Source organism: Ostrinia furnacalis, unplaced genomic scaffold, assembly GCF_004193835.3.
Source record: "Ostrinia furnacalis isolate ACB-3 unplaced genomic scaffold, ASM419383v2 OfSCF3884, whole genome shotgun sequence".
NCBI classification, from domain to species: Eukaryota; Metazoa; Arthropoda; class Insecta; order Lepidoptera; family Crambidae; genus Ostrinia; species Ostrinia furnacalis.
The window spans coordinates 63,277-207,455 of NW_021134123.1; the positions used below are offsets into that span (position 1 = coordinate 63,277).

General features: G+C 38.4%; 5 protein-coding genes across 16 annotated transcripts; 3 read left to right on the plus strand and 2 right to left on the minus strand.

The window, feature by feature from the left end:
- The first annotated feature begins 1,595 nt into the window (after nucleotides 1–1,595).
- On the plus strand, nucleotides 1,596–45,547 carry LOC114358350 (ryanodine receptor-like). Its single transcript, XM_028312284.1, has 34 exons — nucleotides 1,596–1,600; nucleotides 3,687–3,780; nucleotides 3,888–4,016; nucleotides 4,563–4,697; nucleotides 5,869–6,048; nucleotides 6,657–6,777; nucleotides 7,414–7,524; nucleotides 8,196–8,323; nucleotides 9,153–9,283; nucleotides 10,069–10,229; nucleotides 10,979–11,180; nucleotides 12,244–12,405; nucleotides 13,348–13,504; nucleotides 15,463–15,665; nucleotides 16,293–16,496; nucleotides 18,310–18,425; nucleotides 21,530–21,629; nucleotides 22,660–22,793; nucleotides 23,819–23,918; nucleotides 25,065–25,196; nucleotides 25,774–25,914; nucleotides 27,061–27,192; nucleotides 28,488–28,581; nucleotides 31,054–31,209; nucleotides 31,944–32,037; nucleotides 32,541–32,692; nucleotides 33,844–33,974; nucleotides 34,384–34,542; nucleotides 36,772–36,979; nucleotides 39,095–39,226; nucleotides 41,328–41,484; nucleotides 43,318–43,427; nucleotides 44,368–44,470; nucleotides 44,955–45,547. The coding sequence occupies exons 1-34, from the start codon at nucleotides 1,596–1,598 to the stop codon at nucleotides 45,056–45,058; spliced, it is 4,578 nt and encodes a 1,525-aa protein (XP_028168085.1). The 3' UTR covers nucleotides 45,059–45,547.
- A 1,570-nt stretch (nucleotides 45,548–47,117) lies between these two features.
- On the minus strand, nucleotides 47,118–68,085 carry GPHR (golgi pH regulator). Of its 3 annotated transcripts, none has more exons than XM_028312298.1 (9): nucleotides 67,931–68,085; nucleotides 67,557–67,720; nucleotides 67,241–67,347; nucleotides 66,842–66,945; nucleotides 66,476–66,597; nucleotides 65,640–65,869; nucleotides 57,009–57,190; nucleotides 51,230–51,415; nucleotides 47,118–47,956 (listed from the first exon to the last, which is right to left on the minus strand). In XM_028312298.1, exons 1-9 carry the CDS (start codon nucleotides 67,970–67,972, stop codon nucleotides 47,696–47,698), a joined length of 1,398 nt encoding a protein of 465 aa, XP_028168099.1. In that variant the 5' UTR covers nucleotides 67,973–68,085; the 3' UTR covers nucleotides 47,118–47,695. The 3 variants fall into 3 exon arrangements, with proteins under 3 accessions (XP_028168099.1, XP_028168098.1, XP_028168100.1); XM_028312297.1 differs by lacking the exon at nucleotides 51,230–51,415 and adding an exon at nucleotides 53,118–53,303; XM_028312299.1 differs by lacking the exons at nucleotides 51,230–51,415; nucleotides 65,640–65,869; nucleotides 66,476–66,597; ... (2 more) ...; nucleotides 67,557–67,720; nucleotides 67,931–68,085 and adding exons at nucleotides 53,118–53,303; nucleotides 58,060–58,289; nucleotides 59,565–59,686; nucleotides 59,909–60,012; nucleotides 62,606–62,712.
- Nucleotides 68,086–73,248: 5,163 nt separating this feature from the next.
- On the minus strand, nucleotides 73,249–75,621 carry LOC114358352 (zinc finger protein 2). The gene is made up of 2 exons (XM_028312296.1): nucleotides 75,180–75,621; nucleotides 73,249–75,015 (listed from the first exon to the last, which is right to left on the minus strand). Exons 1-2 carry the CDS (start codon nucleotides 75,360–75,362, stop codon nucleotides 73,606–73,608), a joined length of 1,593 nt encoding a protein of 530 aa, XP_028168097.1. The 5' UTR covers nucleotides 75,363–75,621; the 3' UTR covers nucleotides 73,249–73,605.
- A 157-nt stretch (nucleotides 75,622–75,778) lies between these two features.
- On the plus strand, nucleotides 75,779–114,601 carry Gk2 (Glycerol kinase 2). 10 transcript variants are annotated; one of them, XM_028312295.1, is made up of 14 exons: nucleotides 80,741–80,887; nucleotides 93,819–93,901; nucleotides 97,562–97,718; nucleotides 98,623–98,724; nucleotides 100,608–100,825; nucleotides 102,459–102,568; nucleotides 104,717–104,822; nucleotides 105,268–105,460; nucleotides 106,300–106,477; nucleotides 110,002–110,082; nucleotides 110,451–110,575; nucleotides 111,287–111,424; nucleotides 112,099–112,185; nucleotides 113,619–114,601. In XM_028312295.1, the coding sequence occupies exons 1-14, from the start codon at nucleotides 80,851–80,853 to the stop codon at nucleotides 113,714–113,716; spliced, it is 1,713 nt and encodes a 570-aa protein (XP_028168096.1). In that variant the 5' UTR covers nucleotides 80,741–80,850; the 3' UTR covers nucleotides 113,717–114,601. The 10 variants fall into 10 exon arrangements, with proteins under 10 accessions (XP_028168094.1, XP_028168092.1, XP_028168093.1 ...); XM_028312294.1 differs by lacking the exons at nucleotides 110,002–110,082; nucleotides 110,451–110,575; nucleotides 111,287–111,424 and adding exons at nucleotides 107,273–107,353; nucleotides 107,719–107,843; nucleotides 108,674–108,811 and having other exon boundaries at nucleotides 80,742–80,887; XM_028312293.1 differs by lacking the exons at nucleotides 80,741–80,887; nucleotides 110,002–110,082; nucleotides 110,451–110,575; nucleotides 111,287–111,424; nucleotides 113,619–114,601 and adding exons at nucleotides 75,779–75,996; nucleotides 107,273–107,353; nucleotides 107,719–107,843; nucleotides 108,674–108,811 and having other exon boundaries at nucleotides 93,822–93,901; nucleotides 112,099–112,889.
- A 2,611-nt stretch (nucleotides 114,602–117,212) lies between these two features.
- LOC114358356 (uncharacterized) lies at nucleotides 117,213–119,575 on the plus strand. The gene is made up of 2 exons (XM_028312301.1): nucleotides 117,213–118,560; nucleotides 118,663–119,575. The coding sequence occupies exons 1-2, from the start codon at nucleotides 117,436–117,438 to the stop codon at nucleotides 118,756–118,758; spliced, it is 1,221 nt and encodes a 406-aa protein (XP_028168102.1). The 5' UTR covers nucleotides 117,213–117,435; the 3' UTR covers nucleotides 118,759–119,575.
- The last annotated feature ends 24,604 nt before the right edge of the window (nucleotides 119,576–144,179 follow it).

The window sequence follows — 144,179 nt, forward strand, 5'->3', positions numbered from 1 at the left end:
AATCGGGGCCCAGATCTCCTTCAGATTTGTACTGGTGTGCTCTCCCCTCCCGTGCCACTACCATACCCCAGGCACTGAGTTGAGCGCTAGACCAAAACAAGCACTGGAACTGAGCAGTCAAACACAAAACTTAAACAGTTACCTAGTTAGAAAAAGTACACAATCCTTTGATATTTATTAATCATAGTATTTGTCAACAAACACTCGCCTGCCCCCTTAGTAATAATACAATACAAGCATGTTGTAGTAATTAATGTGTAATTATCTCCAGTGTGTACGTAACCGTGAGTCAAGTGAAGCCAGGGCGCGCGACTAGTTTTGTCCGCTACGACTACGATTAGTGTTGCTTTATGATAGTTAGTACACTATCGATAGTAAATACTGGTAGTCTAATCGATAGTATCGCCATGTGTTATAGTATCGATTACATACAATAAAATTGGTAAGGTAATATACCTACTGTCGATGGTTTTACGTCTGATATTGATCCTAATAGTTACCAAAAACAATAATATTTCTGATAATTTATCGATAGTTTTTGGTTATTTTTGTAATTCTATCGATAGTTTGCCGTTATCATTGCTATGCTAGTGCTGAAAATGCCTCATCGCACTCTCGATATCCTGAATACAATGAAATGATAATGATGTTTTATTCAGCCACAAAAAACGTCATTTTTCGAAGACATCATCGATACCACTACTTTGATAGTAAACTATCAATGAGTCTACCACACTAAAGTGAAGCCAGGGCGCGCGACTAGTTCGTCCGCTACGGTGACGCAGCACACCGCAGTCGCAGCCTACAACTCGAGCTGTCATTAATGGCGTCTTCCCAGGGCTGTCACACGCAAGTAATTTAAAAATACTTTTTATCTTTCTGTGGATGTCATAAAAGGAAAATTCTAATTCCATTTGCCTCTAGTAATAGAGAGGGCATGCTCTTGCTACGGAGCTTTTGATTTTATTTTGAAAAGAACAGACATTTTAAAACTTCTAAAGCACTTATGATGCGATGCGAGATCACATTTTGCGTTATTTTATTCCCTAATTTCCAGAAATTGTAGTCATCCATCATACTGATAAATAAAACAGGAAGACGTAGCTGGTGGGCAGGCTTTTCACTAGGTGGATCGACGATCTGGTGAAGGTAGCGCGAAGAGCCTGGATGCGGGCAGTGCAAGACCGGTCGTTATGGAAATCCTTGGGGGAGGCCTTTGTCCAGCAGTGGACGTCATTTGGCTAAAAGGTTTCTTGCTATAGGCAATCAACATCTTAAAAAAATACAAGTATCTACTTAAGCTTTGTTTCATTTTAGGTGCACCTGGTTGAAACTTTCTTGATTCATGTTTCAATCAAACCCTAGCGGTCAGGTTTGCAGAAAAACTACAAAAAATTCTTTACCACAATCAATTTAATTCGTGTTTTGGTCAATTAATTTATTAAATGATTATAGGTAGGTAGGTAGGTACTGTGCGAGTATTCGAACTCAACAAAAAACCCAAACACTAAGTATTAAATGTTATCGATACGTTTAACAAAAACTTTTAAATAGCATTTAAAATCTTCCATTTTGTGGTCAATGCCTCTGTAAAAATGCTGTGGGTGTTAGGATTATATTATCTTTGGAAGTGTATTAAATATTAAAAAGTTAACTGTTTCCGGGAGAACGTTCTTCCCTCTTCCGGCTATGTACGAACAAGATGTGTCTGTGTANCCTTTTCAGATGCAGACTGGGCCAGTAATAAATCTGACAGAAAAAGTGTCAGTGGCATGGTCATTTATCACAGAGGAAATCCTATATCATGGTCATCCAGGAAACAGCAAGCTGTCGCCCTTTCAACTGCGGAAGCAGAGTATGTCGCCGCCGCTATGACTGTGAGCGAGCTATTATTTGTGAGGGGACTTGCAATCGATTTTCAAGACAAAAGTGATGCAGTGTTATATGTGGANACAGGGTACAGAATGGAAAACTGCAATAGAAAGTGAAATAAAATCATTAGAAAGTCTACAAACGTGGTCAGAGACAGAGTTACCACATGGAAAGAAAGCCATATACACAAAGTGGATATTTAAGACAAAATCAGATGGAACTAAAAAGGCACGACTAGTTGCTCGTGGATTTCGTGGATGAATCAGACGANGAAAACCCTGAAACTATGCTTGAAATACCATTTTGAACTTCGTTCAAACATATCTGAGTATCTAACTGTCGATTTCAAGGTCGAGTTTGAATTTATTAAATAATATTTGCCTGTCATTAGTTATTGTAGTTTCCCACTAACTCTTTTGCAACAAATTGTATGTATCTGCCTTAAATATCTGCCTCTTCAATAGAGTCGCATATGAGTCCATGTCTTATCGCTTGAAAATAAAAACTACTTCATAGGACTACATAGGTTTTGTTATTTATCTCTCTCATTTTCAACTCAAACGAATGAGACAGTTAAAGGTTGCCAGTGTCAAAATTTGCCCTTAAAATTATGGACTTTTTGGCGGGAAATTGAAGCATTGAACGAAATGCTGAATGCTGAAGCTTAATGATTGAAAGGCTTTGTGGTGTAAAAATGAACTAGTTATATTGTAAAATAAAAATCACATTACATAATAATATTGCTTAGTTCAGTAGAAAAGTCAAGAGAAGAGAAAAAAGTGACAGTCGTAAAATACACAAAAAAGAAAAAGAAGTTTCTCGCCAGCCAGGCTAGCGGCCAAGGAGGTTGGTCGCACATAAGTGACCTTTACTATTTTACTAAGGCCATCATTATACAGCGTCATGTTTAGCAGTTTGTTTTATTTTCTAAAAGTGTTAAACTATCTAATTGTAACTAATATTGTCTGAAATATTGTTTGACGTGTTTGTGCATGCTGCTTTGGACTATCCAGGCTACTAAGCCTAAACAAAGATCGAATAACTGGAAGAGAGTGCTATGCGCGGCAAGGAAGCGCGCAGCCATGGCTTGTCTCAGATCTATACACCTTTATAAGATAAGTCGGTATGTATGGCGTTTGTGGTGCATGAAATGTGTGATTTTTCGATGTTATTATGTATTTAACAAAATGATAATGATGATTGACAGCCGATGGGGCAGCAAGGTTCCGAGGGCCTAGTGTGAGTTTTTTTCAAACGCTCGGCTCTCACTAGTGAGCGCGTCAAAAAATGACATTAAATGTATGACGGATTGTACAGCGCTCCTAGCGGGAAACTTTCAAAAACTAAAATTTTTGTACATTTTTTAAACGCGCTCACAAAATTCACACTCAGCCCACTGGAGTGGAAGCCGCGTACTGGAAAACAAAGCGTGAGACGTCCACCCACAAGGTGGATCGAGGACATCGTTAAGGTAGCAGGAAGGCGCTGGACGCAGGCCGCTACCAACCGGGCTACATGGAAAGCATTGAGGGATGCCTATGGTCAGCAGTGGACGTACTATGGCTGAGATGCTGATGATGATGAATGATGATGAGCTTAAGCTTAAATCATCATCATTATAAACAAAAAAGAACATCATATTTTTTCGTGCGTACACACGGCCACACTGTTAACTATCCATTTCCGTTTTTGCTCTCGCTCTCATCAAATGGTGATTCCTTGCGATAGAACGAGATGACATGTCAGGCAATGGATAGTTAACACTGTTGCCGATGGTACATATTTAAATTAAATATTTACATTTTATATTACAGGCATAGAGCGTGTAACATCTTTGCCAGAACGTACTACGAGCTTTGGTTAGAAGAAGAAAATGTTGGTCAAGAAGTTATGATCGAGGATCTCACAGTAAGTATGATTATTCCAGATCTATCCCAAGCTGTGGAATTGTGCTTCTAAATTAGATTAACAAATAGAAGCTCTACATATTTGTACATCTTAATATTTACTTTCAGCAATCATTCGAAGACGCGGAGTTGAAGAAAAGCGACGTGGTAGAAGAGGAAGGCAAGCCTGACCCTCTCACTCAGCTGGTTACCACATTCTGCAGGGGAGCCATGACGGAACGGTCTGGCGCCTTACAGGTACCTAACAATAAGATTCAAACTACTCTTGGATGACGTAAAAGGTGAATCTGAACTCTAATCCTGATATACTTCATGGAGATTTTTAAAAGGAATATTAGCAAATGGTTTTTGCACAAATTACTAATAGTCCCGTTAGTCCCGTAAGCTAAATGCTTGTGTCACGAGTGGGCTCACGACAATAGTCGAGTGTCAGTAAGGTTTAAACCCGCGTTCCTTGAAAGCCGAGTTGGCCAGTCCGACCCCTTCACCATGGGGATGTCGTGGCTTCAAAAAGTTCAGTCTTAAGACAATAATAAAGAACTTAAAAATTGTAAGTTTTGCGCATAGGTTACTCATCCAATGTCTGTGTTCTATATCCCAAAAAAAATTGCAGACATGAGCCACTGAATCGTATCCGAATCGAAGGACCAATGAATCAGACTATTTTTGATTGAAAATTCTAATATCATAAGCTAAATTATGATAATGTTCAAGTTTTAGTCACCTCACCAAACAATGATTTAATATTGAACACTCGTATTTATAACGTTATCAATTTTACAGGAGGATCTCCTCTACATGTCGTATGCGAATATAATCGCCAAATCGTGTGGAGAAGAAGAGGAAGAAGGCGGCGGTGAGGAAGAAGAAGGTGGCGGCGAGGCCGAGGGCGAGGAAGAAGGCCGCGCCAGTATACACGTGAGTTGTTGATAATCTATCTGACAGGTAACTTTGAGATGAAATAACATTATTTATAGTACAGTTACACATGCTCATCAAAGTCATGCTTATTACAGTCCAAATATTTTGAATCGTCAAGTGGCAAAAATAAAAACTAACAACCCAGCATTGTACGTTACAATTATGGTTGTCCAACGTGTCAATAAAATCGGAACTATTAACAGAGTAAATACAAAGGAGTATTTTTTAGTAGTTGTCGGCGCAACAATGTATTGGCGCGCTCACATACTAACCGCGCTCGGTGCGTTTCTATGAAAATTACCTAGGTACTCATTTATTTGTATTTACTCTGCTATTAATCCAGCATTGATAGTGGCGCCCACCTGACAATGTCTTAACTGGGACGCTTCGATCCCATCTATAGCATGCTGCGTGCTCGAACAACTCGAAATGAGCATGCTGTTGTTTCGACACCCATGCTACTAAGTAGCAATTGCTCAATAGTGGCTTTTATCCTATTAAACCTTTATATCTTTTTCTTGGACACTTTGATAACTAACCAAAAACTTATGTTTACATGCAGAAAACTATGGAAACTTTTATGGTATGTAACTATTGAGGTATAACGCTTCCCTGTTTTACTTATTTGACATGTTTAGCCTAAGTCTTCGTAACTCAGTCGTCTTGAGTAGTGAACCGAATTTATTATTTATAAATATTTTGAACATGTGCCTTGTGCTAAAGTCGAAAAATGAATCTGAATTATTTAATCGATTAAGGCCCGATTCGACTACACTTTTGTCCGAGAAAACTCTTAGTGTAACTGGCACATTGACAGTTTCAGTATCAGAAATATGTCAAAATATCGAGAAACAAATGCATAAAAAAAACTGATGATTTATTCTGAGATTAATATTTACTCTTGTTTGGTCGAAGGGTGGATTAGACCAAACAAGAGTAATGAATACTGAAACCATACCATACTGAAACTGTCAGTGCCAGTTATACCAGGAGTTATTTTCGGATAAAAGTTTGGTCGAATCGGGCCTAAGTATTAAAAAGATTAAAAGTTCAAATTGAACGAAATAAACTCAATACCACTTAGCATGATGAATGAAATCCTGAAATTCATAAACCTTTTTATGTCCAAGAATGGGCTGACATATTCTAATAGAAATTCAACTTACAGGAGCAAGAAATGGAAAAACAGAAGCTACTGTTCCACCAAGCCAGGCTAGCGGACAGAGGCGTGGCGGAGATGGTTCTCCTACACATCTCCGCTTCCAAAGGCGTGCCAAGTGAGATGGTCATGAAGACGTTGGAACTTGGCATCTCTATTCTGAGAGGAGGCAACATTGACATTCAGATGGTGAGAAAAAAATCAAGATAGTTTGTTCCATAATTTATAGATCGTGTCATCCACGAAGACGCGCCCTACCATTCTTCACTAATGTTTGAAATGGTTCGTGACACCAAAAGTAGCAAAAGAAGTTCTCAAAACCGTTTTGTTACAACTGGAATTGTCAACTTTATGACCACTTTGGGTGTCACTAACTATTTGACGCTGACTCTACTGTAAAACTCAAATACCTACTCGAATTTTTTTTGACATGTTTATTTGAAATTAGTAATTGTATTGTTTTTCGTTAATTTTATTGATATTGTAATTTTAATGTGAATTTTAATTAATATGAATTTATTTTATTGCATTCTTTTTGCTCCTGCGTACAAGGTACCCACTGAAAACCAGTGTCTTGACACGTGGCAGTAAAATGTCAACTGTCAAGATGATAGATACTGAGTTGGTGACCTCTTTGACCTCGCAACATTTTTTTTCCTCTTTTCTCTTCATTGTTTTTGTATTTTTTTTTATTAGTAGTCAAATAAATATTTTTTCTTTCTTTCTTTCTTTCAAATTAAATATATGTTTCATATTTTAGACCGATACAGGTCTGACTTCTACATTTATATTCGCAGGGCATGTTGAACCATCTCAAGGACAAAAAGGACGTCGGCTTCTTCACGTCCATCGCTGGTCTCATGAACTCCTGCTCAGTGCTCGACCTGGATGCCTTCGAGAGGAACACCAAAGCTGAAGGTGAGACTCGAATATCAATCGAATTAATAAATTGATTAATTACAACGAATTTATAAATTGATTATTGTCAATACTACAACGACATGTTAGGCTTCTGGTACACGCTAAATTTCACCCTGTCTGTCGCTGGAAAGATATGAATTTCGTAGTTTCGTAGCTACGAACAAGAATTATTTGTTGGTCAGCGCCGGAGCAATGTACACAACACGAATTCTTGCGTAGGCCCGGCGACTTTTCTTAGCAACATACAATACAACAATGAGGGCTATCGTTTTAGCGCTCACCAGTTAGCGCCACTTGCACTGTAGAGTAAGGTCCTGTCACTTGCTAGTAGCGAAGACAGTGGCACCAACTGGTGAGCGCGAAAGTGGTAGGAGGACTATCGCATTTGCACTCATCAAGATGGCGCCACTGTAGAGTAAGGTCCTGTCAATCGCCAGGGGTGCCAACCGTTAAGTATAAAAACGATAGCCCTCATTACCTTTTGAACGCTATATTTGAACATAGCGAAGCTATCACGGTGTAGAATCAAAAACGAATGTCACATTGTCTATAGCTTATTTCATTCTCACAAGCCAATTCATTCTATTTTGTTCTTTCAATTCCAATATTCCCAACATTCTTAATCATTCCCAGGCCTGGGCGTGGGACTAGAAGGAGCAGCGGGAGAGAAAAACATGCACGATGCAGAATTTACGTGCGCACTGTTCCGGTTTATACAGCTGACCTGTGAAGGACACAACTTGGGTAAGAACCTGCGTGACATTGCCATAATTACTTTCTTCTCCTATTATCAGACTTCTCGATCCGCCATAGCTTCATTTTTTTACCCACAACAGAGAATCTCTAGGCCTATATCTCATCTGATAGAAAATGATGATCAGGCCGAAACTGAAAGCGAACTTTTCCCGGAATCCTCAGCCCCTGAGATTTTTAACCATAGCTACATTATATGCAGCTAAACTGGCGGCATAATGTGCCTTCTGCTGACTGCTGAAGCCGATATTTCTTTGTAAACAATATCCTAACGAAACAAAGAATATTCGAATAATTACTACACAAAACCTGGAAATCGAAGTCAGTACCATTTTTTGTATGACTACAGAGACGTTCCCATAGTGAAAAGGAAATGTAACATGTGAGCCTTTTCAGATGCCTTGGGGCAATATGATAACTTCGGACTACGAAACTTTCTATGCCCGCATGGTCAATCGTCGTATAACTCTTAACTGAAGAATAAATTTGGCTCATGGACAGTTTCAGTATGGGAAATATGTCAAAATGATAAGTTTATTCTTCAGGTAAAATATATCTGACGATTGGGAAATCAGCCCTAAGTAAAACCTAAAACTCCCTACAGTTGGGCTGAGGTCTACCCCCTAGAATGGAACCTTTGCTTATTCTGTTTTATTTGACAGAATGGCAGAACTACCTCAGAACGCAAGCCGGCAACACCACCACGGTCAACGTGGTCATCTGCACCGTGGACTACCTGCTAAGGCTGCAGGAGTCTATTATGGACTTCTACTGGCATTATTCTAGCAAGGTAATTTTTATTTTCTTGCTTTTCGTGTAACTTATTTTAATTGTTATACTGGCGACCACGGAAGACGTAGCCTGAGAAGGCTCCCCGCTAGGTGGACCGACGATCTGGTGAAGGTCGTGGGGAGAACCTGGATGCGGGCAGCGCAGGATCAGTCGATATGGAAATCCTTGGAGGAGGCCTTTGTTACACCATTGTTACAATGATGTAAGCCCCTGACTTAGTCCAATGAGGGCTATCGTTTTTATACTTAACAGTTGGCACCCCTGGCGATTGACAGGACCATACTCTACAGTGGCGCCATCTTGATGAGTGCAAATGCGATAGTCCTCCTACCACTTTAGCGCTCACCAGTTGGTGCCACTGTCTTCGCTACTAGCAAGTGACAGGACCTTACTCTACAGTGGCGCTAACTGGTGAGCGCTAAAACGATAGCCCTCATTACAATGGTTGCTATTATGTGAAGACGTACTAAACGAACTACGCTGTAATTGTATTACCATCAACAAATTGTGTCTTACTTGAATGTTGTTTCAAACCTTCAATAAACGAGGACACAAAGTTATTTTTGAATTTTTTTCTTTGACCCACCTATGACATTTCAGGAAAGGAAAGAATGAAAAAAAAGATTTCAGGACTTCCAAATCCAATTATAATTTATTTTTTATTTGCAATAAGTTTACTTACTACAAGACCTACGAGTATCTACAGTTTTAATTACCCTTTAATTTTTGCACACCCTGTATACTCACTTATGCAACTTATGTCATGTTGACTTTTTTATTGTTTATCTATTTTATAGTCTCAAAATAACCATTGACTTTTTCATCAGGAACTCATAGACCCAGCGGGCAAAGCCAACTTTTTCAAGGCGATAGGCGTCGCTTCTCAAGTATTCAACACGCTCACTGAAGTCATCCAGGGACCGTGTACCCAGAATCAACAGGCTTTGGCACATTCCAGGTACGATACTATTATTTATAAGGAAAACAAACAACGCGTTAAGCGCATGTTCAGAGGCAGTTAAGCATCTTTAGTTCTTGAAAATTACGCTAATAGAATAAAGTAACCGTTAGGGGCGCTGTACAAACTGCCATAAAACTGTCTGAATAGGGATGATGACTGGGTAATTAAATCGAAATTCTATTTAGTCCGTCAGACAGATAATTAGAAAATATTAGACTCATATTTTTTATTTTTTTCCATAATCCAATAATTACAGTATTATATTGAGTTGAAATGTCGCGTGACGTCACTTTTGAGTAAAAATTCTACTCAAGCGTGACGTATCGCGCCATTTCAATTCGATGTAGGACTGTTATTATTGAATTATGAAAGAAAATAAAAAATATAAGTCTAATATTTTCTAATTATCTGTCTGACGGACAAATAATTGAAATTTTGTCATCAAGCCTATTGACCGTAAAACATGTCTCAGTAAATAAACAGTTCACTTAGGCTGAGTTTCACTATCTTACTTTAAGCGTTATAACGATATAACGATAACCGGTGTTTTTGTATGGAATTAGACAGATTTTTAAGTTAAAGTAAGATGGTGCAACCCAGCCTTGGCCTTATAAAGGATTAACTAAACATATCGATAAACCAATTAACCATTAATGACTTAGTGGGAATATAATTCCCACCATATTTTTTAATCCTTTTCCCTTAATTTAAGATCCAAAACAATACAAAAATTTGAACTTGCTTCTGTGTTAAGACTTTAACTTCACATAATTCTTCACCAGATTGTGGGACGCGGTAGGCGGTTTCCTCTTTCTCTTCTCCCACATGCAGGACAAGCTGTCCAAGCACTCCTCACAAGTGGACCTGCTGAAGGAACTGCTTAACCTGCAGAAGGACATGATCACCATGATGCTGTCTATGCTGGAAGGAAACGTCGTCAACGGTTAGTAAATAGATTTTGTAATTGCTGATTTTTGAACTTTTAACTGAAGATTAGGTTTGGCACATTGACACTATTGACAGTTTCAGTATGGGAAATGTGTCAAAATCACAAGTGTATTCTCCAGGTAAAAATCTGACGATTGAAAAATCTGTCCTAAACAGTTCAGATATTTGACCATAATCACAACTAATGTTAGGTAGTGCATAGGTACCTGCCTTGTAAGAGCTTATTCACTCTCGCCTTGAAGAGGCCCAAAGTTCGGGAAAGATATCAGCAGGCAGCGAATTCCAGTCCCTAAATTGATTAATAAATAAAACAGTCATCTGTCATCAGCGCATGACGCTTCGCATTTCTGTTGCTAAATGGCACCTATTGCAACTATACAGGGTGAAAACGACAAGTGGTCTCACTCGATTATTTCTAAATTATACAAGATATTGAAAAGCTGGAAAAGTGGAAACGTTGAATTGAAACCTTCGGCCTGATCGTCACTTACCATCAGGTGAGATACAGGCTAATAGCTTCCTCGTTGTGTCGTTGTGGATAAAAAAAAATCGGATAGATCCAGTTTATTCTGTAACCTATTATTGATGACATTTGAAAGCACTTTCAAGACCAGTAACTAGTTTTTTTATATCTTTTATAGTTTAGAAATAACCGATTGAGATCATCGTTTCCACCCTGTATAAAAAGCCACTTTGTTTAGCTTGATATGTATAAAAATATAACCCATCCTAACCCATCCGCAGGTACCATCGGAAAACAAATGGTGGACACCCTAGTAGAGTCTGCTTCAAACGTGGAGCTGATCCTGAAATACTTCGACATGTTCTTGAAGCTGAAAGACCTGACGTCTAGTGCCAGTTTCCAGGAGATTGACGCCAATAACGATGGATGGGTCCTGCCTAAGGACTTTAAGGAGAAGATGGAACAGCAAAAGAGTTATACGCCGTGAGTTTGTTGAGATATTTAACCTTGTGATACAGTCAAAGCAAAATAGATCGATACCGGTCGCAGTGTTACTAGGACTTTATAGAACTAGAATAGCCGCTCAACAAAAAAAAAACTCAAAGGAAATGTTCTTGCAACAACTCAGTTATTCCTGGTTCTGGTATTGATTCCTTTTGATTAAAAAACATTAGTTCTGGCTTTTTGTCACAGCTCAGCGCTAAGCAGTAAGTAAAGTAAATAGAAAATAACAATTTGAAGAAGTGATTCAACACACCTGGCTCTATGAAATGAGTTGTACCAAATCAGTGTACCCATGTCTCTCTCCTAAACGAAGCTCAAAAAATTTATTGGTTCTCAACTTAAAATTCAAGAATGGTTACCTTCCCCCGAGTTCGATGTATTTAAGAGGCCTTGAATCACTATTGCTGGCAGACAGAACTATCTAAGGGCCCTTACGCACGACAAAGTGGACTGTCGTGTCCCAAGTCTTTATTTGAAATCTGATTTCCAAGTTCGAACGGATTGGTTTTTTGTGAATCCCAAATTCGAAAGGATTGGTTACACTACAAACGGGAAGTTCTACTAAACGGAATCCTGCAAAAAACGATGTCTCTGTGAGAAAGAGCCCTAAGCAGACATATCGATGTACAGTCGACAGCACATCAAGCTATACATTTTCGATGCAAAGTCGCCCCTATCGCAACTACGTAAGATACCACAGTGTTTACGTTGACGTGCTGTTGACCGTACCATCGGCAACAGTATTAATTAAATAAATAATAAATATCCTTAGACATTTTACACTGCGCTTCTAGTCCCAAACTAAGCAAAGCTTGTGCTATGGGTACTAGACAACGGATATAAACATACTTAAATACTTTTTTTTTTGTAAATACATACTTATTATACATAGAATTAACTATCCATTGCCGGTCATGTCGTCTCGTTCTATCGCAAAGAATCACCATTTGATGAGAGCGAGAGCAAAAACGGAAATGGATAGTTAACAGTGTGGCCGAATCCTAAATCACTACAAACTTTCTAACCAAGCCTACCTTTCCAGCGAAGAGATAGAATTCCTTCTAGCCTGCTGCGAGACCAACCACGACGGGAAGCTGGACTACATCGGCTTCTGCGACCGCTTCCACGAGCCCGCCAAGGAGATCGGCTTCAACCTCGCTGTGTTGTTAACAAACTTGTCTGAACACATGCCGAATGAACCTAGGTGGGTATCGATAATTTTTTTCATAATTCAAACCCTGGTCTTTCTAATATAAATAAATAAAAATAACTGGCAACTAGTGGTGACTGAGTTTGTTCCGGCGTATCTTCTCAGCACTTCTCATATTGTACAAAGTACAGTTTATTGCAAGCAAGCATAAAACCAAATGTTATTTACGCTTTGCTAGTTAACATTATTTATTTTGTTAAATCTACGATTAGTTTACTGCTGCCTTTATTAGTGTGCACACACATTACATCATTGTATCAAGTCGAAACAGTAAATCTAGTATTTCAAGTCTTCGAGTGTTGTTATTATCAAGATCACCCAAGATACATCAGTTTAATGTATGGACCAGTCAAGGGCTCATACACATATGTTTGTTTCAAAGCGCTGGTAGAGCCCAATAGATGAGGAGATATGTAAAGTGCCCTTACGGCTACCTTTTTTTATTTATTTGACGGTCATAAGTTCTACTTTAACTGATTCTTCCGATCCGGGTTGCCACTTTAAAACTTCTCCTAATATAAACTTGGCCAAAACCCAACCACTAAAAAAACTAACGCAACTAAAAATATTAGTTTAGAGTTAATTGATGTGTATCTTTTAGGGGAATTATTATTAGTTAACTACCCATTTATGTGTGTGCCATGACTTAATCTAATTGTCGTTTTTTATCGTCATCAAAATTTAATTTCTTATCCCTACTAGTATTATAAATGCGAAAGTAACTCTGTCTGTCTGTGTCGCTTTCACGCCTAAACCACTGAACTGATTTTGATGATGGCATAGAGATAGTTTCAGTCCCAGAAAAGCACATAGGATAGATTTTATCTCGGTTTTTGAAACAGGGACGCGCGCCGTAAAGTTTTTCTGTGACAGACAAAATTTCACGCGGGCGGAAAGCTAGTTTGTAATAAATGATCTCTCTTTCTTCTCCCACAGGCTAGCCCGTTTCCTAGAGACGGCTGGTTCGGTCCTAAACTACTTCGAGCCGTTCCTCGGCCGCATCGAAATCATGGGCGGGTCCAAGCGCATCGAGCGGGTCTACTTCGAAATCAAAGAGTCCAATATCGAGCAGTGGGAGAAGCCGCAGATTAAGGTTAGTCTTGTTGTAAGCACCTTTTTAAAGGAGGCGTTAAAGCCTGGTCTCTGAGGACGTAGAATTTTGTCTAATGACCCCAAGCTACCCATCCTTATCGCTCGCGTATAATTATGTTGCTGTCGCGCTCGCACACTCACTGCGGCCGCCCGTCGCACAGTCGCGACAGCAATATAATTACGCGCGAGCGATAAGGATGGGTAGCTTGGGGTCATTAGACAAAATTCTACGTGCTCAGCGACCAGATTATAGAAAGTGTGAATTATAGGTCTAGTGTTAACTCAGTCAGTGCCTGAGGTATGGGAGCGACACGGGAGGGTGTTTTTAAGATGTCAAACGTCAGCGAGACTAAAGCCTCTGACTTCTGTGTGTATGACAGGAGTCAGTCTCTTCTTCCATTATTTTTGTCAAAATTTCATTTCAATATTTAATCCAATAATAAAATACAAATCGATGAGTATATCCCTAGAATCATGTAATCCAATGAAATTGAAAGGTAAAAACGTTTTTTTTTCTTTCGAAACTGTTTTTTTGAGGAAGAACAATGATTTATATTTTACCCCCGTTAGTAGACCCCGTTTTACCCCATTAGGTGTTAAATTTTGCAAAATCCCATTTTAGTGAGCACCTACGTTCTAAAAGGAACCCCCATGCAAAGGAGACTCCTAGCACTTGTAGTTTCTGAGATTTCGTGACGAGCGAGTCAGACAGTGACCTTTTTGAAACTTGAAGAAAATAGATTTAGTGAGACTGACGAGTATACGGAACACCATTTTAGACCGACTCGCACTTGACTATTTATCACCTATTCTCTAATTTATTTTCTTCTTTATCTTCCCAGGAATCCAAACGCGCGTTCTTCTACAGCATAGTGACAGAAGGTGGCGACAAAGAGAAGTTAGAAGCGTTCGTCAACTTCTGCGAGGACGCCATCTTTGAAATGACGCACGCGTCCAGTTTGATGGCCNTTCTCTCTTTCTTCTCCCACAGGCTAGCCCGTTTCCTAGAGACGGCTGGTTCCGTCCTAAACTACTTCGAGCCGTTCCTCGGCCGCATCGAGATTATGGGCGGGTCGAAGCGCATAGAACGGGTCTACTTCGAAATCAAGGAGTCGAACATCGAGCAGTGGGAGAAGCCGCAGATTAAGGTTATTTATTTATCTATAATATTTATTTATAATCTGCTTGAAGGCTCACAGAAAGTCCAACGCGCCAACAAGTTATACAATACAGATAATTTATAATATCAATTTCAATAGGTAAAATTGTCAAATAATTAAAACTTAGTCTTGTTATAAGTACCTTTTTAAAGGAGGCGGTAAAGCCCGGTCTCTGAGCACGTAGAATTTTGTCTAATGACCCCAAGCTACCCATCCTTATCGCTCGCGCGTAATGTAATGTTGCTGTTGCGCTCGCACACTCGCTGCGGCCGCCCGTCGCACAGTCGCGACAGCAATATAATTACGCGCGAGCGATAAGGATGGGTAGCTTGGGGTCAATGGACAAAATACTACGTGCTCAGCGACCAGATTATAGAAAGTGTGAATTATAGTTCTAGTGTTAACTCAGTCAGTGCCTGAGGTATGGGAGCGACACGGGAAGGTGATTTGAGATGTCAAACGTCAACGAGACTTTAAATGTGCTTCAGATTTGTATGCTCCATCATGTCATACTATGTTAAGGTCTTAGCATACGTAACGGATAATTCCCGAATTTTGCACAATCCCATCTCAGTGACACCTATCTAAAAGGAACCCTCATGCAAAATTTGAGACTCCTAGCACTTGTAGTTTTTGAGATTTCGCGATGAATGAGTCAGTCAGTGACCTTTTTGAAACTTCTGGAAGAAAATAGATTTAGTGAGACAAACGAGTACACGGAACACCCATTTTAGACCGACTCGCACTTGACTATTTATCACCTGTTCTCTAATTTATTTCCTTCTTTCTTCTCCCTTAGGAATCCAAACGCGCGTTCTTCTACAGCATAGTAACAGAGGGCGGCGACAAAGAGAAGTTAGAAGCGTTCGTCAACTTTTGCGAGGATGCCATCTTTGAAATGACGCACGCGTCAAGTCTGATGGCCGCTTGTGAAGAATCGGCTGGCGGACCGAAGAATAGGGAGGCTAGTTACATGTACATGGGCGATGATGATGATGAAAGGTCAGTTTTTATGTTTATATTTGCATACTAGGGTAGGGATTATCTCTGGGTAAAAATATATTATTTCAGTTAGCTTATCAAAAAATACCCGAACATGAGTTTTTCGCTTTAGGCCCGGTTCACCAAACTTTTATCCGAGCATAACTCCTGGTATTGACATTGACAGTTTCAGTATGGGGAAATATGTCAAAACTGACGATTTATTCTGAGATTAATATTTACTCTCGTTTGGTCGAATCCACCCTTAACAAATCAGTGAAAATTAACTGCGCCAAAGTTCGAAATGGGGCTCGGTGAAGTTACTACGTGTTTAAATGTGTAGCACGTTGTGACGTCATGTGAATTTTCAATTTCGATTTCGAACGAAAATTTTGCGTTTTCGTTCGAAATCGAAGTGCATGATAGATAGAATGAAAGTTTAATTAAGGTATTAATACTATAATGGTACGGAACCATTCGCGTACCAGTTCAACTCGGACTTGACAAGTTTTAAAATTAATATCTAAACTAATTTCTGTATTCCGAATACTAATTTGGAAGTAACCTACTGTATTAAACCCATGTTCGCAAATAAAAATGATTTGATTTGATTTCAAGATTTATATAAAAACATATTTTTGTCCACAGAGCCGGCAAAGACCCATTCCGTCGAGGTCTTCAATCCGTCAAAGACGGCATCTCCACTGCATTCTCGTCCTTATCGCCATCTAACATAAAGCAGAAAATCGCAGATCTACAGCAGATGCCTCCAGCGGAATTGGCCGTGGGATTCTTCAAAATGTTCTTCTATCTGTTCTATTACTTAGGCTATGGTGGATTGGTTGTTGTCAGGTGAGTTTAAACCTTATGTTTTAAAAAATAAAGTACTAATTTCACATAACAAAATAACTGGCCAGGATAAAAAAAACGAAAATTAATTTTAAGGCGTAAGTACACTGCGCGAAAGTGATCGAGACAGATTGTGTAAACATTGTTTCGCCGTGCGTCGTCCATACTTCGGTGTGCGTGTTCGCGCTTTTGTTCAATCAATTTCCCGCGTAGTGTACCTGCGCCGTTATATTACGTGATATTTTGCAACACAATTCGGTCGTTCCATTGTACAGATGACGGTACATCAACTAAACTGTAGCATCTTATACAGTTGCAATAAGTGTGATTTTGCTACAAAACAATTCAGCCTGATGTGCTGACTACTGTACAAATAAAAATCATAATTGTAAATTCAGTAGAAACGCCAATTTCAATCTTATTCATACCGGTTTAGGAAACCTAATCGAGTGGAAGAGATTTTCTTATGGTTATATTTTTATGCATTTCACGCGATACATTGGTGCACAGCCATTGGTAAATGCTTTATATAATAATGTCTGTCTGTCTGTACATAGATAGTAAATGTGTCGTTTTTTTATTTTAGACGTGTTTTTGAGTTTAAGCAGATAAAAAAACTACTTACAATAGAGTTTCTTACCCTCCTTCTTACAATACTGTCCCAATAGATCTTATATTAGTCCTTTCTAGCTCCTCCTTAGTTTAGTTCAAAAAGTAGATACCTACCTAACTGTATTAATCTCTGACTTTTAAATAAGTGTCCTTTCAGCACCGGCTTTTGTTTTTACCTAAGCTTAAAACACCCTCTCTGTCTGTCTTTCTCTCTCATAGTCTTAATATCGATAGATTAAGCGTCTATATGTATTTGATAGTTATACGATATATTTAATTAATCCTTTCGACGCCGAAATAAGGATATTATGCGTTTCGCTACTATGTGTCGCTTTTATTGTGAACGTTATGCCGCCAGCTAAACCTTCCAAGTAGACAGTTAAATTATTTTAAAAAGTATTACCAGACCCAACTTCTCTTAAAAACACTGTTTTTGATGTAAATCCATTTCATTTTTATTTAAAGGCAAAATTCTTTACTTTGTAATTAATAAAAGTCAATTTCCTTAGTTAACTAACTTGTTCTAACTGCTATATCTACAAAATAGGGGTTCGTTTGACGACTCTTAAAAAGTAAATCAATATCTCTGTTTTTTCTCACATAAAATCCTGTTTCTTTTTAAATAATTTTGCACCAATGCACATTTGTTTAAATATTCTCACATTGATTTTAATCACTGCTCATCGATATTCGTTTATTTATTTCCTTTAGACCATGTCCAGTTGACGCGTTTTTACTCGCGCGTTCGAATCCTACGATTGTGTGGTAAAGTCAAAACGTTCGTGACACGCAAAGTAGGCAAAAAGTTCGCAGCACGTCTTTGTTACAATTGGAATAAGGTTGTGTTGTCAACTTTTTGGTCACTAAGGCTGGGTTGCACCATCTTACTTTAACTTTGACAAACGCGCGTAATTATGTTGCTGTCGCGCTCGCACACTCACTGCGGGCACACTGCGGGCGCCCGTCGCACACACACAGTCGCGACAGCAATATAATTACGCGCGAGCGATAGGTAAGGATGGGTAGCTTGGGGTCATTGGACAAAATTGTACGTGCTCCGCGACCAAACTTTATCCATGTCGCACATTTGGCGTGTGCGGACGGAATTTATGAACTTTTAGTATCTCAATGATCACGAATTTCAAAACGCGAGTAAAAACGCGTCACCTGGACAAGTTCTTAGCTTACGTTCTATAACTTCCAGGTACATATTCGGCGTTCTTCTGGGTCTGATGCGAGGTCCTCAAATGGAGGAGCCGCCTCCGGAACCGACTGAGGAGGAGAAAATCGGTCAGTTGAGGCACAGATTGCTCGCACAAAGTAAGGCACAAACACAGGTACTCGTGTGAAGCTTCGGGCAGTTCTTTGGGCTATTCGGGCTTTGCGTTCGATCACTTGAAGTGGGGAGTAAAGGGTTAACACTGTAAATAAAAATAATTTTCAAGTCAAAATTAAAAATATGGTCACATTGAAAAAATCGGGCTCAAAATGCAAAATCAAATATTCATTCAACTATTTTTGAAACTAAAATCGAAATCTCACTGATTTCAATGAAGATATTCGATTTTACGTTTGCCTACACTTACAGCAAGGCATCGATCTCTCATAAATCGTCCCTGCTCTCGTATGAGCGTTAAACTCGATTAAATAAGTATTCTCAAAGCAATTTTTTTAGATCTCATCGTTACCTTCAGATGGGATTAAGTCAAGTGTACTCAAGCCCATATTTTTTGTAGTACACTATAGTCCCTCATAAGTGCCAAATATTGGTCTAAAAAAACATTTTCATTTCATAAAGATTGACTGTCTTTCATGATAGTTTTAAAAACAATTATAAAACTGTATACAGGGTGGCCAAAACAGTTAGGTCTAAAAGAAAAATTTAGATTCCTTACGTCAAGGTGTACCTAAATCACCCCCATGTATATTATACAATTTTGCTTAGTTTAGGAGATAGAGTTAATTTTGTGATATTTTAAAATTTTGTGACCTAGTAGGCTTTAAACATTTTTTCTTTTTTTAGACAGATTTGTTATTAATGCAGATGTTTGAAAAAAATAATCACCTTCCTATCTATGTTTCAAGATACTAAAGTTTTGCTAGAAACATTAAAATTATGCTTTTATCAGAACACTATCAAATTTTCAACTTAAAAGTTTAAGAAAAAAAAAGAACTTCCATAGGTCCAAAATCATTTTAAAAACTGCGCCGTTTCCTGAACATTCATAATAATACAAAAAAACATGTAATGGGCCACTATTTCCTGTAATCGGTCCACTAAAGTGTTAAGTCGGAGATTCCGTTACATGTTTTTGACTTTCTTAGAGTGAATTAATATTGGGTATCCTCTAGTTTACATTACGTAGAACAGATTTAGAGCAGTAACTGGACAGAACATGTTTTTATTCTCAACGAGGAAGCTCTTGCCCTTCATCACACCTGGTGAAAACTGATGATTAGGCTGAAGGTGGAAGTGAACTTCAACTACAGAGGAGCTATGGCTCATATATCGTCACAAAATTTTAAAATATCACAAAATTAACTCTATCTCCTAAACTAAGCACAACGGTATTTTTTTTTATGTGATAGGAGGCAAACGAGCAGACGGAGTTTTACGCAGCAGTATTACATACATGGGGGTGATTTAGGTACACCTTGATGTAAGGAATCTAAATTTTTCTTTTAGACCTCACTGTTTTGGCCACCCTGTATATAAAATAAATCTATATATATATAAAAGAAAGTCGTGTTAGTTACTTCGCTTATAACTCAAGAACGGCTGAACCGATTTAGCTGAAAATTGTCAGGGAGGTAGTTTAGAGCCAGGAGAAGGACATAGGATACTTTTTATCCCGTTCGAAATTTAAAAAAAGTCTGCTTATTTATTGCCATTAAGGCGGAACAAATTTCGCCGGGTCAGCTAGTTTTAAATAAAAAAGTGATCGAACGCTATCTACAAGGAACACTAAACCGCCAAACGCAGGTTGAATAACAAAATAACACATTTTTCCAAATTTTTTACAACTGATTGGACTCGACAAGGTTCACAAAGTAACACATGACCATGATGTCACATCATAACAAACAATTTGTAACAACTTCTGTAACAAAAATCTGCTTTTGGATGATAACACGCAGGTAACACACATTTATAGATTGTGTCATCCACTCGGACGCGCCCCACCAATTTTTGGTCTCGGTCGCGCGGGGTGCGGGGAGTTTGATCCGAGCGGCATTATTGTAGTGTGCGTTGTACTCATTGATAAATTTAGCGTGGTGGGGCGCGTCTTTGTGGATGAAACGATCTATATTTATCTTTATACATCTTTTCAATGTGTAATTTACGTGTTTCGATGTTTTCTTGCAATATTATAATGTGATATTTTTATGTTAACGCTTACTACAAAAATAACATTATTTGAATGTTCAATAATTTATAATGTTGGAACCAAAACCATGAATTATTTTTAGGACATCCTGTAAGAATAAGAATAGAATAAATTTATTACTTAAGAGCGTTTACGCCGTTTGGCGCAAAAACAGTACTTTTTCAACTCGTTATAATCATTAACCAGTAATACTACAAATATGTTATAGGCATAAATAGTTAGGCAATTTCGTCGTCTAAATAGTTAATTGAGAAAATATTGCGATTAGTTTAGTATTTAAGAATTCTATCATGATAAGTCCACACAGGTTTTGTAAATTTCCACTTTAGCGTCAGTTTACAAGCTGAAATTTTTATAAAAATACTGTGAAAACGATTTAACAAACATTTATATCCTATGGCATAGATCCTTGGGCAAATAGTTATCTGAGAAAATTTTTAGATTTAAGCATTTTACAATAAGAAATCACAAATTAAAAGAACGTGAAATACCCAAAAATCAAAGTGATTTTTTCATCAATATTCTTCCTTTATTCAACATAAAAATAGCTTAATATAATAAAACAACATCTTCTTTAAAATATTTACTTTGAAACGATATTTAATTCATTGTTATTGTTTTGCTATAAACATTTGAAAACTATTAAAAAACGCCGCGCGCGAATCATTTCCAATGATGCCCCTTGAAACGCCGCGCTTCGCGTAAACGCTCTTAATAAAACTTATAGATACATTTGAATTCACTTACTTAAATTAAGTGTGCTCACTTAATTCACGTCCCATTACTTAGGTTGTATACTTACTTAGCCCTCAATTTTGGATTAGCGACTTTACTTATTATATACTTGTTTTGTTCTGAAGGATAGGTACAAAAAATCTCTTAAGATAAAATAAGGTTTATCAAACGTTAAGATCTAAAGCTTGGATTAAGGTTCATTAGGTTCTATAGTAGTTTGGAACTTCTTCGTAAATTAGTCGTCAACGTATAATAAATGAATCTGTTGGGATGTTAATTCTAATTTTGTGAATAATCCAGGTCCTTCACGACACCTACCAGCGTTGCCGCCGGCCGATGACACTGGACAGATGCAAGTGCAGGCCTTCGGTTTGGATATCACTAAAGAGGACAATGGCCAGTGAGTATTTGTTACCCTAAATAAGTTTGTAAGTAGAAAAATGCGATGGATAGACCTGCAGAGCTACTCCGAAACGCAGTTTACGTAGTTTCGAGTCTATCTGTCCCCGTCACTCATGCTGGCATGTCGCTTTGCGTGAGAGGGATGGCATCATTCGAAACTTCAGATAACATTTTTCGGAGTAACCCCCTGATCGAGACTGGGCGGTCTCCTGTGAGTGCATCAAGTTGACTACTAACAGGCAAAGATTGCGAGACATCTTAACCTTTAAACAGGCTCTGGTAGCCATAGATCCCACATCAATTTGAACTTTATGCTGTGAAGATACGGTTGAAAACCAATGACTCTTTTTAACCAGGTTAAAAAAGATCCGCCCACAAAAATGAAGACTCCTGACGATCTATGTATTTACAAAAAAAGTACCACAGAGTATCTAAAGACTCTTTACTGCTTTTTTCTTGTTTGAGATGCTTGAATTTAATAAAAGGCAACTAAGAATATGAGGCTTCCCAAACCCTTCTGGCCAGCGTAGGGAGTGTATACCAAATCTCTCATTTGCCTTTGGTAGAAACAATTATGCTTCTGCAGTGGAGACTAAGGCTGCGTTTCCACCAGAGATGTGCGAATATGCGTTTGTAAAGAACCAATAGAACTGCTTCATTTACTGTGATAAAAAATAATAAAAATAAATCTTTGGACAATTCACACAACGCCAGCTAGCCCCAAAGTAAGCAACTTAATGCTTGTGTTATGGGTGCTAGCTTAACGGATATACTACTTATATACTTTTTTTAAATACATACATATTATACATAGTAACACCCAGACCCGTCACAGAAATTAAAATAAGCGATTCTATTGGTTCTTTTCAAACACATTGCTCGCTACGCATCCTCGCACATATCTGGTGGAAACGCAGCCTAAATGCCCTAATTTTGATGATAATGATGCTTGAATTTTAATTAAAGAGCGTCAAAATACCAGCTAACCTAAACGTTTTACCAAAAAACTAATCTACCCACGTTTGCAGAATACAAGTGAAACCGCACGAGTCTCCAAGCACATCGTCCCCATCATCTGGTGAAGAAGCCGACGCGTCTTTGGACGAAGGAGCCGAGCATACGGAAGAGCAGAGGCCTCCATCACTGATCGATCTGTTGGGGTGAGAAACTTATCAGCTTTCCGTCTTTTGTCACCTTTTTTATACCTGCCTCATATCTTCTTACCTCCTTACTGATAAAAAGTTTAGGTGCAAGTTCATAATCAACTGCACACAGTAGCAGCAGGCGACATATCGTCACGACACTATACTGGCTTCTATACATATTTCTATGAAATAACATCCATTTAATGGAATTTTATAGAATTAAGAATAGAAAATAATGTGTCGCGGTGACGTCGTCTGCTATTGCTGTGCGGAGTCAGCTACGAACTTGCACCTTTACACGCATGTTGAACACTATTTGAATGATCAAACGAACTTACCAAGTGAAGTTCGATCTAAATTATCCTGTTTTCGCCGAAGAGATTTAANCGAAAAATAAGGACCACCCTAGTGTGCACTCATTGTTAATTTAGCGTAGTGCGGCGCGTCTTTGTGGATGAAACGATCTATATTTATCTTTATACATCTTTTCAATGTGTAATTTATGTGTTTCGATGTTTTCTTCTCGCAATATTATAATGTGATATTGTTATGTTAACCCTTACTACAAAAATAACATTATTTGAATGTTCAATAATTTATCTAGCAAGACAAAAATGGGCATAGAGGAATCACTTATAAGGACCTAATCGGTCAAACAACATAAATGTGGGAATTCGAGTCAAAATTAAGGTTTTTTGTCTGATTCCTTAAACCTTCAACCTTAGAACATTCTGTGCTCACTTAATTCACTTTTGATTACTACTTAGCCCTTAAATTTTTGATTAGCGACGTTACATATTCCCTCTTTTATTCGAAAAGGAAAATAGAGTACGAGTATATCCTATCAAACATTAAAAATATACATTAAGCTTCGATCACGGTTTCTCCAGTTTTTAGCTTTTAACAAGTCATGTCAACACATTATTGAACATACATCTACACTTATTGTAAAATAAAGTGAAAAAGAAACACCAGCGGTGGTCTCAACTAAAATCCGAAAGAATTTGGTGGGATATTAATTTTAATTTTGTGAATAATCCAGGTCCATCACGACACCTGCCAGCGTTGCCGCCGGCCGATGACACTGGACAGATGCAAGTGCAGGCCTTCGGTTTGGATATCACTAAAGAGGACAATGGCCAGTGAGTATTTGGTACACTCGCTTACACCTGGGCAAACACAATATCCTAAGCCCACAAGATGTAAAACATATCGCCCCCCAAAAGATACTGCACTCACTACCTAATTGATGTAGGACTCGGAGGCGAACTGTAAGGCCCAGAACAGACGGTGAAACGCAACTGCAACGAAACTGCAACTTTGTGATGATTCTGATGAATGAAACTGAAACTGAAAGTTTCAAACTGGTCGCGTCATGTGTGGGCTCTCAACGGACGCTATGGCAGTAACTTAGATGCAACTTAAAAGTAACTAGCAGTTGCAGTTTCGTTGCAGTTGCATTTCACCGTCTGTTCTGGGCCTAAGGAAAACAGCGACAATAGATCGGTACCGGTCGTAGTAATATGAGACTTCATAGATCGAACCAGAATAGCTGCTCAACACAAAGATAAGTATTTGGTACTCTAAGTAAGAATTCTGGAAGTATACATATTATTACAGTCATTGAAGTGTGATGACAATGATTTTATATTTAAGTATGTATTATGTACGATGTAAGGTATTCGTAGACACTGGACAAGGGATATACTATACTTATACTTAACTTACTTTATGTATAACAAACGTCAAAAGTTTGTGAAACTCCATACAAAACACCAGTTATGTTTATACTCGTAGTTACGATTAATGTAAGTTTGCAACTCAGCCTAAAGGTTTAGTTGAATCTTTTCTTGAATTTTGTGAATGTGTTAAAAGCCGACAAATATTGGCAGTCTGGACAACATGGGGAGTGCAGGCCAAATCCTCCATTTGCCTTTGGTTAACTACAGAGTTTGGTTTGGTTAACTACAGAGGGTGTGCTTCTACAGTGGAGACTAACGCCCGATTCACAAACGATGCTTGCTTAAGTGAAGCAGCAAATCGAACGCACAGCGTTGAATAGAGCTCTGTGATTGTTTTGAGTGACCTTGTGCGTCCACGCGCACTGTGAGACCTAGTAGTAATGTTTGTGAATTTTTGAAGCATAATTATAGTATTCTTGAAGAATTCTTGAAAAATGTAATCAAATCAGGATCTAACCTGAATGCTTCAAGAATTTGAATTAAAATACCAGCTATCTTTAGTACTGTTTTCCCAACGTTACGTTAACGCTACGCTTACGTTGACAGAATACAAGTGAAACCGCACGAGTCTCCAAGCACATCATCCCCATCATCTGGTGAAGAAGCCGACGCGTCTTTAGACGAAGGAGCCGAGCACACGGAAGAGCAGAGGCCTCCATCACTGATCGATCTGTTGGGGTGAGATACTTATTATCTTTCCGTCTTTTGTCACCTTTTTTATACCTGCCTCATATCTTCTTACCTTTTTTTTTTATCCACAANTAAACATATTATATTAGTAATAAGTTTCTTTAAACCATAAATGAATCTTTTGTTAAAAGTTTAATTGCGGTTAAAATATCATCCCTTTTGAAGTGCTTAAACCACATAAACTTTGTTTAGCATCTTATACAGGGTGTTTGGCGCATCGTGTGCCAAAATTATTTGGCGTATAGAATGGGTCATTTCCTATATTTTCAGCCCCCATAACACGTTCCATGCCAGGCGGCTACTTTTATATTAATTTTTTNTTACTACTTAGCCCTTAAATTTTTGATTAGCGACGTTACATATTCCCTCTTTTATTCGAAAAGGAAAATAGAGTACGAGTATATCCTATCAAACATTAAAAATATACATTAAGCTTCGATCACGGTTTCTCCAGTTTTTAGCTTTTAACAAGTCATGTCAACACATTATTGAACATACATCTACACTTATTGTAAAATAAAGTGAAAAAGAAACACCAGCGGTGGTCTCAACTAAAATCCGAAAGAATTTGGTGGGATATTAATTTTAATTTTGTGAATAATCCAGGTCCATCACGACACCTGCCAGCGTTGCCGCCGGCCGATGACACTGGACAGATGCAAGTGCAGGCCTTCGGTTTGGATATCACTAAAGAGGACAATGGCCAGTGAGTATTTGGTACACTCGCTTACACCTGGGCAAACACAATATCCTAAGCCCACAAGATGTAAAACATATCGCCCCCCAAAAGATACTGCACTCACTACCTAATTGATGTAGGACTCGGAGGCGAACTGTAAGGCCCAGAACAGACGGTGAAACGCAACTGCAACGAAACTGCAACTTTGTGATGATTCTGATGAATGAAACTGAAACTGAAAGTTTCAAACTGGTCGCGTCATGTGTGGGCTCTCAACGGACGCTATGGCAGTAACTTAGATGCAACTTAAAAGTAACTAGCAGTTGCAGTTTCGTTGCAGTTGCATTTCACCGTCTGTTCTGGGCCTAAGGAAAACAGCGACAATAGATCGGTACCGGTCGTAGTAATATGAGACTTCATAGATCGAACCAGAATAGCTGCTCAACACAAAGATAAGTATTTGGTACTCTAAGTAAGAATTCTGGAAGTATACATATTATTACAGTCATTGAAGTGTGATGACAATGATTTTATATTTAAGTATGTATTATGTACGATGTAAGGTATTCGTAGACACTGGACAAGGGATATACTATACTTATACTTAACTTACTTTATGTATAACAAACGTCAAAAGTTTGTGAAACTCCATACAAAACACCAGTTATGTTTATACTCGTAGTTACGATTAATGTAAGTTTGCAACTCAGCCTAAAGGTTTAGTTGAATCTTTTCTTGAATTTTGTGAATGTGTTAAAAGCCGACAAATATTGGCAGTCTGGACAACATGGGGAGTGCAGGCCAAATCCTCCATTTGCCTTTGGTTAACTACAGAGTTTGGTTTGGTTAACTACAGAGGGTGTGCTTCTACAGTGGAGACTAACGCCCGATTCACAAACGATGCTTGCTTAAGTGAAGCAGCAAATCGAACGCACAGCGTTGAATAGAGCTCTGTGATTGTTTTGAGTGACCTTGTGCGTCCACGCGCACTGTGAGACCTAGTAGTAATGTTTGTGAATTTTTGAAGCATAATTATAGTATTCTTGAAGAATTCTTGAAAAATGTAATCAAATCAGGATCTAACCTGAATGCTTCAAGAATTTGAATTAAAATACCAGCTATCTTTAGTACTGTTTTCCCAACGTTACGTTAACGCTACGCTTACGTTGACAGAATACAAGTGAAACCGCACGAGTCTCCAAGCACATCATCCCCATCATCTGGTGAAGAAGCCGACGCGTCTTTAGACGAAGGAGCCGAGCACACGGAAGAGCAGAGGCCTCCATCACTGATCGATCTGTTGGGGTGAGATACTTATTATCTTTCCGTCTTTTGTCACCTTTTTTATACCTGCCTCATATCTTCTTACCTTTTTTTTTTATCCACAACGAGGAAGCTCTTGGCCTGTATCTCACCTGATGGTAAGTGACGATCAGGCCGAAGGTTGAAGCGAGCTTCACCCGGAATCCTCAACCACGGAGGAACTGGCTATCTTACCTCTAACTGCCGGAACACAACAATGCTGTTAACATTGTTGTTATGGCGACAGACTTAGGTAAGATGGTGGTAGCTAGCCAGGCGGACTTAGAACAAGCCCTACCACCAACCAAACCGAACAGAAAAATCTGCCCCCACTGGGAATCGAACCCTCGGACCTCTGCGTCTGAAGCAGGTGGTCTAACCACTAGACCACAGAGGCGGTTAAAAAACCTCCATACTGATAAAAAGTTTAGGTGCACACAGTAGCAGCAGGCGACATATCGTCACGACACTATACTGGCTTCTATATACGTATTTCTATGAAATAAAATCCATTTAATAGAATTTTATATAATTAAGAATAGAAAATAATGTGTCGCGGCGACGTCGTCTGCTATTGCTGTGCGGAGTCAGCTACGAACTTGCACCTTTACACGCATGTTGAACACTATTTTAAGATAACATTTCCGTACTAAAAGTCACTTTAAAACACTGTGTACGCGTGTGTAACTAATTTGTATTATTATGTGTGTAAAAAAGTAACGTCACATCGACGCTCTGGTACGGACGCGGGGGAGTCTGAGGGAATGTCGCATTTCTGCGTGGTGCGCAGTTAGCTGTTAGTTAATGCTTAAAAATCGTCTTTAATAATGTTGTCTTTGTGTGTACTGTACTTTTCGTGCATTGAAGTTTCGCTTGGAATAAAACATTTGGGAAATACTAAGAAGAACCGCCACAACAAACACTACTTTAAAACATACTTCTTCTTCTTCTGTCTCGATTCATCCCGTCACTGAGTCGGCTTTCCCAATCATGCGCCGCCATTTATTTCTATCTCATCTTGTTCGTGGATTCAATACTTTCATGTCCTTTTAGGGCTATATTTCACCGGGACACCATGGCGGCGCAACCAGTCGCCGGCTACCAACAAAATGTACAGCTCCAATAAGAGTTACTCACCTGGTGTCCGTTTGGTTGCGCAAAGCTGCATACATTTTGTTGGTAGCGGCGACTGGTGGCGCCGCCATGGTGTCCCGGTGAAATATAGCCCTTAGACATTCGTCAGGTGTCTCTCTTTTTTTAAAACATACTGAGAATGTTAATTTTAATTTGTTAAACAGAGGCGAGCAAGCGAAGAAGCAAGCACAAGAAAGAATGGAAGCGCAAGCAGTTCAACAGGCCGCTATGTCAGCCATAGAAGCGGAAAGCAAGAAGGTAACTTATTGCATATTTGTTGGTATACAACACGTTGAACTTTAATGTCAAAATCACTGCTGTCACAACTGCATAGTGCTACAATGTAAACGTTGAAGTGCCGTAGGCCGGACTTAAAAAAATAGATATATGATATTTTGGATACAATAAAGCTAGTAATATTGATATTTTTTGTTCATGAAGTTCCAATAAAGATAAAGATATTTAATTACATAAACATGTGTGAAAACATATTACAGAGCAACATGATTTGGTCTTACAGTTTTAACAGGTGATACAACATGTGTTACCGAGATATTGGCATGTAAATTATATGTCAAGTAAGAATGTCAATAATACATTAAAATTCATAATAACAATTCATAAAATTTGCAAAGTGTACAACACATTAATGAAAATAATCCTACTGTACGTGTAAGATGATTAGTCTCACATCACACACAAGTGTGTAATTATGTTCATACAGCGCCATCTATTGTATAAATACATGACTTAATAGTTTAGCAATATGCTTGTAAGCTTACCGTTATCATTTTCACAATGCCCAGATATTTATAGAATTTAGAAATATCTAGATTCATTGCTAATAAAGCTTTAGTTATTTTGTATTTATCATTATTTTCATGCAGCGCTCATTTACAAGGAAAAAGGTAAATTTTCATGTGTTCATCAGTACTTACGAGTAATTTCTCATTTATTTTGCACATTCTTTAGAAACTCAAGCTACAAATGTTCGTTAGATGTTATGTCGTTTTAAAAATATGCAAAATAAAACACCACTATCCACAAAAATACTATCCACTCACATTTATATGTCATCTGAAAATGGCATTATAAATTGTTCAAATTCCCTTCTTATTTTTTCTTCCATTTTTCAATTATGGTTTAGTGCGATTTGCAAGTGATAAGACTAGATATGATATTGATGACTATAATGATGATTATGATTGTAATCATGATTATGATTGTGATCATGATTATGATTATGATTGTACGCTTTGGAGCTCACGGGTCAAAAGTGGCCCGATCCTTTATAGGGCTTGCGTGGGGATACAGATCCAACACGTAGAGGCCGTTTTAAGCGACAAAACAATCGACAAAAGTGATTATGATTATGATCATGATTATGATTGTGATCATGACTATGATTGTGATTGTGATCATGATTATGGTTATGATTGTGATTATGATTGTGATTTTGATCATGATTATGATTGTGATCATGATTATGATTATGATTGTACGCTTTGGAGCTTACGGGTCAAAAGTGGCCTGGTCCATTATAAGGCTTGCGTGGGGATACAGATCCAACACGTAGAGGCCGTTTTAAGCGACAAATCAATCGACAAAAGTGATTATGATCATGATTAGAGATGAANAATGCTAAATCATATATTTCCTCCTCCATTTTCCGCAGTTTGGCACCTCACGTCACATCATTTTACCGAAGTCAGCCCTATAGCTTCGGCGCAGTGCCGATCACTGACGTTTGTCAACAAAATGGTGCTTGACTCTTGAGACAGGCTAAATTACACCTTATTGTTAATGACATTGAGCATACATTTTTTTAATTACCTTCGCGAAGTAAAACTTCTGTACGTAGTACATATTATTATTCTGTGGTAGTATTGGTATTTTTGTTCCAATAATTTTTGCAAAGTGTACAACACAATAATGAAAATAATCCTACTGTACATGTAAGATGATTAATCTCACATCACACACACGTGTGTAATTATGTTCATACAGCGCCATCTATTGTATAAATACATGACTTAATAGTTTAGCAATATGCTTGTAAGCTTACCGTTATCATTTTCACAATGCCCAGATAGATTTATAGAGTTTAGAAATATCTATAGATTCATTGCTAATAAAGCTTTAGTCATTTGGTATTTTATCATATTTTCATGCAGCGGTCATTTACAAGGAAAAAGGTAAATTTTCATGCCAATCAGTACTTACGAGTAATTTCTCATTTATTTTGCACATTCTTTAGAAACTCAAGCTACAAATGTTCGTTAGATGTTATATCGTTTTAAAAATATGCAAAATATAACACCACTATCCACAAAAATACTATTCACGCACATTTATATCTGATCTGAAAATGGCAATATAAATTGTTCAAATGTAAACATGTATTATTACTATTTTTTCTTCCATTTTTAAATTATGGTTTAGTGCGATTTGCAAGTGATATGACTAGAGATGATATTGATGACTATAATGATGATTATGATTGTGATCATGATCATGATTATGATTGTACGCTTTGGAGCTTACGGGTCAAAAGTGGCCTGGTCCATTATAAGGCTTGCGTGGGGATACAGATCCAACACGTAGAGGCCGTTTTAAGCGACAAAACAATCGACAAAAGTGATTATGATTATGATTATGATTGTGATCATGATCGTGATTATGATTGTGATCATGACTATGATTGTGATTGTGATTATGATTATATTTCAGGCCGTGCAAGTGCCCGCGCCGTCTGCTCTCGCGCAAGTGGACTTATCCCAGTACACGCGGCGCGCGGTCTCTTTCTTAGCCCGAAACTTCTACAACCTGAAGTATGTGGCGCTGGTGTTGGCTTTCTGCATCAACTTCGTGTTGCTGTTCTATAAGGTGAGCTGGTAGCTAAGTGGAGGATCTAAATTGAAAACGAAATAGAAACTTACATTGAACATTAGAACCATTACTTGTCCGATAGGTTTAGTTTAGGTTTAGGTTAGTAGGTCCTTGGTATAATAATATTTTGACTTTCATAAGTGCCACTTGTGGTCTAAACTGAATAAATACTTTTGATTTTGATTTTTGATTGGTAAAATGCAAACTGAAGGCAATTGGTCCGAAGGTTTCGTTGTCAATTAGCGATTTGAGGGTTATCGCTATCCATGTCGAAAAAGCTCCTTATGAAAAAATTTCATAAATAGAAAAAGCAATATTTTGCTACTTTAACTGTCAAAAAAACAAGCCGTGTTGTAAAATGGGTTGAACCGGGGTTTAGAGGATGTGATATTTAGCTTAGCGACATCATAAAGGTAGCAGGGAAGCGCTGGACGCAAGCCGCTACCAATCGATCAACATGGAAAATTGGAAAACATTGGGGGAGGCCTATGTTCAGCAGTGGACGTCCTATGGCTGAAATGATGATGATGATATTTAGCTAGCGGGAATATTCCTCATTTGTATTTGTAGCCTTGAAAAAAGGCTTAATCTTTTTTTAAATTATGTCCTATTAATGATTATTTTGATAAAGAAAACTGTAAATTCCAGAGATTTTAACTTTAAAATGGCAAGTTTGATGGCCATTGTCAGGCTTAAGTAAAGTTTGAATTTAATACTTAATATAATTTCAGGTGTCAGCTTTGGACTCTGAGGAAGGCGAAGGATCTGGACTTGGCGACATCATCGGAGGTTCTGGCTCTGGGCAAGGCTCGGGCAGTGGAGATGGTAAGTATAGCACATAAGAATACAGATTGTTTTTGCAAGACAGAGTTTATTACAACTGGATACAACTAGCTACAGTGTGATTAATGTGTTGTCGCGTCTTCACTTTTGTTGGGAACCGATAGGTGGACCAATCTTCTTTTATAATTGTCTGTTTTTTATCCTTTTGATATTATTTTGTTTTGAGTTTTATTTTTATTTAGAGCATTTTTTCGGGAAAATAATGTTTCTTGATCTTGAGCGAGAATTCAATTTTCAATTAATTCAATAAATTAAAAATACTAAAACACTACATATTTTTTTTGTCATCCTAATTTCGTATTTAATAAAAACTTTTTATTATGTTTTTAAACAATCTGTCAAACTCGATACAAAAAAAAACAGGTTATCGTTATAGTATCGACTAAAGTTAGGTGGTGCAACTCAGCCTTAGTGATGTTTTTGTTAATAAAATAATCTTTAAACCTTTATTCATATGTAAATAACGTATACCTTCATTTTTACAGGAGGCAGCGGCGAATCGGGCGAGGACGAAGATGCATTGGAAGTGGTGCACATAGACGAGGACTTCTTCTACATGGTGCACGTCATCAATATGGCCGCCGTGCTGCACTCTATCGTGTCTCTGGCCATACTTATCGGGTACTACCATCTTAAGGTGAGATCACATTCTTAGAAGAGTAAACCCTTCATTTCTTTAAAGGACTATGACCAAAAATGTATGGAGTGTGGTCCAAATGTCCACCACTAACGAGACCTACCTAGTAAAATAGTCTACTAAATACTGATTCATTATAACCAAACCGCAATCAAAAATATGCTGTCAGTAAAAAGTTATGAGTGAATGAAAAGTCATGTTTTTTACCTTTTCATCCGAAAAATGTTCTTGATATCATTCTATCCATCGCACATTTTGGATTAATCTATGCATGTTATGTCATGTCGCTTAGTGTGTCGTGTTAGATTCTCGCTAAAAGAAAAAAAATTAGCTCAGAAGAAAGACATCAATATTGGAATTATGGTCGGGTGGTCGCTGCTCCGCCCCTATTGGTTGTAGGGTGATGTTATATAACCTAAAACCATCCTTGATAAATGGGCTATCAATAACAGAAATAATTTTTCAAATCGGACTAGTAGTTCCTGAGATTAGCGCGTAAACTACTACAATTTTTCATACGGTCATAACTTTTTACTGACAGCTTATTTTTTTTTCGTCCCATACTGAAAGTTAATCTCTATTAAATGGAATATAAGCCAATATAGGTCTTATTAGTGGTAGACATTTGGACCACTTTTGGTCATTGTCCTTTTTATCTGTATCCCGCAGCGCAACGGTTGTCGAAATCATATTTTCAAACTGCTATATTTTTCTGACTCAATTCGTTGCGGATTAATCTTGTGCCAACTTTAATGCGATATTAGTGAGAAAATGCCTACCTATACGAAGTTTTTACGGTTTCTGAACTGATATTTTTAGCTTGAGCAAGTTTCCAATGTTCATACTCAAGTCAGAAACCGGACCATAGTCAACCATTAAAGTTTTTGTAATTATGAAATACCGTTGTATATCTATTTATCTATATCTATCTATAATATTATAAATGCGAAAGTCTGGATGTCTGGATGTTTGTTACTCTTTCACGCAAAAACTACTGAACGAATTTTGATGAAACTTTACAGTATTATTGTTCATAACCCAGAATAACATATGGGCTATAATTTAGAACGATCTGTGAAAAACTAAATTTCACGCGGGTGAAGCCGCGGGCAAAAGCTAGTTTATCTATAAATCAACATGTTGAATTCCAGGTGCCTCTAGCCATCTTCAAACGTGAAAAGGAGATCGCTCGTAAACTAGAGTTCGACGGCCTCTACATCGCGGAACAACCGGAAGACGATGACCTGAAAAGCCACTGGGACAGGCTCGTCATATCTGCCAAGTAAGCGCCTTCTTCTACTTCATATTGTTAGTTCTTGTCATATCGACAACAAACCTACACAGTGTCAGACCAAAACTCTGCTATAAGAGTGGCGTTGTCAGCAGCATTCATTAAATCTTCCTGCGTGCAGTTGTTTGTAAGTGCCTGATAGACATAAAAAGTATTAATATTCTATCCATAAACCATTTTGACCTTATTCCATAGGCTTATTAGCATGCTTAAAACAAACGTTTTCGAACAACTTGAAATAAGTATGATTATTTTTTTAGTAGTAGCATCAATAGTGGCATGCTTTCGTTCTAGTAAGGAGCATGTGTAGGTATCTGTAGGTACTTTAATGCTAAAAAATACTAAATCGCTTTAGATATGTGAAAATCACACCATGTTACTATTTTTATTTTCCTTCCAGATCCTTCCCCGTGAACTACTGGGACAAATTCGTGAAGAAGAAAGTTCGCGCCAAGTACTCGGAAACTTACGACTTTGATTCCATCTCCAACATGCTTGGCATGGAGAAGACATCTTTCTCCGCCCAGGAGGAAGAAGGCAGCAAGGGATTGATCCACTAGTGAGTATCATTATCACCTCAGCCACAGGGCGTCCACTGTTGAACTTAGGTTACAATGATTTCCAGAACCGGTTGCTAGCGAAAGACTTCAGCTATGGACAAAGGTAGGCCTCAAGGTTCTGCGCTGCTCGCATCCAGGCACCTCCCGCAACCTTCAATCGTCGGTCCACCAAGTCTACACTACGTCTTCCGGTCTGTAGTCCAGAAAACTTTTCTGTCCTAACGGCCTTCTGTTCAACGAACGAACAACAACGAATTTCTTGTAAAATTAAAAATTGACATTGTGAGCACTTCAAATTGATCTGTAAGCTAATAATCTGCAAGCTTGTAAAATTAGTAAATAAATAAATAAAGATGGACAGATGACATCCGGCAATATAGTCCAGTCAATAAAGCATTATAGATGGAAAACTGTAGAACACTATTTCTGACTTCAGGACTTTATTTAGACTAGTTAGGAGGTGAACATAGCAAAAGTCCCCGCCCTTAGCCCTTGAGCCGGCGGGGAGAGGGGGGTTTAAAGGTGCCACTTTTCGGTTTTTCGCTTAATCCTCGGAAACTATGCGTCCTAGTGACATGACTACTTTGAACCAAAAAAAGCATATTCAATTTGCTACAGATGAGATGGACAAGTTTTTCTATAAATTGTATAGTTTTCGCGGAATCTGCTCTAGAAGGTCTGTAATATTGGAAATTTTATTTTTGTCTTACATGTTCCCATCAGGAGAAAATCGACTAAATCAACATTGAGCAATCATTCTAGACATGCGGGAGCATGTTAAGCCTAGTTCCAGCGAAGGGACTACACCGTGCGTATATTTAGACGAATCACTTTGAGCCACTTTTGAATCCTCGTCACTCAAAAACTACTGGGCATTAACACTTCAAATTTGGCTCATGTGTTGAGACTTACAAGATATACATCAGTTTCAAATTTCATAAATATACCTCAAACGGTTCTTTAGATATTGACGTCCAAAAATCTACATGTCTGACCTATAGACCAAATTCTAACCACTTCCAGATGACCTCGAAGGTTCAAATTTGGCATCCAGAAAGGTAGTTATGTAAATACAAAGGAACAAATAAAAAACCAGTAAATTTTAACATTTCACATGTGATAGATAGATAGTAGTGCTCTAAATATCGATTTTTGAACGTCAATACCTAAATAACCGTTTGAGGTATATTTATGAAATTTGAAGCTGATGTACATCTTGCAAGTATCAATAGATGAGCCAAATTTGAAGTGTTAATGCACAGTAGTTTTTGAATGATGAGCAGTCAAAAGTAGCTCTAATTGGTTCGTCTAAATATACGCACGGTGCAGTCCCCTCCATGTAACTAGGCTTAACATGCTCCCGCATGTCTATAGTGTTTGCTCAATGTTGATTTAGTCGATTTTCTCCTGAAAGGAACATGTAAGACAACAATAAAATTTCCAATTTTACAGACCTTCTAGAGCAGATGCCGCAAAAACTATACAAGATATAGAAAAAATTGACGGTCTCACCTGTAGCAAATTGAATAAGCTTTTTTTGGTTCATAGTAGTCATGCCACTAGGACGCATAGTTTCCGAGGATTAAGCGAAAAACCGAAAAGTGGTACCTTTAAACCCCCCTCTTCCCGCCGGCTCAAGGGCTAAGGGCTTAGACTTTTGCTATGTTCACCTCCTAACTAGGCTAAATAAAGTCCCGAGGTCAGAAATTGTGTTCCACGGATTTCTCTCTACACCGTCGTTAAGGCATTCATTGACTGGACTAATAGGCGAACGGAATGCAAGTGGCCGGGGACAAAAGTCGGTGGAAGGCTTGAAAATGGTTTATTCGTCCAAATAAACCATTTTTACTCTAGTAACCATTATTATTATAGTGGAAGGTTGAAGAGGAGGCTTATGTTCAAAGACGAACCCCAAAGGATGGATAGATTAAAACTAGAGATTTTCCCGAAGCATTGGTAGATAAATGGTGAGATGATACAAAAAATATATAGTACTAGCGACCGCCCGCGACTTCATACGCGTGGGTCCCGTTTCGTAAAATCCGCTCTTAGTGAGCACCTACGTTCTAAAAGGAACCCCCATGCAAAATTTGAGACTCGTAGCTTTGTAGTTTCTGAGATTTCGTGATGAGTGAGTCAGTCAATCAGTGACCTTTCGCTTTTATAAATAGATTATCACATGAATAAGTGTATTGGCAGAAGATAAGTAATTCCTATGACTTTTCCAGCATAATGAACATCGACTGGCGCTACCAAGTGTGGAAAGCCGGCGTGACAATCACCGACAATTCGTTCCTGTATTCTCTATGGTACTTCTCTTTCTCCGTGATGGGCAACTTCAACAACTTCTTCTTTGCTGCGCATCTGTTAGACGTGGCGGTAGGGTTTAAGACCCTGAGGACCATCTTGCAGTCTGTCACGCATAACGGGAAACAGGTATGGGATTATTTAGAAATAAAGAAATAATAATAATAATAAATAATCTTTATTTGAAACCTTTATTAGAGTATTTCTCAAAAAAAATGTACGTAACGAAACGGTAGTAACGAAATAGTAAGGCCATAAGGCTTGTTATACATTGGCGAAATATTGTGAATGCTCTTCATTTATTCAATTCGAAATATTTGTAAGTATGCACCAAAATACGGGGTTATATTAAGGGGTTAGAAATAAAATAAGGGAGTAATCATTCATACTATTTTAATAAAATTATTTTTGTTCCATCATGTTTATCCATTTTGAGTCGTTCTCTGTAAGCTTTTTGCCTTTCGGCATTGGTTTTTGGCGGCATTCCTAAAAAAACAAAAGAAGTAATCACATAAAAACGTAATCTAAATGATTTGATAATTTTTTGCTGGTGGCACTTCTGTAAAGCAGATAGTATCCAATCCTTTTGTTATTAACGCTCTATATTTTTTGAAATTAATTAAGTAGTGAATATTACTATGCTTAGTCAGGTAATAACAGTATACACTCAGCATTATGTTGTACTTTTTCGTAACGTAACGAAATTCGCAAAAAACGTAACGAAATATTAGACAAAATGAGATCAGAAACAAGTATTTTTTTGATAAAATTTGTTACAGCAAATATAAAAGCTTACTAAATGTTCGTACCACACGTATTACAAAAAATGGTTAAATGAAGACTTACCGTTCTATATAAAATCGCTGATTTTACTGCCTGTTACGAAAAAGTAATCCCACAAAACACACACGTTTTCACTAATTTTCGCGATAGATGTTATGGCGGAGACGTCAGGCCAACAGCCATTCAGAGTGCAGCTATTGTTGTCCGTGTAAAATAAATACGGAATTGTTCAGAAACCATGGGAAAGTAGAAATAAATCGTAACTAAAGAGTAAATAACGAAATAGTAAATGAGAGCGACTCATTTTGTTTTTTTGCTTTAAATTGCCAATTCATTATGACACCCCATAGAAAATCAATTTGATACAGAAACTGCGATTACTGTAGAACGATAATATAAAGAAATTTACAATAATTTAGTTACGTATCGCATTTTATGAAACAAAAACACATGAAAAAGGTAGGGTGGCAAACAGGTTTTTGTATGAAAGGACTATTTTTAAAATATCTAAATATTTGGTAATAAGTAGGATTATAGTTATAATTCTTCGTTACCTTAAAGATTAATATTCATCCTTCAAAATTGTGTGTGTGGTTTTTTGTGTGATGATTTATAAATATAAAACTTTTGAACTGTTTCAAAGCACACTTTTTTTTTTCAAAATGTACATTTTTTTTGAGAAGTACTCATTAAAATGTTTATTTACTGGTCGCGCAGCGAAAGTTGAGGCGAATAAGTACTCACGCTGAATTTATTTGACTTATAAACAAAATGACGATCGCTAACGGTTAGCTCTGTCATCACTGCTAAAAAATTAATGTAGCACGTCACTATTGAAGTTAGACAAACGTGTCCTCTTTGAAAACAGCCGAAAGCTTTCGGCAGTTGCCGTAACGATCGCCATTTTGTTTTTAAGCGCTTACAATTTCTATTTTCCGCTGAAGGCACCCATTATTGAAGAACTAGCTACCTCGCTCTCGCTAAATATATGTAAGCGAGACAGAAAACACTCAGTGTGAATACGCAAGACGACAGTGCTACGAGCGTATGCAGATATTGGACAACACTGAAGTGTACCAGATATGATATTGAAAGGAGGACGTTACTGTCAATACTGGGTTATTAGTTCCGATTTTAGCCACTTGACATTTAGTCGTTAGATTGCTTTTCTTGATCACCATAACTCTCGTTGCGCAAGGGTGGAAACGACAAGTGATCCTGACTGAATTATTTCAAAACTATACAAGATATCGAAAATTTATTACTGATCCTGAAGGTTCTTCGTGAGCTCTATCAAACGGTATCAATTAGGTCCATACATGGAGGACGTCAATTCGAACAAAATTATCGTTCCCACCCTGTACCCACCTCTTCTTCTAACTGTAACAAACAAAATGCGCAACCACTAAATAAACATTGCATCTTCTAATTGTAACAAACTACTACCTTCTTCTTCCCCAGCTGGTACTGACGGTGATGCTGCTGACGATCATAGTATACATCTACACGGTGATCGCCTTCAACTTCTTCCGCAAGTTCTACGTTCAAGAGGAAGATGACGAGGTCAACAAGAACTGCCATGACATGCTCACGGTAAGTCAGAATGACGCCTTGTTGAAACATTTTTTAAAGATTTAAAATTAAAAGTCTGGTCGCCGAGCACGTAGAATTTCGTCCAATGACCCCAAGCTACCTTTCCTTATCGCTCGCGCGTAATTATATTGCTGTCGCGACTGTGCAACGGGCGGCAGCAGTGAGTGTGCGAGCGCGACAGCAATATTATAATAACGCGCGAGCGATAAGGATAGGTAGCTTGGGGTCATTGGACGAAATTTTACGTACTCGGCGACCGAACTATAGACATCTAATGACATGTGGCCTTGAACTGAGATACTGCTCGCTAAGGTTGTGATTGATTGCTATAGTGACCTCATTTATAGTCGACTAGCGGCTGCTCGCGACTTCGTACGCGTGGACCCCGTTTTACCCCCTCAGGGGTTGAATTTTTCCAAATCCCATCTTAGTGAGCACCTTCGTTCTAAAAGGAACCCCCATGCAAAATTTGAGAGTCCTAGTACTTGTAGTTTCTGAGATTTCGTGATAAGTGAGTGAGTCGAGTCAATCAGTGACCATTCGCTTTTATAAATATAGATTGACTAGAGAAAAATCGATTTGTATTCATCATATTTTTTTCAGTTAATGTCATATAGGCCAGTAGAATTAGCTTTTAAATCGGAAATAATTCCTACAAAAAAATTTATTGCTTTAATGGCTTCTTTGGTTGCCCATTAAGACTCTCCTAGGTTTTCGACTTCGACGGAGTTGTGCTTAAGTGGTGGGGGCCCCCGAAAGGGGCGCTTTTTAGGTTTTCCGGTTATACCGCGTAAAGGACTTACCCTATCGAAAAGTGGTCTTCCTGACGGTTGAAGGGCATTTAATCCTGCATTAAATAAGACCAAATTCATATGTTTTGAACAAACCGTTCTCGTGCAAATGTTCGTCAAAGTAGAAAATATGTGTATAATTAATGACCCTCTCCACGTCCAATAGCTCGTCACCCGTAGGCTCCCAAGCCTTGTAAAGGGTCGCCTTAACCAGCGTATCCCTGTCAAGGCTCACAAGTTGGATTCGCGTATCCTTGTTCGTCCCAGCCGTTCCTTAACTGCAGTTGCTGCACCTCTTCCTGGCACTCTCCTGAACGACTGTGTGTTACCTAATGTGGCTGCCCCTCTTCCTTGTACCCTCCTGTACGATTGCATTGCTTAGCCATATGCCTGGTCCAAGGTTCGATGCCACAAAATCAACTTCGTACGCATGAAAATAGTTTAAATACTATTTTCCGTGCTTGCAACATTTTTCTTTACTGCTTCGCCTCTATTAGTCGTAGAGTGATTGTATATATCATATAGCCTTCCTCAATTTATGAGCCATTCAACACAACAATATTTTTTCAATCAAATTCGTAATTCTTCTAGTAGTAATTCATTAGTAATTCTTGATATTAGCGCGTTCAAACAAACAAACAAAAAACTCTTCAGCGTTTTAATATGAACTTGTTGTTGTTGATTTTTGGCATCGAACCTTAGACCAGGCATACGGCTAGGCAACGTAGTCGTGCAGGAGGATACAAGGAAGACGGGGAGCCACAGTAGGTAACACAGAATCGTTCAGGTGAGTGCCAGAAAGAGGTGCAGCAACCGCAGTTAAGGAACGGCTGGGACGAACAAGGATAGGCGCATCCAGCTCGTAAGCCTTGATAGGGTTACACTGGTTGAGGCGCTCCTTTTCAAGACTTGGAAGCCTGCAGGTAACAAGCCAGTGGACGTGGAGAGGGTCATTAATTATACACATATTTTCTACTTTGCCGAACATTTGCATGAAAACGGTTTGTTCAAAACATATGAATTTGGTCTTATTTAATGCAGGATTAAATTCCCTTCAACCGTCAGGTAGACCACTTTTCGATAGGGTAAGTCCTTTACGCGGTATAAACGGAAAACCGAAAAAGCGCCCCTTTCGGGGGCCCCCACCACTTAAGCACAACTCCGTCGAAGTCGAAAACCTAGGAGAGTCTTTATGGGCAACTAATGAAGCCATTAAAGTACTAAAACCTTTTGTAGGAATTATTTCCGATTTGATTGATTTTCATGTCTTATTCTACTTGATATTGATCGATAATTCGGTTTCCCCGCAGTGCTTCGTGTTCAACTTATACAAAGGCGTGCGCGCCGGCGGCGGCATCGGCGACGAGCTCGAGCCGCCGGACGGAGACGACTCGGAAGTCTACCGCATCATCTTTGACATATCCTTCTTCTTCTTCATCATCGTCATCCTGCTGGCCATCTTGCAGGGTGAGTGGATAAGGACATATTTCATCACTTTATTCCAGATTAGCAAGCTGAAGCAGGCCTGTTCATCTCCGCGAGTTTACATCGAAAACAAAACACGCACGATGGCCCACCTACAGGATACTATTCGACAAGGCCTCACATACGAGCGAACATTGACTCGCGTATTCTTGTGTATGATGGAAGAAAATAAAGAAAATGGCGTACTAAATACTGTGCAGTATTTAACTGCCTAAATAATAATAAAAACACAGAATGCACTTTTTTAAGTTGCCTCAAGACACTGAGAGGTAAATAAGTAGTTAATATTATTCATGATAATTCATGCTAAATCATGTATTTCCTCCGCCATTTTCCGCAGTTTGGCACCTCACGTCACATCATTTTACCGAAGTCAGCCCTATAGCTTCGGCGCAGTGCCGGTCACTGACGTTTGTCAACAAAATGGTGCTTGACTCTTGAGACAGGCTAAATTACACCATATTGTTAATGACATTGAGCATACATTTTTTTAAATACCTTCGCGAAGTAAAACTTCTGTACGTAGTACTTATTATTATTCTGTGGCTGAAGTGCCAATGGGCAGGACACATAGTACGTAGAACTGACGCCCGATGGGGCAGCAAGGTTCTAGAGTGGAGGCCACGTACCGGAAAACGCAGTGTGGGACGTCTACCCACAAGATGAACTGACATCATAAAAGTAGCAGGAAGGCGCTGGACACAGGTCGNGCAGGTCGCTACCAATCGATCAACATGGAAAACATTGGGGGAGTCCTATGTTCAGCATTGGACGTCATATGGCTGAAATGATGATCCCAGTTTTTTCAACCTCGCGACCGCCAGGGGAGTCACTAAGCCTCTATAAGGGGGTCGCGAGAGGTCCTAAAAACTACCTCGTGTTCGGTCTCTGAAACATCTTTGTAACATTATAATTTGATATACCCTTCTTCTTCTTCGTTATCGTTATCCTGCTGTCCATCTTGCAGGGTGAGTGGACAAGGAACCAAATTATTTCAATAGCCCGTTGTCCTAGGTGAGCGACATGAAGCGACGCGACGTAATGCTATCATTTTAAGATAGGGCAGAGCGGTTATGTTATTACCACTATCGCAAGTAGCAAAAATAGGTAGTAAATTACTAAATTGTTTGTAGGGGGATCTTTATTTGTTAACTAACGACGGCGGTGTTTCGTAAAGTGTTTAGATATTTTCGTTTGTGTTATCCCGAACCTCGGTAATGTAAACCTTTTTTATTTTTGTGTTATGTGTTTGTTATTAAGTGGGTAATATTTTCATAATGTAAGTTTAGAACATCTATGGATGTGACGAAAGAGTGGATTCCTCTCAATACAGGTTACTTAAACTTAAAGAGAGGAATTCCTCAACTACTTGTAACAGTCGTACTAAGTGTCAATAAAATATTTTTCATTCATTTAACGACTGCCAGTAAATTACTTCCGAAAGAAGTATTAAATGATTCCTTCGTTGCTTTTTAACATCTTGTAACACTAGCCAAAAACGTCGTTTATAAGACCTCTGAAATGCAAAGTAAATAAAATACCTACTTTTACTATGAAACTCCTCACTATATTCTCTATAACTCCTCCTAAAAATCCTCACAAAATTTTATCAACATTGTTAACCTGTGTTACTTAAGGCTGCCGCGACACAAGCACAGCTTAGTGCAGCAGCCGCTAGATAAACAGACTGTAAATTTTTTGCTGGCAAATAAAATACTTTTACTTTACTTTATTTAGAACCTCCCTTTGTAATCCAAATGACATCCCACAACACTATCCGGCTCGAAGGACCACACTAACTTATTCCCGTTGCAGGTTTGATCATCGACGCGTTCGGAGAACTCCGTGATCAGCTGGAGTCCGTCAAGGAGGACATGGAGTCCAACTGCTTCATATGTGGCATCAATAAAGACTACTTTGATAAAGTAAGTTACTCCTTCCTTTTCCATTCAATGACGGCTGTGCCGGTATGCACAATTAATCTCTTCATATCTTATCGTGATCACGTTCACAGTGTCAGCACATTTATCACGTTAGTGTTGATGCTGTGACGTCATTTACCTTTAGTCTATATCGTATAAATAGTCACGCAGTTCGCATTAATAAACAGACTAATAACAGATACTAATACCAAATGTTGTCTCATTCATACGGTCTCCCAACATGGCACAAATTGGTGACCCCGACGAAGATGGCACAACGGCTATTACAGGATGTAATCGATAAGTGATCTCACTCGATGTATACAGAATAAACTGGAACTACCCGAAAATTCAATGTTTCCAGCTTCCACACATTTAAAGTGTTTACACCTGGATTTGGTCACCCAGGTGATCAAAGTGGACTCCAAGCGACACTTTGAAAGAAAGAAAGAAAGAAAAAAATATTTATTTGGTATCAAAGATATTACAATACAGATCAACACAACTTGGGTGTCCTTTAATCCTTCAAGCTCCGCGAATCTAGACACAATAGATAATCAATTGTTATGACATTAATTAACCGATTGAGTCCCAGGACGGCATTAATTAATGTCATAACAATTGATTATCTATGGTTAATTAATGTCATAACAATTGATTATCTATTGTGTCTAGATTCGCGGAGCTTGAAGGATTAATGCCCGTGTGGGACTCAATCGGTTAATCACCTACGGATAAAAAGTCCACTTTGATCATCCATGGGTGATCAAAGGACACCAAAATGCCGCCTGGGGTCATTTAAACTATGTTGCGCCATGCGATTTTTATTATTACAAATTATATTGAATTAATCAAAGACACGGGTCTTTCTATGTATTTCAGTTTGAAATTGAACGCGAAAGTTTAAAAATCTTATTATAACGAATTACTTATTTTCTTTTAGGTTCCACACGGGTTCGACACGCACGTGCAACGAGAGCATAATTTAGCGAATTACATGTTCTTCCTCATGCATCTCATCAACAAACCAGACACGGAGTATACAGGTAAATTATATACACGTTTTGTAGTAAAAACTTTTATTATGAACCCATATAGCGAGAAAAAATGTCCACAAAAATGTTGATAGCAATTTTTAATCCAACATTTTAAAACATCCAATCAGCTTTTTGATACTTATAGGGGATTTTAAGCTCTTGGCCTGCATCTCACTGTAGAAACGCCCCTCCTGTGCCCTGAGCACGAATGACTCTCGTGATCTGAGGGCTTGTTTCCATGGTCATATAACGTTTTTTGCAGGATCACGTTTAGTAGTATACGTGTTATAATATGAACGTTTACACAAACATCCCGTTTGCAGTGCCCCGCAAAACACCGATCAGTTCTAAAATTAGTAATTCACGTTTCATAAATTAAAAACATTATGTGTTCCCATGACAGTCCAATTTTGCGGGATCGATCCCTTACTTGTATGATTCCCATCTGGGATTCGAAACCAGAACCTTGATCAAACGTGTATATTACTTGCAGGTCAAGAAACGTACGTGTGGAATATGTACACGCAACGATGCTGGGACTTCTTCCCCGTGGGAGACTGTTTCAGGAAGCAGTATGAAGACGTCATGGGAGAATAATTCAACAGTATATCATGAGTAAAATATACACCCGACTGTGTATAATATACAGCGCGTGCAAAAATACATATGACATACATACAGTATGTATACAGTGTGTAAAATATACACACGATTTACATACAGTATGTATACAGCGCGTGTAACTTAAAAACTTGTGACTTATAACAATTCAAAACTTTGAAATTATCAAATCAAATTGCTAAAAATATAGTCGGGGTAATAATTGTCGCTGAAAAAAATTTTGCTCAAATATAACACCAAATTGTGAATGTAAAAATGTGTATGTTACTTTGATTGGAATTTGAAAAGCGACTTGAATTTAATGACAAATGTACGAGTATAGTATGAGTAATACAAACTCTATCATAATATATTATGTATGTTCTTTGTATATTAATTGAAACTCATGCCAACGTAAAGAACAAAATTAACGCATAACATATCCGTTACCACACTTAAAATAATCGCAAAGCAATAAAAATAAAATATAGACTCCCGCCTATTGAAAGAAGTAGATATATTTCAAGTTATTTACAATGTTTACGACAATTTAGTAAAAAATTAAATATAAACGAATCGAAATTAGCAAATTTTCAATATTTATTGAATAAATTAAAGTCATTGTATTTAATAATAATATGTATTTTATAGCTACATTTCACAAGAATAAACTTCTTTCTTGGTCGGGTAAATAAAAGCTTCAAGTATTTATATCAGAAATGAAATAAATAAAAAGTAAGTTTTTTCTATTGTCTTGTAACGTTAAGTATGAATTAAGGTGGCCTTTCCAAGCAAACTTTTCTATTTTAACTATTTCGATATAGTTTATGTAAGATAATATAAAATGTTAATTAAAACTATTTAATTGTATATTTGGTTTTATTTGCGCTGGCATGGGCATCACCAAGTTTCGTCATATTTTCACCTGGCAAAACCTATTCATTAAAAGCAGAAAAAGAAAACAAAATATTTAGTTTATCGAAATATATATTTTTTCAAACTGATTTTCTTATAAACAACTAGCTTTCCGCCCGCGGCTTCGCCCGCGTGGAATTTTGTATGTCACAGAAAAACTTTATCGCGCGCGTCCCTGTTTCAAAAACCGGGATAAAAACTATCCTATGTTCTTTCCCGGGACTCAAACTATCTCTATGCCAAATTTCATCAAAATCGGTTGCGAGGTTTAAGCGGGAAAGCGTAACAGACAGACAGACAGACAGACAGAGTTACTTTCGCATTTATAATATTAGTTGGGATAGTTGGGATGAAAAATACTGAAACAAAAATCCATACAACATAAAGTCAATCCTATGGAATGTGTCCAACGACATAAGATTGTGCGTATGTAAAGTTCAAGTCAGAATTCACTAACAGAAGGTTCATCTTAAATAGATATTATTATTGTTTATTTATCTGCAAAATTATAAACTGGAAGTATTCACTACTGGATCATTCCTGTATAGCCAGGATCTTCGGATTGACCGTCAAAAATAAATACGTGAAGATCAACTTTGTCCCAGAGGAATTTCACAACCATCATTGCTTCCGCAACGAAATATACCGTAAAACTATCCACCAGTGGTATCTATCACTATCCAATACTTGAAATTCTGTCCAGAAGAGAATCCATGCCTGAGCTCACGATCATAAGGATGTCTTTATCAATCGTTGTGGATAAAAAAAAACAAAATATTTAACCAAATATGGTGCCAACAGATTTATATCAACCCTAAATTAGTGAACTCTAGTCTTTAGGGACCGCCGTATTAAATAATTTCATCAGTATTTTTTACTTATAAGTCTACGCCAAAAGACTTTAGCAAAAGATATCACAAAAAGAAACTCATGTGAGAATTATTGTCGCTTAGGAATCAGTAAGATTCATGCACAATTTAAAAAAACGCATTTTGACGTGAATATTTTAGTTTGCGTGACTTCTAAAGTCTGTTGGCGTGGACTGTACAATAAAGCATAGCTCAAATTTTAAAATATCAGTCTTATAAGTAGTTAACAATCTTAATACATAAATAAGGCTTATTCCACTATTTTCCGTTGACAATCCAAGTTAAGGGGATTAGTGTTCATTATTCCCCGTTAACGCCAATTGGAGCTTATAAAAAGTTCATTAATCCCCATTACATCCTAATTGACGGGGATTATCAACGGGGAATAGTGGAATAAGCCATAAATAATGGCCGAATATTCAATCGACTTACATAACAAAATATTATGTACAAGCAGTTACAAATACAGTATTTTACATTATTATATCGTAACTTTTTTACAAAGAAGTGTTGCAGAAAATGTTTACATTAGGCTTTGATAACTTTATCACTGAATATTAGGTAATATAAAATGGTCGAAAAACAAAGTAAGTATTTAAAAATCACCAAAATATGTGTGTGTTTTGAGTTGTGCTTGTACGGGTGGCTTATCCTATAAACAACGGCACATCCAGCCAAACATTTAAGCATCTTATGATCTTGAAATAGGTGCGATTTTCGAACAAAATATAAGCCTATAAATTGGTATATTCCACTTTGATCACCTGGATGATCTAATTCAGGTGTTCAAGGTGGAATAGACCTATAAATTACACGTTAAACTTTACAAATCATTGTACTTAACAACTACCTAACTCACCGAAGGCTGCTTATGTGCCAAATACAGCGTAAATATACTCGTCAACGCACTAACTAGGAAAATAACGTCGAACCATCTATGGTAGAAGTTAAACTGTAAATCTCCTAACACCTGGGTGATGATGATCCGGTATTCTGGAGGCATATTCATCCGCATCAATAGTACTGACGAACAGAAGTACATGCCCATTATTTGGGCCAGAATAAGCACGATGATGTTCGATGATTTTGATGAGGAGATCTTGTTGAAGAACTGTGAATTTTAATTACTTATATTATATTAATTAAATATATTATTATTATACTGACTAAAGAAGTATACCTTTTTAACTTTGTTAAAAAACGAGATATCTCTTTTCAACCTTCAAAAGGTTACTCATTGGGGATGAATTTTCATCCCACACAAAAATTACACGTTGAACTATCATTTTGCCTTAGTTAACTTTATAAATAAATTCAACCCCGTTTACGGAATCCGAGAAAACTCAACCCCATATGAAATAAACCAGAGAAAATTCAACCCCGTATGAATTAAAGCCGAGAAAACTCAACCCCTTGTGAATCAAACCGGAGAAATCTTGAACCCCGTGTGAATTAAACCGGAGAAAAACGTGTGTGTGATCTCAACCCGTTTTTTAAAGTAGTAATTTCAGGGGGTTGAAATTATTCTAGTAAAGCGTATTACACAATAAGTACCTTCGTGAGGGTGAGCAGCAGCCCCCGTATGCTAGTAAGTAAAATACACCCGACGAGCGCAAAAGACAGCTGCTGCGACCAAAACGCCACGTGGATGCGGAGCCCGAGCTAGTGCACCACGAGCTCAAGCCCGCGAGTCACCGGGTCCTTCTTGCCGACGCGGTCAAACACTAACGGAGACCCCGGACACTAGCGGAGACACCGGACACTAGCGGAGACCCCGGACACTAGCGGAGACCCGGACACCAGCGGAGACCCCGGACACCCGACCCCGTAGGAGCCCCGTAGCCCCTCGACCCCGTAGCCACTTACGACCCCTTAGGAACCCCGTAGCCATTCCACCCTGTAGGGACCCCGTAAACTCGACCCCGTAGGGACCCCGTACACTCGACCCCATATGAACCCCGTACACTCGACCCCGTAGAAACCCCGTACACTCGACCCCGTAGGAGCCCCGTAGCCACTCCACCCCGTAAGAACCCCGTAGCCACTCAACCCCGTACGACGGAACGGGGTGTATTAGACACTAGGTTGAGTAAGGGGCCGTCCATATATTACGTCATTCTAAATTAGGGGGGGGGGGTTGGTCTGCGGATGACGGTAAATGATGAGCGTGAGCAACAGCTCCCGTATACTAGTAAGTAAAATACACCCGACTAGTGCAAAAGACAGCTGCTGCGACCAAAAAGCCACGTGGATGCGGAGCCCCAGCCAGTGCACCACGAGCTCAAGCCCGCGAGTAACTGGATTCTTTTTGCCGACGCGGTCGAACACTAACGGAGACCCCGGACACTGGCGGAGACCCCGGACACTAGCGGAGACTCCGGACACTAGCGGAGACCACGGACATTAGCGGAGACCACGGACACTAGCGGAGACCTCGGACACCCGACCCCGTAGGAGCCCCGTAGCCCCTCGACCCCGTAGCCACTTACGACCCCTTAGGAACCCCGTAGCCATTCCACCCTGTAGGGACCCCGTAAACTCGACCCCGTAGGGACCCCGTACACTCGACCCCATATGAACCCCGTACACTCGACCCCGTAGAAACCCCGTACACTCGACCCCGTAGGAACGCCGTATACTCGACCCCGAAGGAACCCCATAGGTACCCTCGACCCCGTAGGAACCCCGTACCCTCGACCCCGTAGGAGCCCCGTAGCCACTCCACCCCGTAAGAACCCCGTAGCCACTCAACCCCGTACGACGGAACGGGGTGTATTAGACACTGGGTTGAGTAAGGAGCCCTGTAGACCCCTCATCATGGGACATAAACTCATAAAACTTATTTATTTCTGCAAATAGGCTTTAACCCATTAACGCCCATAGTGAAACCACGATATATTTTCATAATATTTTTTATTATTGCTACTGAATGGATTACAAGTAATCTATAAACACAAAAAAATATTTAAAAAAAATTAAAAACCTTGAAAAAAAACCCTGTACACAGGTGTGTACACTGGGCGGATCAGGTGAGAAATTTCCCGAAGCAAGGTCGCTCTACGCAAAGCGTTTTCAGGCATTTAGAGCAACGCCAACGCCCCTACTATGGCAAATAACATACCTAAGAGGGTTTACAATACGGTTATGCCCTCCATTGCTTGACTGTAAATATGATGTTGACGATGATGGCTGCGTCTTCGTTTTATTATTGGGTAAATACGATCTGGCAATAGATCGCCTAAAAGCCAATTGATCCAAGTACGTTGTGTTTTTGGTTTACACGGTAAGTACATATAAGCGCCATGCATTTGAGACCGCCATATCCACTAGTTTGGGTGATTTCATGAGCAGTAGAAAAAATGGGTGATATTTTTCTCCAAGTAGGATTTTCAGCAACTTCGTTACGAGCACGTTTTTGAGTCGGACCAAGGCTTGAAAGAGTTTCTTCATCGCTATTGACCTACTCCGGCTCTTCATCTGAAGGTTGGTGGCGTAATAGCTCGATAGTACCTGGTATATCTCAAAGTACCGAGGAAGTCAAATCATCTTATGCACCTTCTTCTTCATCACTAACAACAGCAGGATCAGGTGGTACGATGATCAATTTTAGCTCCGTATCGTCATCTTCAGCTGCCATAATGGATTCGATGGCTTCCTCTAGTTTTGAAACTCGTTTTGAGATGATAAATGTTATCTATGTGACATCTTCAATCATCAACCTGGTCTTGAAAAAAATGTTTTTCTTAGTATACATTCACCCACTGTACACAAGCGTGTACACCAACATTCTTGAACAATTTTTGGTATGTTATATGTATATATTTATTATTTTTTTAGCTTATAATAATAATTTACAATGTAAACTTACCTTGAAACGTAGAATTGAATCAAATTATAGCTAAAATATATTTTATCAGTATTATTTCACAACCGGCGCCAGTTACTTTGAAAAAAGGTCGGAAAAAAATGGTAATTAGACATTTATTTTTACACCACCCTCCAACTTTTTTATATTTCTTACCTTGTATCGACATCTAGATTAGGTTTTATCAAGTAATTTGACTCAACATTAGAAGTTGCATTCAGAAATAAAGTATAAAGAAGTGTACACACGTGTGTACAGAGGGCGTTAATGGGTTAAAAAAAAGCACGTTTACATCCTTTAAGTTACCTTAGTCAGCGTGAGCAGCAGCCCCCGTATACTCGTCAGCAGAATACATCCAACCAACGCGAAGAACAGCTGCTGCGACCAGCACGCCACGTATCCCGTAGCCACTCAACCCCATAGGACACTGAACCCCGTAGGGACCCCGTACAATCAACCCCGTACACTCGACCCCGTAGGAACCCCGTACATTCGACCCCGTAGGAACCCCGTACTCACCTTGGTGAGCGTGAGCAACAGCCCCCGTATACTAGTAAGTAGAATACACCCGACGAGCGCGAAGGACAGCTGCTGCGACCAGAAAGCCACGTGGATGCGCAGCCCGAGCCAGTGCACCACGAGCTCAAGGCCGCGAGTGACTGGATCCTTCTTGCCGACGCGGTCGAACACTATGTTTATTGTTGACTGGGAAAAAAAATACAATAATGTAGTAAAGATCGTTTCATTCACGAAGACGCGCCCCACCATTCTTCCGCTAATGTTTGAGTGTTATCGGTACACGCTTTATCAATGAGTGCACACGCACACTACAATAATGCCGCTCGGATTGCTCGGTTCATACTCCCCACACCCCGCGCGACCGAGACCAAAAATTGGTGGGGCGCGTCTTCGAGGATGAAACGATGAACATAAAGAAAGAAGAATATTCGTTCCGTTCGACTATCATGGCTTAAAACGTGTATCGAGCTTTTTTATTTTATAAGGTACTAGTACAGTTGCACGAAAGACATTTGCGCGAAGCCAAGTGCGCGAAAAGCCATTTACTTGCACGGACATAGGGATTGCAATCGAATATTCGAATATTCGAATTTTCATTTCAAATTAGTATTCGAATAGTAAATTTACATGTATTCGAATATTCGAATATTATAAAAATAAATAGAAAATATAGAAAGAAGACGACTTAGTGTTTGCAAATACAGTCGGAGGCATCANGTGGGCAGGCCTCCTACTAGGTGGACCGACGATCTGGTAAAGGTCGCGGGAAGAGCCTGGATGCAGGCAGCGCAGGACCGTTCATTGTGGAAAACCTTGGGGGAGGCCTTTGTCCAGCAGTGGACGTCATTTGGCTGAAACGAACGAACGAAATTCAACCCCGTGTGAATTAAACCCCAGAAAATTTCAACCCAGTGTTAACTGATCCGGATAATCTCAACCCCGTGTAAATTAAACAGGAGAAAACACAACCCAGCATGATTTATACCGGAGAAAACTCAACCCCGTGTGAATTAAACCGGAGAAAACTCAACCCCATGTGAATCAAACCGGAAAAAACTCAACCCCGTGGGAATTAAACCAGAGAAAACTCAACCCCGTGGGAATTAAACCAGATAAAACTCAACCCCGAGCTATTTCAACCCCTAAATTACCTTAGTGAGGGTGAGCAACAGCCCCCGTATGCTAGTAAGTAAAATACACCCGACGAGCGCGAAGGACAGCTGCTGCGACCAGAACGCCACGTGGATGCGGAGCCCGAGCCAGTGCACCACGAGCTCAAGGCCGCGAGTAACTGGATTCTTTTTGCCGACGCGGTCGAACACTAACGGAGACCCCGGACACTGGCGGAGACCCCGGACACTAGCGGAGACTCCGGACACTAGCGGAGACCACGGACATTAACGGAGACTACGGACACTAGCGGAGACCTCGTACACCCGACCCCGTAGGAGCCCCGTAGCCCCTCGACCCCGTAGCCACTTACGACCCCTTAGGAACCCCGTAGCCATTCCACCCTGTAGGGACCCCGTAAACTCGACCCCGTAGGGACCCCGTACACTCGACCCCATATGAACCCCGTACACTCGACCCCGTAGAAACCCCGTACACTCGACCCCGTAGGAACGCCGTATACTCGACCCCGAAGGAACCCCATAGGTACCCTCGACCCCGTAGGAACCCCGTACCCTCGACCCCGTAGGAGCCCCGTAGCCACTCCACCCCGTAAGAACCCCGTAGCCACTCAACCCCGTACGACGGAACGGGGTGTATTAGACACTAGGTTGAGTAAGGAGCCCTGTAGACCCCTCATCATGGGACGTAAACTCATAAAACTTATTTATTTCTGCAAATAGGCTTTAAAAAAGCACGTTTACATCCTTTAAGTTACCTTAGTCAGCGTGAGCAGCAGACCTCGTATACTAGTAAGTAGAATACATCCAACCAACGCGAAAGACAGCTGCTGCGACCAGAACGCCACGTGGATGCGGAGCCCGAGCCAGTGTACCACGAGCTCAAGCCCGCGAGTGACTGGATCCTTCTTGCCAACACGGTCGAACACTATGTTTATTGTTGACTGGAAAGAAAATGGCAACATTAGGAAATTTTATTTTTATTTGAACACATGACAAATTACAATTTTCAAAAAAGATTATGATATTTTTTTATTTGACAGCTTTCCGAGATATTTTATTGAAACTACTGTGCGCTTGGTAAGCTGTTGACTGATAGATTTAAAAAAAACAATTTGGTTGAACACTTCAGAGTTCCAAGAGTTAATAAATTCGTTTCAACACCTCAAACCCATTACGAACTAGTGGTAACCAAATAAACACTAACCCAAATGTTTTTTGTTATTATGTATTAATTTTATGTATTGTTATTACAGCAAAAAAGAATTAAAAAAATTACAGCTTAAGCCAGTTATTTTAACTAAGCCATAGTTTAAATATTTTGAAGCACTTTAATTATTTTATCATTTTCATCCCCAAAAGGATCAAGTGGGTTGAATTATTTTATTTCTCTTTTAATTCCACTCATCGCTAACATGATAACCTATTTATCAGTATCACTATCAGTATCAGACTATTTTTTTGTATTTTTTTTAAATACTCACAATAAATATTGATCCTCGAGACAGTTGACAAGTATGTCTACCTCTGAAAAACGATTCGGCTAGGTAGATCAAATTTCGAGAAAAAGGTAAATCGTCGAATCCAACTCGACTGGGCAGCCGACAATAGAATAGGCCTTATAAATAAGCTTAAAGTTGCACAGCGTGCTATGGGGAGGGCTATGCTCGGTGTTTCTTTACGACATCAAATCAGAAATGAGGAGATCCTAAAGATCTCTTTCTTTCTTCTTTCTTAAACGAACTAAAGCCGCTGACATAGCCCAACGGATTAGCAAGCTGAAGTGGCAATGGGCAGATCACATAGTAAGCAGAACTGATGGCCGATGGGGCAGCAAGGTTCTGGAGTGGAGGCCACGTACTACAAAGCACAGCGTGAGACGTTCACCCACAAGGTGGACCGAGGACCACATATAGGTAGCGGGAATTTAAGGCTGGATACAGGCCGCTACCAACCGGTCATTGTGAAAGTCATTGAGAGAGGTTATGTTCAGCAGTGGACGTCCTATGGCTGAAATGATGATGATGATGAGAATTTTATAACTGTTTTAAAAACTATATTGTTAAATAGTTAAAATATTCGTTCCTAAAGCAATAAAAACATTGATATTTTAAGTGATTTTTATCTTTTTGAAAATATTCGAATATTCGAATAATATTCGAATATCACTGAAAAAATATTCGAATATTCGAAATGGAAAACTATCGAATATTTGCAATCTCTACACGGACACAAAAAATACAGTAACGCGAATGGACGCTTGCGCGAATAATCGAAAAGTGTCGTGATACAATTTTATTCCAAGAAATCGAAACTTTACTGTGCGCTTGGTAAACTAGATTGTACTTAATAAATTGGTTAAATTTTGCACTTAGGGTGTGTAAAATTAAATAAACTCATCACCCAAAAAATGTGTTTTGTTATTACAGCCTTAGCCGGTGTGGTCTTATACATATTTAAAATTTAAGCACTTTATAGATTATGGAAATTTCACCCCCAAAAGGGGTTGAAATTTTTAATTTATTTTTTAATTCCACTTTTAAGTATTTTTTTAAATACTCACAATAAATATCTTCCATATGCAGTACAGCGAGAAGAAATACCCGAGGCAGTTAAAATACTTCCCCTGGAAGGTGTGAGACCATTCGATTTTCTCACGCATTGTGCGGGCGTCGTGCGCTTCTAAGAACAACTGTCGGCTTAGTTCCTCTAGGCCGGCTATCTCTTGCCGGAGCTGGTTTATGTCTGAAATTGTAATTATTCATTTATTTTAAGGTATAGTTACAGTTTTTTTTTTAAAAACTGTAAGCNAGGAAAGTTCTCGAGTGGCGACCACGGGCTGGAAGACGTAGCGTGGGCAGGCCTCCTACTAGGTGGACCGACGATCTGGTAAAGGTCGCGGGAAGAGCCTGGATGCGGGCAGCGCAGGACCGTTCATTGTGGAAAACCTTGGGGGAGGCCTTTGTCCAGCAGTGGACGTCATTTGGCTGAAAAGAAGAAGAAAAAGATAGTTACAGTACATAAAAAACGACGGTTCATAGAAAATAAAAATACAGCTACAAATCAATACATTTGAAATAAACCAGGGGATGAAATGGGGGATGAAAACTGGTGTGTATTTTTTAAATAATATTGTATGTTCTTCATATGGAAAATATTATTATACTGAATATGCCTTTTATCGCGAATATAAATTAATCTTAAAGGGGATGAAAACTTGTGTGATAAATTAATTTTATTATAAGGNAGACTTAGGCAGTGCTGCAGTCTCTCCGGCGAGGGCGATTCCTCTGCGGCGATGCGTGAGATAGGGTGATGTTATATCTCCGAAACCGTTGACGGCTGCATTGGAAGACGCTTTCAAGCTCCCTGAATGGAAAGAATTCGGCATAAATACCTATCAATGGCAAATACATCACTCAGCTGCGGTTTGCTGACGATATTGTGGTCATGGAAGAATCGCTTGAAGACCTCGGCACAATGCTCGAAGACCTTAATCGAGTCGCCCAACAGGTAGGCCTTCGGATGAACATGGAAAAAACAAAGCTTATGTCCAACGTCCATGTTTCGGTTAGAGCTCGATCCTCGAGACAGTTGACAAGTATGTCTACCTCTGAAAAACGATTCGGCTAGGTAGATCAAATTTCGAGAAAAAGGTAAATCGTCGAATCCAACTCGACTGGGCAGCCGACAATAGAATAGGCCTTATAAATAAGCTCAAAGTTGCACAGCGTGCTATGGGGAGGGCTATGCTCGGTGTTTCTTTACGACATCAAATCAGAAATGAGGAGATCCTAAAGATCTCTTTCTTTCTTCTTTCTTAAACGAACTAAAGCCGCTGACATAGCCCAACGGATTAGCAAGCTGAAGTGGCAATGGGCAGATCACATAGTAAGCAGAACTGATGGCCGATGGGGCAGCAAGGTTCTGGAGTGGAGGCCACGTACTACAAAGCACAGCGTGAGACGTTCACCCACAAGGTGGACCGAGGACCACATATAGGTAGCGGGAATTTAAGGCTGGATACAGGCCGCTACCAACCGGTCATTGTGAAAGTCATTGAGAGAGGTTATGTTCAGCAGTGGACGTCCTATGGCTGAAATGATGATGATGATGAGAATTTTATAACTGTTTTAAAAACTATATTGTTAAATAGTTAAAATATTCGTTCCTAAAGCAATAAAAACATTGATATTTTAAGTGATTTTTATCTTTTTGAAAATATTCGAATATTCGAATAATATTCGAATATCACTGAAAAAATATTCGAATATTCGAAATGGAAAACTATCGAATATTTGCAATCTCTACACGGACACAAAAAATACAGTAACGCGAATGGACGCTTGCGCGAATAATCGAAAAGTGTCGTGATACAATTTTATTCCAAGAAATCGAAACTTTACTGTGCGCTTGGTAAACTAGATTGTACTTAATAAATTGGTTAAATTTTGCACTTAGGGTGTGTAAAATTAAATAAACTCATCACCCAAAAAATGTGTTTTGTTATTACAGCCTTAGCCGGTGTGGTCTTATACATATTTAAAATTTAAGCACTTTATAGATTATGGAAATTTCACCCCCAAAAGGGGTTGAAATTTTTAATTTATTTTTTAATTCCACTTTTAAGTATTTTTTTAAATACTCACAATAAATATCTTCCATATGCAGTACAGCGAGAAGAAATACCCGAGGCAGTTAAAATACTTCCCCTGGAAGGTGTGAGACCATTCGATTTTCTCACGCATTGTGCGGGCGTCGTGCGCTTCTAAGAACAACTGTCGGCTTAGTTCCTCTAGGCCGGCTATCTCTTGCCGGAGCTGGTTTATGTCTGAAATTGTACTTATTCATTTATTTTAAGGTATAGTTACAGTTTTGTTTTTTAAAAACTGTAAGCGTGGCAGTGGGCGGGGCACATAGCTCGTAGAGACGATGGCCGTTGGGGCAGGAAAGTTCTCGAGGGGCGACCACGGGCTGGAAGACGTAGCGTGGGCAGGCCTCCTACTAGGTGGACCGACGATCTGGTAAAGGTCGCGGGAAGAGCCTGGATGCGGGCAGCGCAGGACCGTTCATTGTGGAAAACCTTGGGGGAGGCCTTTGTCCAGCAGTGGACGTCATTTGGCTGAAAAGAAGAAGAAGAAGATAGTTACAGTACATAAAAAACGACGGTTCATAGAAAATAAAAATACAGCTACAAATCAATACATTTGAAATAAACCAGGGGATGAAATGGGGGATGAAAGCTGGTGTGTATTTTTTAAATAATATTGTATGTTCTTCATATGGAAAATATTATTATACTGAATATGCCTTTTACCGCGAATATAAATTAATCTTAAAGGGGATGAAAACTTGTGTGATAAATTAATTTTATAAGGACTGTGCTTTATTAGTTTATAAAGATGAAGATATTTTTATTTATCAGAACATGTGTGACAATACGGAAATATATTTTTGGTGTTAGTAGGTTTTGTTAGTATCAACATGTCTTACCGATATTCGGCGTGTAAAAATTATAATTAGTCTGTTTTTATAAGTCAATACAACAACAATCAAACAAACATAGCAAATTTTCAACATTTCAACCAGCATAATATCCTCAAAAGATACATAATATGGTTTTCAGGAAAAATGAAATCCACAGAAGTGTAAATTAAAAAGCTCAATCGATTTATGCATACAAAAAAAAATATGACTTACTTTCTGTGCCCTGTCCTAAAGGATTCGCTATACTTCCAACACTGGACAGTATATTCGTCCAAAAACCACCTTTATTCTTCACATTCGACTGGTCCATCATGCTGTAGTTCTGTCTCCCTCCCACACTGTTGGCTTCAGCTAGTGCTATCCTTTTCTTCTTCACCAATATCATGTCCATTGTTTGGAGGAGTTTCTTCTCTATTGACAATACGTCGGATTGCGTGACGGGTCTGAGAAAATATGATGGGATTTTAGTATTAACTAACCGACTCGGCGAACTTCGTACCACTTATGTTCATCAGAAATAATGTAACATTCTAACGGTAAAAGAATTTTTCAAATCAATTCAGTAGTTTCGGAGCCTATTCAATGCAAATAAACAATCAAATCTTTCCTCTTTATAATAAGTATTAATGCATAATCAGATAATGCTACTGTTGTAGCTTGAAGGCTTAAAAAAACAAATAAAAGGTTTAAGGTTCGGCCAAACCAACGCGGTCACACGCGATCAGCCGGCGTGCAGCGATGGCGACCAGACTAAAATGCGGTATCCTTCCGTTTGGCCAAATTACTTTTCGCCAAATTTCACTTCGCAAACAACTTATCGCCAAAGTTTCATTTCCCGAATGAACTTTTAGCAACTGTACTTTTCGCAACTGTTTCATTTGGTCAAATTATCATTTGGCAAAATTTTACTTGGCAAATTTTTATATAGCAAATGTTTTATTTTGCCAAATATTATATCCCAAATAATTTGTTTGGTCAAATTGACACTTCACATAGGTACTTACTTACCCACCGTTACTCACAAATCAAAGCAAAGCATAAGGCACATGATCGTGGTTTTCAGAAGAATTTTATGTAAAACAAAGAGATTGCAGAAAAGAGTATGGTTGCAGAAAGTAGGTATTGCAAAAAATAGTAGGTTAGGTTAGGTTAGAACAGTGACCCTTAACAGAGCTAGAATCACCTCTATTGTTAATTAATCATTTGGAAATATCGATTAAACAAAATAATAACCACAAGCTAATTTGTATTCCATTCTATGCACCAATCAAATTGTTTTGTAAATAGTTTATCGTGAAATAGTTTTGCCAAATGAAACATTTGGCAAAACATACTTTGCCAAACAATAATTTGCTAAACAATAATATGCCAAAAACGACATTTGCGAATTGAAAGTTTGCAAAAAGTTGTTTTTGCCAAATGAGAATTTGCCAAACGAAAATTTGCAAAACGTTGTTTGCGATGTGATAATTTGGGAAACGTTTTTTGGCCAAACATTAGTAATCCCTAAAATGCATTGATAGCCATCGATGCACGCCAGCTGATCGCGTGTGGTCGCGTTGGTTTGGCCAAACCTTTACAAAGATTTAAACATACAGAGCGATCCTGGCGCCATCTACTAAAAGCTTTGTGTATGGAACCCCATTAAGTACCTTTAATATTAAAAAAAGGAGTTGCCCTTACCGGTAATCAGAAATCTAGTTTTAAGAAAATTATACCTTATGAAAATAGCCATAGAAGTGTACGGATAATTGACAGCACCAAAACCAGAGAGCAGAGCCATGACGGTCACTCCGATGATTCCAATCCGAGACACTCCCTGCTCTATGGAGAATATTCCCTGAAAATAATGTTAGCCAATAAGTACAATGCTATACGATATGTAAGATATTTACTAATTATGATGGTAATCCTTGCTTCGAAATGTTCACATTTCTAGTGTCTGTATTTCTGCTTCCTTTTTTTTGTCAACTGCCAAAAAAATTTGGTTTTGTTTTGATTAGGTGGTAGTTAATCTAATTTTTTCCTATAACTCTAAATAATTTCCAAGAATTCAACTGACCTGTTTAGGGCTCAAAATAGGAAATGGGTCTCCAATTTTCCAGAAGAAGTACAAATAGATGAACCACACAAACACTGTTAGTGGTCTTATCATGTTTTGGGAGACTGAAAAACAAAACAATTTTATTTTATGTACACTTTAAATGGAATGAAAATGGATTTCATACATTATTATGGGTAAATATAACAGTGATCTGTAACTACAATAACAAGCAGAGGTAAGGTAAACCAAAGAGTAATGAGTATTTTAATTTTGATTTTTTTTTTTTTATGGTTTAATCATGCGATCAGTCACGGTAATATTATCATACAGTATTGGAACTTCATATAAACGGACGAAACGCGAGCTTTCCTTCGAAATTCAAATCTCAGTATGCGCTCGACATGCAAAAGTCGGGGGTGTCGCTAATGTGCCACAGTAGGTAATAAACAAACGATGTGTTGTTTTTTAAACAGTATGTGCTTTTTTTTTATAATAATAATTACAACTACCTATTTATACAGGGTGTTAGGTATGGGTTCATAAGCCGACACTAGCCTATGTTAACATGTACATGTAAATGGTATGGTAAAGTCAGTGATATCATCATTTTTTTTTTTCATACAAAATAAAATGTATAAAATCAGATTTGTATGAAAATTAAAATTATTAAAATGATGATATCAATTTTCTTTCTGACTTCACCATACCGTTTATATGCACATGTTAACATGGGCTAGTGTCGGCTATAAACCCATTTTACCTAACACCCTGTATAATTAATAATCAAGCATTTTGTAAGCCTCAGTCGGGGCGCATACATTTTAGGTATGGTCGCAAATTTATAAGATTTGTTACTAAATCTTAACACAAATATATTTTTTAAATTAAATCTACCAATCACAAAACAACATGCATTTTTATCCTATTTCATTCACAAAGTATTTTGTTTGTCAAAATAAAATAAAAAAATACAATCACAAAATACATTCACAAAACTAGATAGAAATTCTAAGTAGGCAGATGTCATGAAAATAGGGTCTGTAGGTGGGCAGCCCTATCGCATGTTGTCATACGGTGAAGTACCGCGCGGCTGTTGACATTTATTTCAAAAATAAGGCTGAGTTGGAATACTGTATAGATAGTATTACCGTGGATCAGTCCTCAAAAACTATAAGCAGATGGGGTGGATTCTTTTCGTCATTTAGAGCACTGCTCCCAGCGGAAATAGGCCTTTATTTTTCTTAATCTCAGGTTTATTTTCAGACTAATTCATTGTCGAAGATATCCCGCCGCTTCTTAAGCCGCCGTATGGTTTCTGGGATAGTGAGCTGCCCAGCCAACTGGTTCGGGTGCTTTGACAGTCTTAGCTTGTAGCTGTTTCCATGGGTGTCTATCTCTTGCTTCACCATAGGCACGTTCAATAACTCGTGCAGCTCTGTTGTTCTTATAAACCATGGTGCATTCGATATTTGTTTCAGGATGTAGTTTTGCACTCTCTGGATTATCATGATGTTAGAGGCACTTGCAGAGCCCCACAACTGGATGCCGTAGGTCCAAATGGGCTTCAGAATCATTTTGTATATGAGCAGCTTGTTATCCAAACATAGTTTTGAATTGCGCCCCAGCAGCCAATAGAGACCCTTGTATTTTAGATTAATTTCGTCTCGTTTGGTTTTTACATGTTTACTCCACGTAAGTCTACGGTCCAAGTACATGCCCAGGTATCTTACAGTTTCTTGGTGTGGTAATTGGACGCCGTTTAGGGTAACTGCAGGACAGTCTCCTTTACGGAGGGTAAAGGTTATGTGCACCGATTTGGATGCACTGACTGCTATTCTCCATTTGGCCAGCCATTTTTGAACTTCATTCAGGATGTTTTGCAGGATTCGAGAAGCTTCGATAGGACATTTGGAGGATGTCAGTAAAGCCGTGTCATCAGCGAAGGTTGCGACGGTGACTTCTGGGCTCTGCGGTAGGTCGTATGTGTACAGGGTGTATAGGATTGGTCCCAATACAGAACCCTGGGGGACTCCTGCCGATATTTGATAGAAGTTGGAGGTGCAGTCATTCTCATTCACTTGAAAGATTCTGTCAGACAAATACGATTCCAGGATTCCGTAGAATGTGTGTGGCAATATTGATTTGATCTTACACAATAGGCCTTTGTGCCAGACTCGATCGAAGGCTTGTTGGATATCAAGAAACACAGATGAGCAGTATTCTTTTTTCTCCATTGATCTGATTACTCTGCACACTCTATGTACCTGTTCAATAGTTGCGTGTTCTTCTCTGAAGCCAAATTGATGTTCCGGGATTATTGATCTTTCCGTTATCACTTTCATCATTCTTTGAAGTATAGACTTTTCAAGTAGCTTTGACATGATCGGCAAGAGGCTGATTGGTCTGTATGATGTGACTTCGTGAATAGGTTTCCCAGGTTTATGGATCATTATGATACTCGATACCTTCCACAGGTCTGGGAAGTATCCAATCCTTATTATGGCGTTAAATACCATTGTTAGGTACACAGCCACTTTACGAGGGGACTCTTGTAGGACTCGTAGAATTTTGATTGAATGAGATAAAGTAAGAGTTTATACAAAGGAATTAGCTATTGAAAAGATAAAATAGGGATTTGAATGGAATGTTCTGATATGTCATTCCATGGACTTCTTTATGTTTAAATTTAAAACTATAATGTGCTGAACAACTTACCAAACCTGACGTTGCTGATGCAGAAATATGCAATATAAAATGGTATTAGTGCTATAACCATAAAGAGAAGTGAGTAAAGTCCCAGGTTCCAATGAAAGTATCTGGAGCTGGAAAATAAAGTACATCACCTAAAATAATTTAGAATTATTTACGTTAAAAACAGCAAAAAATTCTTTGCAATAACTAAAGTCTGAAGTCAGTTTTCAGACTTTGGGCCTCATAAGAAGGCNCTCAAAGAAAAAAATGATCCCCATGATGTGGAGAATAAGTAGTCTTCGGCTTCGGGATAGGTTTTTTTACACCCGTTATAGGGTCCCTGAAAATATGAGTGCAAAAGAAAATCTCTAACATAGAAAATTTTTTACTCGAAGTGCTCGGCGTTTACGACTTCAAATTATTCGTTCTTTTGAAAGCACATTCGGCGATACTTAGAAGTGGACAAAATTTACTCTTCGGTCTTACGAGGTTATCGTGGGGTGCAGGTCAGAACGAGTACGAAGTCTGAAACTCCCAAATTGTTATCATAAGGAAGATTAATTCAATAAATATTTTTTTCTGTGTGTATTTTTCCGATTATTTTGTTATGACGACGCGACGTACTCGTAGTATCGATTGCATTACAACTTTACAACTCATTGACCCCGTGAATTGATTTAAACATTGGAAAATAGTTTTGCCTATAAGTATAATGATTCTTTTTTTTTTTTGGTGTTTTCCATAAAAAACTATGGGTTACCACAAAAGCGCATTGAATTTTTGAGATCATGAATTTTCTTGAATCGATTCTTTAGTTTTTGATTCCTCTTAAGGTCCTATGTTCCCTAGATGGGGTAGAGGGCGTCCACAACAGTCCTCCATCGCGTTCGGTCTTAAGCTTCGCGCTTGATCTCGCTCCAGGTCTTGCCGATTTTCTTCGCCTCGTCTGCTACAGTGCGCCGCCAAGTTTGCTTGGGGCGACCACGTTTTTGACTGCTGAAATTGTTAAATTATACCTCCCCAAATAAGAAATTATATGTAGTTATAGCTAGAATTTACTTTCTTTACTTTATTCGACTCCATAAAAGTTAAATTTTTGCATCCATATTAATTTTACTTAAGTTCAACATACCTTTACGACATTGCATATTACATAATAATAATTATTTTGTTCTAGACGTCCTTCAAGTTCATACAAACTCAAGTTGTCGTGTTCGTAAAATTAGCATCACTTAACATTCACTTACGATTTTTACATTTGCATACTATACCTACGTTACTTGCTATGTATGTAGCGCGAGAGGTGACGAAATACTAAAAGTTCAAGTAAATTGCTCACTTAGGGATTTCAATCAAAATTATTCATCTACAACAATTGAGGTTTAAACCCTTATGACGAACATCGAACTACTTTCGATACTTTACCCAATGTTCGTTGAATTTCATCGACATAAACCATACACTCCTTAGGGACTCCTTAGGGACTCCTTAGGCACTAAGCCCTAGTGTGAGTTTACATCAAACGTCGTCATATTATAGCAACATTTTAGTTCTTGAAAGTTTCCGCTAGGGGCCCTGTACAATCTGTCATACATATATTCTAAAAAAAGAAATAAATAAATAAATATCCTTAGACATTTTACACTGCGCTTCTAGTCCCAAACTAAACAAAGCTTGTACTATGGGTACTAGACAACGGATATAAACATACTTAAATACTTTTTTTTTGTAAATACATACTTATTATACATAGAAAACACCCAGTCCAATACAAACAAATATGTTCATGCACACAAAATGTTTGTACTGTGCGGGAATCGAACCCGCTACCTCCGGAATAGTAGTCCGTTTCGAACTACTACACCAAACGGCCGACAAGAAAGAAAAAATCCAGTTAAGTTTAAAACTTAATAAACATTGATGTGTTCCTCCTCAGGTATACGAAGCTGAAAGAGCAGACGAGCTGACATCCTACCAGCTAGACAAGACAGAGGTGCAGCCACAAGAAGGCTGGTCGGAACAGGACCCCATAGAAATCCTACACCATATAAAAGAGTGCGCGGAGAAGACCATAGAACAGTTGACTGAGTTAGGTGAGAAAAGTACCTATTTCTAGTTATAGTTCTTGCAACTCACGAAGGCGAGTTAGCTTTACTTGTGTGTGTACGTGTACAATGTACATGCACATAACGATAGTGTAATGTCTGTCAAAACTTAAAAAAACGAACAGTAGCGAGCCACCACACATGTAAAGCTCACTCGCCTTCGTGAATTGCTACAACTATAATTTAGATGAAAAAACTTGTAGATAACAACTGCCATAGGTGGTACTTGAACTTCAGGGACCTTAACACTGAGCAACCGACTTTAATCACTGAGCTACCGACTTTAATCACTGAGCTACCGACTTTAATCACTGAGCTACCGACTTTAACCACTGAGCTACCGACTTTAATCACTGAGCTACCGACTTTAATCACTGAGCAACCGCACCGAGCTACCGACTTTAATCACTGAGCTACCGACTTTAGTCACTGAGCTACCGACTTTAATCACTGAGCTACCGACTTTAATCACTGAGCTACCGACTTTAATCACTGAGCTACCGACGTTAATCACTGAGTTACCGACTTTAACCACTGAGCTACCGACTCTACTATTGAGCTATACTGAGACATCCCTTCCTCAACCTGCCGAAAATGTCCAGTTTTTTTTAAACTTTTGNTTATAAGGACTGTGCTTTATTAGTTTATAAAGATAAAGATATTTTTATTTATCAGAACATGTGTGACAATACAGAAATATATGTTTGGTGTTAGTAGGTTTTGTTAGTATCAACATGTCTTACCGATATTCGGCGTGTAAAAATTATAATTAGTCTGTTTTTATAAGTCAATACAACAACAATCAAACAAACATAGCAAATTTTCAACATTTCAACCAGCATTATATCCTCAAAAGATACATAATATGGTTTTCAGGAAAAATGAAATCCACAGAAGAAGTGTAAATTAAAAAACCTCAATCGATATATGCATACAAAAAAAATATGACTTACTTTCTGTGCCCTGTCCTAAAGGATTCGCTATACTGCCAACACTTGACAGTATATTCGTCCAAAAACCCCCCTTATTCTTCACGTTCGACTGGTCCATCATGCTGTAGTTCTGTCTCCCTCCCACACTGTTGGCTTCGGCTAGTGCTATCCTTTTCTTCTTCACCAATATCATGTCCATTGTTTGGAGGAGTTTCTTCTCTATTGACAATACGTCGGATTGGGTGACGGGTCTGAAAATAGGAAGGATTTGTGCATTAACTAACCGACTCGGCCAACTTCGTACCTTCATCAGATATAATGTAAGATTTTAAGGGTGAAAGAATTTTTCAAATCGGTCCAGTAGTTTTAGAGCCTATTTAAAACAAACAAACAATCAGATCTTTCCTCTTTATAATATTAGTGCAGACAATGCTAGACTGTTGTAGCATGAAGGCTTGAAAAAACAAATAAAAGGTTTAAGGTTCGGCCAAACCAACGCGATCACACGCGATCAGCCGGCGTGCAGCGATGGCGACCAGAGCCCCGATTACGGTAACTTTTAACGTCTACAATCCAGACGCGCTTCATCGAGAAGCGTGTCTGGATTGGAGACGTTAAAAATTACCGTAATCGGGGCTCAGACTTAAATGCATTGATAGCCATCGCTAATTCGCTGCACGCCGGCTGATCGCGTGTGATCGCGTTGGTTTGGTCGAACCTTTACAAAGCGATCCTGGCGCCATCTACGAAAAGCTTTGCGTGTGGAACCCCTTTAATGTCACGGTTTTGAAATAAGGAGTTGCCCCTACCAGCCATCAGAAATATTGTTTATCTTAATAGCTAACAGAATATCATACCTTATGAAAATAGCCATAGATGTGTACGGATAGTTGACAGCACCAAAACCAGAGAGCAGAGCCATGACGGTCACTCCGATGATTCCAATCCGAGACACCCCTTGCTCTATGGAGAATATTCCCTGAAAATAATGTTAGCCAATAAGTACTTACTGAATTTGTTACCTATCTTTATAAGGAAACATTAACATTTAAAACTTTGGACATTTTATGGCAATCCTTGCATGGAATGGAAATGTTTACATTCATTCTTGTCTCTATTTTTACTTTTTTTTTTCAACTGCCAAAAAATTTGGTTTTGTTTCGATTAGGTGGTACTTATTCTCATTTTTTCCTAAACTAAATAAGAATTCTTATTCAACTAACCTGTTTAGGGCTCAAAATAGGAAATGGGTCTCCAATTTTCCAGAAGAAGTACAAATAAATGAACCACACAAATACTGTTAGTGGTCTTATCATGTTTTGGGAGACTGAAAAACAAAACAATTTTATTTTATGTACACTTTGAATGGAATGAAAATGGATTTCACACATTATTATGGGTAAATATAACAGTGATCTGTAACTACAATAACAAGCAGAGGTAAGGTAAACCAAAGAGTTATGAGTATTATAATTTTGATTGAGTGAGATAAAGTAAGAGTTTATAGAAAGAAGTAGCTATTGAAAGGATGAAATAGGGATATGAATGGAACTGTTCTGATAGGTCATTCCACGGACTTCTTTTTATTTAAATTTTAAACTATCATGTGCTGAACAACTTACCAAACCTGACGTTGCTGATGCAGAAATATGCGATATAAAATGGTATTAGTGCTATAACCATAAAGAGCAGTGAGTAAAGTCCCAGGTTCCAATGAAAGTATCTTGAGCTGAAAAAGAAAAAATATACAGTCAAAACCAAATATTTCTTTACTAGAAAAGCATGCCTATTTATCAAAAAAACTTCAAACATACTTCAGTCAGTACTCATTTCAAGTCAGACTTTAGAGACTACCTTAACTGTATGATATCACACTCTATGTAATACTCATTCTAACGCAGGTTCCAATAGAAAATTGAGTAATAACATGGAAGTTACCTTGAATCCAAGTAACCAATGATTTCAAAAATAATTAGCTCAAACATAGTGCAACTCAGGGCGAACGTGACTGAGAATATGAGCTGTACCATCGTGTGGTGGACTTCATAGTCGCGAAATAACTGCTTCACGAAAAATATCCAGCCGCCGACGAAGAAAAACGTCTGAAATTAAATTGATTGGATTTCAAGTCAAAATAGCCCACAAATAGATTTTTGATACTTCGACACATAAGCTAAGTATTTAAACAACTTAATTAAATGTAATAAAGTAGGTATTTATCAATTAAAACCGATAAATTAACATTTATTTACTATACATAACCTCGTTCAACATTACTATTATTTTATATACTTAGGCGAAATTAGGCATACCTGGGATATAAGAATGATCAAAGTATCTTCTAAAAGAGTCATATTTGTTTGTTTACTTCATTAACTTTAATAAAATTATCGTTTTAAGATATTTTGCCGTACAGCAAAACACAACACCTGTCAGTCAGCTGTCCGACTAGTGATGCCAGGGAAGCGGCACTGCGGCATTATCGATAGATTAACTGCTTCAGACGCAGAGGTCCCGGGTTCGATTCCCAGTGGGGGCAGATTTTTCTGTTCGGTTTGGTTGGTGGTAGGGCTTGTTCTAAGTCCGCCTGGCTAGCTACCACCATCTTACCTAAGTCTGTCGCCATAACAACAATGTTAACAGCNTAAGTCCGCCTGGCTAGCTACCACCATCTTACCTAAGTCTGTCGCCATAACAACAATGTTAACAGCATTGTTGTGTTCCGGCAGTTAGAGGTAAGATAGCCAGTTCCTCCGTGGTTGAGGATTCCGGGTGAAGCTCGCTTCCACCTTCGGCCTGATCATCACTTACCATCAGGTGAGATACAGGCCAAGAGCTTCCTCGTTGTGGATAAAAAAAAAAGAAAGCATCTAACTTACTTGTCCAACAATAAAACTGTCTAATGTCGGTTGGTCCGATGATAATACGTAAATATCAAGTTTTGTAAATTCTTCATGAGCAATAGTAATTATTAGTGATGCTCTACTTTTTTTATATAATTTATTTACGCATTAGCGACCCGTCCCTGCACTCCCTGCTTCGCACAGGTACAATGTGTACAACATACATAGAAACGTTCCGCTTGAATCATTCTATCTGTTAAGAAAACACATCAAATCATTTTTAAGATTTAAGCATACACAAGAGACATCCTTACAGAACTTGATGGGCTTATTTCTAAATACAGCAACAGCAAAATTTTGATTACACAATATAATAATGTTGGAAAAATTTTTCGCATCATGTCAAGTTTTTAGTAGAGCAACAGGTGTAGTAACATTTGGAAAATCTTGCTTTATTTGGATGAATGATTTATAAAGTGCCTTTGGTTTTTTTATCGAGTATCGATAGCAAACATTCAACAGTAGTTTTCATCACTACAGCTGTCATTCTTTTTGTTTTTAATTTTTCTTACTTCCACAGGCAAAGGCAATGATAGAAAATGGAAAGTGAGATATCAGACGGCCTGAGCCCCGATTACGGTATTTTTTAACGTCTCCAAGCAATCCAGACGCGCTTCATCGATTCTGCGATACGATAATTGGTTAGCGTAATGATCAACAGCGTACGTCAGCTGTTTTGACCAATCGTATCGCAGAATCGACGAAGCGCGTCTGGATTGCTTGGAGACGTTAAAAATTAACGTAATCGGGGCCCTGAATCCGCAAAGAAGGTGGAACACAGATTACTTATGAGGTGGAAGGAAGCGAGCTTCACCCGGAATAATTCTCAACTATCTAAGGAGGAACTTGCTGACTTTACTTTAACTGCCGGAACACAACAATAATGTTATGGGCGACGCGATAATAGGCTAATAGGATGGTGGTAAAAATCAAACTGAGCAGAAAATCTTTAATAAATCCGTCAATCCGTCTGTATTGGAGACGTTAAAAATTAGCGTAATCGGGGCCCTGAATCCGCAAAGAAGGTGGAAGCGAGCTTCACCCGGAATTCTCAACTAAGGAGGAACTGGCTGACTTTACTCTAACTGCCGGAACACAACAATAATGTTATGGCAACGTGATAGGCTAATAATAGGATGGTGGTAAAAACCAAACTGAGCAGAAAATCTTTAATAAATCGTATGCCGCTCCACTAAGCGCAATCAAGGGACTTTGGACTATGCAGGATCATGCATTTTCCAGTCGAAAAAAAATAATAAAAAAGGCGGTCTTAACGCTATGAAGGAAGTGTATATAGCAAGGAAGGTGTGGCAATAAAAGAAGCAGAATTTAATTATTGTAAAAACTAGAGATGGGCCGACTAGTCGCCGACTAGTCGGGAAAGCCGACTATTCGGCATCATTTGTAGTCGGCCGACTAGTGACGACTATTCGGCAAAATATGCCGATTATAATCGGCGCATTACAAAATTAAATATGTGAATGAAATAAACTCATAATCACCAAGATAATTATGAGGTAGATCAATGGCGTTTATCTAAATCATTTTTGACTGTAAAAAATCAGTAAAAAGTGGTTTCACCTGATTTAAAATTTTGGCAATCAGTCTAAATTCATATAAAGTTAAGATTAGTTAAAATTACCAGGAAATCATCAAAAATGTGTAAAGTTTATGTAATTTGTCCATACATACATATAAAAATTATGACACTTTTTTCGGGGAAAAAAATGCATGGAATTGCATAACTGCGGAGAAGTGGTAGATTATGTCGGGCTCCTCTCATCGGAAGGATGAGGAATACCCACATAAATAACCCATGAGATCGCCTTAGTGTGAAGAGCTATGGGAATCCGGACAAAGCCATCAACTATCACAGTCCGTCCCGGCAATTGCCCACCTGTCTGTATGGCGGGCCCTGCCTATCCGACGGTGGTGGTAGTCCGTGATATGTAGGCGGGGGTGGGCCCCACGCCGCCAGCTCGCTGACCATCACCGTGGAGGGTGGAGAGGAATCAGTGGGCCTAGGATGCGTGCCGCGATAAGCGCAATTTTGCCCATACATTTTGACGTCGATAAGTAAGAATAATATCACGCGCGCGCGCATCCTTTTTTTTCCGTCAGGAAATGTATGAAATTGCATACCCACTGGCTCGGGGGAACCAGTGGGTTATGTGAGGCTCTCCCTCAGATGGGCAGGGCCTACTCACTAAAACCTGACGGTGTCCTCCCGAAGTCTTTGGGACGGAGCTGCGAGTTATTGTCCGAGCTAGACGGCCTAGACATTCTTTCGCGGCTCCGCCCCAGACTGTGGCTCGCTCTGTTTGAGCCAGCGACGACGCCGACGACTGGCTTCAGGGGAGTAGTACCTCCCCTGTTCTTCGCTAGCGGTGCGCCTGAACACATGCGCGCGCCGCCGCCACGGGTCCTCCTTTAGCGGCCACCAAACACCCCCGTGACTAGTGGCCGAGGACCCTTAAGAAGGGGCATGGAGATGGTAGTGTCTCCTGCGGTGTCCTGGACGTCGGCAACGGTTCGGTGGAGCATCAGGCGAGGCCTCTCGCTCCCTCTCCGCCGCTTCTTTCTGCGACATGACCTCCTCGCAGAAGTGGAGCACCGCATGCCTGCATCTGGGCTCTCTACCATACGAGGCAGGATGGCCCGTAAGGAGAAATCTTGTCCTACCTGTTCCACGAGGATTTCGCGCTCTGCCACCCAAGCTTGGCACACTTCGAGTGTGTGCTGCGCGGAATTCTCGATGCCTTCTCGACAATGCCAGCAATTGGCACTTTGCTAGCCCAGCAGGAGGCGATCATATTGTCACCTCCTCTGACTCCTCCGCCGTCAAAAAATATGACATCTACCATAGGTACTGTTAGGTGAATGCAATGTTGCTTTTTATTTTTTCTCATATTGAAGTAATCTCATTTCTCAAAAAGTTATATTTATCTCTTTAGAAATCTAGATATTCATATTTCTTTGAGAAAATCTAGATATTTTATTCTTCGGACAAGTAGGTATTAGAATGATCGGCATTGCCGATTAGTCGGCCGACTAATCGGCAATTTGAAAACCGATTAGTCGGCTAGTCGGTTAGTCGGCAAAGACCATAGTCGGCCCATCACTAGTAAAAACATTTTATTCGCAATAATGACTAACAAGTATCAACACAAACACATGTATAATTGCTGTAATTAATAATGTAGGTACAATCCGGTCGAGTCAACTGCACTCTGGTGGCCGTGACGTCACATCTCTAGTACGAATGCAATGGGGCGAAGGCGTGGAGATGTGAATTGTGAAGTCGCATTAGTGAGGTGCGCAGTTAACTCAATCGGGTTGTTATGTATAACTAAAAGTTAAGTTAGTAATGTTACCTAACTATTGTGGTATTTCATTGAGCCACTACCAGTGGCGGCGTAGCATGGGTTGGCACCCGGGGCGATCACCCCCCCCGTCACAAGTCCTAGGGCACCCCCTGATACCCCCCAGGATTTTGGGGTTACTTACCGATTCGAAGATTGAAAGACAATCGCACCCCCCACCCCCCCGTATCATGACATAGACCGCAGATTTGCCATGCAGATGTGCCAGTGAGTNCTATAACTTGTTTTTGAAGGAAGAGGTGAAAACATAAAATTAAAAACTTAAATCCTTGTAAATATGCAAGAAATGGGTCAAGCCCCAAATTTAAAGTATTTTCACCGATAAAATTGTCCATAGATTACGCCCTTAAAGTTTGATCACTACATGCCCGGACACACTGTATAAGGAGGAACTTGCTGACTTTACTCTAACTGCCGGAACACAACAATAATGTTATGGCGACGCGATAGCCGATAGGCTAATAGGACAGTGGTAAAAAACAAACTGAGCAGAAAATCTTTAATAAATCGTATGCCGCTCCACTAAGCGCAATCAAGGGACTTTGGACTATGGAGGATCATGCATTTTCCAGTCGAAAAAAGTATTAATAAAAAAGGCGGTCTTAACGCTATGAAGGAAGTGTAGCAAGGAAGGTGTGGCAATAAAAGAAGCAGAATTTAATTATTGTAAAAACATTTTATTCGCAATAATGACTAACAAGTATCAACACAAACACATGTATAATTGCTGTAATTAATAATGTGGGTACAATCCGGTCGAGTCAACTGCACATCAGAGCCCCGATTACGGTATTTTTTAACGTCAACAATCCAGACACGCTTCTCGATTCTGCGATACGATTGGTCGTTCAACAGCGTACGTCAGCTGTTTTGACCAATCGTATCGCAGAACCAGAAACGCGTCTGGATTGTAGACGCTATAAAAGTTACCGTAATCGGGGCTCTGGTGGCCGTGACGTCACATCGATGCTCTAGTACGAAGGCGTGGAGATGTGAATTCGCATTCAGTTAGGTGCGCAGTTAACTCGACCGTGTTATTATCATAATCATTTAATTCATTATGTTAGCTAAAAGTTAAGTTAGTAATGTTACCTATTGTGGTATTTGATTGAGCCACGTAAACCGACAGTCATTGGACGCTGCCAGTCATTGGACAAAACAACCCTTGAATTTTCTCAAAATGAATATTCCTTCAAAAAAACGCTCTTTTATCTCCATCAGTCGGATTCTCTCAGTTGTTGAAATAGAAATGCTATTTCTAATTCTGTAAATAACTGTCCCATAACTTTCTTATGCGTCCAATGACTGGCAGTTTACCTACATAACTTTAGTCTTATTGATGGTTCAACATCATTGGATGGATACTAAAAGTTGTAAGGAAACATAATTATAGGCAGGATACAAGTGAGAGAAATTAGTCCCAATTTGTCCCAAAAAGTGCAGATTTTCTCCATCCTGTTATATGTATAAGATCTAAACATAAATTACAACATTTACAAATAAATAAAGCATCAAGCTGTTTTGATGTTCATTCATATAACAAACATGGATTTAATTATGTTTACCCTAAGAATATAAGTTTCAGTAACATTTTATCTTTTTATAATACTCCCATTATTAGCCCCTCGTACGAAGCGAAATATGCTTGTGTCACGAGTGGGCTCACCACAATAGTCGAGCGAATGATTGATTGATGATAAGCTAGTTTTCAAACATTTCTACAATATATTCATTATCAGTATTTAGTAACTTGATTTTAAGACAAGACTCTTCAGGAATATTACCACTTTCAAAACCATATTCTTCACTTTCCATTTTCATTAAGTCCTGTGTAAGTTGTTTGAAATCGGACGTGTTGACTTTCTGTGTACGGACTGGTTTACTGACTTCTGGCTCCAGTGTTGAATTGAATTCATTGTCATGTGTCTTTTTATGTTTATGCAAATAATTCTGAGAACTGAATTTACTTCCGCACACGTTACACTCCAAAGTTGCATCCGTGTGTTGTTTTTTCACATGTTCCGATCTCCGTGAGGCTGAAAGAAACCTGGCATTACAATGAGAGCATTCGTACGGTTTATCTCCAGTGTGTAAACGTGTATGATATAACAAAGATTCTCTCGTCACAAACTTTTTATTACACTCTTTACATGAAAAGTTTTTCTCTTTAGTGTGCTTGACCATGTGTGCTTTCAATCGACTTATTGCCCAGAATTTTTTATTACAGAGTTCACACACATGAGCCTTGTAGTTTCCGTGTTCGTACTGTATGTGTACTCTTAAAGACACTTTCTGTGTATATTTCTTATTGCAATAGTCACATGTGAACTTAGCATCTGCTGGAGAAGCTCTAACTTGTTGACTGCAAACGTTTAGCTCTTTATGCTTCCTAAACGTTGTCTTATTTTTATACACTCTGCCACAATCTTGACAAACGAATCTCAAGTAATGCCCCATTTCGTGCATCTTGAATGTGTGTTTATTGTTAAAAGATTTTCCACATTGACTGCAAATAATAAGAGAATGGCTCTCAGAGTTGTGAGCCTCCAAATAGGCTGGTGATCCAAACCTTTTTGGGCATTTGGAACATTTGTATGTCTTTGGTGCATGAACACGAATAAAATGGTTACGTAAACCCAGTTTTGATGGGTACGTTTTTAAACACTCTTTACACTGGATGTCAGAAGCTTTGTTATCATAAAGCATTTCATTTGTTGGTATTTGTATCAACAATCTGCCCCTTTGCTTCTTAACTTTTTCTTTTTTAACGCCTAAAGGGTATACTTCGACTTCTAACTTCGGTTTTAGTTTTGGACTGTTAACCATGGATCGGAACCTCCTGTGTGCTGCGGTGGCAGTGTGGACCGGTCTTTTGTTATCGTAGAACTGTCTGCTGGTGAAGTCCTCAGTGTTCAGAGATACGAACAAAGAATTGCAATCATTCATTGCTTCTTGCTCTTCAACATTTGAAAAACTATCATATAACCCATTCAAGGAGTTTTTCAGTAAATCGGAGTTGATTTTACTGGTTTTCGCAAAACTATAGCTATGGATAGCTGTTAGTGCACACTGAGTGCAAATGTGCTCAAAAGTTAGCAAGTAGTCTATTATCTGTAAAAAAAAAAGTTATTTAATATTAATCACTTATAGAGTAAATATCATGAAAAAAGCAAAGCCATAGAATGACTTCTATAAGATGTTTATCCATTTAATATGAATTCAGACCTGTTTGTTTACATTATTTTAATTAAGAGATGCACTTAAAATTATTTTACCTCCACACCAATGATAGTTGAAAGAAGCTCAGAAACCGATACATTGACTTCCTCTTGGTTTATATTAACTGCCACTTCATCTTCAACGTGAATAGGTTGTTCGTAAATTATGTTTAAACACAAGCAACAGAAGTCATTTTTTCTCTTCAATAAATTATCCAAAGCAGTGGTTAAAGTCGTCATTTTGCAGTTTGGAGTTACAAAATAATCTTCTGGCTGTGATAAAATTACTGTTTGATGTTTATTTATTAAGCTACAGACAGTGTTTCATGATTAAATCTGAATAAATACAAATTAATTCACCACGAACTTGCGATTTAGCTAAAGGGAGGCCATCTTGAAACTAGTTTTTTTGATGATTCAGATTCCTCAAATCAGTCTCTTCCTCTCAAACACATGCCTGTCCATATTCAAGTGAAAGAGACAGATATATTAGGTTTATTATGAAATTGTTTGTCAGCAAAGTAGACCCCCTTTTCTTGTCGCAAATGTCACAATGACGTTTGCAAAGTAGTTTTATTTTAACGTCTGTCTGGTTGATCGATAGATAACCTTGCTGGACAATTTGCCGCATAGTGTACTTGCGCCCAACTCCTGTTATCTCCTCTCATTTTCTATTGGTGGAAAAAAATAAATAAAAGTGTTAATGTCAAAAAAAATTATGTGAGACAGTGGCTAAATCAGAGTCGTGAATTGGTGTCACCTTTCGTAAAAATTACGAAAAAAATTGATAAAAAATTGAAAAACTATGTGAATACTGTGCAACAGCAAAACAAATTAACCGTAAAAATTACAACAATATCAGAAAAAATAGAGGGTAAGTCAGTTTATTGATTTTCTAATACCTTCACAAGTTGCTTGCTTAGCGAATTCAAGATAAGTAATATCAATTAATTTGTAATTATAGCTACAAAATCTTCTTTACATCTGTAAGTAGAAATCTATATACATAATTTCTATAGAGGAATTACCGAAAATTGCTTTAACCATAAAGATAAATAGGTTATAATATGACATGTTACTTCCTTTAAAATTGACTCGATACATACCAGCCCCCCTAGACAAAACGCACTTTTTGATCGAATCGAAAATCGAATCCGTCAAAACTCCATACAAAAAAGGGACTTTTCGACCACTTTTCGACTGGTTTGCGATTATAATTTGCACTTTGTCTAGACCCACTTCCCCCTTAGACAAAACGCACTTTTTGATCGAATCGAAAATCGAATCCGTCAAAACTCCATACAAAAAAGGGGCTTTTCGACCACTTTGCGATTATAATTTGCACTTTGTCTAGACCCACTGTATTCCGCAGGTGTGTCAATATATTTTTTAATACTCATATTATGTATTAGGAAATACAAAATTTTTAGGTTTTATTGATACTTAATATATCTTTCAGTTATAAAAATATTAATTGTTTTGTAAACAATGTGCTCTTACTATCAGTTCAATTTAGTATCCTGATCCAAAGTCCAAAACTTCATGCAAATGTAATTGGTGGTTTCAAAGATCTCGACTCTTTTTGTATGTGTTAAAAAAATTTAAAATATGAACTTGTACATTTTAGTGGATTTTTTGGAGTTTTTAGTAAATTAGTTTATTTACCCTCTTTAAGAATTACATACAAAATGTTACGTTTCAGTACTTATTTCGAATAGATAAGACTACCATATTTGTCTTTACGTCATATCCAAATCTATGGTCCCACCATTAATTCATTTATTTAATGTAAACCTTAATTACACAGAAATAAAGTTCAAAGGGCGAACCTAATGCTGTTGACTGCTGCTATTGTACGTAGCAGGCTTGCTATCATTCTAAAATCATCGGGCCATAATTCTTACGGTCAGTTCATCCCCGATTTATTGCATACATCCATGTTTTTTTGTCTTAACCACCTTTCAAATGCCCTAAATATCCAGCACAGTATGTTTACCAATTGTCATTTAGTTTATTTGTATTAGTAACAAGTGGCTGCCCGCGANGCCCGCGACTTCGTACGCATGGATCCCGTTTTACCACCTTAGGAGTTGAATTTTGTAAAATCCAGTCTTAGTGAGCACCTACGTTCTAAAAGGAACCCCCATGCAAAATTTGAGACTCCTAGCACTTGTAGTTTCTGAGATTTCGATTTGAGATTTTGATGAGTGAGTGAGTCAGTCAATCAGTGACCTTTCGTTTTTATTAAGATGTATTCGTAATGTTAATTTTGACTCCTGTTTTTACATGACACTAAAAGTGGCCTTATTTTGGTTTTCTTTGTGTCCTAGCATGTTACTCATTTTTTAAAGTTTGAATTGATTGAAGTTCTAACTATTATAAGTTGCAAACCACAAAAGCATACTTAGATATTAGTTAAAAAGAGGAATTAAAATAATATAAAACAATTTTCACTATCTTTCTTCTAAAAGTTGTAAACTATCTAATATCTATTAATCACATCTACTTGAGCTAGGTTTAGATTTTTCTTTGCACATAATTACATTTCTATGTAGGTAGGATAATAATAAATAATGTCTTTGAAGAATAAAACTGCATTGAAATGACCATGTTCTACAATATCGTACATATAACACAATAGTAATGTAACTCGAAATTTATATTTTCTCAGATTTCACAAAAAATACGCACAATAGCCCAATCAAGAGGCTAATGCCCGTTTTCACCATCAATCCCTATTTTTTCTTAAGTGACCCCTATGGTAACACATAACAGGAATTTGGTTTTCATATGGGTCACTTAAAGTTGGGGATTAATGGTGAAAACGGGCATAAGTGCAGTATTCGATTTCCCTGCAAAACTATGACAAAAAAATTAAATAATTCAATATGGCTAGAAATAAAAAGTAATACGCGATATGCGATTAGTAATGCGTTTAATATGTCACAGTAAATATTGTTTTGTTTACGAAAACAAAAGAAATAGCATTTTGTTTATTTAGTGCTACCATGTGGGCTGAAAAACAAAAATAGATTGCGTGGGTTTGAAGAGGAAGGCTCGTAAAAACACACGACTGCCTTTGCGCGACACTTCAACGCGCCCCGTTTCTTTATGCAATTTTTTAAATAAAAGTCAACCTTATGCCAAGGGAATAAAGCTCGTATGTGTATATTATAATATGTATATTACGGGTAGCATAGCGTATTTTTATGAGTTTTCACTTCAAGTCTTTGTTTACTCTGTAAGTTCTTTCAGAGGGCTTTCTTTTTCCTTGTAGGTATATTTTCTGCAATGTTGCCTTAGCAGGGTGTGTTCATGAAGTCCTTGAAGGTGTATTAAATACTGGAAAATGTTATACAATCGCGACTTGTCAGGTCAACACATGTTTGCTGCGCAGTTAAAAGATTCCATTACAGTTTACTCAGCGTCGAATAATTCGTGACTCCCAAAAAGTTCCAAGCCAAAAAGTTCGCATCGCAAGTGGCAACATGTTTTTGTTACAATTAGAAATGTGTTGTCAACTTTTTGGCCACTTTTGGTGTTACAATTTGTCGCTGACTGTACCAATAAGAAAGAGTAGTAAGGTTTTCGATTAAAAATATTTTAAAGTTTACAAATCACGTGATGCCTCGAGGGTCGGTGTCCGTACCAACTGTATTGTTAGTTATGTTGTCTAATTGGCATCAATACAAAGTTTTTCTGTGCCAATATCTTGTTATCGTCTGTAGTAGCCATATACTGAATACCTACTAGGCATAGTTTTCGCATCAGAACAAGGTGTAGTAAGCCCGCTTCCTGCACAGAGAATACTGAGGGGCATATAACTTAACACAGAACGAAGCTCGAAATCCTATTTAATTTCAAACAATATTTAGTTAGACCAATCTCGAAAAAAGATTAAAATGATAACTTTATATCCTTTACTTGACAAAATATTGATTCCCCTTTCATCCACTATTTCACATCTTCCAACTTTTATTTTCCATGCAAAAGTGTCCTAAGTCCAAAATGGATCAAAATTGGGTTCACGTGAAAACGTGAAAGATAGGTTAAAGTAACTTTCATAAATAATATTATAAAAGAAAGAAAGACACACTTTATTTAACGACATAAAGGCATAATGCATGCTTATTAAGAAGTAACTCTACTGTGTNACTTTTTTTGTTACTAACAAATTCGTTAGTACAAAAGTTCGCGTGGAAACAACTTCATGTAAGTGATTCCATAGTTTTGCTCGCGAGTGTACATAGTAACACCCAGACCCGTCACAGAAATTAAAATTCATCATTTCAATTTCTGCCCGGCCGGGAATCGAACCCGGGACCTCTCGGCATAGTAGTCCGCTCTGAACCACTACACCAAACGGCCGACATGCCTACCTACACAGGGAATACTGAGGCGCATACAGCTTAACACAGAACGAAACTCGAAATTCTATTTAATTTCAAGCAATATTTAGTTAGACCAATCTCGAAAGAAGATAAAATTAATGATGAGTTTATAATATCCTTTACTTGAGAAAATATTGATTCCCCTTTCATCCACTATTTCACCTCTTCCAACTTTTATTTTCCATGCAAAAGTGTCCTAAGTCCAAAATTGATCAAAATTGGGTTCGGCGTGAAAACGTGAAAGATAGGTTAAAGTAACTTTCGTAAATCTAAACCGCGTAAGATAGATGAAGGGGGTAAAACGGGATCTACGCGTACGAAGTCGCGGGCGGCCGCTGTAATATTATAAAAGAAAGAAAGACACACTTTACTTGACGACATAAAGGCATTATGCATGCTTATTATGAAGTAACCCTACTGTGTGATTTCCATAGTATCCGTAGTACCTGCACATCTGTCAATCCACTAGTGACGTCTATTAGAATACCTCAATGTAATTAAGTAGTAAAATAAATACCAAAAATGATTTAATGTTGATGCACGTGAAATATTTCAATAGATTTATAACATCATGTGCTGTCGTCGTGACTGGATTTTTGCAATATTTCATTCAGTTGTTTAATCGTAGAGATGTCAAAAATAACAGGTGTGATTTTTATTTGTATGTATTAAATCATATGTATGGGTATTAATCCTAATTGCTGTCACATTTGATGCTATTAAACATGTTTATTTCAACAAGTGGCAATTAGTGCTAAATTAATATTCATATTATTATTTGTAATGCCTCCATAGATCAATGCTAATAGACTGAGAGAATCTGAGTTTTTGGGTTCGACTCTTTATTCTCTTTAGTGTAAAAATTACTGTGTTTTGTTCCTAATTTGGTTAGGAGGATTTCGTATGGAGGGTACGTTGGTAGATTCCTATCTCTCCCCTCATTCTGACATTAGTTGGAACAACCCACACGATAAAAGTAAAAGATTCACATAATAATATGTATGTATGTCTTGTTGTATACAGTAGTTATTTGTTATGTGACGGAATTTTGCTCTCCTAAAATATCAGTGACACATTCCCAATACGTGCGAGTAAAAATAGCAGATATTATCAGCAAGTGACATGCGTATGGTGCGCATTTTACTTACCAACAAAATATCACATGATCCTGGTCTTGTCACAGTTCTAATTAGTTCTCATTCATGTTCTATTTTCATACTTACGACTTATGCAATCCCGACAAGTGTGCGACAAAAGGCGAAGCGGTGTGATTGTGTTTGGTGCATTATGTAAATTGTATTAAATATTAAATTTAAAATAATTTAAAGTGGATTATAATGGTCGCTGAGTTGCAGTTAAAGGCGCATATACACGGTAAATTATTTTATGGACGTTTCCGATGAGTGGATTGGACATGTTTTAGATATTCAATTGTTTTCGTCTGCGGTTCTACGACCTCGTTGGCTTGTGCGATGTAGTAGAGATGTGTGTGGCAGCTTATTCGTGTGTGTGTTGTTGAATCGTACTATGCGTACAGGTAATTAAGTAGTGCTTACCTGACAAAAATCCTTGGCCGAATTACACGGGGTTTTTACTTTTTATTGATATAAAAAGTGGCATGTCGAGTTATTGCAGACAGCCTAGAAATAAAATTACTGGAGTAGTAAAAATGTAGGCCTCCGAAACCCAAAGAGTACCTAAATGAGTATACATATAATATAATAATCCTAGGCCTCGTTGATTGGTTGGATTTAACTGTATTTGGATCCACATCGTGGGACGGCGGAAAGCGTTGGACGCAGGCCGCTATCAACTGGTCAATATAGAAATCATCGAGGGAGGCCTATGTTCAGCAGTTTATGTCCGAATATGGCTGAAATGATAATAATGATTAATATTCTTCTAATAAATCATCACATTATGAAGTGCGAAATTTGTCCTTGCATCGGGTCATTACGATAGATATGCGATATAGTAGAGCTTTGCGGATGTCAAATTTCGGATAAAGTAATCCCACTTATAACGGATGATGAACAACACGGCCCTATTAAGTAAAGAAAGTTGGTTATACTCTATCCAAGACCGTTAGTCACTATCAAAGTCCGAGTCGAGCTTGCGATATGAGTTGTGCGGGAAAATTCCACAATACAAAGGTTTATGACTTTATTGTGTGCACTCACTTCGTACCAAGTTAGTACGAAGTACCTACGTTTTTGTGAAGGGAGATTTTTTAAAAGTCTGTAAAACTCCTACTAATCCACCTCCGCAGGCTCCAGATACTAGGCGGCTCTTTAGCCGCTATTTTAATACCCTCGCACCATTATCAGACGACTGCCTTTCTATTTAAGATCTAAAATGCCGTTATTGTACTTTTTCCGTCAAATTCTTGTTTACTTTAGCCTTGATGCAAAGAAATTTGCATCGCCTTCGCATTTACCTAATAACCCCGGAGGCCAATGAACGCGTGACGTCATAGCGGTAAAATGGCGTCGGCGTGACGTCACACGTTCGAAAACTGATAACACGCGGGTGTGATACTGCCGCGCCTCCGCAGTACGGGTTTGTGTAGTGCGAGAAACAGTTGTGCGCGTGTTTTACTTTTTAATTTTATTAATTTATTAATAAAAATTACTTGTGGCCAGTGTTGTAGAGACAAAGTGGTGAAAAAAGTTTTTAACACATTATGGTACAAGGTAAGAGAGTTAATTAATTTTATTTAAGTTTGTTTAGCTGTGTAGGTAGTAGGTATTTGTAAACAAACTTTGGTGGCAAATTATAATAATTGATCATTCAAAAGTAAATATACATAATGCTTCATATGTGAAGTTGTTTAAATAACCTTCAAATAAACCTAAATAAAGTTTTAACTGCGATTTACTAGTGACTCGCTGTCAGCAGATCGATTGTTTAAAATATTAAATAAGTTTTTTAATCGATTATGTTTTAACTACCTCTAACTATTAAAATAAGTATTAATACTAATAATAAAATTGTGACGTAAATTTATTTGTGATGTTAGTAGTAATATTTTATAATTTAAAATAAAAATAACTGTATTACAAAAAGAAAATCTTATTAATTATCCTATTTGTAATTTTATTTATTTTATTTTCATAAAAAAAATATTAAGCTGGACCTTGGACATCAACGCTTGTTATTTAAGTAAATAATTTTAAACGTTATTGTTATACTTTTTTCACTTTAATACAGATGATTTAACGTTTTAACTATCTAAAAAAATATAGTAAACTTTATAATTAATAGAGGTATCACAATTAGCAGTAACAAGGCAGTAAATAATATTAATAATGTTGAATTGTGGATATTCTCGAATCGACAGAAAGTCGCATTTTTGTTGCAAAATGAGACTTATTACAACTAGATAAGATGTCATATAATTGTCATTGGATTTTGCCCGTATAGAAATATTTCATTCACCAACAGACGAGGAAAACGGCATAGTATTGCAACTCACGCGAACACGTTTATCGAGTTTCATAATCGCGGTACAGATCCGAACTGAAGACAGAGAAAACCATAACTTGGTTACTCGTTTTAGGGCTGTCTCTATTTGATATGTAAAAAAATAGTTTTTGAGTTAGGCCAATATTGCACACTTGATGAATTTGAAATAGGAAAAAATATAAAGGCAGTAAGGGCAAAGTTATTCCAATATTCATTTAATAAACATGCAATATTGCAATTTATACAGTATTATTTTACAAGTTTAGTAAATATAAAAACCGACGGTACTGTCATTAATTTTTATTCATAAATAAAGATGTACCTATGTATAATCATTTTTTAAACTTTGTTATTTTGAGCACAGTCGTCAGCTGATAAAATGAGCAGAAAAGTTCTCGAGTGGCGACCACGGGCTGGAAAACGCAGCGTGGGCAGGCGTCCTACTAGGTGGACCGACGATCTGGTAAAGGTCGAGGGAAGAGCCTGGATGCGGGCAGCGCAAGATCGTTCATTGTGGAAAACCTTGGGGGAGGCCTTTATCCAGCAGTGGATGTCATTTGGCTGAAACAAACGTACGTCAGCCGATGGACCTGCTAAGAAATGTCGAATTCCCCCATTGTATTGTAAGGTTAAAAATAAATTCTGGTTATTTGCAATTTTTAAAGGTATGTAGGTACGATGTGCTAGCACTGTACCTACATCAAGGTTGAATCGTTTTTAGTATGACAAAAAGAAGTTGTATTTCAACTTTCACACACATCAAACAGCAAGTTAACCACCATGCCAGAGGCTGGAGATTCAATGGGGATGTTGCCTGGGTCAAAAAGCAAGAGTTTTAATTAGTCCGTCAGTTAANAACTCATTGTGTACCCTCAAATTTCATAAAAACGCTATTTTTGTATTTTATTTATAGTTTATGTTAGGAACACCTAAAATAGCAATTTTAAAAATTTTCAAGGACAGGTAGAGGCCTCAAGATGACAGATATCTAATTAAATTTAATGCTTATCGTAATCTATATGTCATCACGCAACTTTTGACACCTCTTGCGTAACCGTAGCTCAAAAAAAATTTTTTCCCATACAACGACGGGACACCCTAGTGGGCAGGCGTCCTACTAGGTGGACCGACGATCTGGTAAAGGTCGCGGGAAGAGCCTGGATGCGGGCAGCGCAGGACCGTTCATTGTGGAAAACCTTGGGGGAGGCCTTTATCCAGCAGTGGATGTCATTTGGCTGAAACAAACGTACGTCAGCCGATGGACCTGCTAAGAAATGTCGAATTCCCCCATTGTATTGTAAGGTTAAAAATAAATTCTGGTTATTTGCAATTTTTAATGGTATGTAGGTACGATGTGCTAGCACTGTACCTACATCAAGGTTGAATCGTTTTTAGTATGACAAAAAGAAGTTGTATTTCAACTTTCACACACATCAAACAGCAAGTTAACCACCATGCCAGAGGCTGGAGATTCAATTCTCGCACGATACAAATGTTTGTACAATTTTATAGTCTGGGTCATCATCATCTCAGCCATAGGACGTCCACTGCTGAACATAGGCCTCCCCCAATGATCCCATATTGACCGGTTGATAGCGGCCTGCGTCCAGCGCCTTCCTGCTACCTTTATGATTTCGTCGGCCCACGGTCTGGGTATTTTCTATGAATAATTTTCGATCACGATAAGAGAAGTTGGGTTTACAAAAACAAAGGATTAAGTATGTTCATACTGTTTCCTAGCACTTACAACATAGTACAAGCACAGAATAATAATAAGTACTGGTACAAGTTTGACTTAGTTCGGAACTAGATGACGCTATGTTAAATTTAGGTGACGACTGTGTAACATGTATTGTAAAACTATTTTATACAGATGTAGAGTTAACTAACCTATATTAATGAATGGCTGGCTGGCTAAAAAAAAACTATGTACCTACTTGAATTACGAAGATAATCAATGTCGCTCGACCGAGACAGATGAGTGTCGCTTGAGCCGAGCTACCCAAGTAGCACGGTGATCAAAGAAGGTGCTCGGGAGGTCATATTGTATTAAAACATATTTTTATTTTATTTAAGTATTTACTCAAAGTTTCAGCATTAAATTTTGCATACACGTGCAGAAAGATGTTGCTAATCTTATGCTAATTATAATAACACGTTGTAGTAAAAATTATATTATAAATAACGCGGATAGATTAGATAGGATGTACTACGCTTTTAATATAAAAATAAATAATAAATCAAACGCAATGTAATGCAGTTGACTCAATTCTGAATCACTTTTACATGGTAATTAGCACTTTCTTGATGATAATTAATTATAATGAGTTTTTATCATTTTTTATGGCTCGAACAGTCGATCTCTGAACTTGTATTTATNATATTTATTTTTAACGATTGTATTTATTTTTAACTGCTCAGTTTTAAAATTTTCCTCGCTTTAGTATACGACTTGTGTGGGCACTAGATAATGTCATTTTCAATAAATAACGATAATGCGTGTAAGGCTTATCTTTCTTTGGGTGGATACTAGAGATCCGGCATTGTAATTAATCACATGTAATTAATTAAGGCTGGCACGTTCAAGGCTGTTAAGTCATAATTTTTATGACACATTAAATATGCGCGTCAAATGTTAGTATTTGACATCTCATCGTTATGATTTTATTATAGATGACCCACGCTGAACTGTCCCGCCAAACTCAATGACAGGGGGGCGCTACCATCGTTCAACTATATGGTTTCCAACATGGCAAAAATCTGAACCAGCGATCCGGTATTGACGGTGGCGCCCCACTGTCAATGTCATCGACAGGACAGTCCAGTATTTTGGAACTATATCTAGAATGTGTGTGAGTTTTGTTTTAAATTGCCCTGTTTGGAAACCAAACCTGATTTGTTTTACGGGCTACCGCTACTTCACTGGACCAAATCGTCTGAGTTGACAACCTTAGTGTCAGAGTTTTTGAGGCACCAAAATTGGTGGTTAAACCAAAGTGGATTAGTCCCTTGCAAAACTGCATGCCCAAACAACTGCACGCGGGAATATTTAATGAAGGCTACTGAGAACGCCACTCTTGTGGCGGAGTTTTGGGCGGTTAGGCCAGGTTCCCACTATGCCGGACCGGCATTTCTGCCGGAAAACGGACACCGGACAAGGGTGTTCATATTACACCGGATCACCGGATCCGAAATCCGAGCCGAATGAAGTGCGGGGAGCACGGGCGGGGCGGGGCGGGAAGCACGGGCGCGACGGGGTGGGCCGCAACCGCAACTCGTTCACACTACTCCGGTCCGGTGATTTTGCCGGCATTTTGTAGCGACAAAACGCTCGGTAAAAATGCCGGGCTCGGCGAAAAAGCCGGATCCGGGATAATGTGAACAGCTTCATACAATTTGTACCGCCGCTAGGCCTTCCGGCGATTTTACCGGACCGGGAGATCTGCCGGTCCAGTATAGTGGGAACCCGGCCTTACTGTGTGGGTTTGTTGTCGACACATTAAGAAGAAGAATAGCAAAACTATCCACGTTAGAAAATAGCTTACATTAAGAGTAGGCGCACACCGTTGATTTTTAGTTGGCCGATAGTTGTGCCCGATTTTAATTTGTATGAAGAATCGGCCAAGTCGAATCGGCGTAGTGTGCGCACTCCCATACATGCCCATACTGATCAACTGCCCGACTAAAGTATCGGCCGACGAAAAATCAACGGTGTGCGCCTACTCTTATAAGATAAACTATGATGGTGCAAGTGCGTCAGAGGTGGTGACAGTATTAGCCTGCAGTTTAGTCTTCTCAGTGATGGCCAGCAAGTTGAGTGCGTGGGTGTGGTCCAGCACGCATTGCACAGGCCACCACCACCGTCAGACGAGACCAGCTGTGTGCTCCCAGCTGCACCCGTCGTCACCTGTTCTGGGGGGCTTGTAGGGCCCGCCGATTAGCGGGCAACCACCGGGAGGGACTGTTGTAGTGTAGGCTTTGTCCGGAATCCCCATTGGCTTATCTAGGGTTAGTTTTTTTAGGGGGACTGGGCCAGGCCCCTGACATGCCATGTCACTTGCGATTAGTATCATAGCTCAGGAGTTAGTACAATCGGTTCTGTAGCCCAACATCCTGGGGCCTGGCCTCAGACCTTTCTGTACGCTATATACGCGCATGGGAATCCCACAGGACGGAGCACCGGGGTCTTTTCAGTGGGTATGCCTTGTCCTTCTGACTTGGTGATATTTCATGCATTTAAAAGAAGGCTTTACTAGATCGTCGGTCCACCTAGTAAGAGGCCTGCCCACGCTACGTCTTCCAGCCCATGGTCGCCACTCGAGAACTTTCCTGCCCCAACGGCCATCGTCTCAACGAAGCGGGAAGAGCCTGGATGCAGGCAGCGCAGGACCGTTCATTACGGAAAACCTTGGGGGAGGCCTTTTTCCAGCAGTGGACGTCATTTGGCTGAAACGAAACGAAAAGATGGCTCGTGCAAGCGGCCTTAACCATTACAACAAGGTCTCGTTTATTATCTATTTTACTTTACAACTTTAGCAGGCAATAAACTTATAACTATTGTAACTAATAAAAGCGTAATCTTTATAAATGTCTTTTATAACATGACAGCCGAGTATTAAGTGCTGTAGATAAGGTAATGTGACACTTAAGTGTGGTTTACCTTAGAGTTTAGAATTACACGTACTTAATGGTATAGATTAAATAACTAATCTAATAATTATCTTACTTTGAAGTCGCATTATGTTGGAGATAAATAACTGGTTTATATGAGGTAAATTTTCCGTTTAAATCTAAATACATATAACTCAAAGGTGGCTAACTGACTGATATAGTGGTCTATCAACGCACAGCCCAAACCACTGGACGGATCGGGCTGAAATTTTGCATGCAGGTAGATGTTATGACGTAGGCATCCGCTAAGAAAGGATTTTACGAAACCACCCCTAAGGGGGTAAAACGGGATCCACGCGTACGAAGTCGCGGGCGGACGCTAGTTATTTATAAATATCTTTATCACTTTATTCCCGCGGCTTCGTCTGTGTAAGAAGGTCAAAGTAATGTGTAGATATACAACGTAATAAATAATACATGCTCTTGTTATTTCTGCGAAAAACGTAGCCTTTTCTAGGCTCCTTCCTTATACTTTTCCTTAATGCATCAAGAACAAGATTGGCAGGCTGAGCTGCACCACCTAACTTTGACCGTAACTATAACGATAACCGGTGTTTTTAGTATGGAGTTTAACAGCTTTTTGACGTTTGTTAAAGTATGATACATAGTGCAATCCAACCTTGGTGATTAAGGCGTAAAATGCAACAGTTGCAATAATTATTTCGCATTTAAGCAAACTAGTTAGGTTTGCTCACGTAGGTATATTTATTTCTATAATGTTGTCTACCGTAATTAATTGTGGCCTTTATATTATCCTCATGTGACATTTTTATATTATGGTTTTTCTTCTGACTGATTTCTGAGTCATAAAATTGTAGATTCATAATAAAAATCTGTCTAGTAATTTTTGTATGAAGCCAAAGAACCATTTGCTTTTATAATAATAGTAAGTTAGTTTACTCACGGTTGGCAACCCTGGTGCCTACAGATCCTACCATTACATTATATCTAGCATCTATTGTGGTTTTATCGTCATTTCCCGCGTTTTCTAGATTATTGCCTCCATTGGCTAAGTGTGAAGACGATTTTCCTCAATCAAGTCAAGGTTTTCACTCGCAACATCGCAGTAGGTTGTGGATATCCGTATGACATTGGGTTTTTATGACGGTAGTTTTATACTTTAAGATATGTAATATATTTTTTTAGGATTTCATAATCCGTCTAATGTCACAGAAAAACTATCACGCACGTCTCTATCTCAAAAACGGGGATAAAAACTATCCTATGTTTTTTGCATGGGTCCCAAACTCGTCTCATCTTATCTTGTTTAAGGGACGCGATTGCTTCGCGTGTCACCCTGAGCGTCCACGCGCACTGTGAGACCTCATAGTAATGTTTGTGAATAAGTATTTTACACTGTTAGCCAGGAACCGTTTAGGCGCGAATGGGCCAATTCGCAATTGGTCCAATTCAAACGGCCAGGAACTTCAGGTGGAAAAAACTAGATACATAGGACAAGGGCACTAACTGGTGTCTTCGCTCGTTCGTTTAAGCCAAATGACATCCACTGCTGGACAAACTGGCGTCTTATTTTAGTTTTTTAATAGTTGCGATTTTGCAGCAAAAATGTAGTTTGATGTGCTTGCGACAGTATTGTACCTACCTATTAGGTATATTCGTATTACTGAAGCATTTATTACAATGCTAAGTTATTTGAGTTACTTTGTTTCAGACTGGACTTGTGTACTTTGTATTGTGATGACTAATTAATATTGCATAAGAACACGACAAAAACTACAAAGAAAAGCGAATTATGTTCTTTTGTCTTTATTATTTTACTGAAGATTATCTTTTACGACCCTTTGTAAAATTGTAATAACTGACAGCAATATTTTTCATATACCTATTTGTTAAAGAGATAACTTGTAAATGTAACCTGTTTTGAGACAAATAAATTCTTTCTATCTATCTAAAGACTTCACCAGATAATTATAAATATGAAAAAAAAAAACGAGCCGGAAGACGTAGTGTGGGCAGGCCTCCCACTAGGTGGACCGACGATCTGGTGAAGGTTGCAGGTCGAAGGTCTTTGTGGAAAACCTTGGGGAGGCCTTTAGACGAACGAAAAAAACTAGAATTATGAATCTGGAAATTCGTTAAAGCCCTATTATTTTTTTAACTGTTCGGGTAAACGAACGATTGTCGTCAATGTAAACAAAGCCAAGGGAAATACCTAGCTATAGTGACACATTTTATTATCATTGATTCGCGGTGCTTGAACCAGTATAATCTTGTGTGGATGACTTGGGGCTTCTTTTATCACGGTTTGATTAGTTTGTGGAACCCTTATCACGGTGGCTTATGCAGTTGTTATAGGTACTATTTTGCAATGAAAATGTATAGTTTGACTAGCGGCGGCCCGCGACTTCTTACGCGTGAACCTCGTTTTACCCCTGTTAGATATCATGTTGATAGATGGCGTTTCACGGCTTCCCTCGCATAATATTTACGAACGTCAAAAATAGTACTTAGTTTGTCCAGCGCTGTAGATTTTAAACAATGACGATAGATGGCGCTTTTTAGACACGTCTTATTTATTTATTGAAATTTATTTGCCACATATCGTCATAAATTATAGCCTATATGTTAATCTGGGTTATAAACAATAATACTGTAAAGTTCCAACAAAATCCGTTCAGTAGTTTTTGCGTGAAAGAGTAATAAACATCCAGACGTCCAGACATCATGACATCCAGACATCCAAACTTTCGCCTTTATAATATTAGTAGGAAGTAGGATGTGCTGCCGACTGTACATACATGTCTACTTATATCAACTGAATATAACGACCTCATAAAGCTAGCAGGAAGGCGCTGGATGCAGGCCGCTATCAACCGGGCGACGCGATGTTTAAGTCATTGGGGAAGGCCTATGTTCAGCAGTGGACGTTCTGTGGCTGAAATGATGATGATGATAACACAATTTTCATTGAGGTTCGTTGACACACGTTGTTCTGTCCAAATCTCGAAATAGTTAATCCGAAATGAAAAATGTGAAAACATTTCTTGAATACTTCTTATGTAATAATAGCATAAATCTTCCGTAATTACGTTGTAATGACCTTAAACACAAATAAAACATATTAATATCGTGAATCATAGTCTTGAGCTCATACAAAAATTCCGCAGTGAAGAGTATTGTATTTTTTTCCTAATCCAGAAATGTTTGGAAATCTTCCAATTTTGTTTCCATTTAAAGCCAAAGCCGTTTTCAAGCTTGCCAACAAACAGCGCATTTCCAATTGTATTGTATGGATTTTAGACAATAAAGCAAGTTCATGTTAATAAAACTCATTTATTTTTGTAAGCAGGTCGATTCGAACCACTGCTTCGGGACGATAAATGGTCTGATTGTTAGTCATCTTTTCATTGGCTACTTTTCAAAATAAATCTTAAATGTGACCAAATAAGTAGGAAATAAAAGTTTGTGGGGCCCCGTCTCATTCTGGGTCATGGCTTCTCTTTTCCCGAGGTTAAAAAATTACCCTTTTTTAACCTCTGGAAATGCTTTGCATACCCACTGGTCGATGAGGACGGCCAGTGGGTTATGTGGGACTCTCCCCGCCTGGTCACTAAAGGCAGGGCCTACCCACTAAAATCCGACGGTGTCCATCGGAGCCCAATGAAACGGAGCCGCGAGTTATTGTCCTAGCTTGGACATTCGTCAGCTCCTCTGAAAAAAAATACCCTTAGAATAGATACGCCAAAGAAGATGTTATCAATATTTTCACATGCTGCAGATTGAGATATCATAGAATGTGCAGTTATCAATATTGACAAAACAATAAGGATCTTTAATACCACATATTTTTTACCAGAACGATATCAATTTATGACTGGAGATTAACAATCCAAGAATGTATTTGACTAGTGTATCTGATACATAGCACACTTGACTCTAGTATTTATTGGTCTTACATTATCATTATACGTGGGACACTATTTAAGTTGTGAGCCTAACTATGAAAACAAAGTAGTTTATTATTAAAATGGTATTGATTGCTTTTATTGGTATTGTCTTTCATGATTTATGTACTTTTTAATGTGTTTGAAACACTTTTCATAGCATTTTTTCCACTCAGCTTGAGGCACCTCCAAAGCATGGTTTTTGACCGCACCGACAGTTGCTTCTGGCTACATAAATCGCTGTTCACGCATTTAATTTTAATATATGGGTACCAAAAGAAGTGTTTAGATTCCTAGAAATAATTTTGTAGCGTTGGACCTGTTTATTTCATATTTTGAGTGTTCAAAGTCAGTTGTTTGACGAGATGTGTAAAAGCTCACATTTTCGTCACGAATGGTGATTCGACTATGCTGGTCAGTTTCCCTTATTAAACTGAAGACTTTTGGAAAAAAAGTGGCTGTTTACTATTAAGAATTAACCGTTCTAAATTTCTCTAGTGACGTTTCTGTCATATAATCGGATATTTCGGAAAAATAGGCGACCGTAAGTTTCAAAGTGTTCCGAGCGCATGGGATTTTTGTTAGAATTGGTTCATCTTAAAACACCTCCATAGTCGATAACTGTTTATTTTCAGGATCATTATGCATAGATCCTTAATTCGTCAACTGTCACAATTTTAAAAACGGCTTTNCTGTTTTGGTCTTTACTGAGAGCCATGGCTTCTTTCTGGCTATATAGCCCTTAAGCCCAGCTTCTTGGAGTCTTCTGCGAGTTGTTCTTGCAGAAATCGGCGTATTAATTTCAGCTGATAACTCAGCAGCGAGGTCGGAAGAAGTTTTTTTATGATTTTTCAAAGACTAACAATACTACAGTATCATAGCTAAACATCTCGAAACGTGTTTTATTGCACGTTGTGCCGTGAGTTTATGTTTCAAAACCTGTCAAAGAAAGGTTTTTATCAAATATCTTTGAGTATCTTTTATAGTTATCATGTATAAGCAGTATTTAGGGGGTGCTCAATACTTTTGGCCAAGGCTGTATTTGACTAGTGTATCTGATACATAGCACACTTGACTCTAGTATTTATTGGTCTTGCATTATCATTATATCTTATAGAATGTCACACGAGCTACACTTAGGTGATAAAGTAATTGATGTTTACAAATACCTAGCCGTGATATGGCGGATCTGAGATAAATAGGTCTATTTGACATGATTAGCGTGATTTGCAGATGTTGACATGTTGTGTATCTACTTGCTATTATTACAAATACTAATATTATAAAGAGGTATATAAAATATAACTAGTAAGTTTGGATATGAACGATAAGTCTCAGCAGACTCGGTACTTTTTGATAAAGCCAAAATACAACATTAAAATATGACCAGACGTATAGATAAGATATGCCTAACCCGAATATTCAATTACACTTATGTTATTATTGCAAAAATAAAGTGCATCAGCATTTATTACACTATTTAATATACAGGACGCTTTTCATTTTAAGCCTATAACCCACCTGAAATTTAAGCTAATTTACTTTCGACATTGTTTTCGGATATTATTTTAGACTCAAAAGACTTTGATATCTTTAATTTTATCAATGACGTCACTACAGATTCTTATTGCTTTAGGTCATAGGTACCTGTAAACAGAATCAATGAATGGAAAAATCTCGTTTTCATAGAATCAGATGATACGTCAGTTATTTGGTGGTGTTGTTAACACGCAAAATTGACCTAAGGCTGGCTCCACACGTTAGCCCTAACGTTACGTTGGTCCCAAAGCCATTCATTATGTGAACAAATGTTGGGACAAGCTAATACTAAATCCACACGTTGGACGGACGATTAGCGTTTGTACCAATACGTTGGGGCCAACGTGTGTGGAATCTAAGCGCGCGAGTTCATGCCCATCGGGGCCTTACTTACTTACTTATTTACTTATACTTATTTATAAGTTGCAAAAAATATGGAATAAGTAGATAAGGTTGACCTACTTAATTGGTAATAATGATCGATATCGACATTAGCATAATTAGTAAGGTAACAGCACTACCGCATTCCTCAGGATGGACTCGCGCGCATACTGTAGTTTCTTCCGCCACTTCTTCTCAGCACCAACCAACCCATATATTTTCCCCAAGTGGTGGTAGAGCAAGCTGTATTTGGGACGTGTTTAAGTGCCCTAGAATGGGCCTATGTACTGAATAAACTATTTGTAGTTGTTTTGAGTAGGCATTTAAAAAAATCTTTGTTTCAGAAGGCGATATGCCAGTGAGAGACGACACGAAACGGCCACTCATAGGGGTCATAGACGATGGAACGAAAACTGTCAGATTTGTCGTAAGTAATCCATTCACCCGTAATACTTAACCATAGAAAAACTGGCTGTCTTAACTTCCAACAGCCCAATCCCAACATTGGTGTTATGGTGGTAAGATAGCTATAGCTTGCTAGGTCGTATAAGCCCTATCACCACCCGAACCAAGCATAAAATTTTGCTACCATTGGGAATAGAACCCGAGAATAGGGGTGTAAATAAAGAAGTAGCTCGTTGGTTCCGCCAGAGCAGAATAGAAATATTCTTAAATAGATAAAGGTAAGTAGGTACTACTAGTGACTTGGAGTTAATAAGGTTAAGAGTCAGAAGATATCTCGAAATATCCAGTTAAATAAATAATCTACATTGAACTTGTAAAATTAAGATCAAAGTAATAGCCATTATGGACGGCTGGATGCAGGCGGCTGCCAACCGTGCGATGTGGAAGCCATTGGGGGAGGCCTATGTTCAGCAGTGGACGTCATTTGGCTGAAATGATGATGATGATGAAGAGCCAACTTTTACGAAGGTCAAGGAAAGTTGTTATATTCCTTTTTGGTTCAATGACCAATTAACTTTGCAGTTGGCATTGGCAAGCTTTCTTAGTTACAAATATAACGTAATATTTTCGTATCTTCTTGTGATTTTCCTCGTCCTTGAACTTGTATAGCTCGCTCTATCGCAATTGAGTTCAGTGTCAACACTGCGGCGTCTTACTTCGTTGTGATAGGTGTCATTTTGCAACTAAATGTACAGTCTAATATGCAGTCGACTGTACATATTGCTGCGATAATATAAATCACTATGCAATTAATGCCTTACGAGCCCGTGTAGGTAGGTACTAGGTACACAGATAGTCATAGTGTAGGTACTTAATTGATATTTAATTTATCAATAAGACCTCTGGAGAGAAAAAAATTACGATCGTTGTAATTGTTGCGTTTAAAATGATTAAGTTATCTTACACGTGATTTTTAACTTGAGGAAAGAAGAAATTCCACTTGCGAGACTTCCACTACGACCTTTTGCTTGTCGCTTCTTCGACCATTGAGCTTACTGTCACTTGCAATTGATATCTGAGAGAAATAGAGCCTTTTTACTAATGCAAGGCTCCCAACGGACTATAGACTTTTAGTCGGCCGATTGTTTGGTCAGCTTCCAATTTGTATGAAGAATCGGCCGATACCAAATCGGTGTAATGTGCGTACTTTCATACATGTTCATGATTAACAGCCCGACCAAGCTATTGTCCGACAAAGTCTGTAGTCTGCAGATTGAACAGAAAGGCTTGTTTAAAAAATCTATTTCCAAAGTATCATTTTTGGTTGTCTGCGCAATGATGCGCAAAGCGGTTATTCTTGATGCTTGTAGTCGTGTGTTATCGGATCACTAAACCTTCATACTTGATTAGATCACAACACCAAATGTTAATCTGATAATGATTATAAAGTTATGAAGTGGATTCATTGCCACGCCTCTCGCATGATTGATCATTATTTCCATAAGTAAGAATATGTAATTATGCTTTTTCCGAACATTCAAGATTTTCGTTGAAAACATTGTCCAACCATTTTGACATCGGACTGAAGCCGATTTGAAAAGTCTTTGTTCTTATTATTTCCACATCACCTCTCCGCTCCGCGTTAAATCTGATTGGATATTCAAACACATACTATTTCTTCTCCGCTTTGGTGGAAACCGGGCCTTAGTTACCTTTTACGACATCCATGCAAATGTAGGCGAACCTATACCAGTCAGCTGGAGTCATGCGGAAAATATATTCCTTCGTTTCAGCCGAAAGACGTCCACCGCTGGACAAAGGCCTCCCTAAGGTTTTCCACAAAGACTGGTCCTGCGCCGCCCGCATCCAGGCACCTCCCGCGACCTTCACCAGATCGTCGGTCCACCTAGCGGGAGGCCTGCCCACACTACGTTTTCCGGCTCGTGGTCACCACTCGAGAACTTTTTTCCCCAGCGGCCATCAGCTCTACGAGCTATGTGCCCCGCCCACTGTCACTTTTTAGCGATTCTGCGAGCTATGTCAGTTACTTTGGTTCTCCTGCGGTTCTCCTCATTTCTGATTCGATCACACAGGGAAAATATATTATAAAATATTATGTAAATTCCAACTACTCCCACACCCATAATTTTTGTATACAAACTTCCTTATCGCTGCGCTATCAGTTCGGCGTAGGAAACTTATCAAAACCAACAGTGACCTTATTTTGTTGTGTCTAATCTGCCTTGTTTTATCGCGGGGTGCAGGTCAGAACGAGTACGAAGTCTGAAACTCCCAAATTGTTATCATAAGGAAGATTAATTCAATAAATATTTTTTCTGTGTGTAAATTTCCGATTATTTTGTTATGACGACGCGAAGTAGTATCGATTGCAATAGAACTCATTGACCCCGTGAATTGATTTAAACATTGGAAAATAGTTTCGTCTATTATATTTCTATGAACCTTTTTAGGGCGCTTTCGATAAAAAAAACTATGGGTTACCACAAAAGAGCTTCAGATTTTTGAGATCATGAATTTTCATCATCATCATCATTTCAGCCATAGGACATCCACTGCTGAACATAGGCCTCCTCCAATGATTTCCACAATGGCCGGTTGGTGGCGGCTTGCATACAGCGCCTTCCCGCTACCTTTATGAGGCCGTTTTTCATGAATCGTTTATAAAAAACGACCTCATAAAGGTATTTACCTCATATCGTATTTGACTGAAATTGTTTAAAATTTACTCTCCAAATAAGAAATTATATTATGTAGTTCTAGAATTTACTTTCTGGTTTCTAGTGGTAACATAATTTTATCCGACTCCATAAAAGACAAAATCCCGCATCCATATTAATTTTGCTCAAGTTCAACATACCTTTATGACATTGCATATTACATAATAATAATTATTTTGTTCTAGACGTCCTTCGAGTTCATACAAACTCAAGTCGTCGTGTTCGTAGAATTAGCATCACTTAACATTCACTTACGATTTTTACATTTACATACTATACGTTACTTGCTATGTATGTAGTGCGAGGGGTGACGAAATACTACAAGTTCAAGCAAACGGCTCACTTTGGGATTTAAATCGAAATTGTTCTTCCACAACAATTGAGGTTATAATCCCTTATGATGATCGATCATAACTACTCAACTCATCTTTCACTTAATATGCCGGCGCCATATACAGGGTGAAATTTTGTAATGCCACCTGGAGGGAAAGTACTCTTAATACTGTAGATAGAAAATTCTACTCAAAGAAAACATTCTTCTATAATAATCAAGAAGTCTTGGATCCACCACACCAATGTGTAGATCGGTCTTGGCCTTACGTTTATGTTCAAAGATCGATAAAATTGTTAATTTATTAATCACTGATTCTAAGGACTATTTCTAATTCCCGAGTATCTGCATACAGTGTGGATCGGACTTTCCATACTTTATTTACCTGTCCTTTTTCAATTTAATTAAAAAAAACATACAAAAGGGGTTCACACATCCCACACATCTCATTCAGATGAGAGTACATTTTAAATCCATTACAGATTCATTTGAGTTTTTGTAACGTTTCAGCCAAATGACGTCCACTGCTGGACAAAAGCCTCCCCCAAAGATTTCCATACCAACCGGTCCTGCGCTGTTTTTGTAACATATCAAATGATATCTTCCTCCTCAGGTATACGAAGCTGAAAGAGCAGACGAACTGACATCCTACCAGCTAGACAAGACAGAGGTGCAGCCACAAGAAGGATGGTCGGAACAGGACCCCATAGAAATCTTACACCATATAAAAGAGTGCGCGGAGAAGACCATAGAACAGTTGACTGAGTTATGTGAGAAAAGTACCTTATAGTTCTTGCAACTCACGAAGGCGAGTGAGCTTTACTTGTGTGTGTACGTGTACATGCACATAACGATAGTGTAATGTCTATCAGAACTTTAAAAAGCGAGCCATCACGCATGTAAAGCTCACTCGCCTTCGTGAATTGCTACAACTATAATTTAGATGAAAAAACTTGTAGATAACAACTGCCACAGGTGGTACTTGAACTTCAGGGGCCTTAATCACTGAGCTACCGCCTTTAATCACTGAGCTACCGACTTTAATCACTGAGCTACCGACTTTAACCACTGAGCTACCGACTTTAACCACTGAGCTACCGACTCTACCACTGAGCTATACTGAGACATCCCTTCCTCAACCTGCCGAAAATGTCCAGTTTTTTTTTAACTTTTGAGTAAACTCGAGTTATATTGCAATCATGCATAATATTAATCCAACGAAAAATATCAAGGTTTCGAGGGTCGGTAGTAGTCCCGTAGTCTGACTGAACCCACTTCTAACACAAGCTTTTGTTTAACTTACGCCCGATTCTACCAAACTTTTATCCGAGTATAATTCGTGTTATAACTCGCACATTGACAGGTTCAGTATGGGAAATATGTCAAAACTGACGATTTATTCTGAGATTAATATTTACTCTTGTTTGGTCGAATCCACTCTTAGCTAGAGAGATTAACGGGTTAATTTAAAAAACATATCTCAAATATTTTGAGTATTAAGCAAGAAGACATACTCAGATGAAAAAAAATCAGCACCAGCCCATATGTTGTCCCGAAGTGGTGGTAGGGCAAGCTATATTTGGGACGTGTATAAGTGCCCTGGAAAGGGTCTATGTACTGAATAAATTATTTCATTTCACACATCTGCTTAACGATATTCTCTATCTCTCTCAGGTTATACCAAGGACGATATAGTTACATTGGGTATCACAAATCAGAGGGAGACGACGATAGCATGGGACAAATTCACAGGAGAGCCTCTACATCCAGCGATAGGTAAATATAATAAATAGCTTTGTTTTTTATCAAGCGAAAATAGAATGGTGAAGGTGTCGGACTGGCCGACTCGAGATCCGAGGAACGCTGGTTCGAACCCCGCCGCGGCGCCGCTCGATTATTGTGTGAGTGAACTCACTCATAACACAAGCAGGGTTGCATGATTTAAATCAAGTTGATTTAAATCATGATTTAAATCACGATTTTTATTGCATGATTTTTTAAATAAAAGTCACTGATTTAAATCAATATCCGAAAATAGAACTAATGCAACGCTGGGAGTGCATATTAATCAACTATAATGTTCGAAAACAATGTTAATTTAGGTGTTCAAGTATGAATAAGCCGTTTTGTATGGAAAATTGTTAAAAAAATATTTTTCCATAGATTTTTTTTTTGCAAAAAATAAAAATTGATAACTTGTAATAAGATATTCGTGTTTTGTAATGGAAACGGACACCACTTATGACGAGCTGTTTTTGACGAAAGTTTTTTCTTGTTTCAGTAAAAATATGACATATTACACAATTTACTTTTTTTGGCTTGTTCCCAGTACTATACCTCAGTTGTACCTAAATAAATATGTTTTCCGCGTGAAAAACTAAGGCAATGATTGCAAAATCTAATAAAAATCAAATAAATCAATATAAATCAAAAAAATCATGATTTTTTAAAAAAAATCTGATTTTTTTGATCAAAATAAAAAAATCATGATTTTTTTCCACCCTGAACACAAGCATATTTAGCTTAGGGCATTGGTTCCCAAACTTATTTGAGACGCGGTCCCTTTCGACCATACAAAAATTCCGCGCGCCCCCTCCTCCAGTCAAGATTATTTATTGGTCGTATCGAGCAGTCTGGAATGAATTCTCTCAGCGGTCGCATGTTTTTTATACTTAAGTACACAGATGGCCCGCGCCCCCCTATAAAGGTCTTCGCGACTTCCCTGGGGGGTGCGCCCCCCACTTTGGGAACCAATGGCTTAGGGGGACTAATATTCTTTAAAAGAAAGCTTTAGCCCATATGTTCCCCTTTCAAAATAAAAAAAACTGTTCAAAAACTATTTTGTCCTCCCTGGATTTCAAACTCAATACCAAATTCCATCTAAATCGGTTCAGTAGATTAGGTGTAAAAAGACAGAGTTTATTAGAGAAGTAATAGCTATTTTAGTACATAGCTACTAAAAATAATATTGCAATAAATTCTTTCAACAATACGTACGTTAAACACAAAAAAGTTCATGACTGTAGCTATCAATCAGTTTCATTTTGCATTGCTACGCTATTTTTCTCCACGCTGAAAATTGCATTTGCAATTCTGCGTTGTTGACTCAAGTGCATATAATGTTTTTATAGTGTCCTTGATACATTTCAAAGGCAAAATATACTTGTGTCCTCTTATTTGTATTTCTTTCTTTTATGTTACTGTTTTCTGTAGTGGACAAAAAGTGTATTTATTGCTGTACCGGTACACATACACCTGTATTCACAAACGATGCTTGCTTAAGTGAAGCACCAAATCGAACGCACAGCATTGAAAAGAGCTCTATGATTGGTTCGTGTGTGTCCACGCGCACTGTGAGACCTCATAGTAATATTTGTGAATACGGGCGATAGTTCTTCTTACATCTTCAATCTTAACAACTTTTTGGTCACTTTGGGTGTTATGAACTATTTGACGCTGACGTATATGGCATATACTCAATACTCAATCGTAGCACATTCACATTAGGTCTTACAATTTAGTTAGGCAGTTATACAATGTGGACCCAGTTGTGGCACAGCAACTTTAGGAAGGAGACAGAACGACGAACTTAATAGTTTCAAACTACGGCCTGCGGCGTTTATAGGAGACCATAAACTAACTCTATATTCCATTTTCAGCATGGAACGACATCCGTACAGACTCCACCGTAGACGCGATCCTGGCTAAGGTCCCAGATAGAAATAAGAACTACCTGAAGAACATATGCGGCTTGCCTATCAGTCCTTATTTTAGTGCTCTGAAGATGCGCTGGATGAAGGACAATATTAAAGCGGTTAAGAAAGCTAGCAAAGACAAGAGGCTGCTATTCGGCACTGTCGACTCTTGGATTGTTTGGGTGAGTTGTCATCATCATCAAAACCATCATCATTTTAGGACATGCTCTTCTGGGGGCTCTAGTGTGAGTTTACGTCAAACTCATTCGATGTCGACTGCGTAAAAAAGTAACATTAAATGTATGACGGATTGTACAGCGCCCCTAGCGGAAACTTTCTAAAACTAAAATCTTCATATACACTCGGCATCAAATAAATCGCACCTCCCGCGACAAACGTATGCATCCCCACTTCCCACCACCGTTGGTACCATTTGAAAGCCTAGCTCTAAACTTCATTTCATTAAAGGAAAGGTTTTTACCCCAAAAATGTGTCTTTACAAGGATCCAGAGTCACTTCTTCAAAAAATAGGTAGTTACGCTATAGCCATTTTTTATGACTATAAAACTGTTAAGTTGGGATAAATCGCTATCCATCTGTTAAAGAGGACACGTGAGATCATTATTTGGTTTTATAACCATAAAAATTGGTCTAACTGATCCCAGAGGTGAGCCCAAAGTGAGGTCTATTTTCAAGTCACATTTATGGTATATCTTAACCATTTATTTAGAAATAAAATGTATTTTTCTTTAAGGATATTTATTGGGCTTTCAAATAACACCAATATTGTTGGGGTACCATAATTGTGTCAGAAGAAAATCTTTAAAGTTCGCGTCGCGGAAGGTGCGGTTTATTTGATGTTGAGTGTATAAATTTGTTTAACGCGCTCGCTAGTGACGACGTTTGATGTAAACTCACACTAAGCCCTCTGAATAATTTCGGCGCGGGTCCAATGATAGTTTATCTTTCCCCCGGGACAAACTTGGCCTTCACTGGTCGGGTTTTTATTGGCCGTCAAGCTGTAGATTGATTAAGTATAGACCTGGTTAAGTATACATCCATAAATATAGAGTTGCAGCGGTGAGAACGAGAGGTGGAAATTATAGTCCCGTAAATGGCAGTTCTCTGGACGTAACGCCCGTATTCACAAACGATACTTGCTTAAATGAAGCAGCAAATCGAATGCACAGCGTTGAATAGAGCTCTGTGATTGGTTCGTGTGTCACCCTGTGCGTCCGCGGGCAATGTTTGTGAATACGGGCGTAAGTCTCCATTATAAAACGGCATCAAACACGATCTCTCGCTTTTTAAATGTAGCAATGCCAGCATTGCCAGCTTGGTTCGTCGGTCCATCGGGTAGGTCGTCTAATGCTACGTTTGCCAAGGCGTGGTCGAGATTCGAGAACCGAGAAAACAGTGCTTTCCATAAATACTCGTATAGCTAACACTTCAACTTGTATCAAATCTCTACTCTTATCCCAACTTATATATTATAAATGCGAAAGTAACTCTGTCTGTCTGTCTGTCTGTCTGTCTGTCTGTCTGTCTGTCTGTTACGCTTTCCCGCTTAAACCTCGCAACCGATTTTGATGAAATTTGGCATAGAGATAGTTTGAGTCCCGGGAAAGAACATAGGATAGTTTTTATCCCGGTTTTTGAAACAGGGACGCGCGCGATAAAGTTTTTCTGTGACAGACAAAATTCCACGCGGGCGAAGCCGCGGGCGGAAAGCTAGTTAGAAATAAACCAAATCTCTCTATCTGACAGATAAAATTATAGTTGACAGTTTGTTCATTCATACAATTTGTTATACAGAACCTCACTGGTGGTCCCCACGGCGGTCTCCATATAACAGACGTGACAAATGCTTCCAGAACACTCCTCATGAACCTGGACACCTTGAATTGGGACCCTATGCTGTGTAGGTAAGGTCGATTTAAACTTGCTTAGACCCAATTTCACCAACAAAATGAGTTTAACAAAAGTTGGTTGATTANATTCTTTAAAACAAAGCTTTGGCCCGTGTGTTCCCATTTTCAAAAACTGATTTGAAAACTTTTTTTTTGTTTTCTTTGCATTTCAAACTTCGATCAAAAATACCAACTAAAGCCTGGTCCGTGAGCACGTAGAATCCCGTCCAATGACCCCAAGCTGCCCATCCTTGTCGCTCGCACGTAATTATGTTGCTTGTACTTAGATAATATCGGGTCAGCGCAAAAATTACGTCTCGGAAAATAAGAGCGCAAGTGCAAAGCGAGTTCTTTTATTGCAATTAATCTCTTTTTTCGTATTTTTCGGTATCAATTTAATTTAATATTTTATAGTCTTTAAAATTACACATGTACACCCTGCTAAGTGAGTTGGCTTTAATTAAATAAGAACTTCGCCACAGAACAAGGCCTCGCGAAATCTGTCTTGCCCACATCAAATTTAGGTCTTGCCCCGCCACTGACTATATCTATCAATCAGTTTCATTTTGCATTGCTACGCTATTTTTCTCCACGCTGAAAATTGCATTTGCAATTCTGCGATGTTGACTCAAGTGCATATAATGTTTTTATAGTGTCCTTGATACATTTCAAAGGCAAAATATACTTGTGTCCTCTTATTTGTATTTCTTTCTTTTATGTTACTATTTTCTGTAGTGGACAAAATATGTATTTATTGCTATACCGGTACACATACACCTGTATTCACAAACGATGCTTGCTTAAGTGAAGCAGCAAATCGAACGCACAGCGTTGAAAAGAGCTCTATGATTGGTTCGTGTGTGTCCACGCGCACTGTGAGACCTCATAGTAATATTTGTGAATACGGGCGATAGTTCTTCTTACATCTTCAATCTTATCAACTTTTTGGTCACTTTGGGTGTTATGAACTATTTGACGCTGACGTATGTGGCCTATACTCAATACTCAATCGTAGCACATTCACATTAGGTCTTACAATTTAGTTTAGGCAGTTATACAATGTGGGTGGACCCAGTTGTGGCACAGCAACTTAAGAAAGGAGACAGAACGACGATCTTAATAGTTTTAAACTATTCACACACACACAACTTCAATTATAGGAGACGACCGCCTAATTCTTTATTCCTTTTTCAGCATGGAACGACATCCGTACAGACTCCACCGTAGACGCGATCCTGGCTAAGGTCCCAGATAGAAATAAGAACTACCTAAAGAACATATGCGGCTTGCCTATCAGTCCTTATTTTAGTGCTCTGAAGATGCGCTGGATGAAGGACAATATTAAAGCGGTTAAGAAAGCTAGCAAAGACAAGAGGCTGCTATTCGGCACTGTCGACTCTTGGATTGTTTGGGTGAGTTGTCATCATCAAAACCATCATCATTTTAGGAAATGTTCTTGGGATTAATTTTGATGCGGGTCCAATGATAGTTTAACTTTCCCCCGGGACAAGCTTGGCCTTCACTGGTCAGGTTTTTATTGGGGGTCAAGCTTTTGATCACGGCTACAGGAGTTGCAGCAGTGGGAACGATAAGTGGGAATAGTCCCGTAAATGGCATTTCTCTGGACGTAAGTCTCCATTTTGAAACACGATCTCCCATTTTTTAAATCTAGCTATTGCCGGCTTGGGTCGTCGGTCCATCGGGTAGGTCGTGGCAAGGCGTGGTCGAGATTTGAGAACCCGGATTTTTTCGAGAAATCAGTGCTTTCCATAATTTTATAGCTAACACTTCAACTTGTATCAAATCTCTAGTCATAATAGAAATAAACCAAATCTCTCTATCTGACAGATAAAATATAGCTGACAGTTTGCTCATTCATAACATTTGTTTATTCCAGAACCTCACTGGAGGTCCTCACGGCGGTCTTCACATAACAGACGTGACAAATGCTTCTAGAACACTCCTCATGAACCTGGACACCTTGAATTGGGACCCTATGCTGTGTAGGTAAGGTCGATTTTAACTTGCTTAGACCCAATTTCACCAACAAAATAAGTTTAACAAAAGTTTGTTGATTACTTTGTCTTTTTAATGTTGTGCCATATTTGGCACAATCATCCATACTTGAAAATATGAAGGTAACTTAAAAAAAATGTGTTTCAGGTTATTCGGAGTACACCGAGATTGCTTACCGCAAATTCTCAGCAGTTCACAAGTCTATGGCGTCGTCAAAGATGGCTCTGTGTTAGATGGAATTAGAATATCAGGAGTGAGTACTTAATTTCCCTCACACACTTAAAACTGGCATAAAATGATTCTATTTTAGAATAATTAGTTCGTTAAAAACATTCACTAATAATTCCCAGACACAACATCTTAAACAAACTTCAATATAGCCCTGAAAACTGAGCAATTGTTGTTGTTTGCAATTTGTTGTAAAAATCGATTTGATTAGTAGCTTTGAAATTAATAAATAGACAATCAATTGAGTTTGAATTCAGTGACTCATAGATTGTCTTTGGCATACCAAATCGATTGCATGTACGGACGACAGCACATCGGAATACACATTTTTGTTGCAAAATCACTACAAATACAAGATGCCACAGTGTTTAGCTTGATGTACTGTCTAGTCTACTGTACTTAGTTTAATTTAACTCTGTTTAATTGATAAAGTCCAAATACACATTTTAATACTCAATGTTTCTCTCCAGATTTTAGGCAATCAGCAATCAGCGTTAGTGGGCCAGAACTGTCTCCAAGCGGGTCAGGCGAAGAACACATACCGAAGTGGCTGCTTCTTACTATACAATACCGGGCCGCGGCGAGTGCACTCCAGCCATGGACTGGTTACCACGCTAGCATACCAACTAGGGCCTAATGTGCCGCCTGTGTACGCGTTAGAAGGTAAGAATTATTTATGTGCCACATATGGCACGCAGTGACAACCTTTCTACAACAGCGCAATCGATGCAAGGTTTAGCACTACGATACCTTATCAACTGGGCTGTAACGTACGATTAACGACTGTGTCAAATGTGGTACAATGCGAGATTGGCTCGCTTATCGGGATATTCATAATAATATTGTTTGTATAGGGGTATTAGGGGTTAAGAAAGCAAAATTGATCAACTTATGAATGCAATAAATTTTCAAATTGACCAAATATTGATACAAAAACTATAAAAAAAGACCTTGGAAGCCAATACGTGATCTTATTTTAGTTCGTAAGCCCAACATCACACGGTTGATATTTCTATAAACCTGTCTGGTAGTGGCAGAATTAATGCTACCATATTTTGAACTTTAGCGAGTATAAGGGGGCGTAGTGGAAGTTTCCGTCAAACGCATTCGACTGCGTTAAAAAATATAAGAAGATTTTAGTTCTTGAGAGTTTCCGCTAGGGGCGCTGTACAATCCGTCATACATTTAATGTCACTTTTTACGCAGTCGATATCGAATGCGTTTGACGTAAACTCACACTAAAGTACCGCCAACTAGCAGCGATACAAAAGGTCGATTCGGCTGTCGAACTGACAATCTATTCTGTCTCTTCCCATCTTGTGTATTTGTCGTAATGTCTCGTTCTCCCGCCAAAATATGTCGAAGTCAAACCCCTGCTATTCCAAATTACCATGACATTGGGTTTGTTTACATTTGGTATCGCTTCTCGTTGGCCGTACTTTTAAGTACTTTACGCTCCAAGGTTCAAATATTTTTCTCTACAACATTTTTCTCTTACACAGGCTCAATAGCAGTCGCGGGAGGCGCCATGAAATTCCTGCGGGACAATCTCAGACTAATCAGGGACGTGTCACACGACACGGAACACATAGCGGGACAAGTGTTCTCTACGGGGGACGTGTATTTTGTTCCGGCTTTCAGTGGATTGTACGCGCCGTATTGGAGGAAGGACGCTAGAGGGTGAGATTTGAACCTTAAGCCTTTGTAATAAGTGTCTAAATAGATTGAGTTTTAAGTATTCTATCGGCGGAAAAGAGCGAAGAAGTGTCGGGCGCACTTGTTTTTAGGGTTCCGTAGCCAAATGGCAAAAAACGGAATCCTTATAGATTCGTCATGTCTGTCTGTCTGTCCGTCCGTATGTCACAGCCATTTTTTCCGAAACTATAAGAGCTATACTGTTGAAACTTGGTAAGTAGATGTATTCTGTGAACCGCATTAAGATTTTGATGCAAAAAAAAAAAAAATATTGGGGGCTCCCCAATTCCCCATACTTAGAACTGAAACCCAAAAATTTTTTTTTCGTCAAACACATACGTGTGGGGTATCTATGGATAGGTCTTCAAAAATGATATCGAGGTTTCTAAAATACTTTTTTTCTAAACCGAATAGTTTGCGTGACAGACGCTTCCAAAGTGGAAAAAAGTTGGTCCCCCCCAATAATATTTTTATTTTAATTTCATAAATCAATGGCACGGAACCCTTTGTGCGTGAGTCCGACACCCACTTGGCCGGTTTTTTCTATAGAATTTGACAGCGGTGCGGCGTTTCATAGATAGCAACAGACTGACAGCTACGCACAGCTTAGACATCTCCTCGTCTCCGCACCGCTCCGCTCTTCTCCGCTCCGCTTTGGTGGAAATAGCCTATCAGTTTTGCCACACATCTCTCCTCTCCGCTCCGCTTCGCCTTGGTGGACGGACCTTATTGTTGTAGGATACTTTTCACATTAAGTTATTAATTTTTGTTTTGTTTCAGAATAATCTGTGGACTGACAGCGTTTACAACCAAAAATCACATAATAAGGGCAGGATTGGAAGCTGTGTGTTTTCAAACTAGGTAAGCAATATTCTGTTTCTAATAATGCCTGCATCTCGCCTTATTATTTACTAGCTGTGCCCCGCGGTGATATCCGAGGTAAAACTTAGCCTATGTGTTAATCCATTGAAAGAGATAAAGCGCGCCAAAGTTCAAAAGAAGTGGCATGAGACGTCAAGCAGTGCTTAAAAGTGTAGCACTTTGTGACGTCACGCGGAACTTCAACGCACCATAACTTCGTAATTACTTGTTTGATTGACAAATAAAAATATACGTGTCCAATATTTTTTGAAAATGTAATTTACGGACTAAAAGTTTGTTTTTAGGAAACTAGCCTTCGTGCCCAAATGACTTCATATTCACTGTGTTTTATTTATTCCTAACAGGGATATATTAGAAGCAATGCACAAGGACTGCGGGCTGCCTCTCACAAAGCTTCACGTCGACGGCAAAATGACGTCCAACGACCTGTTAATGCAACTACAAGCAGACCTGATTGGAATGCCAGTGTGTGAGTAACGTTTTTATTAAAAAAAACTAGCATAAGCGTAAAAACCACAAAGTCAAAGTCAAAATTTCTTTATTTGTTTAGACTAATAAATAGTTCTTACAAAACGTCATATGCTCTTAAGGAGCCTCTACATGTCTCATAATCTTTTTACCCTACCAGCGCTTCGAGCCCAACATTTGGCAAGTGCTGATAAGAAGCGCCGCAACAAACTCAGTCACCACTGTCTGCCGGTTAATATAAATAAATCATCATCACAGATCACAGAAACTAAAGGGAGATGTGAAAAGGGGCGGGCCAGTGTCGCATCAATAAGCCCAAAAACAGAACACATTGCTCGTGACAGCAATTATGACAGCAACGACGTTATAGTTTACACTAGCTGACCCGGCGAACTTTGTTCCGCCTTAATGGCAATAAATAACGGGATAAAAAGTATCCTATGTCCTTCTCCTGGCTCTAAACTACCTCCCTGACAATTTTCAGCTAAATCGGTTCAGCCGTTCTTGAGTTATAAGTGGAGTAACTAACACGACTTTCTTTTATATAATAGATTTATTGCGTAGAACTAAAGATTATATTGTTTTTATTTTGATTACTTTGTGTGTGTGAATTTCTAACGCGACACTGGGTTTCAAACTCAGTGCATTAGTTGGCATCTCTCTAGATCTCTATGGTAAAAAAACAGTATGAAAAATATTTCCTGTTTTTGCAACATTTTTCTTTACTGCTCCGTTACTATTGGCTGTAGGGTGATGTCATATAGCCTAAAGCCTAAAGATTTGTTTTATTTTATTTATTTTATTTACTAATAATAATAATGTATGTTTCAGTGCGAGCCCACACGTGGGATATGTCGCCTCTGGGCGTGGGCATCGTTGCCGGCAGTGCAGCAGGCGTGTGGAGTATGGACAAGTGGCGCCGCCAGGCGTTGCCCACCGAGACCTTTCTGCCCACTACTACGCTTGACGGTGAGTGTTAACGCGTGGGATTATCCGTTGTCCTATGTAACCTGTAGAATTACTCATTGTCCTAGGTTCGTTTCAGCCGAAAGACGTCCACTGCTAGACAAAGGCCTCCCCCAAGGATTTCCACAAAGACCGGTCCTGTTCCGCTCGCATCCAGGCACCTCCCGCGACCTTCACTAGATAATAAAGTTAAATGTCCTAGGTAACCCGTGGAATTATCCGTTGTCCTAAGTAATCTGTAGAATTACCCGTTGTCCTAGGTAACGCCTGGGATTATCCGTTGTCCTATGTATCGCGTGGGATTACCCGTTGTCATAAGTAACCTGTAGAATTACCCGTTGTCCTAGGTAACTCGTGGCATCAGCCGTTGTCCTAAGTAACCTGTAGAATTACCCGCTGTCCTAGGTAACGTGTGGGATTACCTGTTCTCCTAGGTAACGCGTGGGATTATCCGTTGTCCTAAGTAACCTGTAAAATTACCCGTTGTCCTAGGTAACGCGTGGGATTACCCGTTGTCCTAAGTAACCTAAAGAAATACCCGTTGTTCTAGGCAATGCGTGGCGGATATTCTGACGTTTCTAGTGTGACATTGACATTACTACGTCAATGTCACTATGACAGCTCATNGTTAAACTAAAACCTTGTTGGTTCAACCTGCCATTATTATTTCTATTAAATAAAAAAACTACATTTTGCAACATTGCAAGGAATAGAAAATTAAACAAGAAAAACCTTATTCGTTAGCATACGCCATATTTATTTAAATTGTTTATTCACTGTTATGTTGGCAGGTTTGACAGTACCTAGTGCAAGCGAAAACCGACACTAAGGTGACGAACCTTTTCATTCCGCGACTGTACATTGTACACGTAAACACACAAGTATAAAGCTCACACGCCTTCGTGAGGTCTCTAAATAGATTGAGTTTTAAGTAGTCTACCGGCCTTTGTATGCGCTGTATTGGAGTGAGGACGCCGATTTTTTCCGCCTTGGACAACCATACAATTTTACATTTACGAGCTCTACTATCTATACGGGTTCTTAGTTTTTGATTTTTGCCATTTGACGTTTCATAATCGCTGGTCTATTAGGAAAATTACCCCCGTAGTCTTGTCCTTTAAAAACTTTATTGTTGTAATTATGGACACTTTTCACTATAAGTAAAGCTATAAGTAATTTTTGTTTTGTTTCAGAATAATCTGTGGACTAACAGCGTTTACAACCAAAAATCACATAATAAGGGCAGGATTGGAAGCTGTGTGTTTTCAAACTAGGTAAGCAATATTCTGTTTCTAATAATGCCTGCATCTCGCCTTATTATTTACTAGCTGTGCCCCGCGGTGATATCCGAGGTAAAACGTAGCCTATGTGTTAATCCATTGAAAGAGATAAAGCGCGCCAAAGTTCAAAAGAAGTGGCATGAGACCTCAAGCAGTGCTTAAAAGTGTAGCACTTTGTGACGTCACGCGGAACTTCAACGCACCATATGTTCATAATTACTTGTTTGATTGACAAATAAAAATATAGGTACGTGTCCAATATTTTTTGAAAATGTAATTTACGGACTAAAAGTTTGTTTTTAGTAAACTAGCCTTCGTGCCCAAATGACTTCATATTCACTGTGTTTTATTTATTCTTGAAGGGATATATTAGAAGCAATGCACAAAGACTGCGGGCTGCCTCTCACGAAGCTTCACGTCGACGGCAAAATGACGTCAAACGACCTGTTAATGCAACTACAAGCAGACCTGATTGGAATGCCAGTGTGTGAGTAACGTTTTTTATAAAAAAAAACTAGCATAAACGTAAAAACCACAGATCACAGAAACTAAAGGGAGATGTGATAAGGGGCGGGGCCAGTGTCGCAGCAATATGCCCAAAAACAGAACACATTGCTCGTGACAGCAATGATGACAGCAGCGACGTTATAGTTTACACTAGCTGACCCGGCGAACTTTGTTCCGCCTTAATGGCAATAAATAAGCAGACTTTTTTTTTATTTCGAACGGGATAAAAAGTATCCTATGTCCTTCTCCTGGCTCTAAACTACCTCCCTGTCAATTTTCAGCTAAATCGGTTCAGCCGTTCTTGAGTTATAAGTGGAGTAACTAACACGACTTTCTTTTATATAATAGATATAGATTTCTTGCGTAGAACTAAAGATTATATTGTTTTTATTTTGATTACTCTGTGTGTGTGAATTTCTAACGCGACACTGGGTTTCAAACTCAGTGCATTAGTTGGCATCTCTCTAGATCTCTATGGTAAAAAAACAGTATGAAAAATATTTCCTGTTTTTGCAACATTTTTCTTTACTGCTCCGTTACTATTGGCTGTAGGGTGATGTCATATAGCCTAAAGCCTAAAGATTTATTTATTTATCTATCCCAAACCATCATTACAGGTTGACCTAATGCGATAGCGTAATTTGTTAAAAATGCTATTTTTTTTAAGTAATAATAATATTGTATGTTTCAGTGCGAGCCCACACGTGGGATATGTCGCCTCTGGGCGTGGGCATCGTTGCCGGCAGTGCAGCGGGCGTGTGGAGTATGGACAAGTGGCGCCGCCAGGCGTTGCCCACCGAGACCTTCTTGCCCACTACTACGCTTGACGGTGAGTGTTGGCAACGCGTGGTATTACCCGTTATCCTAGGTAACGTGTCCTAAGTTGTCCTAAGTAACCTGTAGAACTACCCGTTGTCCTAGGTAACTCGTGGCATCAGCCGTTGTCCTAAGTAACCTGTAGAATTATCCATTATCCTAGGTAACTCGTGGCATCAGCCGTTGTCCTAAGTAACCTGTAGAATTATCCATTATCCTAGGTAACGTGTGGGATTACCTGTTCTCCTAGGTAACGCGTGGGATTATCCGTTGTCCTAAGTAACCTGTAAAATTATCCGTTGTCCTAAGTAACCTGTAAAATTACCCGTTGTCCTAGGTAACGCGTGGGATTACCCGTTGTCCTAAGTAACCTAAAGAAATACCCGTTGTTCTAGGCAATGCGTGGCGGATATTCTGACGTTTCTAGTGTGACATTGACATTACTACGTCAATGTCACTATAACAGCTCATTGGATATAACGATATAGTTCCAAAATACTGGACTGTCCTATCGATGACATTGACAGTGGGGCGCCACAGTCAATACCGGATCGCTGGTTCCGATTTTTGCCATGTTGGAAACCATATAGTTGAACGATGGTAGCGCCCCCCTGTCATTGAGTTTGGTGGGACAGTTCAGCGTGGGTCATCTATACCGTTAATTTAACGTTTATTTTTCTTTATCAGATCGAGACTCGCGGTACACGAAATGGAAGATGGCGGTGCAACGCTCGCTCGGCTGGACGACGACCAGAAAGTCAATCGCGATGACAGGTCAGGCCAAACGAAAATGTAGCATGGTAACACTTCAGAGCTTTGATTTGGGCAGCAGGAGGAACTCGCTTACTAGAAAGAACTCTTTAATAGACGAGAATTCAGATTTAGAAGAGGGTAGCAAGAAAGGTTCTGTCGAAGAAATCAATTCTATAGGTCATAGTAGCGGGGAGGGAGATAGGAGGGTCTCTTTCGATAATAACTCCGAAGACGGTTACGCGTACGAAGAATTACTGAAATATTCTGCTAGGAAATTCTCCATTTTTGTGGATATAGACAGTCAGGATGAAAGAACTATTTTAGACGATGCAGAGTACTTTAGTAATAAAAAAGAATGCGACTACGGCATGTGCCAGTGTTGCCCGGTTGAGAAAAAATTGCACACGAACTGGGAATCCATTGAGGAAATAATTGAAAACGATCCGGAAATTATTTTCGATAGCGACGACAACCCGATTGTCGTTGATCCGGTTCACGAACCGGGTTCCATAAACAACCATTTCGACAAATTACCCTCGATTTTAAAGACTATCTATGAGAAATTTTCGGAAACACTTCCTGATAGTACTTAGGCGAATTTACGGTTAGGGAAACAGCGAATATGTTTACAAATGAGTATTATTCAATCGAATATTATAGGCTTTGTAACGATATAAAAGATATTACGTTATTTATTGTAGAATTACGTTTTTAGCATGTATTTTTTGTAAAAGACAGTTAATTTTCGATATAAATTAAATGTTGCCTGCTAAGGGAGATTACATTTTGTTGAATGTTGGCTATTTTTTATTGAAATAAGTTATAAGTAACTTGTATATTTTGTGGCTCAAAAAGACTTAATTATGTCCTTGTATTAAATGTATTTCGTATACGATCAATGTTACTGTTATTTTCTATTATATTATACGTTTTGTCTAACTTGTTACGGAGATACTAACATTAAATTAAGATACTTTAACAACAAACTTTTTAAAATAAAAGTATTATTGTACCTTCTTTGAGTCTTTTAATTTCTGTACCTGCATGTTTTTTTCTAATTTGGTATGGTTTTTAAGGTTTATTTAATCCGGTGGGAATTATTTTGGGTTCAAATGAAGAAATCGAGGTATAAAATTGGGCAATCATATTTTTTCATCATTCATTATCTATTCAGATAATTCATAATCATTGCTCGCTCGTCTGGAATCCATTTTGTTACCATTAACAACACTGCAACTGAAGATAAGTTTTTTTTAACTTATTCCATTGCTGAAGTAAAAATGTAGGCATATTACTGACCTCAAGTAAACTTCTGTTTTTTACTCTTTGATTTATTTTATTTTTCAATTGTTATTTTTTCTTTTGTCTTTTGTTTTTTTAAGTGTACTATTATTAGTCATTTGTTATTTTTGATGTTTAGTTTAAATACTGATTTATTTTTGTTTTCTTTTCAGAGGAACGCTATAAACTGCTGGCTTCCATTCCCGCCACTTTATACCTTATAGGCAGTTTCACGATGCTAGTCGTTTCAAATATGCTCAACAACACGTGAAAATGTGAATGCGACTTTATTTTTTAAGCTTCAAGTGTCAATTTTGGATATTTATTTCCGAGTAGGTATAGCTTTATTGAAATTAGAATAATTGTCAAATACAAATCGAAAGGGACTCCAGTAGAGTATCTTTTTAAGTTTAACTGTTGTTAGATGGGTGTTAAGGTACATTCAGCCTATACCGTGCCCTGTCGAACTGAGCCATATTAATAACTGAATTATAGGAAAATTTAATGATGTAGATAGAATAAATATATTTTATAGAAATAAGCTGAACTGTATTATATGTCGTCTAATCTGTTTGCCGCAGCTGTTGCACGGTGTAGTGTGAATATACCTTTATGTAGGTAATAAAGTCAGTACCAATTCCAAATTTTGTTGGTTAGTGATGTAGTTAATTGCTTATTTTGTTATTTTGTGATATTTTACGCAATTTGTTCAATCAAAAAGTGCATTTTACAGCATTTTTTAAAAATATTATGTTTTACAGTCACATTTTATGATTCATGTTGCATTTTAAGTATGTGGTGATGAAAATCAGAGTGTTTGGTCCTTCGAATGAGCTTATATGCCCTTGAATGTAATTTTTTGCCATGTCCCTACTAATATCAAAAAATGTCCACGTTTAAACTGTTTGGGGTTTTTAATCGAGTTTTAACAGTTTGTACAGTCTGCGTCAAAAAGTTCGCAACACGTCTTTGTTACATTTTGTCAACTTTTTGGCCACTTTGGGTGTCACGAACTATATGACCCTGACTGTAATACGGACTTTTGGAGATAGTGGACTGTCAAACTTTGCCACCGTTTCTCGAACTTCGACTGATATTTTTTTGTTATTTTATATTAAGCATCAACGAATCATTTCCTTACATATCGATTAATTTATACCGATTTTATGATGTCTCGATTGTGGCCACTCGATGTTTTAGTTAATTGTTCTCGATTTATGAATATTTAATTATTAATTTTGTATTTGTAATTTTAATCCAGTGACTAGTTCCTGTTCTGCCATTTATAGAATGTTACCAATATGTATATTATTACTTCTTGTATTGTATACAGTTACCAGTATGCCAACCTGTCACAAAGTAACGTCTGCCAATAGTTTTAAACATGATTATTTTGTCATATTTGTCGTAGTTTGGTATTCTGTTGACTGTACAGTTTTTTTTATAATTTAGTAACATTGATGCATACTGCATCACATTTGCTATTTATATTAATTAAAAATGTTTTTTAGTTAAAAATGACCTCTGCCAATGCCAATCATTCCCAATGTAGCAGGACGGATGACATCTATGTACAGTCAGCTTCAAATAGTTCGTGGCACCCAAACTAGCCAAAAAGATCGCAACACGTGTTTGTTAAATTTGGAATAAGCTTGTGTTGTTAACTTTGTGCATCACGAACTATTTGATGCTGACTATACTAGTATACTTTTCATGAATTTCTTAAAAGTTGAAACAAAAATAGGGTAAGAGCGCTTTCGGAATATTTCCGATCGGAATCCGTGAAAATACGGTTTGGAGTCTGTATAGATCGTTTCATCCACGAAGACGCGCCCCACCAATTTTTGGTCGAGGGAAGCGCGGGGTGCGGGGAGTTTGATCCGAGCAATCCGAGCGGCATTATTGTAGTGTGCGTGTGCACTCGTGGATAATGTAGCGTGTACCGATAACACTCAAACATTAGCGGAAGAATGGTGGGGCGCGTCTTCGTGGATGAAATGATCTATAGTCGTAGAACTATTTTTGTTTGTTTATGCACTAGCTCCGACATCCGTCATCCGATTTCTCTAGTGTTTTCTAGATCTATATTTTGACGGAATCAGGTCGGACGGAATGAGGGCTATCGTTTTAGCTTTCACCAGTTGGCGCCATTGTAGAGTGACCTTATCACTTACTATTAGCGAAGACAGTGGTGCCAACTGGTGGCGCTTAAGTGGTAGGAGAAACATTGTATTTGTACTCACCAGGATGGCGCCACTGTAGAGTTGGGTCATTTCGATCGCCAGTGGTGCCAACTGTTTAGTATAAAAACGATAGCCCCCACGGAAATAATATTTTTCTGTACTATTGAAATTAATACTCTCATGGTGTCATCCAGTCCTATTATGTGCATTTCGTAATAAAATTTTGTAATTTGTTAATTTATTGACATTGTTTTTATACATTTTTGTACTTAATGTAGCAATGCCTGTGCCAGTCCATTGTAATTTATTAATTAATAATTATGTGTATGTTTTAGATGGGTTTTAGATTTTTCGCAAATGATTAACAATTTTTTACAATATCTACTAGTGGTTTCTGCATTTTACATTAAATAATATTATCATTGTTAATTCAATTAATAATAAATAGATTCTAATATTCATTAAAGTGCTCGATTACTATGCTAATGATATAAACAGTACATACTTCAAAATCGTTCTTATTCCTCAGGAAATAATGACGATCTCAACTCAAGATATATTACATTTTATTGTACTGTTGTGTACCCTATTAATGTACAATGTAATAAATAAGGAGAAACTAGTAGACCAATAAAAATATAAAATTTTCTTAATTGATTTTGAACCTTTTTGTAAAGATTTAAAGTTCAAAATTAATTTAGGAAAATAATAACAGTTCTATTACTGTAAATTCTCAATAAAATGGTAATAGGTACACCTACCGTAGAATTATGTATATTGCAAGACTATAAATAAAATTAATAGAAAAATATTAGTTAATACTCAAATTGTTATGTCATTATGGTGAAATAAATTATTAAATTGTTGGGATTTATCGTTGGTTTTATTTCACAAATGAGATCGATAAGAAATATTAAAATGTTCCTTATTTCCTTGGTTTCTCGTAAAATATAGCCCTGGTATTAGACTTACATGTCTACCAACTAGCTTTCCGTCCGCGGCTTCGCCCGCGTGGAATTTTTAGGTTTTTTTTTATATAATATGACACTCAGCATTGGTGAAAGAATTTTTAAAATCGGTTCAGTAGATCTCGATGATACAAACACACGAAACTTTACCGCTTTATAATATTAGATTATTGATCCAATTAGACGATCCATCGATCTACTATCCACCTGCAATAAGCGAACTCGCAGGAAAAACGCTGACAAGATTGCGTTCGGCAAATAATTATATTCGCCTGGAGCTACGCGTGGCTACGGCTACCGCGGACTAGAAAAAACTTTTAAAACTTTCGCGCCATATTAAATTATTTGCTGTATATTGGTATTATTGATACCACAACGTTCAGTAATTTTACTTGTCTTAAAAAGGGTGATTGTTTAATACCGCTTCTAAACGGACGAACAGGCTATTTTATTTGCAAAATTAGCTTCAATATTGATCTGATAGAAAGGATATTTTGTTACATGTTTTTATCAAAATGCAATATAATAAGCTGTGCTGTAATTTCTGAACCCATCAACCTTTCGTACTACCAACATAGTAATAGTAAATGTCAAAATCACGAGTCGAATGTCAGATGTTGATAAAATTGTAAACAAATGTGAAGAATTTTACAGTTTTTTGTTATCAATTGGCTAAAAATAAACAATGCTGAATATTTACTAAAAGAAAACTTAATATTCTAAAACATCTCCCTTTCTGAAAACATTATCGCTTATTTGCAAAGTGCACCCTTCAGAGGAAAGTGAGTGAAATTTTTGTACCTGATTTTCGATTGTGAGAAAATAAATTAAATCGAAAGATGACCGACATAGAAAGTTTGCCCGTGGAAACATTTTTAGATATACTAAAACTAATTGACGGTGTCACGTTAGCAAAATGCAGAAGTGTTTGCAAAAAATGGAAAGATTGTATTGATGGCACAGATTGGTTGTGGCACGAAATTTGCAAAAATGAGTTCAAATTCTCGTCTAAAATTGCAAAGCAGAAGTCGGGAAGCGACTGTGACTGGTACCACATTTATAAGAACCTCAAAATGTGGTCTAAAGTTATGTCTTTTGAGAGAAATGTAAGAGAATTCTACAAGTTTACATTACACGACAAAAACCACGCTCTGGATGTTAACTATAACATTTTACCCTTGAGGGATACCAGAGGGGTGGTAATGTATGATATGAGCACACTGAAATACATACCAGTTTCAGTACCGGAGAAAAACTGTGTTAAAATTGCTAATAATGACTTTGCCACCGTTATACTTCTAAAGTCCGGAATGTACATCCAAAAAACAATTGACAACATCACGAACATGTCTGAAGCATTCTTCGAAGCAGATAATTTTGTTTTAGCTGGCAATAATGTATACTTTTTCAATAACAGAAATGTGTACAAGTGTGACTTAAGTTTAGACAATTTATCATCAAAACTAATAATTCATTGCGACTATGACATAAAAGATATACAGTACGATAACAATGTCATTCACATATTTACAGATTGCGCCAAAATAGTCAATGTATATAAAAATAAAACTACTGAAGTGAAACCGATAAATGTTCCCCCGGAATGGACGAAACAAATTAAATATATCCGCGCAATTAATGACAAGAACTTTGTCTGTTACTCAAGAAACTTGTTCAAGATTGAAACTGACAAATACCGGCATTTATATTTAGATTTTCCACCTATAACAGCGTTGTTCTTTTATGCTGATATTGTTTTAATTGGGACACGACAAGGGGAGATCCTACTATACCGACTGGCCAGTCAGAAACGGGCTATAAAGCCTATATTTGAGGATATAGCTACGTTGCCAGGAGACAAGTTTGCTGTACAATTGGATGTTTGCGAAAGAAAATCGGGTCCGGTGATAGTAGTGGCAACGTTTTTTGAAATATTTCTTATTGAGATTGATTTCTTTCCCCATGTGAGTAAGAATTGTTTTCATGTAAATATTGATTTTATTGATAATCTAACATGAATTTAGGATTGAAAAATATTTACTAACATAGAAAATTTTATTTTTCAGGAAAAAGAGCTCAAGAAATCATTCCCCGTTAACAAGCAGTATATGTACAAGAGGCTGTTGAGACTAAGAGACAGAATAGCATTGAATTATAGCTAAATTATAGTTTCAAAGAACACAGCTCAAGACCGAACGCGATGGAGGACTGTTGTGGACGCCCTCTGCCCCATCTAGGGGACATAGGACCATAAGTCAAGTCAAGTCATAGTTTCAAAGAAAGTGATGATGTAATCAGAAAAGTATGAAAAATAGTGTATAGTAGTATTTATTTTTGTTTTTAAGAATTATGTTGGTATGTTTCAAAGATTACATTATAAGAGCAGAAAATACTAGTACTTTTGAGGCTAGGATTTTTGAAGTTGAATGTACTAAGAGGCTGGACTCAGGTCTAAATGGCATAGTTATGGCCATTTTCGCCGTCAATCCCTAGTTTATAACTTTATAAGTGATCCCTATGGTAACACAACAGGAATTTTGTTTTCATAGGGGTCACCTAAAAATTAGGAATTGATGGTCAAAACGGACATTATATATAGAGTAGGACTGGTAAGGTGGTGTACTGGTGTGTCCCCTACGTAATTTCGAATACCGCTGTTACGACGAATGCTGCTGTGAATAAATTGCTTAATTGTTTTTACATTTAAAATTTTTATACACCGAAATAACGTTCGTTCGTTCGTGACTACATCATTCGAGTCCATAAGCTTTCGTACCTATCCTTTAAGGCAGTGAAAAAAAATCGCAACAGCGGTATTCGAAATAACGTAGGGGATCCGTCGCGTCTAAAATGATCGATAAGATTTGACTAGACATATTAAATTATCTCTATCAAAAGTGGATTATATCAAGTCTAATCCTGCTACTAATCAAATTAGTAAACAGTGAAATATTGTGATGGCAACGGTAATACTAGGTTTGCAAAATGTAAAATTGAATTCTGTACAGAAATGTTATTTATTTCCTATGCATTATTTATTGTGTTATTGAAAGCTTGTTAAATAGAAAGTGTTTAATAGAATTTCGTTTTGTGTGATCTGTTATTGTTGGTAATATTATAGAATAATTAAAAGTCAAGCATATTTTATTTATAATTAGCGTCCGCCCGCGACTTCCCGTTCCCGTTTTACTCCCTGGGGTTGAATTTTGCAATATCCCGTCCTAGTGAGCACCTACGTTCTAAAAAAAGCCCCCATGCAAAATTTGAAACTCCTAGCACTTTTAGTTTCTGATATTTCGTGATGAGTCAGTCAGTCAGTGACCTTTCACTTTTATACATAGATATAGATTTTATTGGTGTCAGAGCAGAAGTACCTATCTTGATACTTTTGGTTAATTTATAATTAATGTTTTTAAAATAGCCATAACCCTCCTAATATGGTGGTGGTATAACTTAACCAAGTGGTTAATTAATATTCTTTACAAAAAAGTCTCATAGGGCGGGGCACAAAACTCGTAGAGCTGATGGCCCGTTGGGGCAGAAAAGTTCTCGAGTGGCGACTACAAGCCGAAAGACGTAGCGTGGGCAGCCCCCCCCCACTAGGTGGACTGACAATCTGGTGAAGGTCGCTGGAAGAACCTGGATGCGGGCAGCGCAGGACGGTCGTTATAGAAATCTTTTGGGGGAAGCCTTTGTCGTTAGTCCAGCTATGTTACGTTAGTCCATACTAATCAAATGCGACAGCGACACTGATCCAAAAACTCTTATCCATAATACACTCCAAAATATCACGAATTGGCTGGAACATCATAATTTGGAAATTAACTTAGGAAAATCAAAACTTGTACAATTTCGATCATACAACAAACCACCCATACCTAGATACAAATATCCACTTTAAAAACACCCAAATAGAAACAGTAGAATCATATAAATTGCTTGGACTTAATGTAGATACGCATCTGAATTGGAAATCCCACATAGAATATATAAAATCCAAACTTTCAAAATTCACCTATGCACTTTACAAAATCTACCAAAGTACAAACTTAAAAACCGCGCTCTCAACTTCGTCGGCCGTTTGGTGTAGTGGTTCGAAACGGACAACTATTCCGGAGGTAGCGGGTTCGATTCCCGCACAGTACAAACATTTGTGTGCATGAACATATTTGTTTGTATTGGACTGGGTGTTTTCTATGTATAATATGTATGTATTTACAAAAAAAAAAAAGTATTTAAGTATGTTTACCTATATCCGTTGTCTAGTACCCATAGTACAAGCTTTGCTTAGTTTGGGACTAGAAGCGCAGTGTAAAATGTCCAAGGATATTTATTTATTTATTTATTATTATTTATTTATTTATTATTACGCCTACGCCTACTCTTGGCTAAAATATGGAGTTATTCTCTGGGGTAACAGTGTAAATGCAAACGATATATTTATGTTACAAAAAAAATGTGTTAGAATTCTAGCCCGAATTGACAATAGACAAAGCTGCCGACCTTATTTTGTAAAATTTAAATTATTAACATTAGTTTCAATTTATATTAGGGACATACCTATTTTTGTATTCAATAACAAGCNGGTATTTATTTTTGTTTTTAAGAATTATGTTGGGATGTTTCAAAGATTACATGATAAGAGCAGAAAATAGGCTAGAATATTATGGACTAGAATGTACTAAGAGGCTGGACTCGGATCTAGATGGTATACTTAGAGTAGGACTGGTAAAGTGGTGTACTCGATTGGATGGGTCCTTACGTAATTTCAAATACCGCTGTTGCGCTTGCGACGAACGCTGTGTCTGTTCTGTTCTGAATGAGCGTTCGTTAGCACATTAGTATGCAAAAAAAATTGGAATTGAATTTGAAAAAAAAAAAATTTTAACATTTAATATTTTTTGTACAGTACATTTCAATTCTCGTCTCTCCCTCCATGTATGAAATATTGAATATTTTTTTATGTACCCATTAAAACAAATATGTAAATCTAAGTCACAAGCATTCGAACGTATGAGGCAGTGAAAATGTTTTTCTAAATAGTCATTCCGCGACTACATCAAGTCCATAAGCTTACGAACCTCTATGAGGCAGTGGTAAAAAAACAGCAGTATTCAAAAATACGTAGGGACCCGTCGTCTAAAATGATCGATAAGATTTGACTAGACATATTAAATTACATATCTCTATTTAAAAGTGGATTTATATCAAGTCTAATCCTGCTACTAATCCAATTAGTAAACAGTGAAATATCGTAAAAGATTTGTGATGGCAATGGTTACTAGGTTTGCAAAATGTGAAATTGAATTCTGTACAGAAATGTTATTTGTTTCCTATGAATTATTTATTGTGTTATTGAAAGCTTGTTATGTGTATAATAGAATTTCGTTTTGTGTGATCTGTTATTGTTGGTAATATTATAAAAGAAATAAAAGTCAAGCATATTTTATTTGGATCTCGTTTTACCCCCTGGGGTTGAATTTTGCAAAATCCCATCCCAGTGAGCACCTACGTTCTAAAAAGAGCCCCCATGCAAAAATTGAACCTCCTAGCACTTGTAGTTTCTGATATTTCGTGATGAGTCAGTCCAGTCAGTGACCTTTCGTCTCCTAATACAGGTTTTCTAAACTTAAAAGGAGACTCCCAAGCCCTGTAAATGTGTCTTATAAGAACATTAAAAAACGTTTGAATTATTTTGAATTTGAATTTTGAATTTCACGTTTATAGATATAGATTTTCTAAGTGTCAGAGCAGAAGTATCTTGATACTTTTGGTTAATTTCAAATCAATGTTTTCATAATAACCATAATACCCGTCCAAATATTGTGGTGGTATAACTTAACCAAGTGCTTAATTAATATTCTTTACAAAAAAGCCTCATAGGGCGGGGCCCAAAACTCGTAGAGCTGATGGCCGTTGGGGCAGAAAAGTTCTCGAGTGGCGACTACAGGCCGAAACATCGTGGGCAGGCCCCACACTAGGTGGACTGACGATCTGGTGAAGGTCGCTGGAAGAACCTGGATGCGGGCAGCGCAGGACGGTCGTTATAGAAATCTTTTGGGGGAAGCCTTTGTCGTTAGTCCAGCTATGGTCGTCATTTGGCTGAAACGAACAAAAAAACTTAATTGAAAACCAATTCTGTTATTGCCAAAACAATCGAAGTGCCTGGAATAAGGAATTTATTGGCAAGGTGTCACCTACCGATTCCGTCGTTCGAACTCGAGTAACGCGTAGGCTGTATAATCGAACACTTCCCCCTGCCTGTGTCACGGGGATCATCAATCTTTGGTGAAAAATGACACTATTCCTTCCTCTCTGTGGATGCTGCTACATCTACATACTTGCGTAAGTAATGGATTATAGGTACCTACTACTTAATGTGTATTATAAATGCGTAGTGGCTCAAAACAAAATAAAAGTCCGTTTGGAACTTGCGCAAATGGAAGACGTAATCAGCTCTGAAGAATTTTGATTTTGAAAGAATTTGGTAAAGACGAACTAATCTAGAAAATAACGCTGCTATTAGTATATTATACCTACTTATTCTGTGGTAATAGCAGTAATACTTAGGCTCAAGCATCCTCTAACTAACGCAAGTGCGTTAGAAGATTATCTGCCCAAATTCATCATCATCATCATCATATCGGCCATAGTCGGCCACCACCTCCACCAATGATTTCCATTTATTTGGCAGAGGCCATCCAGCGCCTTTCTACCTCTATGAGGTCATCAATTTATAAATGCCTGCCCAATTTACAAACATTAATTTCAATATTAAATTACCTATTCGAATTGCGATTGTGAACTTCCTTTAGCCTAGGTGCAGACCACCGACTTTTAGTTGGCCGATAGTTGGGTCGGGCTGTTAATACTTAGTATGGACAAGTATGTAAGTGCGCATACTTACTACACCGATTTGGGATCGGCCGATTCTTCATACAATTAAAATCGGTCCATTCCACTTTGATCACCTGGCTTTGATGACCCAGGTGATCAAAGTCCACTTCCAGCGACAATTTAGTGTCATTTGATTACCTACATACAAATCACACCTCCTCTGAATAGTCACATGTCCAAGTGTTGTACTTACATAAAATATTTTGTTTTATAACATTTTTAATATTTTCTAAAAAACGCAATAAACAAATTGGACATGTTTGTGACTATTCAGAGGTATAATTTATTTATATGTGATCAAAGGACACTAAAATAATAATTTAACTGGAGTCCACTTTGATCACCCAGGGCATCGTATCCGTGGGTGATCAAAGGACACTAAATTGTCGCTGGAAGTCCACTTTGATCACCTGGGTGGTCAAAGCCAGGTGATCAAAGTGGAATAGACTGGTGATCAAAGTGGAATAGACCTTAAAATGAATCGGGCCCAACTATCGAACAACTAAAAGTCGGTGGTCTGCGCCTAGGCTTAGACATACCTACCTACATAAAGTTTAAACAAACAAGGTAGCTGTTATAAAGCTGGCAAAATCTATTAATACCCAGCGTAAAATGTTTCGTTAAAATAGCTCATGCTTCCAAAATCTGCAACAAGCTTTCAAAAGCTCGTCCTAACTAATGGTTGCCTAGCAACGTCGTTTTAGTTAGCTCGAACAGGCGAATAAATTGAAACCTAGACAATGGGTTTAATTAGGTAGGTAGGTATATCGGGATTTACTGTACTCTTAATTACTGAGTTTCCGGTATATAACTTCTGACAAACGTTTTATAAACCTAAGATACTACGCCCGTATTCACAAACATTACGATGAGGTACTCACAGTGCGCGTGGACGCACAGGGTGATACACGAACCAATCACAAAGCTCTTCAACGCTGTGCGTTTGATTTGCTGCTTCATTTAAGCAAGCATCGTTTCTGAATACGGGCTTTAGGTAAGTATTAGGTTTTTAACGATTCTGTGGAGGAAAGTAAGTAGGAGGAGGAACCTACACGTGTTCAATAAATAAAACTAGTCTGGCGTTATTATGTTTAAGTAAAAGTAAGTCCTACCTACCTATCTAAGTAGTTAAGATGGTCTCTTAAAATCTTAATAGTAGGCTTTACTTACTCATTACTTTAATATAAATACCTGCTGCCTTGTCCCGCATTAAAAAAAGAAACGTATGGTCACAAAATCCATGAAAAAGCAATAGTTACTTATTTAAAACTTGTGTTCATTGTGCAAATTATTTATATTCACTCGGCATTCACATAAAAAACATAACACTGATTGACACTGGCAAAACCAGTGTGCCCCAGTCCCTATCAGCAATAAAAAAGCAATTCAAGTTACATACTTTTTTAATTAATGCAGTAGACAACAGGGCGAGGAATTCCCCATTATAGTCCTTTAAAATGTACTTTACATTTATTTTCGCCCCAACTATTATACTTAATGACACGTTAATGAGAATTTCCGAGTTCAATGACGACACATTGTTCTATAATTGTAGACAAAGGGCCTGATCTTTAGGCTTGCTTCGCGAATGTATGCCTTAATACAAGGGAAGAAGGAATGGGGCAGAGCTCGTGGAATTGAATTAGAATGAATTAATAGCTTCATACGTTTAGTAGTTACCGTCGAGTCGGGTCCTTTGTTCGCGTAAGTAATGTATTCTCATAATTTAGAAATTGTTTAGTTACGTAGATTCGAAATACGATGTGGAAATTAGCACACGTTACACCGTGCTTTCGATGGACTCATTAAGTTTGGTAAGAGACGAAACTAACTAAGTATATGCCTATGGTTTAAGTCTGATGAGTCAAAGCTGAGAGCCTGTAGGAATGTTGTCTAAAAAGAACACGATGCAAGAAATTCCTTTATGTACATCTACGGCTTTGTATGTACCTAAGCATAATTACATAACGTATTGAAGCGATCCCGAAAATGTAGAGTCCTTGGGTACCTAGTTAATAGCACAGACGAAGGCACATCAAGCTTAACACTGTGGCATCTAATGTAATCGTAGTAATAGGTGTTATTTGGAGCTAAAATGTAGGTACAATCTTATCTGTATGATCTTATTCAAGAGTACCTATGTGTCAGACCGCATAAAAGTTTTTGGTACATACAGCATTTGATTACCAAGTTCTTTGATTACACCCTGTATAAATGAATAAGTATTTATTGGTAAAGCGAGAAGTCCGAAGTCGAGGGAACATCGACAAATGCACCAAAGGCAAGTTATTCCGATACCAAAACAACTTAACGTTCCAATATCAAAGTGTTGTAGTTTCTTTGACAAATTCCGTTGATTTCGTTCTGAATGGTGGACAAACTGCTGCTCTGGTTGGCTCGAATGTGCTGGGGCGCAGTAGAGAAAGATCAGACAGCTCACGTCAGGCCCCTCTTTCCCACTGGGCACTTTGGGCACGTGCCCAGGGCTCCGCGATCAAGGGGGCCCCCCGTCCGCACATACGACCTTTTTCCAGATTGATCCTTGATCCTTTTAAGTGCCCAGGCCCCTAGTAGGTTAAATACGGCCCTGCACGTCCCTAGCTAGCCAATGTCACATTCATGATAAAGGATAAAAGGAGGAAGCAACCTTTGTGGTATATCCACGTTTCATTTTTTTCACGCCATTCAAATTTTTCTTCAACTGCGCGGAAACGAAAGATGAAAGTTGTTTAGGGATGGTATGTTATCCTAAAGTGTAATTTTTTCGAGATTTTGGAGGTGAAAACGCATTAGGTAGGTATATACCTAACTAGCTTTCCGCCCGCGGCTTCGCCCACGTGGAATTTTGTCTGTTACAGAAAAACCTTATCGCGCGAGTCCCTGTTTCAAAAAACGGGATAAAAACTATCCCTATGCCAAACATTAAAATCGCTTCGGTTGTTTAGGCGTGAAATCGTGACAGACAGACACGAGTTACTTTCGCATTATTCGGAATAATAGGATAGATAGATAGCAATAAAGAATTTGAATTTGAATTTAATAGGCAAATATTGTGAAATTCTATCGGAGGAGGCCACATAAAACCATCCAATCTGTTAGCTTTTTTATGTATGTAACATGTTTTTCCTTTATTTTGTGCTTGCTGTTTTAAACTTAGTTGTGTCACATCGAAAACGTTGGAAATACGACACGATTCGTATTCCAGCCGTTTATTTATTTTACATACGGAGTATTTTTGTTTTTTGGAGATTTGAAATTTTTCACGTTGTTTGGTTACTAAAGAGTTTGGGCATTAGCTTACGCAATTATTTTACCGTGAATCTCTCTTTCACTCTTCATTCAATCTCCAATTAACTGAAAACATTGAATTGGTAATAGGTCTATTCGGATAGATCTAGTTTATTCTGCAACCTATTACCGTTTTATAGAGCTGGTGAAGCACTCACGATCAGTAATCAGGTTTTTGATATCTTGTAATAGTTTAGATATAAATAAACGGTGAATAGTTATAGTTTAGAAATAAACAATGAGATCACTTATCGTTTCCACCCTGTAGCAGATGAAGAGCATGAACCACTAGTCCAAAAGATAATATGTAGGGACTAGGGTAGGGACATACTTATAGTAGGTATATAATTAGGTAGTTACCAGTACGCCATTTGGTTTAAAACATTTTCAACTCCATTTTTTCACGAAAGCGTGAATTTACAAAGCCAGTGAGACCCCCAATCATTTATTCGTGACAATGTACACTACATTAAAGAGTGGGAGTGTTAAACGAACTCCGAGATCGTATCCGTGTCTGGATAACGAACCGTGCAACTCGAGTTTATTCAAATCGAGACGAGAATCGAATCACACGATCCGATTGTTTCCGCAATCGATTGCGTGGCACAGATTTGTGCTAGAAACGAAGGACTATGAAGGACACTTATAAAATCAATAATTTAATCATTTCTTGTGATAGGTGCTACTCGACCATCACTGGTTGGGTTTTTATTGGCGGTCCAGCTGTAAATCCTGGCTACACAGGAGTTGCAGCGGCGGGAACGAGAGGTGGGAAGGGAATAGTCCCGTTGCTAGGTGCTATACCTACCTATCTTCAGTTCAGCGGTGTCTTTCATTACAAAAATAAAGGCATGCTTTCTTTGAGTACAGTATAGAGTATCCCTTTAGGTGGTATTGCAAAATTGCATCCTGATGGCCTAGTGTGAGTTTTCATCAAACGCGCTCTCTAGTGAGCGCGTCAAAAAGCGTTTGATGTAAAATCACACTCAGCCCACTGTATCTGAGTAGATACTGGAAAATAACAGGAATGGTAAAAAATCCCATCAGGCTAGGTAAGTACCTTACAGCAAAACATGAAAGCTTTTGGCCTACATTAATAAATTCAAGATGTGATCAAAAGTTGACAACAAGAAATATCTCGCAGATCTTAGGTTTCATATTTCAAAGCCGCAATTTATCTCATTCGGATTCAGAAAGACGCGAATACATTTCTTTATCCATTTCTCGAGTCAAAGAGATTTGATTGTAGCCGAAAAGCGCGAAAAAAGCCCCAATTTTAGACCGTTTTCATGACACGTTTTAACGGTACCTCTAGCACGAAAAACTTTATCTTGGAATCGCTTGCGTATTCGACAAAATTCGATATTCCATCTAATTCAACGATAACGTGACGATCTCGATTATCAAAATTAGTTTCGTGCTACCATTAATACTCATACGAAGTTCACTTTACGTCACGTTGTCAGGGACGCTCTGAAGTTTTCATAATCTTTTGATGGCGATTCGAATACGCAAACGATACAAAGTCGAAACTTTTTCGTGCTAGAGGTACGGAGCTCGGCAGGAATACAACATGAAATCTACTAACTCCTTATTTGCCATCAGTCATTTCGAATCAGCAAGGCATAACGTACGGACGTGCCTGTGATAGCTGATTAAGAGCAGCCACACCACTTCGTTCCATTTTACGTAGAAATTGGCTGGTAAGAAACGCCGAGGGTTCGGAGAAAGGAACTAACTATGTCCCTGCATCGTTTTGATGTCTCATGACATGGAGACGATTGTATAAAACTACACATCGTGGGTAATGGTGCAGTTTTTACACTATGGGGGAAATTGATTGAGACAGTGTAAACACGCACTCCAGTTAATTTCGCGTCGTGCGCCGCCCATATTTCGGTGTGCATGCTCGCGCTTCTGTTCGATCAATTTGTCGCATAGTGTAACTGCGCGCTTTAAAGTAAGTAGGCCTTTTTGGTGATCAAATAATTTAAATTAAATACTCGTAAATACAAAAAAAATGGGTTCTGAATTTTAGTCAATATTTTTGAATGTTTCAAATAACATCTCTTTCGTCGGGGCTCTAATTAAGTTTCATCATTATCATCATCACTACCAGGTCATTTCGTCTTCACTGCAGGAGTATGACCCTCTCTAATTTACCAGAGGTAAATGGAGGATTTGGCTTACACTCCCCATACTGGCCAGATGGGTTAGAAAATTAAGTTTATTAAACTAAAACGTTCCTATAGTCTAAATAAACGAACCCCAAAGTGGAGTTTCCTGGCTGTTCTACCTATTCTACGTCCAGGTATGAGGCTCAACTCAGTGGCGGATTTACCAATAGGCCAAGTAGGCCAGTGCCTAGGGCGGCAGATTTAGAGGGGCGGCAAATTTAGCAAATTTTTTTTACAGAAAAAAAAAAATAATTATACGTATACACAATCCATATTGTATAAATAAACGAATAATAAACGCACTGTAATATATACTTAGGTACTTATGTGATCATGAATTTTAAAATATTCCAATAGCGTTTCAATAAAAATAAAATTTAATAAACAACTCGTAACACAAGATCTTCGGAGCCTAGCACGAGCACCATCTCTTCATAACTTCGTGTATATTGTTTTACAGGGTGGCTCAGAAGAGAATTCACTTTTGAAAATTCAAGGAAACGAAAACTGTACATTTTTGTAGAACTTTAGCTATTACAATTTAAAGGAAATTTAGTGCATTTATTTTAAAATTTACTTTTATCNTTCACTCGGCATTCACATAAAAAACATAACACTGATTGACACTGGCAAAACCAGTGTGCCCCAATCCTTATCAGCAATAAAAAAGCAATTCAAGTTACATACTTTTTTAATTAATGCAGTAGACAACAGGGCGAGGAATTCCCCATTATAGTCCTTTAAAATGTACTTTACATTTATTTTCGCCCCAACTATTATACTTAATGACACGTTAATGAGAATTTCCGAGTTCAATGACGACACATTGTTCTATAATTGTAGACAAAGGGCCTGATCTTTAGGCTTGCTTCGCGAATGTATGCCTTAATACAAGGGAAGAAGGAATGGGGCAGAGCTCGTGGAATTGAATTAGAATGAATTAATAGCTTCATACGTTTAGTAGTTACGGTCGAGTGTCGGGTCCTTTGTTCCCGTAAGTAATGTATTCTCATAATTTAGAAATTGTTTAGTTACGTAGATTCGAAATACGATGTGGAAATTAGCACATGTAACACCGTGCTTTCGATGGACTCATTAAGTTTGGTAAGAGAAGAAACTAACTAAGTATGCCTATGGTTTAAGTCTAATCTAAGCTGAGAGCCTGTAGGATTGTTGTTGTAACAGGACTAAAAGAGCTATCAACTACGAAATGCTATTACACCATAAAACAATATCTAGATATAAATGCATTAGCGATGTACCTAAACTATAACTTTCTGTCTATAAAAAGAAGCCTTCTCTCCTTTAGAGTTTTAGTTTGCAGCGCCCAACAGGGTCCTTAATGATCTACAATAATTATAATGTACCTACTATTAAGGAAGCAATAAACTTATTGAGTATTGATACAACAAATTCCTAAAGGACATCTACAGTTTTGTATGTAAAGCTTAACTACGTAACGTATTGAAGCGATCACGAAAATGTAGAGTCTTTGGATAGTTAAGTAGCACAGACGAAGGCACATGAAGCTTAACACTGTGGAGCTAAATTGTACCATCTTAACTGTATTCAAGAGTACCTATCTGTCAGACCGCATAAATGTTTTTGATAAATACACCATTTCATTACCAAGTTCTTTGATTAAACCCAGTACCTATAAATGAATACTTAAGTATTTATTGGTAAAGCGGGAAGTCCGAAGTCGAGGGTACATCGACAAATGCACCAAAGGCAAGTTGTTCCGATACCAAAACAACTTAACGTTCAAATATCAAAGTGTTGTAGTTTCTTTGACAAATTCCGTTGATTTCGTTCTGAATGGACTGCTGCTCTGGTTGGCTCGAATGTGCTGGGGCGCAGTAGAGAAAGATCAGACAGCTCACGTCAGGCCCCTCTTTCCCACTGGGCACTTTGGGCACATGCCCAAGGGGGTGCATCAAGGAGGCCCCCCGTCCGCAGAAACGACCTTTTTCCAGATTGATCCTTGATCCTTAAGTGCCCAGGCCCCTAGTAGGTTAAATACGGCCCTGCACATCCCTGCTAGCCAATGTGACATTCATGATAAAGGAGGAAGCAACCTTTGTGGTATATCTACGTTTCATTTTTTTCACGCCATTCAAATTTTTCTTCAACTGCGCGGAAACGAAAGATGAAAGTTGTTTAGGGATGGTATGTTATCCTAAAGTGTAATTTTTTCGAGATTTTGGAGGTGAAAACGCATTAGGTAGGTATATACCTAACTAGCTTTCGGCCCGCGGCTTCGCCCACGTGGAATTTTGTCTATTACAGAAAAACCTTATCGCGCGAGTCCCTGTTTCAAAAACCGGGATAAAAACTATCCCTATGCCAAACATTAAAATCGCTTCAGTGGTTTAGGCGTGAAATCGTGACAGACAGACACGAGTTACTTTCGCATTATTCGCAATGATAGGATAGATAGATAGCAATAAAGAATTTGAATTTGATAGGCAAATATTGTGAAATTCTATCGGAGGAGGCCACATAAAACCATCCAATTTGTTAGCTTTTTTATGATGTAACATGGTTTTCCTTTATTTTGTGCTTGCTGTTTTAAACTTAGTTGTGTCACATCGAAAACGTTGGAAATACGACACGATTCGTATTCCAGCCGTTTATTTATTTTACATACGGAAGTATTTTTGTTTTTTTGGAGATTTGAAATTTTTCACGTTGTTGGGTACTAAAGAGTTTGGACATTAGCTTATGCAATTATTTTACCGTGGATCTCTCTTTCACTCTTCATTCAATCTCCAATTAAATAAGTAGTTTAGTTATTACGAAACTGAAAACATTGAATTGGTAATAGGTCTATTCGGATAGATCTAGTTTATTCTGCAACCTATTACCGTTTGATAGAGCTGGTGAAGCACTCACGATCAGTAATCAGGTTTTTGATATCTTGTAATAGTTTAGATATAAATAAACGGTGAATCGTTATAGTTTAGAAATAAACGGTGAGATCACTTATCGTTTCCACCCTGTAGCAGATGAAGAGCATGAACCACTAGTCCAAAAGATAATTATGTAGGGACTAGGGTAGGGACATACTTATAGTAGGTATATAATTAGGTAGTTACCAGTACGCCATTTGGTTTAAAACATTTTCAACTCCATTTTTTCACGAAAGCGTGAATTTACAAAGCCAGTGAGACCCCCAATCATTTATTCGTGACAATGTACACTACATTAAAGAGTGGGAGTGTTAAACGAACTCCGAGATCGTATCCGTGTCTGGATAACGAACCGTGCAACTCGAGTTTATTCAAATCGAGACGAGAATCGAATCACACGATCCGATTGTTTCCGCAATCGATTGCGTGGCTCAGATTTGTGCTAGAAACATAAAGGCCCATGAAGGACACTTAGAAAATCAATAATTTAATCATTTCCAGTGCTAGCCTGCTAGGTGCTATCTTTGAATGCAGTTCTCTTTCTTTAAAAAAATAAAGGAATGTTTTCCAAATGTTTTCAGTGAGTTATATTAACGCCCGTATTTACAAACATTACTATGGCGTTTCACAGTGCGCGTGGACACACAGGGTGACACACGAACAAATCACAGAGCTCTATTTAACGCTGTGCGTTCGATTTGCTGCTCATATTCACAAAAGATACTTGCTTACTCTAATGAGTACTTTCTCTTTAGGTGGCATTACAAAATTGCATCCTGTATATCTAGGTAGATTACTGGAAAACAACAGGAATGGTAAAAAATCCCATCAGGCTAGGTAAGTACCTTCAGCAAAACATGAAAGCTTTTGGCCACATTAATAAATTCAAGGTGTGATCAAAATTTGTTGGCATCAAGAAATATCTTGCAGGTCTTAGGTTTCATATTTCAAAGCCGCAATTTATCTCATTCGGATTCAGAAAGACGCGAATACATTTCTTTATCCATTTCTCGAGTCAAAGAGATTTGATTGTAGCCGAAAAGCGCGAAAAAAGCCCCAATTTTAGACCGTTTTCATGACACGTTTTAACGGTACCTCTAGCACGAAAAACTTTGTCTTGGAATCGCTTGCGTATTCGACAAAATTCGATATTCAGTCTAATTCAACGATAACGTGACGTTCTCGATTGTCAAAATTAGTTTCGTGCTACCATTAATACTCATATGAAGTTCACTTTACGTCACGTTGTCAGGGACGCTCTTAAGTTTTCATAATCTTTTGATGGCGATTCGAATACGCAAACGATACAAAGTAGAAAGATTTTCGTGCTAGAGGTACGGAGCTCGGCAGGAATACTACATGAAATCTACTAACTCCTTATTTGCCATCAGTCATTTCGAATCAGCAAGGCATAACGTACGGACGTGCCTGTGATAGCTGATTAAGAGCAGCCACACTACTTCGATTCATTCTGCGTGGAAATTAACTGGTAATGAAACGTCAAGGGTTCCTAATCCTAAAAAGGGTAACGAAATAATAAGTAATACTCATTTTGAGTTTCACCAACTCTAGTCTCTTGTGTCGAGTTGGTAAATAACACACACATTGGGTAGTTCGTTAGATTGGCTCCAAGGTATTGTCTTGGTTGGATCCAATACACCAATGTGTAGATCGGCCTTTGGACATAAACATGAGTTCATGACCGATTACACATTGGAGTATTAGCGCCGGCATCACATGGCAATGGTTGGCCAAAACGACACATTACACAAAAATGCCAGTTGATCTTCTTCTTATTCGAACGCTCTTGGCAGAGCGGTCGTGGTCACGTTGAGGCGTTGTTCACATCGGTTGTAGAGGCGGATACAACTCTCCGCACGATCTCACGCACGCAGTTGATATTGTTTTTTAAACCCTAAGTAGGTAGTTAGGTTCTTAGTTTCATGTGATATTTTACGCTCTTTGAATGTATCTACACATTTCAGATTCATAACACCTCTCTATTTTGGTAGGAATAAAATAATTTTATAGCGTAAGTACCTACTTAGTTAAGAATTTCGACTAAAAGTGCGCTGAAATGCCTCTGCTGATTAAACGAACCCCAAAGTGGAGTTTCCTGGCTGTTCTACCTATTCTACGTCCAGGTATGAGGCTCAACTGCGAAATCTCATTACTCGTTGTACGTGACAGAAATCCGGGTGAAATTCAAATTTAAAAATATCCGGCCCGGATCCTCGGCGCGAGTTATGAAATACTTGGCATGCGCGTCAAACTTCATGCATCACAATATGGGTGTACCTCTAAGGTGTACTACTAAGTGGTTAAAGTTTAGGTTAGGAATACTCGTAGATACATAGAAAGTAGGTAGGTATACTCTTTATTGCACAACAACAATGTTAACAGCATTGTTGTGTTCCGGCAGTTAGAGGTAAGATAGCCAGTTCCTCCGTGGTTGAGGATTCCGGGTGAAGCTCGCTTCCACCTTCGGCTTGATCATCACTTACCATCAGGTGAGATACAGGCCAAGAGCTTCCTCGTTGTGGATAAAAAAACACGCTCTCATAATAACATCGTCATCATCATTTCAGCCATATTCAGGACGTCCACTGCTGAACATAGGCCTTCCTAAAGACTTCCACATCGCCCGGTTGGTAACGGCCTGCAAGCAGCGCCTTCCTGCTACCTTTATCAGGTCGTCGATCCACCTTTTTTCCCACGTCTCACGCTGCGTTTTCCGGTATGTGGCCTCCACTCCAGAACCTTGCTGCCCCATCGGCCGTCAGTTCTGTGTACTATGTGCTCTGCCCATTGCCACTTCCTGTACTCGTAAGCAGTGGCGGATTTACAGTTTTGCCGCCCGTAGGCTAGGGTGGGGTTGGATCTTTATTTAACTTTTATCTTCTGAAATCGAGTAAGCGTCATCTGAAATCTGCCGCCCTTAGGCCGCGGCCTATTGACAGATCCAGCTTAGGACTGCTCGTAAGCATTATAAGAAATAGCTTCGTTAAGCTATTTCCTACATTATGTAAAGGCTCGTTAACGCGATAGATGTTTACATTTTACTACATCATCCACAGATTCTGCGCAAGGTATGTACTTGGCAAGCGTTTGCCGTCAGCGCCACCTGCCGACGTAATCCGACAGCTTGAGGAGTCGAGCGTAAAGATAACAATGTATTACTGGGGCCTGGACACACTGCTGTAAAGTGTAGCAAGCGGAGCTCTTACAGCCAACATTTATGTTGCCATGTACCGACAGAGTACAATTGAACCCATTTTTCCCAAGGATGCACCAAAATAGCGTAAAGAGTTTAGGCCAATTTCATCACCATCATCATCATTTCAGTCACAGGACGTCCACTGTTGAACATAGGCCCAAAGATTTCCGTATTGACTGGTTGGTAGTGTAGCGGCCTGCATGCAGCGTCTTCCTGCTACCTTTATGAGGTCATAGGTCTACTTAGTTAGTTTGGGACTATAGGCGTAGTGTAAAATGTCCGAGGATAATTACTATTTATTTACCAAACATGAGTCGAAGCGCCTTTTGCATCCATTATGTAGTTTTAGTTGACTACCATTGCGATGAACCTATGAAAAATAGCCTGCATGAGTTGAACACTTCGGTTTTTATCGAAAAGACTTGCATGTGTAACTGTTCGCCGAACTAAGAGCCCGTGTGTCCCGCTCACTCCAGATATTCTTGCGCTGCAGCCGCGAACGAAGATGCAGACGAGAGGCCATTACATTTTATTGTACACCTCCGCCGCAATGTTGGCAAGATTGATTCAAGCTCGTTGAGCGTTACGGCTGTGTGTAGCAGGGTTGTGCTTTCATAGCTAAAAGGTTAAGGATAAGTTTTTTATAGTTTTCAGGTATTTAAACAATTGGTGCGTTGGAATTTGCTGTCTTGTTTTGAAGATACTTATATACAAAAAATGACAACTTAAATTCTGTAAGACCTTATGTTTATGTCTAGCGACTAATTCAGTCAGTGCCGGAGGTATGGGAGGGGTTATTGACATATTATGACGTGGCAGAGCATATAGTTCCAATATACTGAACTGTCCTATCCATGACATTGACAGCGGGGCGCCACCGTCAATACCGGATCGCTGGTTCCGATTTTTGCTATGTTGGAAACCATATAGTTGAACGATGGTAGCAGAGTAAATTCAAATGAGTAGGTCATCTTCATAGAAACGCCCAAGCGCGGTTTGTATGCGGCGCGCACGTACAAACTGACAAAATTTAGCGTGGATTAGCGGTGAGGTGAGGTGCGCTGAATTTTGTCAGTGTGTGCGTGCGCGCCGCATACGTATTGGCGCGCGCTCGCATACAAACCGCGCTCGGTGCGTTTCTATGAAGATGACCTACTCATTTGTATTTACTCTGATGGTAGCGCCCCCTGTCATTGAGTTTGGTGGGTCATCTTTATTATACTTAAATCTGAAGGAGACCTAAAGGCTCGCTGACGTTTTATGACAAAAACACCCTCCCGTGCCGTTCCCATACCTCAGACTCAAACTCAGACCTCAGATATTTGCATCAAAAATGGATTACTAATGTTTGGCCAAAAAACGTTTCCCAAATTATCACATGGCAAACAACGTTTCGCAAATTTTCATTTGGCAAATTCTCATTTGGCAAAACAACTAATTGCAAACTTTTAATTCGCAAATGTATTTTTTGGCATATTATTGTTTAGCAAATTATTGTTTGGCAAAGTATGTTTTGCCAAATGTTTCATTTGGCAAAAATATTTCACGATAAACTATTAACAAAATAATTTGATTGGTGCATAGAATGGAATACAAATTAGCTTGTGGTTATTATTTTGTTTAGTAGGTAGTTAATATAAAATTTGTTCTAAATTAATTTTCATATTTCATTATTTTTATCGAAACCAAATGATTAATTAACAATAGAGGTGATTCTAGCGCTCGGCGGCCGCTGCCGCGGCACGCTTCGCTCGCCTTCGCGCGTTAAGGGTCACTGTTCTAACCTAACCTAACCTACTATTTTCTGCAAAACCTACTTTCGCATCCATACTATTTTCTGCAATCTCTTTGTTTTACATAAAATTCTTGTGCAAACCATGATCATCCGCCTTATGCTTTGATTTGTGGATAACGGTGGGTAAGCATGTGAAGTGTCAATTTGACCAAATAAATTATTTGGGATATAATATTTGGCAAAATAAAACATTTGCTATATAAACATTTGCCAAGTAAAATTTGGCCAAATGATAATTTGACCAAATGAATTAGTTGCGAAAAGTACATTTGCTAAAAGTTCATTTGGGAAATGAAACTTTGGCGATAAGTTGTTTGCCAAGTGAAATTTGTCGAAAAGTAATTTGGCCAAACGGAAGGATACCATCAAAAATAGATCTATCATTCCGAGACATTTAAAAACTCATAAAACTCATTTATTTTTGCAAATAGGCTTTTAAAAAGCACTTTTACACGTTCAAGTATTAACCCTACCACTGCCTCGGGACAATAAATGGGCCAGTGCTGAGAAGAGGCAGCGCAAGAAACTCAGTCACTATTGTCAATTGTTTATTTGGTATTTGTTACCGGCAGGATTCGAAGTTCCAACCGCAGCTGGAGTGGTAATCCTGTGATTGAACTACCAGGCCTCACGACTAGGTTTCACGATGCACTGATTATGTGTGATAATTACATGTAAACACAGAATTTAGTAGCAAGTTGCAAGTTAAAATTTAGTTTACAACTAAAACAGGCAATTTAATCACTTAAAATTAAGTAAAAAAGTTATACGTGTAAATCAGCCTTTAAGAATGTTGTGGTATTTTTACCATAATCTTCATCGTACTACGTAATACATAACTAGTTGCCTGTTATTGCTTTTTATGGCAATTATTACGGGAACTCACTCGGAAAAGATCGGGTATCTTAACGACTACCCTCATGCAAGCCGGTCGTTTATTACAAAAACAATAACCAATTATTTGTTTTCGTTAGGTTAATAGTTGAATCTGTTTTGTTCAGCAGTCGTGCCAATTCCTACGAATGGTGTAGTGGTACGTCTAGGCTGCAGGTTCGGTTCTTGGTTAGGTTAATTTAAAAAAATGGCTCTATAATCGACATCTATAAAAGCGAAAGGTCACTGATTGACTGACTCACTCATCACAAAATCTCAGAAACTACGAGTGGTAGGAGTCTCAAATTTTGCATGGTCCTTCGCTCACTAAGAAAGTATTTTACGAAACTCCACCCCTAAGGAGGTAAAACGGGATCCACACGCACGAAGTCGCGGGCGGCCGGTAGTGTTTGTATACGCACAAGAAATAGGAAGAAGTAGGTATAAAAACCCTAAATTGCTTCAGGTAGTCTACCTAGTATGACAACATTGAATTTACCTGAATTTACGAGTAATATTCTATTTAGGTACAAAGAGTTTTACTTTTTACATTTAAAGAAACTCGATCTAAATATTTTATGAAGTTTTCTACGAAATCAAATGTCAAAATTTGTGAAATTACTACCTTTTGCCTGTGGCTTTGACTGCGTAGATTACGGTCTGCTATAGCCTATGTTAGTCAGGAATAATGTAGCATTCTAAGGCTGGGTTGCACCATCTTACTTTAACTTTGACAAACGTCAAAAATCTGTCAAACTCCATACAAAAATCACCGGTTATCGTCAAAGTTTCGGTAAAAACAAGAGTAAATATTTAATCTCAGAATAAACTTGTCATTTTGACATATTTCCCATACTGAAACTGTCAACGTGCCAGTTATAGCAGGAGTTATTCTCGGATAAAAGTTTGGTCGAATCGGATCTAACGGTAAAATATTTTTTGAAGTGCGTCCAGTAGTTTTAGACTTAATTCGTTACAAACATACAAAACTTTCCTCTTTATAATGCGAGTATTAGTAAGATTCCACGAACACCTGAGACGTATCTCGTGGCGGATTATAATTGCTTTCTAGACCAGGGTTTCCCATTTTTTTTTTGCCAAGGAACCCTAATTGATTATACTTTTCCTAGCGGAACCCCCGTACTACTCCACCCGCACGCCCTGCCCCTCCCTAGTGCGTAAATAAGTCGGTGCGAGCGAACAACGTCGGTCACGAAACGTGGGATAATATTTTTTACGGAACCCTTGCGGCCTTTCCACGGAACCCCAGGGTTCCGCGGACCACCATTCGGGAACCGCTGTTCTAGACCATAACATCTGCCTAGTTTACCGCCTAATCGTAATCTGCTAATCCCAGTTTATCTAGCTTGTATGTAATGGGGTAATTAAGCTTTTTGCGCGTCACAAATCAAGCCGGATTGGAACAGAGCCGGTTATCCGGATGTATGGAATTAGGTCAAACGGCATGATGGCTATCTACATAAATAATTACGTAAACAATGTCGTGGTTTTTGTGGGGTTTGGATTTGAGTCATTTTAGCCTATGGCAGTCCGCTGTATGACGACCTTAACTTCGAACTCCTATTATGTTATTAAATTTTCTTAACGATTAGAGTCGCTTCTCAAACTAAATTTTCTTATGTATTTCTGATTAATTTCGTTGCGGGTCCAATGACTAACTTTCCCCCGGGTCCGGGACAAACTTGAACTTAACACTGGTTGGGTTTTATTGGCGGTCAAGCTGTAGATTCTGGCTACACAGGAGTTGCAGCGGTGGGAATGAGAGGTGGGAATAGTCCCGTACTGGAAGGTCTTGACGCCCTAGACAAGTGGAGCTTTTTGATTACTCCAAAAATAGAATCCCTCCATAGAGCAAAGGAAAGAACTCCGTCCGAACGAAAATTTTTTCTGTGTCCATTATTCTTCAACTTCTTGCTTGCTTGGTCCTCACCAAGCCCTACTTTTCTCACGCATTTTCTTTTAACTTTACACTTGCTTGGTCGTCTCCCTCACCTAACAGCTCGTTAACTTAGTGTTCTAATTAAGCAAATCGTTCGAACATAACTGAGCAAACGCGTCAGTAATAGTTACGGCAACACTGTAATTAAGCACGAGTCTAGCGGCGCAGCGCTTTGTCTGGACCTGCGACGGGGAACACCTGGATGTAGGGATGTTGGATGTGTCAAAAAATATGAACCGTTTTGAAAAATCTAGTTAATTTTAATTTTTCAGCCGAATTGCAACAACTACGAGTGATCAAGATATTTTCTTAATACAATTTTGTAACTTTTTTGACATATCCCATACCTGGCCATATACAAAAAGAAGAAGAAGGCTTTGACATAAAGTGTCATTCTCGACAACTCGCCAAGGGGTGGTATAGTTCCAAAATACTGAACTGTCCTATCGATGACATTGACAGCGGGGCGCCACCGTCAATACCGAATAGTTGGTTCCGATTTTTGCCATGTTGGAAACCATATAGTTGAACGATGGTAGCGCCCCCCTGTCATTGAGTTTGGTGGGACAGTTCAGCGTGGGTCATCTATAAGTATAGTTCCAAAATACTGAACTGTCCTATGCATGACATTGACAGTGGGGCGCCACCGTCAATACCGGATCGCTGGTTCCGATTTTTGCCATGTTGGAAACCATACAGTTGAACGATGGTAGCGCCCCCCTGTCATTGAGTTTGGTGGGACAGTTCAGCGTGGGTCGTCTATATTGTGGATGAAACTTGAACGGGTGGCGTGACGTCACGGCACCGCTTATGCTTGAGTTCCACGTGAAAATATGTAGGTTATTAAATAATTAATTTCTCAGCTATTTCTTGATGGATTTAAAAAAAACTTCACTGTCTTTTTAGTTTTGGTCTATATTCTTATCCCATTCAGTGAAAAATGTTTTCAACATCACGAAAATTCTCCATTGACTGCATTAGGAACACTCGCACTCTTCCCGCAGATAAGTAAGAAAATATAGGTATCTTACAAGCCTCTGGTAAATTAAAGAGAACCGTTCTCAGCCGACCCCGGGGTCCAATATATTGAATAATGATAATGTCTATTAGCTAGTATTATATTATCTGTGCTATTAGGATTACTCAGTAGCTGTTTGACTTTTCCATTCGCTCAATATCCACGTCGTCTAGCTAGTGTAGACTGTACACAAGTAAGCAACCTTTAGTTTCTGCTATTGTGCACGCAGTCTTTGTCAATTTCCATTTTTGTCTGGGTAGTTTCCTTGCCAGTACTTGTAAATATTTCCTCCTTTGGAACCAGGGGTGGAGTAATACAAAGGCGCGAGATTACAAAATGGAAAGCAGTTTGTAGTTTTTGTAAGGAACACCTTTTTGATGTTTTAGTATTGAAAAGAAGGTAGAATTAGTACCTATTCAATTAGTAATTCTGAGTAAATGGTGTGGGTTTTATATTAAATAAGGTAGATGAGAATAATTTGACTTATAACAGTTCGCAGAGTTATCAAATTGTTAATTACATATTTCTACTGAAATGAAGAATATTTTTAGCCTAAATACTTTCGTGTATAACCGCCTTAGTGGATCAGGAGAAAATGCTATAAGCCATTCAGTTTTCCTTTTGTACATAATTATTTTAATGTTTTAATGTGCGTTAAATAAATAAATAGTTTTAAATAAATTCCTTACCTATTTCTATAAAGTAACTACTTTGCATTTACCAAAGCTCTTACAAAGTAGTTCATCTTCATTTCATGGCAAAAAAGTTCATCTAAAAAATGATATTTGTAAAACTTTTTGTAACCTCTTGACGTGCAAAGAGCAAAATATTATTCCGTTACCTAAGTGCCCTTTGCATACACAAAGCGCTAGAAATGTATGTACATAAAAAGTGTATTACCGTCCAGAGAGTATTATAATGTATAAAGCAGTCAAGTCATAGAAAATTCAACGCCTTTACGCGTTTGTGCCAAGGTAAGTCACGCTGTGAGACAACAGCCAGTCCATTCTTTTCTACCTACTCTAGGTACCTACCTATAGTGCTCTCTGATCATAAGCCTTTCTGTGAGATTGAATTTGTAAAAAAGCCTCCAATTGATTTTTGCATTGATGAACTTAGATAACATATTATCGTTTTTTTTATTATTTTTTTTTATTTAGTATTACGTAGATACAGTGGGTTTTTAGCCGACTATTCCATTCGCATTTTGTCACTAATGAAACCACATTAAATTTTTCGCGATGCGATGCAATGCGAATAGGACAGAATCAGAATGTGAATGAGACAGAATGCGAATTTTTTATTCATCGTCCTTTTTTCATTCGTATACGAATGGGACCGAGTGCGAATAGGAACGAATGAGAATGGTGGGACCAGATGTGAATGGGACCTAATGGCAATGGGATCGTTTTTTCATTCGTACGGCTTGCATCAAACCCCAAAAAACTCAGGATTTTTTTAAAATTTAAGTTTTTCGAGTAGGTACCTACTTAATAATAAAAAATATTACTAAGTAGTAGCTACCTACCTACTTAATTTTTTTTTTTTCAAATGACGATAAAATGGGTTTTCTGTTCTCATAGAGCTGTGGCGTTTGCAAAGAATATTTCATTCGGTCTAAATGTGACCGTGGAAAAGGCTTTACAGCTAAACTGGAGTCAAATGACGTCTATGTAAGCTCCAGCAAAAAGCTGGAGGCTGATTACGTAATAGGTACTGTAAAAGCATTTTAGGAGCCAAAAAAATATGGACTCATATTTTAAAATGACTAGAAACTTAGTTCAAGGTAGATTTGGAATTTTAAATAAGCGAAACCACTTTTGACTGAAACGTGGTCGCTTACCATGGGCCTCATAATAAGGCTCAAGGTCACCCAAAGGGCGAGCGGGCTATGCTTGGAGTTTCCCTGCGTGATCGAATCAGAAATGAGGAGATCCGCAGAAGAACCAAAGTGACCGACATAGTTCGCAGAATTGCTAAAATCAAGTGGCAGTGGGCGGGGCACATAGCTCGTAGAGACAAACGCGAACGAACCTACCTACTTTTGACTGATTTTTGCCGTCAAAAGGGATTTTGACCGATTGTGAGACATATCTTTTTTTCACTTCAGCGAATAAGTGTAAGAATAATTATCTAGCTAATCCTTACACCCGTATTCAAAAGCATTAATATGAGGTCTCACGGTGCGTGTGTGTGTGAATCAATCACAGAGCTCTATTCAACGCTGTGTATCCCATTTGCTGCTTCACTTAAGCAAGCATCGTTTGTGAATACGGGTGTTATCTATGTCTTGTCTCCCAATTTCTTATCTTAATCAAAACGCGAACGTTCGTATTAAAACAAACACTTCACAGTACAAACTGCAAATGTGCCATACTTGGAACAGAGCTAAGATTTTATGAAGGTTTACAATGAGTTTTAATTCCGTACTAACTGAATTAGTAACAGCATTGTCTTTCTACAATTTCGCCGTACTTTGACTCTATTTCAATGGGATAAAGGTGGTATTTGTCTGATTGGGAGAGTGGGGACGACTTAATATAGCAAGGGAATAGGCGGGTGTACTGTTACGTCTTCCCCTATAGGAAGTATAATTGTGTCTTTGTTTTGTGTTTAGATGCCCGGCTAGGCTACGTGAATATAAATAAAGCTCTTTTACAATTTGACATAATTTTGCTTGATGATTTTTCTGTTGTGCTGTAATGTAAATGTATGTAAAAAATTATACTGAAATATGGCTAGTTTTGTAAAACATGTCGATATTTAGAGAAGGTCGTGCTCGTCGTTTTTTTTAATTTTGAGTTACAATCGAACCCGCGACCTCTGTGACTATAAGAAGCTGAGTTCTCCACTGTGCCAATCGTCTTCGCTGCACTATCATACTTGCTTACGTTTAATTGCCTATGAGTGTACCTACCTGGTTATAGTTCTTGCAGCTCACGAAGGCGAGTGAGCTTTAGTTGTGTGTGTATGTGTACATGCACATAACGATAGTGTAATGTCTATCAAAACGTTTGAAAAACTAACAGCAGCGAGCCACCACACATGTAAAGATCACTCGCCTTCGTGAATTGCAACAACTACAATCGTAAAGGCAAGAAATAATGTAGGTACATATTCCCCTCACATTTGTATCAAAGATCTGATATTAAATTTCAAAACACGTACAGACAGCATTTAGTTATAATACCTAACACAACACATTGTCGTAGAAAAACCGCTTCTATTAAGACTACTTAAGATGCAACAGTATTTAGCTGGATATGCCGTACTTTGTACATAAAATGGCGGTACCATTTCAAGCACAAAACTAATTTAACGCATGAAAGTTTGTGCCAGATTTCGTCCAAACTTGGATATTAAATTAGATGAACTCTAGTTCAGATGTAAGACACAGATGCGGAATTGTAGAGGCATGTGATTAAAATTTAAATACTTCTTACTTT

What these genes read in the sequence shown, in the direction of transcription:
- LOC114358350 (XM_028312284.1), top strand. An exon ending in ACTGATCGATCTGTTGGGGT is followed by an intron (nt 22,794 to 23,818) that starts GAGAAACTTATC and finishes TGAATAATCCAG; the next exon opens with GTCCATCACGACACCTGCCA. An exon ending in ATAAAGACTACTTTGATAAA is followed by an intron (nt 43,428 to 44,367) that starts GTAAGTTACTCC and finishes ATTTTCTTTTAG; the next exon opens with GTTCCACACGGGTTCGACAC.
- GPHR (XM_028312298.1), bottom strand. Translation starts at nt 67,972, where the DNA reads ATGACTCTTTTAGAAGATACTTTGATCATTCTTATATCCCAG. An exon ending in CATCAGCAACGTCAGGTTTG is followed by an intron (nt 66,946 to 67,240) that starts GTAAGTTGTTCA and finishes TTTGTTTTTCAG; the next exon opens with TCTCCCAAAACATGATAAGA. An exon ending in CTATTTTGAGCCCTAAACAG is followed by an intron (nt 66,598 to 66,841) that starts GTTAGTTGAATA and finishes CATTATTTTCAG; the next exon opens with GGAATATTCTCCATAGAGCA.
- LOC114358352 (XM_028312296.1), bottom strand. Translation starts at nt 75,362, where the DNA reads ATGACGACTTTAACCACTGCTTTGGATAATTTATTGAAGAGAAAAAAT. An exon ending in CAACTATCATTGGTGTGGAG is followed by an intron (nt 75,016 to 75,179) that starts GTAAAATAATTT and finishes TTTTTTTTACAG; the next exon opens with ATAATAGACTACTTGCTAAC.
- Gk2 (XM_028312286.1), top strand. Translation starts at nt 80,851, where the DNA reads ATGGTCGCTGAGTTGCAGTTAAAGGCGCATATACACG. An exon ending in CGAAAACTGTCAGATTTGTC is followed by an intron (nt 93,902 to 97,561) that starts GTAAGTAATCCA and finishes CTTCCTCCTCAG; the next exon opens with GTATACGAAGCTGAAAGAGC. An exon ending in TGGAGGAAGGACGCTAGAGG is followed by an intron (nt 106,478 to 110,001) that starts GTGAGATTTGAA and finishes GTTTTGTTTCAG; the next exon opens with AATAATCTGTGGACTAACAG.
- LOC114358356 (XM_028312301.1), top strand. Translation starts at nt 117,436, where the DNA reads ATGACCGACATAGAAAGTTTGCCCGTGGAAACATTTTTAGATATACTA. An exon ending in AGATTGATTTCTTTCCCCAT is followed by an intron (nt 118,561 to 118,662) that starts GTGAGTAAGAAT and finishes TTTATTTTTCAG; the next exon opens with GAAAAAGAGCTCAAGAAATC.